The 144,179-nt window shown below is 42.8% G+C and overlaps 2 protein-coding genes across 2 annotated transcripts; one reads left to right on the forward strand and one right to left on the reverse strand.

Moving 5' to 3' along the window:
* Window positions 1-17,999: 17,999 nt before the first annotated feature.
* Window positions 18,000-107,690, reverse strand: cmc1 (C-x(9)-C motif containing 1). Its single transcript, XM_068002766.1, has 4 exons — window positions 107,586-107,690; window positions 82,723-82,815; window positions 37,275-37,365; window positions 18,000-18,475 (listed from the first exon to the last, which is right to left on the reverse strand). Exons 1-4 carry the CDS (start codon window positions 107,602-107,604, stop codon window positions 18,355-18,357), a joined length of 324 nt encoding a protein of 107 aa, XP_067858867.1. The 5' UTR covers window positions 107,605-107,690; the 3' UTR covers window positions 18,000-18,354.
* Window positions 79,083-82,427, forward strand: LOC137340330 (uncharacterized). Its single transcript, XM_068002760.1, has 2 exons — window positions 79,083-79,353; window positions 80,619-82,427. Exon 2 carries the CDS (start codon window positions 80,984-80,986, stop codon window positions 82,124-82,126), a length of 1,143 nt encoding a protein of 380 aa, XP_067858861.1. The 5' UTR covers window positions 79,083-79,353; window positions 80,619-80,983; the 3' UTR covers window positions 82,127-82,427.
* Window positions 107,691-144,179: the final 36,489 nt, after the last annotated feature.

The following is a 144,179-nucleotide window of genomic DNA, read 5'->3' on the forward strand; positions in this document are numbered from 1 at the left end:
GGATCATAAACCGTGCAGCATAGAAGCTTGTATATGTACTACTTCAGTCCTGACATCACAAGGATGATCTTGTTTTTGATAGATCTTTGCATAAAAATCATGTATCTAGTAATTATCTCACGTGTCTGTGACTTTTCAAAAGAAAAATAAAATACTGTGTGACACCCATAATCCCAAGTGATGAGGTACAATTTCACAGAAGTGCCTGGCTTTAAGGAATCTGTTCAAACTTTTTTTAAATGTATTTGTTTGAGGGAAAATAAGTTTTACATATTTCCAACCTTGACCACAATGTGGCACAATACTGGGCCACGGTTCTTACCAAGATTTAAATGCATATCTGACCACAACTGTTTGACAAAAATGATTAGTATTTTTACTGCTGTAACCCACATTGTCTTTGTGCATATACTTGTATAGAAATCTATTTCTGGGTCCATGTTCTTTGAAAGAAGTTTAACCTCTGAATGCAAATAGAAATCTACCAAAGTATTTTTTTTAAAAATCTAGTAGTGAGACTCTAAGGGCCTACATTTTCAGCATTGCAATATCAAAATCTTGTCATCATTAAATCATGCATAGAGCTCTGAGGGCAACCAGTAGCTCTGGTGAATCCTATGCATACCCCCATATTATTGAACCCCATTGATTATGCTGGTACCTTGTAAACATTTTTCTGGCATTAAATATATAACTTCCTAGGTGTCTGCAGCTACCAGATGGTCTAGATTATACCAGTACCCAGAGAGGTGTTGCTGCCAGTGGTTTTCGTTCCTCCTCAACCTGAGAGAAACCAGGAGTGTCATGTTTTGGCATTTTTTGATCTTTTCTTTGGCCTTCACGAAAAGGATTTGAGAATGGGTTATGTTTAAGTATTGTATTTTAAAACAGTGATTTCACACAGTTTAAAAGGCCACAGGCTGAAACCACTTAGGCAAAGGGTTTATTTGTTAATGGACCAGGCATTGGAGATGTGTGTTAAAGCTTGACGAACGATTTTGTAGAAAGTCGCAAATAAAAACAGAAAATGCTGAAAATACTCAGCAGGTCAGGCAGCATCTGTGGAGAAAGAAACAGAGTTAACGTTTCAGGTCGAAGACCTCTCGTCGGAACTGGAAAAAGTTAGAGATTTAACAGCTTTTAAGCAAGTACAGAGCCGGAGGAAGAGGAGAAAAGAACAAAAGGGAAGTTCTGTGATAGGGTGGAGAGCAGGATTGTTTAAATGTCAAAAGGGATAGTGGTGCAAGGCAAGGAGGGTGATAATGGGACAAGTAAAGAAACAAAATATGGGTCTAGAGGAGCTGTAAATGGCGACAGAAGAACCGTTACCAGCACCGACTGTCCGAAAAAATGGCCTCCAATCTCATAGTCCCCCAACCCTGCACAACCTGCTTCTACCTCCTTCCCAAAATCCACAAACAGGACTGCCCCAGAAACCCATCGTTTCAGCCTGTTCTTGTCCCTTATTATCTTTTTATCTCGACTCTTTTTATCCCCTTGTCCAGTCCCTTCTGACCTGCATCCACGACTCTTCCGATGCCCTCTGCCACTTTAACAGTTTCCAGTTTCCAGTTTCCTGGCCCTAACCATTTCCTTTTCACCATGGAGGTCCAGTCCCTCTACACCTCCATCCCCCACCAGGACGGCCTGCTTCCTTGAACGGAGGCCCAACTAGTCCCCATCCACCACCACCCTCCTCCATTGAACTTGTTCTTATGTTGAACAACTTTTCTTTTGACTCCACTCACTTCCTCCAAATAAAAGGTGTCACTATGGGAATCCCTATGGGTCCTAGCTATGCCTTCCTTTTCGTGGGACAAGTGGAACATTCTTTGTTCCATTCCTACTCGGGTCTCCTCTTTTTCCGGTACATTGATAACTGTATCGGTACCGTTTCCTGCTCTCGCCCCGAAATGGAAAATTTCATCAACTTTGTTTCCAATTTCCACCCTTTCCTCGCCTTCACATGGTCCATCTCCGACTCTTCCCTTCTTCGACTTCTCTATCTCCATTTCTGGATGTGGAGATGCCGGTGATGGACTGGGGTTGACAATTGTAAACAATTTTACAACACCAAGTTATAGTCCAACGATTTTATTTGAAATTTACAAGCTTTTGGAGGCTTCCTCCTTCCTCAGGTAAATTTCTGGAGATAAGCTGCCAACCAATATCTATTACAAGCCCACTGACTCCCACAGCTACTTTGATTATACTTTCTCTCATCCCACTTTCTGTAAGGACTCTCTTCTGTTCTCCCAGTTTCTCCGTCTCTATCACATTTGTTCTGACGCTGCCACCTTCCACACGAGTGTTTCCGACATGTCTTCCTTTTTCCTCAAATGAGGATTCCTTCGACTGTGGTTGACAGGGCACTTGACTGTCCTATTTCCCGCACTTCTGCCTTCACCCCTTCCCCTCCCTCCCAGAACCACGATAGGGTCCTCCTTGTCTTCACCTTCCATCCCACCAGCCTCCACATTCAATGTATCATCCTCTGCCATTTCTGCCACCTCCAGTGTGATACCATCGCCAAACACATCTCCTCCCCTCCCCTTTCAGCATTCCAAAGGGAGCATTCCAAAGGGACCATTCCCTCCACGATACCCTGGGCCACACATCCATCACCCCCAACACTCAATCGGCTTCCTATAGCACCTTCCCGTGCAAGCGGAGGAGATGTAACACCTGCCCTTTCACCTCCTCCCTTCCCACCGTCCAGGGCCCCAAACACTCCTTCCAGGTGAAACAGCGATTTGTTTGTGCTTCCTTCAATTTAGTATACTGTACCCGCTGCTCACAATACGGACTCCTCTACATTGGATAGACCAGACGCAGATTGGGTGATCGCTTTGCTGATCACCTCCGCTCTATTCACAAGCGTGACCCTGACCTTCCGGTCGCTTGTGATTTTAATTCTCCGTCCCACTCCCACTCCGACCTCTTTGTCCTCAGCCTCTTACACTGTTCCAAGGAAGCTCGAGGAACAGCACCTCATTTTTCGATTAGGCACTTTACAACCTTCCAGACTCAACATTGATTTCAATAACTTCAGATCATAACCACTGCTCCCATTTTTTCAGACAGCAGGTGCCATTTACAGCTCCTCTAGACCTATCTTTTGTTTCTTTACTTGCCCCATTATCATCCTCCTTGCCTTGCACCATCATCCCTTTTGTTAGAACATAAGAACATAAGAAATTGGAGCAGGAGTAGGCCAATCGGCCCCTCGAGCCTGCTCCGCCATTCAATAAGATCATGGCTGATCTGATCCCAACCACAAATCTAAAGAACACAAGAAGTAGGAGCAGGACCCGGCCACACAGCCCCTGGGCCCTCTCCGCCACCCACAGGGCATTGACCGATCCGAACTCAGCTTCATGTCCAATTTCCTGCCCGCTCCCCATAACCCCTAATTCCCTTTACTTCTAGAAAACTGTCTATTTCTGTTTTAAATTTATCTAATGATGTAGCTTCCACAGCTTCCTGGGGCAGCAAATTCCACAGACCTACCACCCTCTGAGTGAAGAAGTTTCTCCTCATCTCAGTTTTGAAAGAGCAGCCCCTTATTCTAAGATTATGCCCCCTAGTTCTAGTTTCACCCATCTTTGGGAACATCCTTACTGCATCCACCCGATCAAGCCCCTAATTATTTAATCACTCCTGCCCTCCACCCCATCACAGACCTCTTTTGTTCTTTCCTCCCCTCTCCAACTCCCCCTTTTCCTGGCTCCCCCTTTTCCTGGCTCTGTACTTGCAAAAAACCGTTAAATCTCTAACTTCTTCCAGTTCTGGCGAAAGGTCATTGACCTAAAATGTTAACTCTGTTTCTCTCTGCACAGATGCTGCCTAACCTGCTGTGTATTTCCAGCATTTTCTGTTTTTATTTCAAATTTCCAACATCCTCAGCATTTTGCTTTTGTTGTAGAAAGTCGCAGCTTTCTGTACTACCAAACCAACTGTAACTGCATCCCAGTATCTCGAGGTAACACTTGACTATGGTAATTGTAAACAATTTTACAACACCAAGTTATAGTCCAGCAATTTTATTTTAAATTCACAAGCTTTCGGAGATTTTCTCCGAAAGCTTGTGAATTTAAAATAAAATTGCTGGACTATAACTTGGTGTTGTAAAATTGTTTACAATTGTCAACCCCAGTCCATCACCGGCATCTCCACATCTTGACTATGGTAGTAGGAATAAAGAACCAAGGTGATGATTAAACATCCATCCAAGAGCCAACAAGATACGATGTCGTCAAGGAAACAAGGGAATGCAACAAGAATTCAACTTTTACATGTCTTTTAAATGGTCAGCTTTACTGTTAGTATCTAGTAGGTGACAAATTGGGAATTTGATGTTTTTAATGTCATAGGAAACTTTATAATATTAGTGGGTACTTGTGGAAGTACCCACTTTAACTTGATTAGTCCAGACCGATAGCATTCTGTGTATTGGGAGAGAATCCGCATTCACGCATTGGCTGTAGAGTAACAACCGGTTCCGGTGCCTTGTCACCTGCTGGGAAAACTGGCTGGTCCCAACTACACAACAATGGTTCTGAATGGACAGGTGCTAAAATATGCAAATATTATCAGATGATATCAATGGTGTTTGATGCTCATTCAGGCAGGAAGTTGTAATTATTTCAGCACCTACTTACAGAGACAGAGCTAATTGCTGACCCGCCAGGGGAATAGGAGTAGATTTTGTTAGCAGGTATTTTAGCCGGCCATTTGTTTTTGTGGTTTAGAACTTCTGCAAGAGTTCTTCCAATCTCCCTCGACAATTTCAGTGAAAACCCTGGAGAAAAGGCAAAAATGGCAGTTTCGCTGGCCTTTCTGTTGAAGTCATGGTGGGAGAACGCTGTGGAAATTCTATCTCTGTATGTTTGATTATTGATGGACAATTCTGAATGACTGCGAAACCTAAACATAAACAACAGGAGTCTCATGGCAGAGGATGTTTATACGAGTTGTCTCTGGGGGAAATGGTTGATTTTTAAAATTCATTCTGGGGATATGGGCGTCGCTGGCAAGGCTGGCATTTATTGCCCATCCCTTATTGCCCTCGAGAAGGTGGTGATGAGCCGCCTTCTTGAACTGCTGCAGTCTGTGATGAAGGTTCTCCTACAGTGCTGGTTAAATAGGGAATTCCAGGATTTTGACCCAGCGACAATGAAGGAACGGCGATATATTTCCAAATCTGGATGGTGTGTGACCTCGAGGGGAACGTGCAGGTGGTGGCGTTCCCATGCACTGCTGCCCTTCTCCAAGGTTGGTTGTTCTGATTGATGGTTCTGTGCCCAGGCAAAGAAGTATATTCTGGAGCTTTCAGCCAGTTCAGATGTTATTCCCATTTCAATGTACTGCAGCCTTTGTGGAGGTGAACGCATAAAAGGTTCTGTGAGGGAATCAACCTCCAATACAAGTTTTGCGTTAGACATTAGTCCTAATTTAGCATTGCTACGAAAGTTAGCGAAATGTGTTTTTTATTGTTTTTGCCACCATGAACTGTAAGTTTTGTGTTGAAAGTTAATGAAACCTGCTGTTCCAACATCTTACTATAGTTTAATTATCTTTTAATTAACCTGATACCTAGATTGTACTCTAACCCACAGGGTCTGTTAGTGATTATTCTTCCATTATGCAATGGACAAAAAAGCCTTGGGTGTTCTGTTAGACCCTGGGCAATGCTACATTATCATATATTTGTTTTTGGGAGTGGTCCTTGGTGCTGAGCATGAGAGAAATACGTAATGCAGCCTGAAAATCATAACTGTAGTCTCTATTTCACTGGCATAACATGGTACTAGTCATGTGGTTGCTTCAGTATAAAGTTGAAAAAAATATTGTTTGTTTTATTACTTTCTCGTTATGCTTGTGCTTTTGTCATTTATTTGATTTAAAGAGATAAATAATAATTCTGTTTCAAATGGAATCTTGCTCCTAATACAACTATCTGGATCATGCTGTTAGCTGGCTTTCTGAAAATTAATGCATATCATATTATACCCAGGAATCTATCGTGACAACTGACTCGGGGGAATCCAGTCATCAGGCTCAGTAATGGAACCAAACTTAATCTACATATATATAAAAAAAAATCAGAGGTTTGACTTATATAGTAATTCAGTTACCTGCAACAACAATTAATGCTTTACAGCCATATTTCGGCACTGAAATTTAAAATTTTAAAGCTTATTAAGAGATTATGATTATTAAAGGGTTTAAAATCTCTCCTCACAATGCATGGTCTTGATAATCTCTGTTGTAATGGATTATTTCTGGATCCTCAACAGAAGTCATATAAAAGAGTGGCAATAATCTTTTTATTTGGGTCTCAGAACTAGAATTTGAAAGGGTGGGTTTACTGGATAATATTCCAATAAAAATGGGGGAGGGGGGGGAGAAAGGGGCAAGATATCTACTTCTAACCATAGATGATGGGAAACATGCTTACTTTGTGGAGCGATCACTGAGCATTCAGTAGGTTAACAAGCTGGTATTCTTTTCACAGCCTGGAAAAGCTGCTAAAAATATCTACACAGCAACCCCCTTTCACATACTCTCACTCAGAAAAGCCATCAGCCACTTGCTTTCCCCAAAGACAAAACAATCTTGCAGCTTATTCCATGGGCATGATTAGTAATTTCACTGCTCACAAGATTATTTGACGTGTGAAAATCTAGAATAATTCACATGTGTGAAATAACAGTTGACACTGGTAGCATATAGTGCTCTAGAATTGAACAGTTGCCCAGCATTCTACCAGACACTAACTGCCTGTAGATTAAACGGAGTGGGGTGAATTGTCAGCTCAGGCCTCCGATCAGGCAGGATGTCAAAAGATGTGTAATTAGCATCCCTTACTGCTGCAGCCGGTCTAAAAAGCATTTTGTGGGTGAACATCAGATGTGAATAATAACTCTGATTGGGAACTCACTCTTTTGTGGGAGGGAAACTATGCTGGAAAGTCTAGTAGCACTTAAAAGGGGCATTGCTTTTGGAGGGGATATTAGTAAGTGGAAGCAATAAGAAAACTAAATGTCTGCATTTAACTTCATTGGCCATTGGATCCTTTGGTATTCAGATGGGGCAATTGAGATCTTACTGGACCAAGTGCACCTAAGGGAGACTTTCTTTGGGACTGACCAATGGTAAGCCTTGTGATAAGCTGGTCAGGGTGCACTGGAGGAGGTGGCCACCAATGTAAATGTTCAATGCACCGTTCAATGCACCATTCAAGGCCGCTGGCTGCAATAAGTTTTATCAGGTCAGCCAAGGTCGAAGAACCTACTCTGTAATCTCATATTATTGCCATGTAATAGGAGTTACTTCCCTCTCAAGCTGTCTTAACAATACTTTGAATACTTCCCACGAATGCTCATTATGCAAAGGCAGCACCTTTTTCCTGTAAGTGCTCCATCATTTTCATCTTTAAATACATTTCCCTCCAAACAAATCCTTCCATCTAATGTAGCTGTACAATGCATGCATATATGATCATACCCGTTATGAGCTGCATGACCCCTGAAAATTTGAACTATTTCCATACTCTACTTGTAGGAAAACCCTGTACATAACAAGGGAAACACCCGCGTGGAAGGAGGGCGCTCAACTTACATCCTCTTCCCCAGTTTCAGGAGGTGACTCTGGAGATTTAGGGGCAAGATAGAATCATTACAGCACAGAAGGAGGCCATTCAGCCCAGCGAGCCCGTGCCGGCTCTTTGTAAGAGCAATCCAGTTAGTCCCATTCCCCTGCTCTTTCCCCGTAGCCCTGCAAATATTTTCTCTTCAAATATTTATCCAATTCCTTTTTGAAAGCCACGATTGAATCTGCTGCCATTGCCCTTTCAGGCAGTACATTCCAGATCATAACTACTCGCTGCGGAAAAAAGGTTTTTCCTCCTGTCACCTTTGGTTCTTTTGCCAAACACCTTAAATCTGTGTTCTCTGGTTCTTGACCCTTCTGCCAAAGGGAACAGTTTCTCTTTATTTACTTCATCTAAACTTTTCATGATTTTGAATACTTCTATCAAATCTCCTCTTAACCTTCTCTGCTCTAAGGAGAACAACCCCAGCTCCTTCCAGTCTATCCATGTAACTGAAGTCCCTCATCCCTGGAACCATTCTAGTAAATCTTTTCTGCACCCTCTCTAAGGCCTTCACATCTTTCCTAAAGTGCAGTGCCCAGAATTGGACACAATACTCCAGTTGTGGCCGAACCAGTGTTTTATAAAGGTTCAACATAACTTTCCTTGCTTTTGTACTCTGTCTCTATTTATAAAGCCCAGGATCCAGTACGGCTTTTTTTAACTGCTTTCTCAACCTGTCCTGCCACCTTCAAAGAATTGTGCACATATACCCCCAGGTCTCTCTGTTCCTGCACCACCTTTAGAATTGTACCATTTATTTTATATTGCCTCCCCTCTTTTTTTCCTCCCAAAATGTATCACTTTGCACGTCTCTACATTAAATTTCATCTGTCATGTGTCCGCCCATTCCACCAGCCTGTCTACGTCCTCTTGAAGTCTATTACTATCCTCCTCACTGTTTACTACACTTCCAAGTTTTGTGCCATCTGCAAATTTGGAAATTGTGCCCTATACACCCAAGTCCAAGTCATTAATATATATCAAAAAAAGCAGCGGTCCTAGTACCGACTCCTGGGGAACACCTCTGTATGCCTTCCTCCAGTCCAAAAAAACAACTGTTCACCACTGCTCTGTTTCCTGTCACTTAGCCAATTTCGTATCCATGCTGTCACTGCCCTTTTTATTCCATGGGCTTTAATTTTGCTGAAAAGCCTATTATGTGGCACTTTATCAAAGGCCTTTTGAAAGTCCATATACACATTGCCTTCATCAACCCTCTCTGTTACATCATCAAAAATGTTAAACCCGATTTGCCTTTAACAAACCCATGTTGGCTTTCCTTTATTAATCCACACTTGTCCAAGTGACTATTAATTTTGTCCCGGATTATCGTTTCTAAAAGCTTCCACACCACCGAGGTTAAACTGACTGGCCTGTAGTTGCCAGGTTTATCCTTACACCTTTTTTTGAACAAGGGTGTAACATTTGCAATTCTCTAGTCCTCTGGCACCGCCCCCCTATCTAAGGAGGTTTAGAAGATTATGGCCAGTACCTCCGCAATTTCCACCCTTACTTCCCTCAGCAACCGAGGATACATCCCATCTAGACCGGATGACCTATCTACTTTAAGTACAGCCAGCCTTTCTAGTGCCTTGTCTTTATCAACTTTTAGCCCATCCAGCACCTCAACTATATCTTCCTTGACTGATTGTAAACAATTTTACAACACCAAGTTATAGTCCAGCAATTTTATTTTAAATTCACAAGCTTTCGGAGGCTTCCTCCTTCGTCAGGTGAACGATGTGAAAATTGCTGGACTATAACTTGGTGTTGTAAAATTGTTTACAATTCCTTGACTGAGACTGTGGCAGCATCTTCCTTTGTAAAGACAGATGCAAAATACTCATTTAGTACCTTGGCCATCCCCTCGCCTCCATGAGTAGATCTCCTTAATAGTCCCAAATCAGCCCCACCCCTCCTGTTACTACCCGTTTACTGTTTACTTGCCTGTAGAAGACTTTTGGATTCCTTTTACGTTGGCCACCAGTCTATTCTAATACTCTCTCTTTGCCCCTTATTTCCTTTTTCACTTCCCCTCTGAACTTTCTATATTCTGCCTGGTTCTCACTTGTGTTATCAACCTGACATCTGTCATACGTCCCTTTTTTCTGTTTCATCTTACTCACTATCTATTTTGTCATCCAGGGAGCTCTGGCTTCAGTTGCCCTAACTTTCTGTCCCGTGGCAATGTGCCTAGATTGTACCCTAACCATCTCCTCTTTAAAGGCTGCCCACTGTTCAATTACAGTTTTGTAGATGGAATAGTTGAAGTCTCCTGTTATCACTACTCTATAGCTTTTACACCTGTCTGTAATTTCCCTGCAAATTTGTTCCACTATATCCTTCCCACTAGTTGGTGTCCTATAGAATACACCCTGTAGTGTAATAGCACCTCTTTTATTTCATAACTCTAACCAAATAGATTCTGTCCTTGACCCCTCCAGGACATCTCTCTCCAGTACTGCAATATTCTCCTTAATCAATACTGCCACCCCCTCCCCCCCACCTTCGGTCTTTCCTGAACATGTTGTATCCAGGAATATTCAGTACCCAATCCTGCCCTTTTTTGAGCCACGTCTCCATTATCGCCACAATATCATATTCCCATGTGGCTATTTGCGCCTGCAGCTCACCAACCTTGTTTACCACACTTCGTGCGTTTACACACATGCCCTGCAAACCAGTCTTGAACTTTCTTGTACTCTCTCTTAGTCTGATCCCACCAAATACTGTACTATTACTTGCTCTGGTGCTATTTTTCTCTCCCAATCTTTTGTGCCCCTTGTTTCTCCTTTCCATTGCTACATCCTGGTGCCTATCCCCCTGCCAAATTAGTTTACCCCCCACAGCAGTAGCGAACCTCTCTGTGAGGACATTGGTCCCAGCTCCGTTGCGGTGCAATCCGTCCGGCCTGTACAGGTCCCACCTTCCCCAGAACTGGTCCCAATGCCACAGGAATCTAAAGCCCTCCCTCCTGCACCATCCTTCCAGCCACACATTCATCTGCTCTATCCTCCTATTTCTATATTCACTAGCACGTGGCACCCAGAGTAATCCGGAGGTTACTATCTTTGAGGTCCTGCTTCTTAATCTTTTTCCCAACTCCTTAAAATATGCCTGCAGGACCTCATCCCTCTTTCTGCCTCTGTAGTTGTTACCGATACGGACCACGCCACCTGGCTGTTCACCACTCTCCACCCCCCCCCCCCCAAAATGTTCTGCAGCCGCTTGGTGACATCCTTGACCCTGGTACCAGGGAGGCAACATAACATCCTGGAATCACGTCTGCGGCCGCAGAATCGCCTGTCCACTCCCCTAACTATAGAATCCCCTATCACTATTGTTCTCCTGACCTTTCTCCCCCCCCCCCCCCCGTACAGCTGAGCCACCCATGTGCTGTGTTCTTGGCTCTCTGGCTGCACTCTGCAGAGGAACCCTCTCCCTCACCAGTATTCAGAAGTGGATACTGGTTAGAGAGAGAGATGCCCTCAGGGAACTCCTGCACTACCTGCCTAGTCCTCCTTGTCTGTCTGGCGGTCATCCAGTCCTCTCTCTGCTTGCACTTTCTGAAGCTGCGGGGTGACCACCTCCCGAAACGTGCTATCCAAGTAGCTCTTAGCCTCACAGATACATTGCAGTGACGCCAGCTGCTGCTCAAGTTCCAAAATCCAGAGCTTGAGCTCCTTCAGCCAACGACACTTCCTACACTTGAGGGTCTTAAAGGAGGAGAAGGTCTTCTAGAGGTAGAGGGGTATGGGGATAGAATTCTAGTGTGAGACCTAGGCGGCTGAAGGCACAACTGCCAACGGTGGGGTGAAAGGAGATGGGGGGGAATCCAGAGAACATAATGGTCGGGGAGAGCAGAGAACCTTAAAATGTCAGGGAGACAACAGGCATCGGACTACTGTCAAGATCCCCGAACGCAGCTTGTGGTGGTGCTCACTTTTTATATGTACCCTAATAGTAATCATGTAATATATCACATCGCTGCATTGCAGCAGTGTGTGAGCTGCTGTCAGTTTAGGCTGCAGTAGGATCAGAAACTGCACTCATGGTACTGGATAACCTGTGAGCAATGCCACGGGAAATCTACTCACATATAAATTGCTTTAAAAATACCTATTTTACATGTGACAAATACAATAAATAAATGGCTGGGAGTGGATTTTTACATTAGATTGCCTGAACGAAGTGATTTGTTCACTGTGCTAAAGGCTGTAACAGCCGAATAATGTGCATGCTCTTTTCATTTGTAAAATTGAGGAGGTGGATTGTAATACCCTTGTGTGTTCTCTTGCATTTGCCTCAAATGTTATGATTAATTAGATAGTATTGTGAACTATAGATCAGCATCCAGTATAACTGTTACTGGTTTTTTAATGGGTGCTTGGGGATGTTTAGTTTGATTGATACTGATGTGGGCTGGAACTGTAGAAGACCCAAGGAACCTTATTTTGGGAGGAGGGACAAGAAAAAGTTCATGTTTGATGGTGGTTACACCATTTGTCACTATTTAGTTTAGATATTTTTTAGCTTTCATGATTTTGCAATGTATAGAGACCATGTTATTGCACGTAAATTAACACTCGACCAGCCTTCAGTGATTACATCACAATCATTAATCCACCAATGTACATAAGAACATAAGAAATAGGAGCAGGAGTAGGCCATGCAGCCCCTTAAGCCTGCTCTGCCATTCAATCAGAGTATAGCTGATCTTCAACCTCAACTCCACTTTCCCACCCGATCCCCATATCCCTTGATTCCCCTAGAGTCCAAAAATCTATCGCTCTCAGCCTTGAAAATACTCAATGACTCAGCATCCACAGTGCTCTGGAGTAGAGAATTCCAAAGATTCAAAACCCTCTGTGAAGAAATTGCTCCTCATCTCAGTCTTGACTGGCTGACCCATTCCTGCAACTATGCCCCCTAGTTCTAGACTCTCTAGCCAGGGGAAACAATCTCCCAGCATCTACCCTGAAAAGGCTCCTAATAATCTTATGTTTCAATGAGATCACCTCTCATTCTTCTAAACTCCAGAGAGTATAGGCCCATCCTACTCAATCTCTCTTCATAGGACAACTCTCATCCCAGGAATTAATCTAGTGAACCTTCATTGCACCGCCTCTAAGGCAAGTATATCCTTCCTTAGATAAGGAGACCAAAACTGTACACAGTACTCCAGGTGAGGTTTCACCAATGCCCATGTCGCCATGTATCAGCCACATGATTGCTGTTAGGTGCCACGATACCTATTAGCAGCAAAATAGGCCAAATAGGAAATGGAATAAAAGTGTTCTCTCAAACTTCTAAAAGAATCACAGCTTTTCTTTAATAACTGCAAGGCAAAGCTAATTGCTGGTCTCAGTTGATGCTTGTAAACTATTTGATTTTTGATTGCACAGATTATGCCCCCTCAATTTCTGAATGAGATTACAGCCTCATAACCACAGTCACTTATCTATTGTCCTCTTTATAAGCACATATATAGTGTACTTTGATATCAGAATGTTACTGATCCCCTGATTAAGTAAAGATATATTATAAAGCTGTTTCATTATATGTTATTTATCGTATTGTATCCACACGCTCAATCTATATGATTAGAAATCAGAGTTTAGGTAATTAATGGTTTCCATACAATGAATGATAATATATGCATTTGTAGTTCAACTTTGTAAATCAACAACCCAAATTTATATTGTGTCTTTTATGTAATGAAACATCTCAAGGTGCTTTGCAGGGGATCCAAAGAGGAAGTAGGGGAAGAATTGGGGAGCTGACTAAAATCTAGTTCTTCGTCCAAGAACTTTTGCTTTTTATAATTTCAACCGATTATTTCTATTGAAGGATATACCCAGTGTGAAAAAAGAATCATCCCACACAGCTGAAGAAATACATAATCTGACTCAACTTGTCTCATTTTGAAACTACTTCAGATATGTATTATTCACCGATAAGGTTGACCACATTAGTCAATGCATGGGCTTTCTTCACTAATACAAAGTGTTGATTTAAGGTTGTTCATAAATATTAAAGGAATGACTAAGAGTACTTTCCGCATAAATAGCAATGGCAAACGTGCTGCACAAATCATAAATGTTTCCATTTTAAAGGGAGTCCTAAAACATTAACTCTATTTCTTTCTCCATAGATGCTGCCTGACTTGTTGAGTATTTCCAGCATTTTCTGTTTTTATTAATGGGGGGTTCTCTACTTTGGTTAAAGAGTGACCAGTTTTAATAGTTTACTCACAAAGTGAATCCACTGCTGACTACATAGGGCTGCTATGCAGAAATCCAATTTATAATTTAGTTTTTTCACAGAAGGAGAAACACCACACCTTCTCCTTGAAGCCGATTTTAGGTCGGCCCATACATCAACAACTTGTATTTATGTAGTGCCTTTAGTGTAGTAAAACATCCCAAGGTGCTTCACAGGGGCGATTATCAAACAAAATTTGACACTGAGCCACATAAGGAGATATTAGGACAGGTGACCAAAAACTTGCGCAGAGAGGTTTTAAAGAGCGTCTTAAAGGCGGAGAGGTGGAGAATTTTAGGGAGGGAATTCCAGAGATTAGGGCCTAGGCAGCTGAGGCATGGCTGCTAATGGTGCAGTGATTAAAATTGGAAATGCGCAAGAGGCAAGCATTAGAGAAGCACAGATATTTCGGATGGTTGCAGGGCTGGAGGAGGTTACAGAGATAGGGAGGGGTGAGGCCATGGAGGGATTTGAAAACAAGGATGAGAATTTTTAAATTGAGGTGTTTCTGGACTGGGAGCCAATGTAGGTCAGAGAGCACAGGGGTGATGGGAGAACGAGACTTGGTGCAAGTTCGCATACGGGCAGCAGAGTTTTGGATGAGCTCAAGTTTATGGAGGGTGGAAGGTGGGAGGCCGTCCAAGAGGGCATTGAAATAGACCAGTCTGGAGGTAACAAAGGCGTGGATGAGGGTTTCATAAGATAAAAGGCAAGAAAACTGGGTAAAATAGAACAGTAAACTGACAACTGAGAGCAGTATGGTACATTTACACTGAAGAGTCAAAGATTTTTGTAACTTAATTACTGTAAATTTGCCAATAATTTTTCCCCTCCAATTTCTGACTCTCCTTCCCTGGAGTCACTGATTCTTGATGAGATATGATTCCATAACCACTGGACACCTACCGGTAATTTGGCCAAGTGGCCATTCTTCACGTGTAAATCTAGACAGAGAATGACAGCAGACTATTTGACCATGGGAGGACAGAACAATTATTATGTCCGATACAGACATTAGTCTCTAGCAGGCATCACTGGATGGAGATCAGGAGTGGAAACTCTGGTGTATTCTCTCCTTCCCAACTCAGGGGTGCTGATGTCAATTATGTCCTTACCACCACCTTGGATGAAATTGGCTAACTCTGGCAGAACAAGAAATGAACCTGGTAATTCTGGTCCACACGGCTGTTATACATGGTTCATTAATTAAGCCATAAGGATCAATAAATGATTTGAAATGGATTAGAATTTCAGCTGTCATTAAAGATCGTGGCTGTGTGGATAACAAGTTTAGTCCAACTCACACTTAAAAAAAAACTAAACAAATTCAAGGAAAAACTAGACATTTAGTGATTAATGCTACAAAATTTTTACATAAACAGAATCAAATAATTATACCATACTCGTGGAATTACCTCAGTCCTAAAAATAAATTTAAAAAATACTCATGGTATAAAGTCAGATCAACGACGAGACCGGACAAACATCTGCAACTCAAAATTACTCATGCGACCAATGTCTCATGAAAGTGACTCCAGTGGTTACTGGGCAACTGATTTCTTGCAGATTAATGAATGCTCCGGCATGTGATGGCTAATTGTGTGTGCAGCTTCTGCTTATGAAGGAGAAAGTTCCACCTGATGACAGTGTCTGGGGGAGCCCACAGGGTGAAGCAGTTTGAAGCTTTGCCATTAGAATTTTATAGCTTGTTGCCGGTGCAGCTCTCGTGTTCCTGGCATAAACATGGAGGTCTGGCTTAAGAACTAGCAACTTTTAGTGATGTTGCAGTCTTAACTTTGTAAGTTGTGGCTGTCCTTGAGTTCTCTATATGGCATAGGAGCATACCAAGTCCAGAACGAAGCAATTTTCTCTGTGGACTACCACTCTAGGCTACAAGATTCCATCACTGGATATACAGATTTTGTAGAACTACCAACATTAACAAGTAGAGCTGTACCTGCTTGAGGATTCCTACTTAACTACCAGTTTTTCTAGCCATCTTCACCACACTATTTGCCTCACCATAGATCAGATGTGATTCACAAGCCAATGAGTTCCATGTTTGTAAGAGTTGCTTTAGAGGAGTTTGAGTATGGCCAATCTTTAACCGAATTAGTGATTTTGTTTTCTGTGTGCTGAAAATAAAGTACTGTTTGCCCATCCACTGTCTATATCTGTCTGCAGTATGTCGTCAATGCTCATCGTATAAAGGGGAGTCAACCACTCTGCTGAAAACAGCAAAGGGAATAACATTACTTTTGATGAAATGCTGGTCAGTGATGAAGACAAGAAACCAAATGTGGTCAAGCATATTTATTCTTAGTTAAGGCTGCCAATGACGCATCCCTTAAGGCAGCTGACGCAAAGAGGTATTGGGTAGATTTATGTCATCACGGCTTGAGTGGTAATCTGGTGGAGCAGATCGCTTGCCTGGTTTTCATCCCATGAAATTAATGGAATGAAAATCAGCCAATTCTAAAAAAAAACAGGTGATGTACTCACCAGATTACCGTACAAACACCAAAGAGGAAACTCTACCTCCTTATCTTTCAAAAATCTACATAAAACAGACTTCCATTTACAACACACTTCATCACATCGTTCAGAAATGCCTCAGAGTGTTTCACATACAATGAATTACTGAGGTGCAGTGACTCATGTAAGCAAAAGTACACAGACTGAATTGAAACATTTTCTGCCAAGATCTATTTAAAAAATATAGAATTCTACATGTTTATAAGCTGTAAATAAAATTTGTGGGCAAATTCTGAAGCGTTTATCATGTCATTGCTTACCTCTAGTACATTTTGCAAAAAGCTGCCGAATGTTAAAAGGTTGTTTTGCAGATCTGACTTTTTACAGTTTTAATGTGCAATCTGCCTGGGCCGGCGCAAGCCATACTGTTGCTTTCTCACACTTAGTATGCAGTGGCATAGCTGTACATATTAAAGTTAGAAACATAACTTGAGAAAGGAAAATTAAGCAGCTTGCAAGTCAATTAATCATCAAATTGTCAGCATTAATGACCAGAACAAATGCAAATACTTCAAAATAATTCACTATTTTTAGAATATTTGTGCCACTGATTCAACCTAGAGCTAGATTTATTAAAATAAAATTTGCATTTATAAAAAAAACATCAAATTTCACCTGTGAATACTTTTGGAAATGTTATCACGGGTGTTAGTGTGAAAGCTTAGACTTCACATGGAGGTGTTATTTAAGTGTAAATTTATCACTCAGAACAGACTGAACTCTCCATGCAGCTGCCATTGATTGCAGAATTACTGTTGGGCTTTTAAGTCGCCCCAGCACTTCCAGACAAGTAGGCAAATTCAGATTTGTAACTTTTACACATACTGGACATGTCAACATTAAAGTTGATGCATTTTCACTCAATTGCAAAACTCTTTACAAAAAACCCACCTTTGAATTACTGTGATTTTGGCGACAAAAACAAATCATCTTTTTGGGAACCCCAACTTTCACCACCCCCCAAGCCGTCACTCAGATCAACTTTCGACATGGATGGCTTTCCCCACGAGCACACCACTCTATGTTATCAGCGTGTCGAGGCCAGGAGAATCAGGCAGTTTGGCAGAGGACAGCAGCTCACTAGGTATAAGCCTCCCCAACTTGCATACAGGCTACAGTGGTTCAACGAAGACTTGGTAAAAGCTATGAATGTATAGTTTGTGGTTGCTCTCATTATGGACAAGGAAACAAATTATAGCCATAACAAGAACTGTGTGTTCAAAACAAGCTGACTCTCCTGTGGGTGGTGACCAATGTATGACTAATTCAGGGGATCTTGGAAACCCATTGCTTAGAATTTCCATTTCGTAGAGAAAATTGAAAGCTGCCCAGAACTCTACAGTCAAAACTGTTCTGTAAAAATACAAAAGCAGCAGCCAGTTTGGTAGCTGTACCCAGAGGATTTTCAATCTACTTTCTGTTCGCAATGTTGCCGTAGTATCAATTCACAATTTAATTCAAAGTAACCACATTCATCTCAGAGTAGCTTAAATACACACAAATCCAGAATTTAAAATAGTTTTTAATTTATAGCCACACTGGATTAATAGAGATATACTTTATTCTGCAGAATATTTGGATCATCTGCTGATTAACATGTTCAGGACAATTAACTGACAGAATTACACTCCTAAGTTTATAATCAGTGGATCCTGAATGCAGAAAACAAAATAAAATACATGTAAGGGGTTTTCATACTGCACTCTTATAAAATCTGAAAAAGCACTGATTACTGTACAGTAAATAGTGAGAAATTCAATTCCACAATTTACAAAGATGTGTATTTCAAACATGGTGAATCATTTTTCACCTCACGATTAGCAGGTTTCATGTATGTGTTCCCTCTGTCGTTTCTTGAAGTGGCACCAGGTTTGTATTGGAGGAATTACAGCCTTCAGCTACATGCTACTTGGCACTTTCTGCTGTCTTTTCTTGGAAGGTATGCCAGTTTGTCGGAATTCTTCCCTTTCCTTCAGATATTCTTGTTTACATTCTTCATATAATGCTGAATCTTTATAACTTAAGATTTTTTTAAAAACAAGACAAACAACATTACTTTAGTGTAAGATTAATTTATTATAAAATGTAAAAGGAAAAACAAACTGAAATAAACAATTGGAACATACTGCGTACAAGAATTATCTTTATCAAAAGCACATTATATTCACCATGCAGCATTGAAAATGTTTTCTATATTATATAAAAAACACCTGCCAAGTATTTTAGAAGTACACACACACACACACACACACACAATATTTAAAAAGACCAGTAATCTGACTGCGGCAAACAGGATCATATGCCTCTGCTGTAAAGCTGAACATATTTATCACAATCCAGATGTCAATGTCTTAGGAAATCACTTTTTTTCCTTTTAACAGTTTACATGTGTATGCTAATAATTAAATTATCAGACAGTTATGACGCAGTCAGGAGTACATGCTTTCATATGGCGCTGCACAGTAACATGCTGTACCTCGAATGGCTGCAGCAGATACTATGGGAATGAGTGTGTGTTATAAATGTCAGAGTATATTATATATGAGTACCTGCAAATTAATACTGTGCACTCACCACAGGCACCTGCATTTTGGACCAAATGTTGTGGGTTATATATACAAAATTTATAGTACACTTCTTTATTTAACTACCAAGATTTGTAATTTACAATGTACAGCATATTTATTGTATACTCAAGATGTATTAATACTTCACCATAAAGAAGGTGTGTACACTTTACTGATGAGTTACATGGGATTTACCCAGTGGACCATATCATATTTGACTTCGGGTTGTATTGGAAACAGATTCAAACTAAAGGAAGATCAATTTTCTAAAATATCTGTCATTTTAAACAATCATTATGCCATTGTTACATTTTAAAATATACTTGAAGATTTTCTAAACCTTGAGTTTAATAATGTAACAGCCTTTTCTCGGTGGAAGAAATTAAAGAAAATTATTAATTTTCAAAATTATAGTGTTTACTACTTGCATAAAATGAATGCGTCATTCACTGAACCATCTTTGTGCGCATTACAATTTCCACTTACTGTGCTTGCAAAGGAACTCATCTTTAACCACTAAATTAAACTGGTTAAAGAAAAATATCTCCATGTAAGGAAAGTGTTAAGATTACTTACCACTTTTAAACACCCAACTCAACTTTCTCCCAATATAGGAGATATTTTAAGAAAACTTGATCAAACAAGGTGACAGCCGTTGCATGGAAACAAATGTTAACCTTTATTTACAGTCTGATTAAATTGGTATTTTCATAGAAATGGGAGCCTTATGAAAATTGAGCAATTTAATCCTTGCATGGCTATATTTTGAGACATATTCAAAACAGTATAGCACAAGAAATGGATTAACAAAGCTGACGACTTAATTTGAAAAAACTAAATGTGAGTAAGGGGACTGTTGCGAAATCATGCTAGGACAATGGTATTTTCCTGATTTTTTTTCACTTATTCATGTGAAGTTAAGACCCTCATATTAAATATATAAGCCTTCACAAGACTGCAAAGCTATAACATGTTTCTGTTTTATGAACTTTTTGCCCTTTCTCCCCTCTTCTGCTGAAAGCATAGATCCATTCTGTTTCTATGAGCCCCAGCAGTCTCTAGTCCAGTGGCCACTCTGTGTGAGAGCCTCAACAATCAACATTTGTCTAAAGACACTTTCTCCTTTCTTCAAGAAAACTGCAAATATAAAAATAACCAAACTTTTCATACTCCTTAAAGGGGAAAAAAGTCAAACCCAACTTGCTCATGGTGTAGAGTTAACACACTGTCTTTTCACATCTTGGAACCAGAATTTAATGTCACCCAGACTGAAGGGATGAAGGTGTCTCTCTCCCCCATCATTGTAGATATCTAATTTTATGACAGTCCTAACTCAGTTCATAGTATTTTTTAATTCATTCACGGGATGTGGGCGTCGCTGGCAAGGCCAGCATTTATTTCCCATCCCTAATTGCCTTTAAGGTGGTGGTGAGCCGCCTTCTTGAACTGCTGCAGTCCATGTGGTGAAGGTTCTCCCACAGTGCTGTTAGGTAGGGAGTTCCAGGATTTTGACCCAGCGACGATGAAGGAACAGCGATATATTTCCAAGTCGGGATGGTGTGTGACTTGGAGGGGAACGTGCAGGTGGTATTGTTCCCATGTGCCTGCTGCCCTTGTCCTTCTAGGTGGTCGAGGTCGCGAGTTTGGGAGGTGCTGTCGAAGAAGCCTCGGCGAGTTGCTGCAGTGCATCCTGTGGATGGTACACACTGCAGCCATGGTGCGCTGGTGGTGAAGGGAGTGAACTTTTAGGGTGGTGGATTGGGTGCCAATCAAGCGGGCTGCTTTGTCCTGGATGGTGTCGAGCTTCTTGAGTGTTGTTGGAGCTGCACTCATCCAGGCAAGTGATGGGTCCAGTTAAGTTTCTGGTCAATGGTGACCCCAGGATGTTGATGGTGGGGGATTTGGTGATGATAATGCCATTGAATGTCAAGGGGAGATGGTCATTGCCTGGCACTTGTCTGACGGGAATGTTACTTGCCACTTATCAGCCCAAGCCTGGACGTTGTCCAGGTCTTGCTGCATGCGAGCACGGACTGCTTCATTATCTGAGGGGTTGCAAATGGAACTGAACACTGTGCATCATCAGCGAACATCCCCACTTCTGACCTTATGATGGAGGGAAGGTCATTGATGAAGCAGCTGAATATGGTTGGGCCTACGACACTGCCCTGAGGAACTCCTGCAGCAATGTCCTGGGGCTGAGATGATTGGCCTCCATCTTCCTTTGTGCTAGGTATGACTCCAGCCACTGGGGAGTTTTCCCCCTGATTCCCATTGACTTCAATTTTATTAGGGCTCCTTGCTGCCACACTGGGTTAAATGCTGCCTTGATGTCAAGGGCAGTCACTCTCACCTCACCTCTGGAATTCAGCTCTTTTGTCCATGTTTGGACCAGGGCTGTAATGAGGTCTGGAGCCGAGTGGTCCTGGCGGAACCCAAACTGAGCATCAGTGAGCAGGTTATTGGTGAGTAAGTGCCACTTGATAGCACTGTCGACGACACCTTCCATCACTTTTCTGATGATTGAGAGTAGACTGATGGGACGGTAATTGGCCGGATTGGATTTGTCCTGTTTTTTGTGGACAGGATATACATGGGCAATTTTCCACATTGTCGGGTAGATGCCAGTGTTGTAGCTGTACTTGAACAGCTTGGCTAGATGCGCAGCCAATTCTGGAGCACAAGTCTTCAGCACTACAGCCGGGATGTTGTTGGGGCCCATAGCCTTTGCTGTATCCAGTGCACTCAGCCATTTCTTGATATCACGTGGAGTGAATCGAATTGGCTGAAGACTGGCTTCTGTGATGGTGGGGATATCGGGAGGAGGCCGAGATGGATCATCCACTCGGCACTTCTGGCTGAAGATGGTTGCAAACATTTCAACCTCGTCTTTTGCACTCACGTGCTGGACTCCGCCATCATTGAGGATGGAAGAAGGGGGAACAATTCTAGAGCACAAAATAGCTCGTGGGGAAATAGGAAAAATCATGCTCCTCTGATGACCAAACATTGCTAGGTAGAGTAGAGAAGGACAGAAAAAGAAAGACTTGCATTTATAGAGCGCCTTTCACGACCTCAGGACATCCCAAAGCCTTGAGGGAGCATTACTCTGTATTTGGCCACATTACACATGGCCTCGGAGTGACTGATGCTCATATGAGATACTTAAAGTGCAAGTGTTTTAATCCCAATATTGATGTCCCTAACTTTCAAAAATTTATCCCGGGTTTGAGGGTGGGTGACAGCAATGCCACCTTTCAAAAGGGTAATATGGAAATCCACCAATAGATTATTTTAGGGTGTATATTTTCTATATGTATATACATACATTATACACATATATACAAATATATATACACACCCAAGAAAAAAACCTAATGAAAAAACAATTTCTCATAACAAAGGTTAGTTCTCTAGGGAAAAATTTGATTTAGATAAAAACAAAGGTTTGACCAAAGAGAAAAAACACCGTACATCTGGTTTCACACCATATCAAAGTCACATCACACTCTACGGCTTTTTTGACACCAGCAATGCTCCTTTGCTAGGCTCTGTAGGCAAAGTGAGAGTTACTCCTTTCTGACCATTTTCAGACAACATAAATTTCATACCTTTTCTATTGTGTCTCACACCTGGTTAACCCTTTTACCAGCCTTTAGTGTTCATGTAATTGAAAGCGGTTACATTTCCCACATCTTTTCTCTTTTAAAATTTTCACATAAAATTTCTGAACTAGGCTAATACTCAGGATTTACAAGTTCAATATTCTCAATATTTTCAGCCTGCTGAATTGAATACACAGAAATATGTATTTAGCAGGTTATACATTAATTAAATGTGTAATTTTGCCAACAAAGTAACACAGCACAGAAAACAGACAAAAATTAAACATGAAAAAAAACTTGGGTAATGTAGAAAAAATCCTAATGGGAACATTATTGTAGAGGGAAGTACTTAGACTGAAATACCCTTCCGTGGAACCGTACTGCACAGGAGGCGACCATTCGGCCCATCGCATCTGTGCCAGCTCTTTGCTTTAGCAATCTAAAACTAATCCTACTACCCTACTCTCTCCCCATAGCCCTGTATCGTCCTCTGCTTCAAATATTTATCTAATTTTCTTAAAAGATGGAATGGTCTCTGTCTCAACCACTCCCTGTGGCAAAGCATTCCATGCTCAAACAACACTCTGTGCAAAGAGAGTTTCTCCTAACATCTTTCCTCACTCTTAATGATAATTTTAAATTGATGACCCATCACTGACTCTCCAACCAGAGGAAATAGTCCTTTCCTAGTCACCCCATTAAACCCATTCATAATTTAAAAAAACCTCTGCTAAATCTCCTCTTAGACTTTCCAATGGAAATAGTAAGAACATAAGAAATAGGAGCAGGAGTAGGCCATATGGCCCCTCGAGCCTGCTCTGCCATTCGATCAGATCATGGCTGATCTTCGACCTCAACTCCACTTTTCCACCCGATCCTCATATCCGTTGATTCCCCTAGAGTCCAAAAATCTATCTATCTAGCCTTGAAGATATTCAACGACTCAACATCCACAGCCCTCTGGGGTAGAGAATTCCAAAGATTCACAACCCTCTGCATGAAGAAATTCCTCCTCACCTCAGTCTTAAATGGCCGACCCCTTATCCTGAGACTATGTCCCCTAGTTCTCATCTCTCCAGCCAGGGGAAACAACCTCTCAGCATCTACCCTGTCAAGCCCCCTCAGAATCTCGTATGTTTCAATGAGATCACCTCTCATTCTTCTAAACTCAAGTATAGGCCCATTCTACTCAATCTCTCCTCATAGGACAAACCTCTCATCCCAGGAATCAATCTAGTGAACCTTTGCACCACTTCTAAGGCAAGTATATCCTTCCTTAGATAAGGAGACCAAAACTATGCACAGTACTCCCGGTGAGGTCTCACCAAAGCCCTGTACAATGAAAGTAAGACTTCCTTACTCTCATACTCCAATCCCCTTGCAATAAAGGCCAACATGCCATTTGCCTTTCTAATTGCTAACTTTGTGTTTCTTGTACGAGGACACCTAAATCTCTCTGAACGCCAACATTTAATAGTTTCTCACCATTTAAAAAATATTCTGCTTTTCTATTCTTCCTACCAAAGTGAATAACCTCACATTTCCCCACATTATACTCCATCTGCCACCTTCTTGCCCACTCACATAATCTGTCTCTATCCCTTTGCAGACTCTTTGGGCCCGATATTAGCACCCGCTATCAGGTACGTTCCTGGCAGGGGGGCTCCGAAAATCGGGGAATCCCAGAGCGGGTCCAGAGCCCGGCTCCAACCCGCCCACTTCCGGATTCCCCACAGACGCGCTGACGTGCGCGCGCAGCCCCCGCATGTGGGACTCCCGCAGGCAATTAAAGCCGGCGGGGTGCCACTTGACAGTATTTATTCTGCTATTTCAGGTCGTTAACAGACCTGATTAAGGGAATATTTCAGGAGGGGTGGGATTTTAGAAACAACTGCGACTGTTTCCCATACCGGGGGAAACACTGCCAGTTGAAATGGACGTGTTGCAGCCATCAGCCTGTGGCAGCTGCAAAGTCCATTTGACAGGTGGGGGGGGGGGGGGGGGGGTGGGGTGGGGAAAACCCTCACTCATTGCAGGAGGCCACTCTGTCACTTGGGACAAAGTTTGGCCTCCACCACCCTCCTCCTAACAATCAAATTCACAAACTTGCACACTTACACCGGGGTCCAGACACATGTACCTACCTTGCGGACCCCCTCAGATGTACATCTTCCAGATGGGGGCCGCCGTAGCTGCAGTCATGACCTCCTCGGAGGGCGAACAGCATCACCAGCATCACCAACCTCGCTGGCCACGCCGTCCACCTCTGACACGTGAAGCTCCACAACACAGTGCTGTGACACATTCACCTGCACAGCAGGAGGGAGGGCAACCGCAGAGATAGATGCGTTGCAGAGGGCACTACCCTCGCCACAGGGTCCACAGACCGAGGCTCAGCTTCCTGGACCTCTGAGCAGCAGTGCACACGGAGGCTCAGAGTCACTTGACATGTAGTCGTGGACATCTGCAGCCTCCTTCATGCCGAGCTGCTCCCGGCTGGCCCGAGCACCATCTTCTTACCTGTCGCTGTCAAAGTCACCACTGCCCTCAATAACTTCTCCTCCGCATTCTTCCAGGGTGCCACCGGGGACATCGCCGACGTCTCTCTGTCGTCTGCACAAAAGAGCCCTGCAAATAGACCGACACCCACTCTGCAGTGACACAATGCGTGGCATCAGGTGTGGGTCTTCATTGTGATCCTCAGGAAAGGGCATTATTGCACAAACCAGACAAGATTCGCAAAGACGTGGCAGTAGTGGTGCCAATATGTGATGTGAGTTGGTCAGAAATGAAATACAAGTAAAAACCATGACAAACCCTCAAACACCCTTGTGCATCCCTTCATGCTCACGACACGTTTGCCTTACGCTTCCTACTGCACATATGCGATGCATGCCCTGTAGCTGCAGCACAGGTAGTGGCAGGTTGAGCGAGGCTGACCGTGAAAGAGATGCATGAGAAGGTGAGTATGAGATAGAGCCACGAGACTGTATGAGGATTGGGTTGAGTGGTAGTGGCGGGATGAGTACTGGCGAGGTGAGTAAGTGCAGGTAAGATGAGGATGAGCTTTGAGTGGGTGTGAGGAGTGATGTGACAGAGTAGTGTTGGCAGTGCAGAAGGAGATGTGGGTTGGGGGCGGTGATGTGGCAGACGGAGTGTAGGGGAATGAGTAAGTGTACTCACTTTGGCTGACCTACTTAGGTCATTGCAGCGCCTCCTACACTGTATGCAGGTGCGTGATATGTTGGTGGTGCAGGTGACCTCCTCTGCCACCTCGAGCCAGGCCTTCTTGGTGGCAGAGGCAGGCCGCTTCCTCCCGCCCGCCGGGGGGATGATCTCTGTCCTCCCCCTCCTCCTCCTCACCCCATCCAATGATACCTGGAGTGAGGCATCATTAAACCTGGGAGCAGCCTTGCCCTGGGCTGCTCCATGCTGTTATTTTTCCTATTTGTTGCAGCATCAGTCAGTGGAGGACTGCTCCTTTAAATAGAGCTCCTCCAGCTGACAGATCTTACTGCGCATGCGCAGTCCGCCCGACGCGCAGATCAGCAGCGGGGAACCGGAAGGCCAGGTAAGTGGATCCAATTAGGCTGCGATCGCGCGCAGGGCAGACTGATTTCACCGGGCGCGTTACCCACGCGCCCAGTCGCCATCCCCCGCCGCGAACCCGCAGCCCTGGTAATATCGAGCCCTTTGTATCCTCCTCACAGCTTACTTTCCCACCTAGCTTTGTAACATCAGCAAACGTGCATACATTACATTTGGTCCCTTCATCTAAGTCATTAATATAGATTGTAAATAGCTGAGGCCGAAGCACAAACCCTCATGGCATTCCACTAATTACAGCCTGCCAACCTGAAAATGACCCGTTTATCCCTTCCTTGTTTTCTGTCCATTGGCCAATTCTCTATCCATGCTAATATATTACCCTCAACCTTATGAGCCCTTATCTTGCGTAACAACCTTTTATGTGGCACCTTATCATATGCCTTTTGAAAATCCAAATATACCACGTCCACTGGTTCCCCTTTATCTACCCTGCTAGTTACATCCTCAAAAAATGTTATAATAAATTTGTCAAATGTGATTTCCCTTTCATAAAACCATGTTGACTCTGCCTAATCATATTATGATGTTCTAAGTGCCCTGTTACCACTTCCTTAATAATGGATTCCAGAATTTTCTCAACGACTGATGTCAGGCTAACTGGCCTGCAGTTCCCTGTTTTCTCTCTCCCTCCTTTCTTGAATAGCGGGGTTACATTTGCTACCTTCCAATCCGCTGGGACCGTTCTAGAATCTAGGGAATTTTGGAAGATCATAACCAATGCATCCACTATCTCTGCAGCCACCTCTTTTAGAACCCTAGGATGTAGGCCATCAGGTCCAGGGGATTTATCAGCTTTTAGTTTCTCCAGTATTTTTTCCTCTACTGATATTAATTACTTTAAGTTCCTCACTCTCATCAGCCCCTTGGTTCCCCACTATTTCTGGTATGCTTTTTGTGTCTTCAACTGTGAAGCCATGATGTGGAGATGCCGGTGATGGACTGGGGTTGGCAAATGTAAAGAATCTTACAACACCAGGTTATAGTCCAACAAATTTATTTGAAAATCACAAGCTTTCGGAGGCTTTCTCCTTCGTCAGGTGAATGTGGAAATGAAATCCTTGAACGTTTCGCATTTATAGAGATATAAATGCGAAACGTTCAAGGATTTCATTTCAACTGTGAAGACAGATGCAAAATATTTGTTTACCATCTCTGCCATTTCCTTATTCCCCATTATAATTTCTCCTGTCTCAGCCTCTAGCTAGTTTACTTTCATATTCTATTATCAATTTTTTGGTCATCCTTTGCTGGTTTCTAAAACTCTCCCAATGCTCAGGTTTACTACTCTTCTTCACAACATTATAGGCCTCTTCTTTAAATCTAATACTATCCTTAACTTCATTAGTTAGCCAATGGATGAATCACTTTTCCCGTGGAGTTTTTATTTCTCAATGGAATGTATATTTGTTGAGAATGTTGAAATGTTTCTTTAAATGTTTGCCATTGCTTACATACCTTTTAATCTAATTTCCCAATCTACCTTGGCCAACTCGCCCCTCATACCTATGTAATTGGCTTTATTTAAGTTTAAGACTCTAGTTTCGGACTTAAGTACGTCACTCTCACAATCAATGTGAAATGCTATCATATTATGATTACTCTTCCCCAGAGGATCCTTTACTGTGAGATTACTAATTAACCCCGTCTCATTACACAATACAAGATCTAAAATAGCCTGTTCCCTGGTTGGTTCCATGACGTATTGTTCTAGGAAACTGTCTCGAATACATTCCATGAACTCGTCTTCGACTGCCTTTGCCAATTTGATTTGTCCAGACTACATGAAGATGAAAGTCCCCCACGATTATTGCATTACCTTTGTTACAAGCTCCTATTATTTTTTGATTATTACTATGTCCAACGGTATAGCTACTGTTCGGGGGCCTATAAATTAATCCCAGCAGTGTTTTCTGCCCCTTGTTATTTCTTATTTCCACCCATACTGATTCTACTTCCTTATCCTCCGAGCCAGGATCCTTTCTCACCACTGTCCTTATATCATCCTTTATCATCAGGGCTACCCCCTCCCTCCTTTCCCATTCTGCCTGTCTTTTCGAAATGTCAAGTACCCTGGAGTTAAGTCCCAGTGTTTTCATCTAGTTCTGGGGAAACTAAAATTATCTCCTTAGCTTTTATGAAAAATATTTTGTTTACCCTCCTCACTGCTAGTCTATACTATTATATCAGATCTCACAGCTGAAAGAAACCCCTGAGTTGACTAATGTAACTAATCCCAGAGTAAGCAGCTCTCACAACAGTAGTGGATGTGTGCACATGTCCAGATCCTGGGAACCAATTCTGGTGCTGTTAGCAATTTCAAAGTTCATACCAGCTAAGATTACATTTCCCCAAATCAGAATTCTCAGTGCCAGGAAAATTCCCTCACTCTACAGTCATGTCTTCTTTTAATAAGTAAATACAGAAGGATTACAATCTTCATTATTCAGAACTCTGATTAGTATTATTTCAGTGATAAGTGTATTCAGATTAGCCAGTATTAGAAATATCACAGCTGGGTAGTTACAGTGGATTCCTGACCAGGTTTGCTGAGTTTGAATCCCAGTAATGAACTTCATCTATCTCAGTGAGGTTAGGTGGCTCAGAAGGGGGAGACAAAGGCCCCTTCTCACATTGGTGAGGCTCATCTCTTACGGAATTGCCCGCGTGCTCTATAGAAATCTTGGATTAGGAGAGGTAGGTTGGGTAGAGCAGCAGTGGGAATTTTACCCTAAATGTTGCATTTCTTACTTTAGATTCTCGATTTTGAAATTATTCCTCAATTTCTTTTCCAATTGACATTAGTAGAAAGACTAATATTAATGAAATCCATCCCTCATGAGGACTGGGTATGTCACTGCATCAGAACAGTCTCTTCACTCCACGGACCTGGATTTTAATCCACTAAAACCCTGATAGGTGGGATTTTAAAAAATTTGTTAATAGAATGTGGGCGTCGCTGGCAAGGCCAGCATTTATTGCCCATCCCTAATTGTCCTCGAGTAGGTGGCAGTGAGCCGCCTTCTTGAACCGCTGGAGTCCATGTGGTGAAGGTTCCCGTTAAAGTGTGTCTATGATACTAAGATTTGTATTTAAAATGCATTGTAGTTTCAATCCATTTTTAGTCTACAGCATATGAGTGACCAAAATTCAGCAGTTATTCTCACTAAGAGATTGCATAAGACTGGTGTATGAAACGGAAATTATATCATAGAATCATAGGAGGCGGCCATTCGGCCCATTGTGTCCGCGCGAGCCGAAAATGAGCCACCCAGCCTAATCCCATTTTCCAGCACTTGGTCCATAGCCTTGTAGGTCACGGCACTTCAGGTGCACATCCAGGTACTTTTTAAAATGAGTTTTAAATGGGTTTCTGCTTACCATCCTTTCAGGCAGTGAGTTCCAGACCCCTACTACCCTTTGGGTGAAAAAATTTTCCTCAGCTCCCCTCTAATCCTTCTACCAATCACTTTAAATCTATGCACCCTGGTTATTGACCTCGCTGCTAAGGGAAATAGATCCTTCCTATCTATTCACTATCTACCACGGGTGGCTCGCTGCACATGAGGGGAGGAGTGGCAGGGCTATAGTGATAGGGAATTCAATTGTAAGGGGAACAGATAGGCGTTTCTGCGGCCATAAACGTGACTCCAGAATGGTATGTTGCCTCCCTGGTGCTAGGGTCAAGGATGTCACGGAGCGGCTGCAGGGCTTTCTGGAGGGGGAGGGTGAACAGCCAGTAGTCGTGGTCCATATCGGTACCAATGACATACGTAAAAAAAGGGATGAGGTCCTGCAAGGTGAATTCAAGGAGTTAGGAGATAAATTAAAAAGCAGGACCTCAAAGGTGGTGATCTCAGGATTACTACCAGTGCCACGTGCTAGTGAGTATAAGAACAGGAGAATAGAACGGATGAATGCGTGGCTGCAGGGATGGTAGGAGGAAAGGATTTAGATTCCTGGGACATTGGGACCGGTTCTGGGGAAGGTGGGACCTGTACAAGCGAGATGGGTTACACCTGAGCAGGACCGGGACCAATGTCCTCGCGGGGGTGTTTGCTAGTGCTGTTGGGGAAGGTTTAAACTAGAGCGGCAGGGGGATGGGAACCTGAGCGGGGAGTCAGAAGGGAGTAAAGTTGAGAGCAGCGAGAGAGGGGAAGACCCAGGGGAAATTTACAATACAAATAGTACAAACAGTTGTTCAAGAACAAGTGAAAGGGAAAAGCATACAGCAGCAGAAAGAAAGTGTACTTTAGGCAATACAGATATAGTGAAAACTAGAAGGCATAAGGCGATTAACCCAGCATCAAAGCTGAAGGTCAGGCTACGGTATGTGGCCCAACGAAGAGTTATATATAAAAATGCACGAAGTATAAGGAATAAATTAAATGAACTACAGGTTCAAATTCAAATTGGAGGGTATGACATGATAGCTATTACTGAGACATGGCTGCAGGATGGTCAGGATTGGGAACTAAATATACCAGGTTATAAGGTCTACAGGAGAGATAGAGAAAATGGAAGAGGGGGAGGAGTAGCCTTAATGATTAGAGATGAAATCACTTCAATGATAAAGGAGGATATAACGAGAGGTAAGCAGCCAACAGAAACCTTATGGGTTGAATTGAGAAATAGGAAAGGATCTAAGACTATAGTGGGAGTTGTGTATAGGACCCCTGGCAGCAGCTCTGAAGTGCTAGATTGTATAAATGCAGAGATTAGACAAGTGTGTAAGAAAGGCATAGTGGTCTTAATGGGGGACTTTAACCTTCACATAGATTGGGAAAAGCAGAATAGCAACTGTCAGAAAGGTAGTGAATTTCTTGAGTGTGTCCGGGATAGTTTTCTGCAGCAGTATGTCCTAGAGGCAACAAGGGGGCAAGCCATACTAGATTTAGTAATGAGTAATGAACCAGATTTAGTTAACAGCTCAACTGTGCGTGAACATCGATCCAATAGCGAGCATAACATGATCGAGTTCAATGTAGTGTTTGAAAGGGAAAAAAGTGAATCAGCTGCTAAGATTCTAGACTTGGGTAAGACCGACTTCAATGGGATGAGACACAGTAAACTGGGCAAATCTGTTAATGGGTAAAACGACTGATGATCAGTGGGAAATGTTTAAAGAAACATTTAACGAGATACAGAACCGGTTTATATCTCTGAGGGGCAAGAACTTTACTTGCCAAAAAAAAACAGCCATGGACAACTAAAGAGGTAAGGGACAGTATAAGACATAAGGAAAGGGCATACAAAAAGGCAAAAAATGGCACAGATCCTGGCGAATGGGAAAGATACAAAGATCAACAAAGGGTCACAAAACAGATAGTAAGGGCTACAAAAAGAGAGTATGAAAAGAAACTTGCAAGGGATATCAAAACCAATACGAAGAACTTTTATAGTTACATTAGGAAAAAGTGGGTGGTCAGGAGCAGTGTTGGCCCCTTAAAAACTGAAAGCGGGGATATTGTCATTGACAATGGGGAAATGGCGGACATGTTGAACAATCACTTTGCGTCAGCATTTACAGTAGAAAAAGAGAGGATAGCATGCCGGAAATCCCAAGAAAACTAATACTGAATCGGGGACAGGGACTCGATAAAATTAACATAAGTAAAACAACAGTAATGAAGAAAATAATAGCACTGAAGAGTGACAAATCCCCAGGACCAGATGGTTTCCATCCCAGGGTTTAAAGGAAGTAGGTGAGCACATTGCAGATGCCCTAACTATAATCTTTCAAAGTTCTCTAGATTCAGGAACTGTCCCTCTAGATTGGAAAATTGCACGTCACTCCGCTTTTTAAGAAAGGAGAGAGGAGGAAACCGGGGAATTATAGACCAGTTAGCCTAACATCTGTTGTGGGGAAAATGATGGAGTCTATAATTAAGGATAGGGTGACTGATCACCTTGAGAATTTTCAGTTAATCAGAGAGAGCCAGCATGGATTTGTGAAAGGTAGGTCGTGCCTGACAAACCTAATTGAATTCTTTGAAGAGGTGACTAAAGTAGTGGGCAGGGGAATGTCAATGGATGTTATTTATATGGACTTCCAGAAGGCATTTGATAAGGTCCCACACAAGAGACTGTTAGCCAAGATAGAAGCCATGGAATCGAGGGAAAAGTACAGACTTGGTTGGGAAGTTGGCTGAGCGAAAGGCGACAGAGTAGGGATAATGGGTAAGTACTCACAATGGCAGGATGTGAATAGTGGAGTCCCGCAGGGATTTTTTTTTTTTTATTCGTTCACGGGATGTGGGCGTCGCTGGCAAGGCCGGCATTTATTGCCCATCCCTAATTGCCCTCGAGAAGGTGGTGGTGAGCCGCCTTCTTGAACCGCTGCAGTCCGTGTGGTGACAGTTCTCCCACAATGCTGTTAGGAAGGGAGTTCCAGGATTTTGACCCAGCGACAATGAAGGAACGGCGATATATTTCCAAGTCGGGATGGTGTGTGACTTGGAGGGGAACTGTCTTGGGGCCTCAATTATTCACAATATTTATTAACGACTTAGATGAAGGCATAGAAAGTCTCATATCTAAGTTTGCCGGTGACACAAAGATTGGTGGCATTGTAAGCAGTGTAAATGAAAACATAAAATTACAAAGTGATATTGACAGATTAGGTGAATGGGCAAAACTGTGGCAAATGGAATTCAATGTAGACAAATATGAGATCATCCACTTTGGATTAAAAAAGGATAGAACAGGGTACTTTCTAAATGGTAAAAAGTTAAAAACAGTGGATGTCCAAAGGGACTTAGGGGTTCAGGTACATAGATCATTGAAGTGTCATGAACAGGTGCAGAAAATAATCAACAAGGCTAATGGAATGCTGGCCTTTATATCTAGAGGACTGGAGTACAAGGGGGCAGAAGTTATGCTGCAGCCATACAAAACCCTGGTTGGACCGCACCTGGAGTACTGTGAGCAGTTCTGGGCAACGCACCTTCGGAAGGACATATTGGCCTTGGTGGGAATGCAGCGTAGGTTTACTAGAATGATACCCGGACTTCAAGGGTTAAGTTACGAGGAGAGATTACACAAATTGGGGTTGTATTCTCTGGAGTTTCGAAGGTTAAGGGGTGATCTGATCGAAGTTTATAAGATATTAAGGGGAACAGATAGGGTGGATAGAGAGAAACTATTTCCGCTGGTTGGGGATTCGAGAAGTAGGGGGCACAGTCTATAAATTAGAGCCAGACCTTTCAGGAGTGAGATTATAAAACATTTCTACACACAAAGGGTGGTAGAAGTTTGGAACTCTCTTCTGCAAGTGGCAATTGATACTAGCTCAATTGCTAATTTTAAATCTGAGATAGCTAGCTTTTTGGCAACCAAAGGTATTAAGGGATATGGGCCAAAGGCAGGTGTATGGAGTTAGATCACAGATCAGCCATGATCTTATCAAATGGCGGAGCAGGCACGAGGGGCTGAATGGCCTACTCCTGTTCCTATGTTCCTTCTATAGCTAGGCCTCTCATAATTTTGTACACCTCAATTAAATCACCCCTCAACCTCTTCTGTTCCAAAGAAAACAACCCCAGCCTATCCAATCTTTCCTCATAACTAAAATTATCCAGTTCTGGCAACATCCTCTTAAATTTCCTCTGTATCCTCTGTAGTGCAATTACATGCTTCCTCTAATGTGGTGACCAGAACTGTACACAGTATTCAAGCTGTGGTCTAACCAGTGTTTTATACATATCCAGCATAACCTCCCAGCTCTTATATTCTATGCCCTGGCCAATAAAGGAAAGTATTCCATATGCCTTCTTAACCACCTTATCTACCTGTCCTGCTACCTTCAGGGATTTGTGAACATACACTCCAAGGTCCCTCACTTCCTCTACACCTTTCAGTATCCTCCCATTTATTGTGTACTCCCCTTGCCTTGTTGGCCCACCCCAAATGCATTACCTCACACTTCTCTGGATTGAATTCCATTTGCCACTTTCCTGCCCACCTGACCAGTCCATTGATATCTTCCTGCAGTCTACAGCTTTCCTCCTCACTACCAACCACACGGCCAGTGTATCATCTGCAAACATCTTAATCATGCCCCCTACATTTAAGTCCAAATCATTAATATGAATCACAAAAAGCAAGGGATCTAGTACTGAGCCCTGCGAAACCCCACTGGAAACAGCCTTCCAGTCACAAGAACACCAGTCAACCATTACTTTTTGCTTCCTGCCACTGAGCCAATTTTGGATCCATGGGCCTTTACTTTTTTGACCAATCTTCCAAAATCTTGCTAAAATCGATGTGGGCCACATCAAATGCACCGCCCTCATCGACCCTCCTTGTTACCTCCTCAAAAAATTCAATCAAGTTAGTCAGACACGACCTTCCCTTAACAAATCCATGCTGACTGTCCTTGATTACTCCGTGCCTTTTTAAGTGACGGTTTATCTTGTCCCTCAGGGCTATGTTCTGGGGTCTGTTGGAGAATGGATATAGAGATCTACGAGGGTTGGCTCATGCCAGAGTCTGAAAAATATTCTGGAAAAAAATATTGACCAAGCTGGGAAAGGCAACATTTGTCAGCTGTGGAAGGGAATAATCTGGTTTTTGTAGAAGATGGCCTAATTTGATCACTTTTGCATGCAAGGCTCTGAGTCCAATTGAGGTGAGTACTCATGGGAATTCCCCATTAGGAAGAAGCCTGTTGAGCCCAGAGAATTCTTTTGGCAAATGTAGACCTTCTTCCGGGCAATACTGGGATGCTTCTGGATTCATGGCAATCTCTTCTGAGGACATATAAAGTATCAGCTGTACAAACGAGTTGTTAAGAAGACCTGATTCTCTTGGATCTGGGATGCCTGGTAAATGTCTGAGGTTTGGGAGATCGAGTAACCCTTCTTACATTGGAAGCTGGAAGTACTTCTAGTGTATTCTCATCCAGAGGAATTTAGAGATGCAACTAACCAGATCTCAGAATTGTTGAGCTATCGGTCCCGAAATCAAATAACTTTTCAACGTTCTAAGTGAAGATAACAAATGATAATTTCTAATAAAGCTCTGTTCTGTAACATTGTTTTGAAGAAGATTTAGGGGGGAAAAAATTTGGTAAGTGTCCATTTTGGGCGGTGGTAGCGCATCCTGCGCCCAACAGACCCTACGCAGTTTGGACCCACGGGAGCACTTACCTGCAATCAGCGTTCCTTTCCAGGCCTTGCACGTGGAATCAATGCAATTTGCACTTACCACCACCAGAGATAGTTCAATCTCTTAAAGGGAGGATGTTTCTTTGAAATCTCTTAAAGGTAGCTGGTACCTGTTATTTGCTGAAAGTAACAGTCTACTGTCTGCATGGAGTCTGAACAGAGATCAGACATCGCACACATAAAACACAGATGCAGATCCCATCCCCATGTTTACACACTGATGAGTTATGTTAAAACATTGAATAAAGGTTGCGCACTACTAAATCACACATCCTCCAATCTGCACACCAGACCTCACCAATCTGCCGATCTGAGTTGGTACCAGGCCTGCGAGAGTGCATGCACCAAGGTTCTCTGCTGATGCACTAGAGATCTTGGGTGCAAGAGGTGGACAGAAGGAGGGACATCCTATATCCGCAGTGGGGGCAAGAGGCCATCCAGACATATACTCAAAAGATAGTGGGAGGCAGCAGGGGACGAAGTCAATGCCAGGCACACAGCATCACGAACATGGATGCAGTGCAGGAAGAAGTTCAATGCTTTGACATGAGTGATCAAGGTGAGCGAGGTCGACTGTCAAGTGGCATCTCCTACCAACTGCTCCATGCAATACACCCCCTTATCCCTCACATACCAATAAACTCTTTCCATCAGTACTCAACTCTTCCAATCAGAAGCTTCCTCTCACCCTTACACATCATCACTGTTTCAAGCCGCCCACCCACAACTCACAGGCCACACACACTGGCAGCTATTCAACCATGACAAGCACATCACCCAGACACACGTCCCACTTTCCTGCATGAGGCAGCAAGTGGCAGTGGCATTTAGCCCCTTGAGCCTGTTCCACCATTCCATGAGACCATGGTGGACCTGTGACTTAACTCAATATAACTGTCTTAGCCCCCTATCCCTTAATACCCTTGGTTCACAGAAATCTATCAATCTCAGATTTAGCATTCACAAGTGAGCCAGCATCAACTGCTGTCTGCAGAAAAACATTCCAAACGTCTCCCACCCTTTGTGTGTAGAAGCATTTCCTAACTTCACTCCTGAACGTCCTGGCTCTAAATGTTAGGCTATGTCCCCGCGTCCTAGTTTTGAAGTCTAGGAGACCTCCAAAATCAGTTACAAATGTATCGGCAGCCAGAAGCATAATCCAGCCACTAACCTGTAAATCCTGCATGGTCCCTTTAAATAGCGCTGGTGGGGGGTCCTCCAGGCACTCTAAGACACGTTCTGATGGTCGGGGTTAAGACTGTGCGTTGAGTTGAGCGTTAGACACCATTTTGGGACTTATCACTTTAAATCAGCGTTGAACACTGATTGAAGCCATTTTGTCTCTACTTTACATGACTCCAGCATTCATTATCTGCACCTGCGCTAACTACTATACCAAGATGGCGTCTGGCGCACGTCACGCAGGAAACGTGCGTGCACATCCAAGACACCATCTTGGATGTCGGAGAGGCTGTGAAGTGCCTGGTCTGTATGCTTTCTGGTCTTCGTTAAACTACAACTTTAGATATCAGGCTGTTTGCACCGTAGTTGATGTTTTCAGGTACGCTTTCCCTCCCACCCAACCTTCAACCAAAAATAGCAGTGAGATAAAAAATTAGCGTCACCAGATGTAATTTAGGAGAACATGTTTGAAGAATTTCAATATTTAGGCCTACATGTTTTTCTTAATACTGTACTAAATATATTGCCTTGTCTGGGTCTGTTCTCCCCAGAGCGTAATGCTGAATCGGTTCAAAAGAGTTAATACATTGGATGTAAATGCTAGAAATGCAGCATATATATTGGTTATTATGATGGTAATTCACATTGAAACAGAGCTCTTGATATACTGTTGGTACAGTACAATACTCACCGGTCAGTTAGACATTCCTTCAGTGCAGCATTTTCTTCTCGGCATTTTATAACCATAAAAAAGCCACTTTCCTGGCAGCACTTGGTAAAGGCTGTAATGACAGAGACAGTTTTAGTCAGTCGGAAGTTATTAGCGCATTGGTCCCCGTGAATATCACAATAGAGACAAATCAAGATATTTTACTTATGCTTCACAATTTGTGTGGCTGGATCCCTTAAAGGGGATGATTGATCAAGCGCATAAAAGTATTAAAATTAGGACCAAGGGAACACATGGAAAACTTCTTCACCATCCAAACTAACCCAGAAGGCAATTAAGTCCTTATTTAAGACAATAATTAATTCAGAGAAAGTACCTGTTTGGTTTAGCTATTTGACTACACAATTTAATTTCCTAAATAAAAAAAACATAGCCTCACATGTAGTACTGCCACATTCTGAAGCCAGCAGCAGGAGCAGCAAGCAATGCCACATTATCTGGGGACAATGGTTTCAAAGAACTTCACCAAAGCAATAAATCATCATAGCACCAGTGGTTACAGCAAAGGAGGAGGCCATTCGGCCCATCGAGCCTGTACCAGCTCTTTGACAGAGCTATCCAATTAATCCCATTCCCCTGTAAATTTTTTCCCTTCAAGTATTTATCCAATTCCCTTTTGAAAGTTATTATTGAATCTGCTTCCACCACCCTTTCAGGCAGTGCATTCCAGATTGTTACAACTCGCTGCATAAAAAAATGTTTCCTCATGTTGCCTCTGGCTCTTTTGCCAATGTGTCCTCTGGTTACTGACCCTTCTGCCACTGGAAACAGTTTCTCCTTATTTACTCTGTCAAAACCGTTCATGATTTTGAACACCTCTATTAAATCTCCCCTTAACCTTCTCTGTTCTAAGAAGAACAAACCCAGCTTCTCCAGTCTTTCCACATAACTGAAGTCCCACATTCCTGGCACCATTCTAGTAAATCTCTTCTGCAACCTCTCTAAGGCCTAGACATCTTTCCTAAAGTGTGGTGCCCAGAATTGAACATAATACTGAGGCCTAACCAGTGTTTTATAACGGTTTATCATAACTTCCTTGCTGTTGTACTCTATGCCTCTATTAATAAACATGATGTGGAGATGCCGGTGATGGACTGGGGTTGACAAATGTAAAGAATCTTACAACACCAGGTTATAGTCCAACAATTTTATTTGAAAATCACAAGCTTTCTGAGATAATCCCTCACCTGACGAAGGAGATAATCTCCGAAAGCTTGTGATTTTCAAATAAAATTGTTGGACTATAACCTGGTGTTGTAAGATTCTTTACATCTATTAATAAAACCCAAGATCCGACATGCTTTTTTAACAGCCTTCTCAACTTGACCTGCCACCTGCAAAGATTTGTGTATGTGCACTCCCAGGTCCCTCTGTTCCTGCACCCCCTTTACACATAAGAATACATAAATAAGAGCAGGGGGAGGCCTTACATCCCTTTGAGTCTGCTCCATCATTCAATCAGATCATGGCTGATCTTCGACCTCAACTCCACTTTCCTGCCCGATCCCCATATCTCCTGACTCCCCTAGAGTCCAAAAATCTATCCATCTCAGCCTTGAACATATTCAATGACTGAGCATCCACAGCCCTGGGGTACAGAATTCCAAAGATTCACAACCCTCTGCGTGAAGAAATTCCTCCTCATCTCAATCTTAAATGGCCGACCCCTTATCCTGAGACTACGCCCCCTAGTTCTAGACTCTCCAGCCTGGGAAACAACCTCTCAGCATCTACCCTGTCATGCCATCTCAGAATCTTATATGTTTCAATGAGATCACCTCTCATTCTTCTAAACACCAGAGAGTGGAGGGTTGCAAATGTTACACCCTTTAAGGTCTCCCGTTGTTCAATTGATGTTTTGCCTACCAATTTTTGATTCCAATCCACCTGGGCAAGATTCCCTTTTAACTCACTGAAATAGCTGTCATAGTTGTCACTAAGCCTGAAAATCTATAGTCATAATTGGACATAATCCAATGCACTTCAGCAATATGCTATTATGTGTCATCTGCTAGTGCTGCAGGCTGAAGCTGTTTCACTGTAATGGAGCCAGAGCTTGCCCATACTGCTCAGCAAAACTGAAACAGCTTTATAACCTATATTGTCATACGGCCAAATAAGGAAGAAAAGTGAGAAGGGAAAAGGTAAATGAGAAACAAAACATAGAAAAAGAAACTAAGGGATTCAATACAAGAAAAAAAAATCAAAATGAAAAAGTAAATGGGAAGCAAAGTACAATACTTCAAATTCAGAGTAGTGACACCCATCTACATGGCAGCCCCCAACCAGCATTACACAACTCAAATCCTAGTAACAATCCAGGCTGCTCTCAATAAAATGAAAATATTCACTTTGGAACTTCTGTGTCAAAGAAATGATTAAAATAAATTAATGGTAGGGACTAGATATTGCAACCATATTCTGTACATTACATAAGTGTTTGAAGCTTTTCGTTCTCTTTTTGACTAATCAGGTGTAGTTCTCATCTTGCAGGCACCAAGAAGTAAAAAAGATGATTATGGGACTACTCTGCTCAAATGGGTGATACATACTTGGATTACAGTCTAGTCCAGCTTATCTTGTCCAAGAATTTGACTTCAATCTTTATCAATCAAGCTATTTAAAAAAAGTAAGTGTGAACTGCCTAACTTTTTAAAATTCTGGAATTTGTATTGGAAAGTACTGCAGTAGCGATTTGAGCAAGATCTGAAAATTTGTTGACAAATTCCTCAATCTAATAAATAAACTGTGTGATGAGCCACCTTCTTGAACCGCTGCAGTCTGTGTGGTGAAGGTTCTCCCAGTGCTGTTAGGTAGGAAGTTCCAGGATTTTGACCCAGCGACGACGAAGGAACGGCGATATATTTCGAAATGTCGGGATGGTGTGTGACTTGGAGGGGAACGTGCAGGTGGTGTTGTTCCCATGTGCCTGCTGCCCTTGTCCTTCTAGGTGGTCGAGGTCGCAGGTTAGGGGGGTTCTATCGAAGAAGCCTTGGCGAGTTGCTGCAGTGCATCCTGTGGATGGTACACACTGCAGCCATAGTGCGCGGTGGTGAAGGGAGTGAATGTTTAGGGTGCTGGATGGGGTGTCAATCAAGCAGGCTGCTTTGTCCTGGATGGTGTTGAGCTTCTTGAGTGTTGTCGGAGCTGCACTCATCCAGGCAAGTGGAGAGTATTCCATCACACTCCTGACTTGTGCCTTGTAGATGGTGGAAAGGTTTTGGGGAGTCAGGAGGTGAGTCACTCGCCGCAGAATACCCAGCCTCTGACCTGCTCTTGTAGCCACAGTATTTATATGGCTGGTCCAGTTAAGCTTCTGGTCAATGATGACCCCCAGGATGTTGATGGTGGGGGATTCGGAAATGGTAATGCCGTTGAATGTCAAGGGGAGGTGGTTAGACTCTCTCTTGTTGGAGATGGTCATTGCCTGGCACTTGTCTGGCGCGAATGTTACTTGCCACTTATGAGCCCAAGCCTGGATGTTGTTGGACATGGTGTCAGGAAATCATAGAAACCAGTGGCTAATTTAATTTTTTTTTTAATCTGTTGGACATGGACTTTATAAAAAAAAGGTAAACAAAAAAATGTTCATGAGTTAATCAGGCAGCACTGAATTCAGAACTTGATGCTAGATTTACTACAATTTCACTATATTATTACACAGACTGGGCCTGGGATTAATATAGTTTTACAATAATATATTTTGAAGACTCCATTATATCTTTGTTTAAATAAATGAAAATACATAAATTCATTTTAATATTAGTGTTCAATCAAATGCAAAACCAGCACTGAGCTTTATATTTTAGGTATTTCTAATTCACTATTATCTTGCTGGGAAAATGCATAGTCAATTAATGTGGTCAGTTAGAAAGTCAGTATTTACCGCTCATAAGTACAGAAGTTGCATAATTCAAATTATCTGTTATTTTAAATTGGGATTGTGTAAAAAAAGAAAGCCTTTTTATTAAATTTGCTTAACTTGAACTACTTAATAATTAAAATTCTTTTTCAAGCAAAAAAAAACTTTGAATTAATGGGAATAGATTATATAGTGTACCTCCACCACCATTGCCTTAGCATATTTGTTCCCAGTATCATATTTGTGCTGCAAGTATGTGCACTAGCATTGATTTACCAGTTTGATTCAATTTTCATACTTAAAAAAAATACGGTAAAACTTTTTAATGACCTATTTGATACAATACTGTACATATGCCAACAGTAGATTTTAAACCTTAAATTAGCTATTATCAATGTTTTGTCACTTGTTTAACAACCAGGTTTTAATTAGATTTTTTTTCAGTAATCTGATAATTTGTTTGCTGGGAAGATGCAGTAAAACTGCAAACCAATTACCAGGATCACACACTGTATGCTAATCCAATTTAAACTCCAGCAAATTAATTGCTGCCAAACCTGAATAATAAAGAACTTGAACAAATCCTGTAGTTCCATGTCATTTACTAAATTATTCTTCTTTCTTCCTTCCTCCTTATGTTGCTCCTACCCTCAACCAAATGCCAGACATTACCCAATCAAGACAGACAATCAACCTATTCTCAGGCCCCTGGCACTGAAATTGGCTGTTTAGGGAGTAATAAGCAGTGCAGGCTAACTTTCTTGCCAATTTTTTCCAGTTTCGTTTGCTCATCACCTCCCTAGATGGCCTCACAATGTAAGAACACAAGAAAGCATGCAACAAAAGAGGCCATTTGAACTATCAAGACTTGAGAGACTGTATAGAATTCATCCCACCAGGAGTCCAACTCCTGCAGGAGTGAGGTTCCTCCTGGAGTGCCCAACCATAACTACGATCTTTTTTTTTATTCGTTCACGGGATGTGGGTGTCGCTGGCGAGGCCAGCATTTATTGCCCATCCCTAATTGCCCTCGAGAAGGTGGTGGTGAGCCGCCTTCTTGAACCGCTGCAGTCCGTGTGGTGACGGTTCTCCCACAGTGCTGTTAGGAAGGGAGTTCCAGGATTTTGACCCAGCGACAATGAAGGAACGGCGATATATTTCCAAGTCGGGATGGTGTGTGACTTAGAGGGGAACGTGCAGGTGGTGTTGTTCCCATGTGCCTGCTGCTCTTGTCCTTCTAGGTGGTAGAGGTCGCGGATTTGGGAGGTGCTGTCGAAGAAGCCTTGGCGAGTTGCTGCAGTGCATCCTGTGGATGGTACACACTGCAGCCACAGTGCGCCGGTGGTGAAGGGAGTGAATGTTTAGTGTGGTGGATGGGGTGCCAATCAAGCGGGCTGCTTTATCTTGGATGGTGTCGAGCTTCTTGAGTGTTGTTGGAGCTGCACTCATCCAAGCAAGTGGAGAGTATTCCATCACACTCCTGACTTGTGCCTTGTAGATGGTGGAAAGGCTTTGGGGAGTCAGGAGGTGAGTCACTCGCCGCAGAATACCCAGTCTCTGACCTGCTCTCGTAGCCACAGTATTTATATGGCTGGTCCAGTTAAGTTTCTGGTCAATGGTGACCCCCAGGATGTTGATGGTAGGGGATTCGGTGATGGTAATGCCGTTGAATGTCAGGGGGAGGTGGTTAGACTCTCACTTATTGGAGATGGTCATTGCCTGGCACTTATCTGGCACGAATGTTACTTGCCACTTATAAGCCCAAGCCTGGATGTTGTCCAGGTCTTGCTGCATGCGGGCTCGGACTGTTTCATTATTTGAGGGGTTGCGAATGGAACTGAACACTGTGCAGTCATCAGCGAACATCCCCATTTCTGACCTTATGATGGAGGGAAGGTCATTGATGAAGCAGCTGAAGATGGTTGGGCCTACGACACTGCCCTGAGGAACTCCTGCAGCAATGTCCTGGGGCTGAGATGATTGGCCTCCAACAACCACTACCATCTTCCTTTGTGCTAGGTATGACTCCAGCCACTGGAGAGTTTTCCCCCTGATTCCCATTGACTTCAATTTTACAAGGGCTCCTTGGTGCCACACTCGGTCAAATGCTGCCTTGATGTCAACTACACTCACTACCAAGGGTCACACAAGAAGAATGGCCACTTGGAGCTACCATTGGGGCATCAGCCCCGTGGAACCATACCTTAGCAAGATTCACCTTTCCTTTCTCGGATTAAATAGGAAGGAAAATTAGGGAAAGCAAAAAATAGCAGCCAATACAGATTTTATTATACAGTATTTTTCTACCAACATTACTTACTAAAGGAAATTCAGTGCAGTATATACCTCAGAGGAGAAAGTTCATACACTGAGATACTGATGAGGAACAGGCTTCAATTCTATTGTCTCCTAATGTCATTTACTGCTAAGTACAGGCCTCTTGATTACATTGTAAAATAGTGAAACTATATATAGTTCTTAGAAGAAATTTCCTAGTCTTTACTTTAGGCCTCATCTGTAACTGACAACATTACTCATCAAAATTATGAGTTGCAAGGAACAATATTGATTGAGCCATTTGTTTTTTTTTAAAGTTTCAAATTTGTGAGATTTAAGAAAAATCTACAAATCCCTAATTTAAAATACAATATTTAACATAAATGGGCCAGAAAAGTACACAATTTACATTTGTTACTTCAAGTGCGTGGAATATGGAATTTATTTCACATGCATGGCAACTACTTGACAAGAATTAATTTCTTGCATGTCACTGGCAGTTTAAAAATGTCGAACAGCTGCAAGTAAGTTATTTACAATGGGGAAAAATAATCCCTTTCCTTTATAAGGTAAAACTTTATTTTCCAATTCTTGCACTAAGAGGAGACCAGATACTCCAGCAAATGCACTTATTTTCATATGGTTTACTACTAAGGTGATCTGACAGAATATGGGAGTAAATAGAAATTGCAACATTAAACCAAAGCTTTGTAGCTATTAGATCACACTGAAACCGTGGAAATCTGGGCAGATGTACTGGAAGTTCAGGTCCAAGATTAATGTTATACTGCATTTCTGTTGGCCCTAAATTATAAGGCTGTGCTGGTGAAAAGCTGAAAGTGTAGTGGATTTGTATGTTCACAAACAATTTATTTTCCTCATGTAAAACCACATCGGAGAACTTTACGAGGGGAGCACCAAGCATTAAATGAAGGAATTGAGGAGAAAACGGAGGGCACAATCGAAGAGATAGGTTTTTAGAAAAATTTTAAGGAACAGAAGGGGAGGTTTTGTGTGGCTGAAGAAGATTATCCACATGAGGCAGAGTGGAGAAATTTGAAAACAAGAACCTTGCAGTTGATTCACTGGGTCACAGAACCCAATAGAGGTAGGCAAGGATAGGGGTGATGGGTGTGCAGAACTTTATGCATAAGACTCTGGATTAGCTTACGTCTGTAAAGGGTGGAGACTGACAAAGAGTGTATTTCGGATCCTGATAGTTAATGAAAGCACAAGTAAAGGTTTCAACAGTGGAAGAGGTTAGGTAGGGCCGTAAGTGGAAGTGGAAAAAGGCAGTCTTGGTGACGGACTAGATAAGAGGTAGAAAGCTTGGCTCAGGGTTGAACACTGCTTGCCACTGAGGTTAGCCTGAATGAGTAGCCAAACAGGTTGATGGAGTTGATGCCAGAGGCACAAAGTTGCTGGCAACAGCTTCAACTTTTCCAGCTTTGAACTGTTGACACACCTGCTTGGCTAGTTTAGGTATGAAGGCCCAGTTCTACTATTTCATTGATTTGAAATAAAACAATCCTATGTCCTTTAGCCTAAATATATGAGCTAATTAGAATGATTTTTAAAAAGAATGATTTTTAAAATGAATGACAAAAGACAGAGGAAGATTATTAGAACATCAAAGGACTGATGCGCTCAGATAGCACTGGAGTTTCCTGGAAACAGAACGATTCTTAGGTTATGCTCATACCCAGAGTCAGAATCTGAGTATTAAGCGTTTGCAGGTCCGAACGTTAGTTCATGTTTTGTGGAGTGGTTTCACAAGCCACAAGAACAAAAGAATAAAGTTACAGCGGTGCAAACAAAAAGGCTGCCAATAGCTTGCTTGCATCCTGCATACTGGAGCTGCAGCTTCTGCTCTCAATGTTAAATTTTAAAAAGTTAAGATAACTTTTAATAACTTCTAATATGATGGGTTAATAAGGGACAGCTAGCATTGATTTATTAAAGGCAAATGATGTCCAACTAACCTGATTAAGTTCTTTGATGAAGTATCAGAGAGGGTTGATGAAGGTAGTGCAATAGGTGTTGAATATATGGACTTTCAAAAGGCACTTGATAAAGTACCACATAACAGACTTATTCGGAAAAATAGAAGCACATGGGATTAAAGGGATGGTGGTAACTTGGATACGTAATTGGCTAAGGGATAGGAGGCAGAGAGTAGTGGTGAACAGATGTTTTTTCTGACTGGAGAGAAGTATGCAGTGGGGTCCCCCAGGGATCAGTATTAGGACCATTGATTTTCTTCTTACATATAAATTACCTGGATTTAGATATAGGGAGTACAATTTTGAAGTTTGCAGATGATATAAAACTTGGCAACGTAGTAAATAGTGAGGAGGATAGGAGCAGACCTCAGGAGGACATAGACAGACTGGTGAAATGGGCAGTTACATGGCAGATGCAATTTAGTGTGGATAGTGTGAAGTGATGGAATTTTGGAGGAACAACACAGGGAGGCAGTATAATGTAAATGGTACTATTTTGAAAGGGCTGCAAGAGCAGAGGGACCTAGGGGTGCATATTCACAAATCTTTGAAGGTGGCAGGGCAAGTTGATAAGGCAGTTAAGCAAATGGGATACTTGGCTTTGTAAATAGGGGCAATGAATACAAAAACAAGGAAGTCATGTTAAACCTTCATAAATCACTGGTTAGGTCTCAGCTGGAGAACTGTGTACATTTCTGAGCACCACACTTTAGGAAGGATGTCAAGGCCTTGGACAGGGTACAGAGAAGGTTTACCAGGATGATACCAGGGATGAGGGACTTCAGTTATGTGGAGAGTCTGGAGGAGCTGGGATTGTTCTCCTTAGAGCAGAGAAGGTTAAGGGACGACCTGTTGGAGTTATTCAAAATAATGAGGGGTTTTGATAGAGCAAATAAGGAAAAACTATTTCCTCTGGCAAGTGGGTCAGTAACCAGAAATCATAGATTTAAAATAATTGGCAAAAGAACTAGAGGGAAATGAGGAGAAATTTTTTCACACAGAGGGAAGGTGCACTGGGGGAGAACCTTCACCACACGGACTGCAGCGTTTCAACAAGGCGGCTCACCACCACCATCTCAAGGGCAATTAGGGATGGGCAATAAATGCCGGCCTCGCCAGCGACGCCCAGATCCCATGAATGAATAATAAAAAAAATACAGGGAAAAATTTCAAAGTTTGCAGTTGACACGGAACTTAGAAATATAGTAAACAATGAAGAGGATAGTAACAGACTTTAGGAGGACATAAACAGACTGGTGAAATGGGCAGACACAAGGCAGTTGAAATTTAACGCAGAGAAATATGAAGAGATTAATTTTGGTAGGAAGAATGAGGAGAGGCAATTTAAACTGAAGGGTATATTTTTAAAGTGAGTGCAGGAACAAAGAGATCTGGGGGTGTATGTCAATAAGTCTTTGAAGGTGGCAGGGCAAATTGAGAGAGCTGCTAAAAAGGCATACGGGTACCTTGGCTTTATAAATAGAGGCATAGATTATAAAAGCAAGGAAGTGATGCTAAACTTTTATAAAACACTGGTTAGGCTTCAGCTGTAGTAATGTGGCCAATTCTGGACACCAAATTTTAGGAAGGATGTCAAGGTCTTAGAGGGTGCAGAGGAGATTTACTAGAATGGTACCAGCAATGAGGGATTTCAGTTATGTGAGAGACTAGAGAAGCTGGGATTGTTCTCCTTAGAGCAGAGGTGGTCAAGGGGAGATTTGACAGAGATGTTCAAAATCATGAAGGGTTTTGATAGAGTAAATAAGGAGAAACTGTTTCCAGTGGCAGTAGGGTCAGTAACCAGAGGACACAGGTTTAAGGTAATTGATAAAAGAACCAGAGGTGACATGAGGATAAAAATTTACGCAGCAAGTTATGATGATCTGGAATGCACTGCCTGAAAGGATGGTGGAAGCAGATTCAATAATAACTTTCAAAAGGAAATTGGATAAATACTTGAAAGGGAAAAATTTGCAGGGCTATGGGGAAAGAGCAGGGGTGGGGACTAATTGGATAGCTCTTTCAAAGGGCTGGCACAGGCACGATGGGCCGAATGGCCTCCTTCTGTGTTGTATCATTTTATGATTCAATGAACTCATTGGGGTTAAAACAATCCATAGTATAAAGACCAAATTATATTCCTACATCACAACTTGTGACTACACTTCAAAAGTTTTTCATTGGCTGTAAGGCACTTTGGGGCGTCCCAAAGTCGTGAAAGGCACTGTATAAATACAAGTTTTTCTTTCTTCTTTCTTACACTTGAAATCTTACCAATAGCAGCAAACGGAGCCAAATGTGCAATTTTTTAAAAAACTGCATAAAGTCATCTTTTGGGTGGTTTCTGAATGTCCAAGTTACCAGACACACCTCGCATTTCGCTTTTCCCCTCCACTGTAAACGACTGCTGTGCCAAAGGCAAAGGCTGCCAAAGAACATGGTTGCTGCCAGCGATTTATTGGCAGCCTTGCCTAGTCGACTAATCCCAGTAGTGTTATGATTCTACTCATAGACTGATATTGTGTTTCCTCTACTACTGAGAAAAGTCTGGGGGAAGGTTAAAAAAAAAGATTAAACTCCACCCCCACCACTACCAATCTCACACATTGAGAGACAGGACACAGTACCAGTGAATGAAAATGTCTGCCGCACTGCTGATAGGGAGGGAGTACTAAATGGTTTTGCCTATCAGCCTGGCAGTAGCCACATTTTTTATCCTGTCATCCCCTGCTAGTTTATCCACCCACACTATAAATGGGGTGGTTTTATCAGAAAGAAAGCATATACCCCAAATGTGCAGACACTTTTGAAAGTATCTCTGTACTGTTTAGATGTGTTTGATATATAGTGCTACACAAGTCCTTAAAATGGCATACCACTTTTAAACCAAATTAACAGTTATTTCAAAAATGCAGTCTGTTCCCGATCTAACAACTTAATTCTTATTCCCATCAGTGACACCCGAATGCTGTGAAACCTGCAGTAATGATCCTGTCTTTTGAAAGCTGTTTATAGCAAAACCTCCACACGACAGGAGGTCTCTTTTGCTTGTTAAGTGGAACTAGACTACCTCCCCAGTTTTGATTGGTGATGGAAGCACTGTTCCTACAAACAAGGCTCAAGGCACAATGCATTCACTCTTCAGCTCCAGAAGGCACTGCCTGTTGGTACATAACCAAAACGGTGTAGAAGCTGGTCACCCAATGAGCTTCTGATCATTAAAACATGACAAAACGTCTCCGAGCTATAAAGGAAAATAATAATCAATGTCTTCTAAAAAAGAGGGATACATGCTGCAGCATATAAACACCCTGCTGCTTTAATTACTCATTTCACTTCTCTATTACAGGTCTGCTTAATCCATCAGATGGTGGCTTAGGAACAATCATTGTAAAACAAGCTCATTAACAAATGGTAATCAGTAGTCAAGAGGCTGGGGGCATCCCACTGAAATATCGCATGATAGGAGAGATTTATTTTATCTATAATATTTTTATATTTAACAAAATCATAACTTCACAACTTGAAACCTACCCAATGTCTTTTTACTCTACTGATTCATCACCAAAGTATGACTTTTTAAATGATACAAAGGGAGGGAATTCTACACCAAATAAAAAATTCAGTTCATTCAAAACATCAAACTTTGCATTTAATTTAAATAAATACTCATTTAGCAGTAAAATGTTTCCATATTGATGTCCTATATAAAAAAAATTGCCACTTCAATGACCAAAATGTGTTTGCAATGATAAATGAATAAACATTACTAGTTCAGAACTTTGTCTGCATGCTTTCACTAAGTTATGTATTTCAACATTTCCTCAGCTGAGAAAATTTGTACTGCTACTGTGAGTGTAGTCAAATAGAGTTTAAATGAGTCAGGAAATAATTTTCAGCACAATACTCCTATTACTGTACTATGATCTTGGGAGTCACTTGACGAAGAAACAAAGAACATGGCCATAACATTGGAAGTGTGCTTACAACTATATAAACAGGGAGACATTCATTTACAATGCAAACCATTTATTTGGAGATCTACTGTTAACTGCTACTGCAGCTAGTTAGAGATTGAGAACAAAAATTTTGAAATAAAAGTTTGTGCTGTTGAATTCATAAGTCTCTAAATGTTAGACGCATTGATGAAAAGATTTAAATTAACAATAAGCTTTCAATGAAGCTCCAGAATATTTTTTAAGAAAAGTTTACTTGCTAATTTAAAAGTAACTTTGTACTCATTGAAGAAACACAATTGAGAAGAATTAGTGCTCGCTAGTACAGTACTAACACGTGAAAGATTATTACATACTACACAGCACAAGCTATTTGACATTTACAATGCCACTACAATCATAGCTTCAAGATTGATCAAGGTTCACTTAACATCACTGAATATCTAATACTCCAAATCTATTAATTCTTACCTGATGAAGAACAAGAAGATATTCAAACTAAATCAGCTCTCCAGTCGAGTAGAAAAGGATATTTCTGATCTCACTTTTAAATTAACAAACAATATAATATCTGCGTGTTTGGTATGGCTTGAGTGGTGTTTTCTATTCTAACTTATCATAGCATGCATAAAGCTTCTTATTACAAGACTCAGACTAATTTGAAACAGATCGAAAGACCAGAACAGCAGATTAATTTGATTGAATACAAAAACAGAATTAAGTTATTATATTCATCATACAAAGATCCAATGCAGAAAATTAATAATGAATTCAATACAGTGCTTATGAGAAATAAATTTCATGCAAATAAGGCAACTTCATGGTTACCAGCTATTCTAGCTTCCCAAAACCTAATTAACAGTCTATGGATAATGGTAGAATCTGCACCTGATTTTTTTCAGCTGCACTTTTACTAAAATACATTTAAATGAGAATTTCAAAACTAAAAGAAAAGTCAATGGTAGAGATGATGAGAAGCAATGTATTAACCTTGAGTCTTTCAACTAACTTTATCCTTAGGAAGGACAGTGATTATTGTAAAGTTAGGGGGGAATGAAATGTGCAACATTTTACAACTGAATTTGAACTATTTTTTTTAAGTAAAAGTCTTTACTTACCCTTTTTCATAGCCAGGTATCAGCAGTTCTAACCCCAATATTTAAGGTGGTCGCATAATTGGAACAGGCTTAAGGACTGTTCCTCAGCCAGGGTTTCGTAAGGAAGGGGTGAGAAATAACATCAATATAGGCTGGGATGTTGGGGGTTATAACCCATAAAAAAAGTTTCAAGTCACAAAATTCCACGTAACTTCCCCAGCTCTAAGCAAACTTTGCATTTATATTCATACTATAAATGCTTGTCTGGGTTAATTTACCAGTTTTACTATTCAATTGGAACTTACAGAAACCAACAGCCGATGTCTTCCTGAACTTTGCGTCGTTGTACTTTACTTTACATACTTAATTGAACAATTAAAATTAGCACGCAGCATGTATATATACTGATTGTGGTTTAAACTACTTCTGAACAAAACTGAGTCAACATTAACACTTTTTTTTTTAAAGTGCGATGTCACATATGAATTGCGTAAGAAATCACTTTAGAATCATAGAATCTTACAGCACAGAAGGAAGCCATTCGGCACGCTGTGCCTATCCCAGCTCTTTGAAAACACTGTCCTGTTTAGTCCCACACCCCAGCTTTTTCCCCAAAACCCTGCAAATTATTCCTCTTCAAATACATGTCCAATTGCCTTTTGAACGTTTCTATGGAATCTGCTTCCATCACCATTTCAGGTCGTGCGTTCCAGATCTTAACAACCTCTGTGAAAATATTTCTCCTCATTTCCCTCTGGTTCTTTTGCCAATTATTTTAAATCTGTGACCTCTGTTTACTGACCCACTTGCCAGAGGAAACCATTTCTCCCTATTCGCTCTATCAAAACCCCTCATTATTTTGAATACCTCTATTAGGTTTCCTCTTACCCTTCTCTGCTCTAAGTAAAACAATCCCAGCTTCTCCAATCTCTCCATATAACTTAAGTCCCTCATCCCTGGCATCACCCTGGTAAATCTCCTCTGTACCCTCTCCAAGACCTTGACGTCCTTCCTAAAGTGCAGTGTCCAGAATTGTACATAATACTCCAGCTGAGGCCTAACCAGTGATTTGTAAAGGTTTAGCACAACTTCCTTGTTTTTGTATTCAATGCCCCTATTTACAAAGCCAAGTATCCCATACACTTTCTTAACTGCCTTATCAATTTGCCCTGCCACCTTCAAAGATTTGTGAATATGCACCCCCAGGTCCCTCTGCTCTTGCATCCCCTCAAAATAGTACCATTTAGATTATACTGCCTCTTCATGGTGTTCCTCCCAAAATGCATCACTTCACATATATCCACTTTAAATTGCATCTGCCATGTGTCATTTCACCAGTCTGTCTATGTCCTCCTGAAGTCTGCTACTATCCTCCTCACTATTTACTATGTTGCCAAATTTTATATCATCCGCAAACTTCAAAATTGTACTCCCTATACCCATAGGAAAAGAGCAGGAGAATGGGACTAATTGGATAGCTCTTTCAAAGAGCCGGCACAGCCATGATGGGCCGAATGGCTTCCTCATGCACTGTACCTACTATGATACTATGAAGTCCAGGTCTTTTATATATATGAAAAGCAACAGTCCTAATACCGATCCGGGGGAACCCCACTACATACTTCTCTCCAGTCGGAAAAACATCCGTTCACCACTACTCTCTGCCTCCTATCCCTTAGCCAATTATGTACCCAAGATACCACCATCTTTTTAATACCGTGAGCTTCTATTTTCTGAATAAATCTGTTATGCGGAACTTTATCAAATGAGCTCTTTGATGAAGTATCAAAAAGCAATCAGGTTAGTCAGACACGATTTGCCTTTAACAAATCCGTGCTGGCTGTACCTTATTAACCAAAGCTTCTTCAAGTGAGAATTAATTTTGACCTTGTCAATGGACTCTAGTAGTTTTCCCACCACAGATGTTAGATTGATTGACCTGTAGTTACCAGGTTGATCCGTCTCCCCTTTTTTGAATAGGGATGTAACATTTGCAGTGCTCCAGTCCTCTGGATTGTGGTCAGAGCTTCTGCTATCTCCACCCTAACTTCCTTCAGCAACCCAAGCACAAGAGGGCAGGTGGACCCGCTGCTCCAGGCCCACTGCTGCTCTTGAACCAATAATACAAGAGCTGTGCAAGGTTAGCACTGGCCAGATTTCACCTTAGGTTTTATGGGCAACCACATGTCATCCATATATTTCTCCCCTTCCAAAAACAAAGCTCAGCCAAGGTCAGAAACTGGTCATGGAAGTAATCTGAGAAGACTTTTGTTCTACTATCCTTTTTAAAAAAAAAACATTAATTTTACCTTTCTATACTTCATGATCTTATTTCTTTTAACATTGCTTAAAATAATTTAATTTCTTTTCTATTGAATCTTCACATGATGTGATGATTTTTCATTCTTTGCCAAAATGGCCGTGCTATTTATGTTAAACAATAATGGTTAATAAGCTGTTACTTCTCGATGATAACTTGTTATCTGATTGCCAATTTGACTTCCAAGTTCATTTATCAACTGTGCTCTCAATCGTGTAATCCAAAAATGCTAAGATTCTATCAATACCCAGCACGTTAATTCATGCTGTAGTCTTTAACTCTTATAGAGCCTTCAATAAAATAGGGCATAATTGGTGAGCCACTGCCTTAAATACACAACTTATTCTGAGGGCACAAAGGTCAGGTTATGATAAAAAGACATTAGTCTCCTTATCATAACATCTAGGCAGAGATTCTTTGAGGATTTTGTTAAAGGAACACAAGCAATGTGAGGTGGCTATAAGGACAGCTAACAGGGATTTAACTTGTTTTAACCAGAGTACTCCTACTACACAGAGGCTTCAAAAGGCAGTTGTGCACATGCGCTTGGAGTATTATATCCAGTTTTGATCCTCACATATGGTGAAGGATATCAAGGTCAGAAGAAGGTACAGAGGAGGGCGACCAGGATGATACTAAATCTTAGAGCTCTTAGTTGTGTGGATAGGCTCCAACAGTTAGGGTTATTTATTGGGAGAAACACAGGCTTAGATGGAATATGATTTGAGATTTTTTTAAATGACTAAATGCAATCCAGTTAGATAGGTTATTTGAAACCATTGTCCAGTTCAGTGTATCTTTCCTCCCTTGGTTCCATTCTTACCTATCTGACAATGACATATCTTCCCACCCAGTCACCTTGGGAATCCCCCAAGGATCCATCCTTGGCCTCCTACTTGTCTTCAACTACACGGTCCCCTTTGGCAACATCGTTATGGGGTCAGCTTCCATATCTACGCCGATGATACCCAGCTCTATCATTCCACCACTTCTCTTGACTCCTCCACTGCTTGTGCTATCAGACTGATTGTCCAACATCCATTCTTGGATGAGCCATGACTTCCTCCAGCTAAACATTGGGAAGACCGAAGCCATCATCTTCGCCCCCACCCCACCACCCGTCATGAACTCCATACCCTTGCCACTGATTCCATCGTCCTCCACTATCTCAGGCTGAACCAGATTGTTCACAACCATTGGTGTACTATTCAACCACAAGTTGAATAATCAACCCCATGTACTCTCCGTCACAAAGACCGCCTACTTCCATCTCCGTAACATCATCCATCTCTGCACCTACCTCCGTCCATCTACTGCTGAAACCCTCAACCATGCCATTGTCACCTCCAGATTCGATTACTCCAATGCTCTCCTGGCCAGCCTCATCCTTCACACTCCGTAAACTTCAGCTCATCCAAAACTCTGCTGCCTATATCCTATCCTGCACCAAGGCCCACTCACCCAGCACACTTTCCTCACTGTCCTACATTAGATCCTGATCCCCCAATGTCTCCAATTTAAATTTCCACTGTTGTGTTTAAACCCTTTCATAGTCTTGCCCCTCCCTATGTCTGTAACCTGTTCCAGCACTATCCCACCCCCGGGAACTCTCCATTGATTTGATGCATCCTCTACTCTTTTCGCTCCATCATTGGTGGCTGTGCCTTCAACCAATTAAACTCCACATTCTGGAATTTCTTCCCCAAGCCTCTTCACCTCCTGTCTTCCTTTAAGATCTTCCTTAAAACACATCACTGACCAAGCTTTTGGTTTACCTCTCATAATCTTTCCTTCTTTGGCTTGGCATCTGTATTCCTTACTCCTCTGAAGATCCATGGAACTTTCTATGTAAGTGCAGATAGTTGTTGTTTGAGGGAGGGATGTTTGCCAGAACACTAGGATAAAGTCCTGCTCTTCTTCGAATAGTGTCATGGGATCTTCTACATCCACCTAAACAGGCAGATGTTTAAGGCTTAATGTCTCATCCAAAAAGATGGCACTTCCTACAATGCAGCACTCCCAATCATGGCACTTCAAGTGCCAACCTAATTAAATGCTCAAGTCCATAAAGGCTCTTGAACCTATAACTTTCTGACTCAAGTGACAGTACCCAACTGAGCCAAGCTGAATTAGTTGTGCTTTAATGTGCATGATTCACTGTGACTTCCTGGGGATTGCTTGATTGCCTTAGGGAACTGGAATTGAAATTCCAGAGTTGTTCCTGAATTGGTTGCAGGAATTTTGCCTCCCTCTAGATACAGCATGATTAGGAAAGGTCTGAATGGTGTATGTAGTTACAGCATTCAGTGGGTGGAATTGGCTTGATGGTCTTTTCTCACCCTTCTTATCATATACTTGTAAGTGTATGTGGTCCACTTAGCTTCTTGCCTTCCTCAGTGACCTGATATCATCAAAAGGGACTCTATTCTCTTCGCTGACACCACCATGCTCTACAGAGCGGTTAACTCCCCTTTTGAAAGATAATTGGTGACCAAATAACTGAGACAAATCTGCACAGTGGGCAGAGAAATAGTCTGGATCAGGGATATCCAACCTTTCAGAACAGGGGGGCGGATTCATTTGTCACATGGTCAGCGGATTACATACAAAAGCTACATTTTAAATTTCCTGTGACTCAAGCATTTAAGTAAAATATTCCATAAATCACAGACCTTGTGCATGTTGGCAACACCATTTGTGCTGTTCCCCAATGATACTCATTAGAAAAAAATCCAAACACCCACACATTAAAAATAAAATCCAATACCCATTGATTGAACAAATCACAAATAGTTATATACAAAAACCTGTGCTCATTCACGAAAATTGACCAAATCTTTGGTCCTCGCTTATTTTTCTGGCTATTTGGTGCTCCCTGTGTTCTAAATCCAGACTTCAGATGCTGCCCTAAGCTTACTAGCCTGTTCCACTGCCGTATTCTCCACTATCAACCCATTGTGTTCCACCACTGTCAGCACTGGCCATTCTGGTCTGTTCCATCTGTTGCCTACAGTGCCTAGTCTGATAAAGTAATCCCACTTACTGTGATGACTTTTGGCATTATCTTCACCACTGTGACCTCTATTTCCACAATTTTATCCTCCTTGGAGAGCTCCAACGCTCTTTGCTCTCTAAAGTTGCTGTTTCATCTGCTGTTGGAACAGCATTTTAACTTCCTAGTCTGGAGGATTGGTAAAGAGTGCTCCCCGTTTGGTGGAAAAAGGCTACTCCCTCATCAGCCTAAATAAACCAATGAGCAAATGGTATTTTCTAATCCTGCCACTTCAGGAAACCCAAAAAGTAGGGGAAACTTGTGTGCACAAGTGTGCAATTACATAGTAGGCAAACAGGGCAGCCAATTTGCACACAGCAAGGTCCAACAAACTGCAATGCGATAAGTGACCGGTATAACGCCTGGTTAAGGGATAAGTGTTGACCAGGACATCGGGTGAAGTCCCCTGCTCCTCTTCGAATAGTTCCGTGGGATTGTTTATGTCTACCTGAGAGGGCAGATGGGGACCTCAGTTTAACATCTCTTCTGAAGGACAGTACCCTCAATACTGTACTGAAGTGTCAGTCTGGATTATGTGCTCAAGTCTCTGGAGCGGGGCTTGAACCCACAACCTTCTGACTCAGAGGCAAGTGTGCTACCACTGAGTGAAGGCTGATGGCAAGTGATAAGGCCAGCTAGAGAACACTCTTGTACAGTAAGGTAGGGACGACTGCACAAACCTATCAAAGTCTCCATAAAAGTTAGGTGTGCCTGGAACTTTTTTCCTAGTTGAATATAAAATATCCGTGAAATATATGAATAATGACGAGGAGTTCAAATTTAAATAGAAATTATAATTTTAATATATTTTATAGCTTTAAAAGGAATCTCTGTTCTCTAGTCAGCAATTTTTCAAAGAAAAAAGTTTCAATAGTCCAGAATAATCATGCATAGAGTTTATACATAAAATAGTGTAGTCTCGTGTACCATAGGGGAAAAACAAGTACTACATTGCACATTATAAAAGGGTAAAATTTAAGTTCCTGTCTCCTCTAATATAAAATTTTAATAAATTTTGATATTGATTTGACAAATTTTGACTTTGTAATAAATTTACAAAGAAATAAAAATCCCATCCTGTAACTGTTATAGGAAATAAAAAAACTAAAAATTGGTACCTTTCCACTTTCTAAAATGACAATATACTGACACCAAAGAATTCTACCATGACTTTCTGAAGACATGAATGTTTTCTTCTGAGGTAAAGGGTGGAGATTTCCTGTATATCATGAATGCTTATGTCGCTGACTGCACAATGTGTACATATCAGTGCAAGCTAGGTCCTAGGTCCACTTGCTGATTTTTTTTCTTTGAATGGCTAGTGTTTAGTTTTCTCTTTTCTAGGAGATAATAAAAATTTCTACCGTCATTTGCAGCTGCAGACCTGCTCACTGTGTTAAGTATAGAACAGAAATAGATCAGCTCCATTTTATCATATTTTCCCCCTTTACGTTCCCTCCACGTGATCCATCATTGCCTAATCAAGAGGTTAGAAGTCAACCTACGTTCAAGCGTCCGTCAACTCTGTTTCTGGGATGAGATCTCAGAAAGGCATGAAAGCAGTATGGGTTGACTCACCCTTCATCCATCTTTCCTATCTGGAGAAGTGGTATTCACTTGTCCCCTCCCCTTACTTTCACCCTCATCTTCCAAAATAACAAGTCTAAAAATCACAATTTCTCTGTGTGCGTTTAAAAACAACTGCTGGACAAAACTCACATCTCATCACTCCGTAGGTCAGCACACCAGTAAACAAACATGCTATAAGAAAATTCATGTGTCAGCACTGCTAAGTAGTCACCTGTCGTTACACTAGCAGTTTTTATTTCATGCTAATAAAACAATGGTTTAAGCTAATTTAAAAAGACTTACTTTATTTTTAAAAAAAGCAAATGATTGTGTGCTATTCAATAATCTAAAATATTATGGAGATTAAATTGGATAACCCCCGAATCCGGGCACGAGGATCGTGGTGCGTGATTAACCCACGCCCGGTCGTTGAGATGCAGGCAGCTTGTGAGATTCATGTTGCCGGATCAACTCCATGATTTCTACATGCAGCCAGCGCTACCTGCGCTGTTGAGTGGCTGCAGGCACCAGCAGGGGACCCGATATGGGGCGTGGCCAGAACTACTTAAAGACAGCCTGCATCTCTTAAAGGGAAGGTGCACTGTCAATGCAATTGGTGGTGGAAGACAAGTGCAATAGCTGGATCTGCAAGAGAGCGTGCACAGAGGTCCTCCTTTGACGCACTGGAGGTGGACAAACGGAGGGGCATCCTATACCCGGAAAGTGGCAGAAAACCCTCCAGACACCAGCTGCAGAGTGAGAGGAAGTGGCGCTGAAAATGAATGCCAGGAGCATTGCACCACGTACATGAATGCAGTGCAGGAAAAAGTTCAATGATTTGAAACGAGTGGTCAAGGTTAGCGAATTCAAGTGTCAAGTGGCACATCCTATAATCTGCACCACTGCTCCATTCAAGACACCCCCTGCCATTCACTCACCCACCAACAAAAGCTTCCCATCCATACGCAACGCTGCACTTTGGATGCTGCATCTCAACCTCACATAGTACCACTCTTGCAAACCACACACCCACAACTCACGGGTCACACACACTGGCAGCTATTGAACCATGACAGGCACATCACCCAAACATCTTGCAGGATACTCACTAACACACTTCCCTCTGCCTTGCAGGAAAAGGTGGAGCATAACAGCCGGCAGCAAGAAAGAACGGACGGAAGACGCACGCCTACATAGCCTTACCCCCATGAGGAGATAATACTGGAGATCATTGGGCGGGCCGTTGCTGCGGCCGTGGCCACTGGTGGCGCTGGAGGTATTGATGATGAGGGTCTCTGCGTACCTAATCCTCCTTCTCATTTCCCACATCTCCCTCATTCCACAATCTTTTCTGACTCACATGTTGCAGATGGTGTCGGCACGCACGTCTTACTTTCTCCTCTCCCCGCTCCACAACTCAACCCATCTCCCTTTGTCATTGCAGATACCCAAGAACTGGAGCTGGCACCGTTCGAGGTAGAGGAGGAGGAAGACAGTGATAATGAAACCGCACTGTCACTTGATCTAACACTTGCATCCACCAGCTCAGATACTGACACTGCGTGTAGCTGTAGAGGCTAGTTTAGAGGAGGGATCTGCATGTGGTGAGACACCAGGCACAAGTGCGTAGGAGCCGGGGTGGAGGGAATGGATACCACAGGTGCCAGCTCGCCGGAGGGAGACGTTGCACACTAGTTCTGCTGCCAAAGAGTCAGATAACTACTTCGATGGGCCAGGCTACAGAAGGCGGCTGATGGGCATACTCAACCAAATGCTTGGGGCACTGGAAAGCCTGTACACAATGTCAAGGGGCATGGAGGAGTCCAGCTTCAACTTGGCACAGGGCTTTGCACAGAGCTTGGAGCCCATCCTTTCCAACACAGAAGAGGTGGTCAGCTCCATCAGCACACCTGTGGAACCCACCATGATACAGGATCTGATATCTGATGTTGGGCTTTCATTGCAGCACAAACTGGTGTCATCAAAGGTCTGCATGCTTCATTTGGAGCTCAGACTGCTGTGTTACAGGCTCAGACTGCTGCCATCATGGATCTGGGAACTACAGGGCTTCCAGGATGTCACAGCAGTCCAGCAATCTGTTCTCCAGCCAATCACCAGAATTGCTGAGGCGCCGCCTTGTGAGAGTGGCAGTGGCGCCATGGCAATCGAACCTGCAGTCCTTGGTCAGGATGACAGCATTCCTGCTCCCACCCCTGCCACTCCGCCAGTGCCCTTGCTGTTGCCTGTCAACCAACCAGGCCAGACTGTTGCAGTCCATGCCGAGATGGTGCAGTCTGAAGCCAGGCCCTCCCGGCCCAGAGCTGCTCGAAGTCGTCTTCCATGGCCATCTGCACGCTTCTCAATTGAAGGTCAGCAGCCTTCCACCACCCATGCTCCAGCCACTGGGGATGCACCTCGTAGGAGCACTAGGAAAGGAAAAGGCACACGAATGACAGGCACTAAGGGAATGTACAAGGATGAATAGTGTAATGTTGTATACATGATTTAATGTGTTAGTTTATAAATTTGTATTTGACGTCGCAGTTGGTGGTTTTTATTTATGCGATGAGCCGCAGGAGGAAGCAACGTGTAATCATAAGGATGACGATTTGATGGTCATGTGGGAGAGGAAAGGTGAGGAGTGTGGGACGGTTGGTGACTTGGGAAGTGTCGTTGAGGTTACTGATATCGCTCATGAAAAGGTGAGCATGCAGAGCCCTGGCAGACAGGGCTTGTGCACCTTGTTGCCTCCTTGCCTCTTCCTCCACTTCCTCTTCCGTCGCCTCTTCCTCTGCTCTGAATCAGGGTCTTGCCAGATAGGCAGTGGCGAGGGCTGTCCTCCCATATGAGCAGTCCTCCCATAAGGGCAAGGTTCTGCAGCTTACAGCATAAAACGACGAGTCTTCTCACCTGCTCAGCTGAGTATTACAGGGCTCCTCCAGAACGGTCCAGGCAGTGGAAGCGTTGCTTTAGGATGCCTATGGTGTACTCAAAGACGTTTCGTGTGGCCGAATGACTCTCATCGTAGGCCTGCTCTGCACGTGAGCGTGCATTCCTGACTGGAGTCATGAGCCACATCACAAGGGCCTAGCCCTTGTCGCCCAGCAGCCTGTCTTTGACTTGCCGCGCCAATTGAAAGATAGGTGGGACGTTGGACTGCCACAGAATGAAGGCGTCATGACTGCTGTCAGGGTGGTGGGTATTGATCTGCAGGATGAGCTGCATGGTCGTACACCAGCTGCACACGGAGGGAGTGGAACCCCTTTCTGTTCATGTAGGTAGCAGAGTTGAGATGGGGAGCACGTATTTTTAATTGGTTCATGGGATGTGGGCGTCGCTGGCAAGGCCAGCATTTATTGCCCATCCCTAAGTGCCCTTGAGAAGGTGGTGGTGAGCCGCCTTCTTGACCTGCTGCAGTCTGTGTGGTGAAGGTTCTGCCACAGTGCCGTTAGGTAGGGAGTTCCAGGATTTTGACTGCACGCATCTGGCTATATGCGTGCAATCAATGGCACCCTGCACCACGCAATGTGAGCAAACCCTTGTGCTCACTTGTTCTGCTTCTCTTTGTCAAGAGGGAACATTATGAATCTGTTGCGCAGCTCGTACAGTGCCTCAGTGACCTCCCTTATGCAGCAGTGCACTGCAAACTGCGAGATGTTGCACATATCGCCAGCAGTAGTCTGGAAGGATCCAGAGCCGTAAAAGTTCAGCGCCACGGTTACCTTCACAGCCACAGGCAAGGCTGTCCTTGCCCCGCTGAGGCTGCAGTTGATATATCTCCGTCTCAACCTCTTTCGTGAACCGCAGCCGTCAGATGCACTGATCTTCGCTCAGATTGAGGTAGGAGGATTGGTCCCTGAAGGCCCTCATTGGATATGGCTTCCTGCTCAGTGCCTTGCACCTCCTCCCTCTCTTCGCAGCTTGACCTGCTCTGCGTGGCCTCGCTGCATGCTCCCAGTCATGTTCAATGCCCAGCGGGAGCCCTAGCAGGCCACCCTCGGGTGGCAGAAACCTTGCAACTTTCTCCAAGTATAGGAAGCTTCAACAAACACGTACAATTGTACCAGCAGCCAGAAGCAATAATCCAGCAACTAACCTGCATGATCCCTTTAAATAGAACTGGTGGTGGGGTCTTCCAGGCCGTCTACGACCTAGTCAGCTGTGCATGGTTAAGACAGTGTGTTGGCTGGAGTGTTGAGTTTCAAAATCACATCTGTCCCTTCAAACCAGCGTTGCACAGTGATCTACCGCATATTCTCCCTACAGTACATAGTGCCGGCATTCGTTACCTGCGCATGCGCAAACACAATTACCAAGATGGCGCCTGGCGCTAGAAACGTGTTCGCACATTCAGGATGACATTTTGGGTCCTTAGGTGGCCACATAGTGCCTACAAAAATGGGTGCTACGCGGCCCAATTTATAGCCCTATATCTACATCTAAACTTTAGCACAGCAAATGTTATTGCACATCTGAGCCTCTAGGGGGCAACTGAGTTTCAGCTGTTTGTGTTCTTCAGTTTCCCAATTTTTACTTCTAGGACTGTGATGAGTCTGATCGTCAGCAACTAAATATTGTACATGTTAATGAAATTAACATCTCAAATGCTAAATTCTCATACTTCATAAAAATGGTACCACCTTCCTGTTAAGTTGGTATTTGATACCTTGCAGACTGTTGTATCAACATTACAATAAACAATACCCTACACACACAGCCACACATCCATCTCAATGGACTTGGTTAACGCATTAAAGACTGACAACATATTCAGTGTTTCTCTTGTTATTCAAAGATTACCACCAGTCTTCTGGAGAACAGAATCAAGTGTGTGGCATAGTATCACGCTCGTTCTATCTGAGAAATTACAAATCAGAAAATAAAAAAATGATCACCTTCTATAATGCACTGCTCTCAATTAAACTCTATTATGGTCTGCCAATCACCTGGTTCAAAATCATTTAAGAAAATTGACATTACCCAGATTTAGTTCTCCTACTTATCAAATATAGAAATTCTAAAAATAGAAAACAAAGGCCTTTCTGCAGACAGCACATATCTCAGAATCAGCTACTCAGTAAAAACAAAAAACTATCCTTCTTCAAACCAAGAACTTTATCAAAAACTTCTTGTGGATAGTTTTGATGTTTCCAGAGATTAATACTTTAACAATAGTAGAAAAACACAACAGCTGCAAACACACTTCTGACCTTACTGCAGCACAAGTACACTGAAGCAAACAGTTACCAACGATTAGCTAGTGCTGGTAATGGTTCTGCTACTGCCATTTACAGCTACTCCTGACCAATCTTTTGTTTCTTAACCTGTCCTAATACCACCTTCCTTGCCTTGCACCATCATCCCTTTTGTCATTTAATCACTCGTGCCCTCTACCCTATCACAGACCTTCCTTTTTGTTCTTTCTTCCCCTCCCTTTCCCTGGCTCTGTATTTGCTTAAAAACTTTAACTCTTAACATCATTCAGTTCGACCTGAAATATTGACTTTTTTTCTCCACAGATGCTGCCTGATTTGCTGAGCTTCTCCAGAATTCAGTTTTTATTTCAGATTTCCAGCATCCACAGTATTTTGCTTTTGATGGACCAATCAGAGCTGCTGATCTAACTAAATAAGTCAAATTCCACTTTTAATAAATGGAATTTTTAAGTAATGTTTAGGGGATTGCATACTCCAATTCTATCCATTCTTTTTGTGTAAACTGAAAACCAGTATGCAGCCTTGCCAATGACAAAAGGTCTACATCCAAAACATTAACCTGTTGTTTCTCTTTACAGATACTGATGGACCTGCAGAGACAGAGCTGAGTAGGTATGATGCTATGCAGGGCACATTTGTATATTTGTAGATATATTGTGTAAACACACAGAGCGCAGGAGGAAGTTGTGGCATACAACATAAGTTCTTAAATGGAGTTACATCGAGTCTACAGCACAGAACTACCTTAACTACTCCTTGTGATAGCACGTTCCACATTAGTGACTATCTTATATTTATGGCCCCTAGTTTTGGACTACCACACAGCTGGAAACATTTTCTCTACCTCTATCCTATCAAACCCTTTCATAATCTTAAAGACCTCTATCAGGTCACCGCTCAGCCTTCTCTTTTCTAGAGAAAAGAGCCCCAACCTGTTCAGCCTTTCCTGATAAGTCTAACCTCTCAGTTCTGGTATCATCCTTGTGAATCTTTTTATTGCATCTTCTCCAATGCCTCTATATCCTTTTTATAATATGGAGATCAGAACTGTGCACAGTACTCCAAGTGTGGTCTAATCAATTCTACCCCTCTAGAAATGAGCATTGTTTGCCTTTTTATGGCTTTATTAACCTGTGTCACTACTTTTAGTGATTTGTGTATCTGTACCCCGAGATCCCTCTGCTCCTCTACCCCATTTAGACTCTTATCATCCAAGGAGTATGTGGCCTCCTTATTCTTCTTACCAAAATGCACCACCTCACACTTATCTATATTGAGATTAATTTGCCATTTAGACACCCATTCTCCAAGTTTATTAATATCTTCTTGTATTTTGTCGCATTCTTCCTTTGTATTAACTACACCCCCCAATTTGGTGTAGGCTGTAAATTTTGAAAATTGTACTTCCGATTCCCAAGTCCAAATCATTAATGTAAATTGTGAAAAACAGTACTACTTCCCACCTTTTTCCAGTCTGAGTAGCTACCCTTTACCCCTACTCTCTGTTTTCTGTTTTGTAGCCAGCTTGCTATCCATTCTGCTACCTGTCCTGACTCCACTTGCTCTGACCTTAGTCATGAGTCTACAATGCGGTACCTTATTGAAGGCCTGCGGTACCTTATCAAAGAAATGTATATCAGTAATTGGCAATTTTAATGTTTAATTCATGTTTGAATGCAGCTGTGTTACAAAGATTTGTTTTGAAATGCAGCAGAAGTCCATATTGCTCACAAAAAAGTTCTCAATTCCCAAAACCTTGTACCCAATTTCTTGTTGTCCATTTAGATAGACTAAAGCTGTAAGGACTGAATCTTTGGTTGCAAGATATAATTACTCTTAGAGCATACAGACAAGAGGTCTCCTAGTTAAATTCCTGGTCTGCACAAGTTAGCTGATCTCAGCCAAGGCATTACTATGATTAATTTCACTACCCTTGGACCACGGATTCCCAAAAAAGCCAGGATTTTGCTCCTAATCACCATCCAATGGCACCTGCAGGAAAGTATTTTTTAAATGGAGAAACCAAGGCGAAGTGTCAAAATCTATATAACGGGACAGCGCTAAAGGTTGAAAACAGTAAAGGATAAATGATACACTAGTTATTAAACGGCACCATGACGGAGTTTTAAAGCCTGAAGCAGGAAAGACTGAGGGAAGTAAGGAGTTCCACAGTTCTGGGGGAGAGAGGAAGTAAGGCAGAGTATAGGACTGTGTATTTACTGTTTAGGATAAATGAGAGGAAAGCTCCTAGGAGGAGGAAGAGGGAGAACGATAGAGAGAGCGGGAAAACCTTTCTATCCAGGAGAGCCCAAGAGGTTTTAAAACTTCTAAAACTCGCTTTCATAGCCACATCTCTTTGCTTAGCAACTGTCTCCAGCTCCGACTTATTCCACGTGAATTCCAACTTAAATTCCACCCTTCATATTTCGGATCCACCCGTGATTACAGATATCTCCGTCACATTCAGTGTTCCTCGAACCACTGCTCTTGCCGCTTCCTGGGATCCACATTCAACGCCATACGCCGCCACATGCACGCTGTCGACCTCTCTGTCCAGCAGCACCGACTCACTCTATTTCAGAGCTGTTCTGTTCCGCAGTTCTATTTCAGCCTTCGCCTCACCCAGCGGTTTAACAAAAAACTTTTTTTCCTCCTTTCAGGTGTCAAGGACCGCAAGCTTCAACAACTCTTAGGAACCAACACTCCTCCTGATCCTTCTTCCCCATCACTTTCCTCTGACCCCATCCCTCCCTCCAATCTCACCCTTTGTCGTGTTTTCACTATCCCCTCTGACCTTCCCCTCTCTGACCCTGAACGATCAGTCCTCAGCAAAGACCTCAGCTTCATCCCCTTACAACCCCACCTCAATGAATTTCAAGCTCCACACGATGCTGAGCTCGTCTTCTGTCGCCTTCGCTTCCATGCCCACTTCTTTGGCCAGGAGTCTTCCCCACACGCAGCAGGCACTTTCTCCCGTCTTCAGAATTCTCGTTCCACCTGGACCCCTCCCTCTGGCCCCTTACCCTCTCGATCTTTTCATGGCAAACTGCTGGCGTGACACAACCATCTCAATTTCTCTACTCCCCTCACTCACTCTAACCTACTTCGCTCTGAACTCGCAGCACTCCGTTCTCTCAGGTCCAACCCTGACATTGTTATTAAACCTGCTGACGAGGGCGGTGCTGTTGTTGTGTGGCGAACAGACCTCTACCTTGCGGGTGCTGAACGCCAACTCTCCGACACCTCCTCCTAACTCCCCCTGGACCATGACCCCACCGCTGAACATCAAGCCATAGTTTCCCAGACCGTCACTGACCTCATCTTCTGTGGAGATCTTCCCCCCACGGCTTCCAACCTCATAGTCCCCCAACCCTGCACAGTCCGCGTCTACCTCCTTCCCAAGATCGACAAACAGGATTGCCCTGGGAGACCCATGTTTCAGCCTGTTCTTGCTCCATGGAACTTATTTCTTCCTATCTTGACTAGTTTTTCTCCCCTTGTCCAGTTTCTTCCAACCTACATCCGCAACTCTTCCGATGCCCCCCGTCACTTTTAAAGTTTCCAGTTCCCCGGCCCCCGGCCCTAACCATCTCCTTTTCACCATGGAGGTCCAGTCCCTCCACACCTCGATCCTCCACCAGGACAGCCTGCAGTCCATGTGGTGAAGGTTTAATCTTCAACTTCTTCCAGTTCTGAGGAAGGGTGATCGACCTGAAACATTAACTCTGTTTCTCTCTCCACAGATGCTGCCTGACATGCTGAGTATTTTCAGCATGTTCTGTTTTTATTATTGAAATCTATGTTGAGTCCGAAAGATTGTAAAATGCCTAATCAAAAGATTGAAAGTCATCTACTACTCCCTCTTGATAGTCAAGCATAAAACAAACTCACTACTCCGATAGCCAAATCAATGGATTGGTTGGAGCGACTGAGTGCAAAAATAAGAATACATTTCAGACTACCTTTCCCCAACTTTTAAGGTATTCTTTCTCATTACAGTAAGTGACTCTAGGTAATGTTTCACTGCAAACCCAAACAAGGTATCACAGGTTTAAGTGCAGGAATATCTGGTCACTTGGACATACTAGCTTAAACATGGATATTTAGCAGTTTCAGGCTGCTAGATGCATTTCTGAGAAGCAGCTTGCTGGCCCTGCATGAATCGTGGCAGATCAGTAGTAATAGAGTAACATCAATAGTAGTTGTGGAGAAGTTTGTGCTTCTTTTCTCTATCCCTCCTATTCCCCTAACACATAAATGAACAGGAGTTTAATATGTTGAATCATAGGAAAAAAAGAGAGAAAAAATGCTATCTACAAAAATAAATGATTTCTAGTGAGCTCAACCATCTATTATTTTATTGCAATATGACTTTTGTTACATTGAGGAAATAGTCTGTAAATAATTTTGTTCAATGTATAGCCAATTCATGAGCCCTTACACTTTCACACTGACAGCACTCAATTGAATGAGAAAATTAAGGCAAACCTCTATTAGAAAAATCAAGAATTCCAAAAACACAATTATGCTAACATGCAAATTGGGAGTCCCTTTTAAAATCTATACATTCTTTTTAAGTTTACTTTGTGCCCCCTGCCCAACCCATTCCAATCCCATAGTCTCCCTGTTTCATGCATTTGCCATAGCCATGAGATCAGATAGGAGATCTACTCTCAGGCCTCTGACAATGACGCTCTATAGCCAGCTACTAGAAGATCCAGGAGAGTGGGTCTCCTTCTCTGTGGAAGGGCACCTGCTTGGCACCATTTCACTGCAACGCATTTAAGAATGAAAATCCACCCATGTGAGGAATTGAGGGCATGAATGTCCTACCACTCCAAAGCACAGCATGTCAGTGTTCTAATGCATTGCACCATTATGCCGCCCATTTGAACATTACCATTTAATTTTCTGCACAAAAGGTAGCAGGTGCTTTTGTCCAATAATTGTATTAAGGTACAATTATTTTTCATGTCATCTAAAAGAGAGAAAATCATATAACCAAGGTTAGAGTCTTTCCTTTAAAAAAAAATAACAGAATACACAGGGTTAAATAGAAAAAAAAGAATCACTTTACAAAACAGGCAGCTTGTTAAAATGTGGCTAAAATCTGCAGATATGTATTCATTAGGACACTCTCAGAGTGTGAAAGGGTAGCATTTGGTCTTTTTGGACTTTACCAGCTGGGGTTCTGTAAAAGAGTGACGGTGAACACTTCACCTAGTTTTCTCCTCTAACCTCAATCCTAATTAGTCCACCCCATCTATGACTGTGAGCACCAAGTGTCTGGGTTACAAAGAAACTAATTAATGCTAACAAATTAGATCAAAATCAACAGCAGCCAGAGTTAAATGTTCCTTGGTAACTGAAGGCTTTTGATATCAATAATTGCTGCTGAATGCTGTAATGAGGCCTCCTTTGAAAGTCATTTTACTTGCCTTTCCTGGTAAAAGCCTCTGTATCCCATTGTAGCTTCTGCATCAATTCAACACGAGAACTAGGATTTTGACATTTTTCTAAGGCGTAGATTGAGGAAATATCCAAATTAAGGGTAAAAAAAACTTTGGAAGCTCGGAGCAGATGGGGTGAGAGCATGAGAACGGAAGCACTTGTGGTGGGGTGGGGGAGGATGCTGAGAGAGAAAGAGAGAGAGAGCACTCGGGGGGGGGGGGGGGGGGGGGGTGGAGAGAGAGTGCGCACTTGGGAGAGAGAGAGGCACACCTTGGCAGGGGGAGGGGGGTGAAGGAAGAGAGATAGAGCTCACGCACCCGAGGGAGGGTGCGGGGGGGATGAAGAGAGAGCGTGAGGGCGCGCGCACGCGCATCCGGGGGGGCGAGTGAGAGCGAGAGCACGCACACAGGTCAGAGGAAAGAGAGAGAACACGCACACCCAGAGGGAGAGAGAGAGCACTTGGGGGGGAGAAAGTTCTTGGAGAGAGGGAGAGCTCGCTGGGGAATAGGGATAAAGTGCTTAGGGTGAGAGCGTGCTTGGGAGGAGGGGAGAGGGAGAGAGCAACAGCACTGATTTGTAACTTTCTAAGAGATCTCTGGAAACAAGAAATTTAGTCTTTTTGATTGGTTCCTTGAAGTGTATCTCTGTGTCTATCTGTATGTCTCTCGCTCTGTCTTCATGGATTAGTAATTAGAACTTATACATATTCTAACTATCAACAAATCACAAGCAATAATCAAGTGATTATTAGAGGCTTTCGGTCAAAATTCAACTCAATTAATTTTTTTTAAAACTCAGAATAAGGAAAGACACACTCAGCTCGATTTTCAAATGGCGGCGGGATGGCAGTGGGGGATCAATGAGCGCACGACAAACCCGGACAATAAAATCTTACTGTTCCCCACGCGATCGAGAGGTAATTGACGCTCATTAATCTTGTTTCCAGGTTTCGTGCCCAGCAGCCAGTCTGATTGCAGCTCCTGTCGGCAGCCAGCCTGTCAACGCCAAGGGGGGGGGCGCAGGGGGTGGGGGGGGGGGGGGGGAGAGAAGGACGGAAGAAAGAAAGAAAGAAAGAAAGAAAGAAAGAAAGAAAGAAAGAAGAGACGTCATCGGACGCTGGAACAGAGAGTGGGGGTGGGGGGGACAAAGATCGGAGGAGACATCGGATATTGTTGGAAGGGGTGTGAGACATCGGGGAAGGGAAGGGTGCAGGCAAGATCATTTGAAAGGTAGGTTTATTTATTTTTTTAATTTTGTGAAATGTTATTTTATTTAATTTATTTTGTTTATTTTTGCCTAATCCGGCCCATCACGCCTGGTTTCACCAGACGTGAATCGGAAGCTGTGGGAAAGCCACCAGATAAGTTTAAAATCATTGTAACTACCTACTATGTAACAAATAAAGTACCTTAAGTACCACAATGAGGTACATTTGCTTCTTTAAATATCATCCCACAGCTTTAATTGCCAGCGGGACTTCCGGATTCCAGAACTGCGTGCACACAGATGCGTCTGTGTGAGACGCGGAAGTCGGCGGGTTGGAGCCGGGTTCCTTACCCGCTCAGGATTTTACTGATTTTCGCTGCCCCCCTGCCCCTAACGCACCAGGACTTTCATTTGAAAATCGAGCCCACTGACTCTGCTTAATATGCCTTTTGAAATTAATAGAGTATTAATAATTCAAAACCAAAAGTAGCAAGAGATACGTAATATGTAAATCAGTGCAGTCCATCACTTTTTGTTTCTTTCACATACACGGACAGCTGCTTTGCTTAAAAAAATATAAACTTTACCTGGAAAAGCTTTTGAAATTTGTCCTCTAACTTCTCCTTAAATAACTATTTTCCATCAAAAGTGAAACCAATTTATAAAAAAACACCTACTTCACTGTTTCTGAGCTGATTTCTTACAAACTTCTTTATAATCCCTTCCCATTGCTACAGCATAATCTCTGCCTCACTGTAAGCAATTTGCTAGTACTATCAAAAAAGATCACAGTTCAGACATACTACATGCTAATGTTTCACAACTACCAGTTTATGGGATGCTACATCAGCAGTCCCTTGCTCAAGTTATATTTGTATTATAGTGGTCCAACTGGATTTTGTGGGGTTCCGGATTCTAGACCGCTAGATTCTGATAAGACTACTATTACCTTAGAACAACAAATGCAGCAAAATAAATGCAGGCATTCCCAAATATTATAAACACATCTTGCCATGCTAAACACATATTATAAGTGGGTCTTCATTCAATGTGGGGATTGACTAATTTAACCTACAAATTTTAACAGGCTTGCTTTCTGAGTTAATTCCCATTGCTTCCTGAAGGGTTGAATATACAACAAAGAATAATGACACTGAAGGTATTTGTATACACTATAAACAACATTCCTGGAGAAATAGCTAACCAAGGCTTACTCCAACACAAATATATTACAATGTCCTCTAACTGAAAGCAATAAATTACTTAAAAGTAATTTCCTGTACTGAGAGCTCCTGTTTCAGCACCTTCATTAACATGTACCATTCAAAATTGGTGCACGCTCATTCCTCCAAATTGGTCAAAATTAAAAGTGGACCTATGATTATGGCAGCATATGATTGAAGGTATATATGGGTATACTAAGCATACCAATTTTTTATTTTTGAATACTGAAGTATGAATCAAGATTAAACATAAGGGGGAAAAGAAAATTCGATAAGGGCTATTTTCGGGCGTGGTTGGCGTAATGCAGTATTACCCCGCGCCCGATGGCCCCTAAGCAGGCAACACGTGAATTTCGAGCTGCCTGCTACTTACCATATCTCCGTGCAGCGAGTGCTACCCGCGCTGCTGAGAGGCTGCACAGAGAATGAGGAAGTCGGAAATGGGGTCAGCACACATCATGAGCAGCCTGCACCTCTTAAAGGTGCAGGGCACATTTTAAATGGGACATGCACAATTCACTAGGAGGAGGGAAAGATGGCCGCAAGGATCATAGAATCATAAAAGGTTACAGCATGGAAGGAGGCCATTCGGTCCGTCGAGTCCGGATGGCAGGACCGGCGAGAGAGAGTGTCCCACACTTCTCCGATGATGCACTGGAGGCCCTGGCGGAAGGGGTAGACGAAAAAAGGGCCAACATGTACCGCGGCAGGGTGGCAGGAGACCCTCCAGACTGCAACTCCGCAGCCATTGGGAGGCTGTGTCGCAGGAAGTGAATGCCAGGAGCATGGCACCACGCATGTGGGTGCAGTGCCAAAAAAAGTTCAATGATTTTTTGCGGTGAGTGAATGCAAGTGTCAAGTGGCACATCCTACCAACTGCTCCATGCATAACATTCTCCATCACCCACCGTCCAAACACTGCCCATCCATACGCAATGCTGCACTTGGCATGCTGCATCTTACCCGTACATAGTACCACACTTGCAGGCCACACAACCACCACTCACAGGTCATGCATACTGGCAGCTATTCAACCACGACAGGTACATCACCCACATACCTTGCAGGATACTCACTGACACACTGTCCTCTGTCTTGCAGGAGAAGGTGGCGCATAACAGCCGACAGCAGGAGAGACCTGAGGGTGGATGGGCACGCTTACACATCCTCACCCCGCTAGAGGACACAGTGCTTCGGATCATTGGGCGGGCCGTGGCTGCAGCCGTGGCAACATGCTGCGTTGGAGGTCCCGATGAAGGGGTTTCTGCATATCTAATGCTCCTTCTCCTTTCCCACATCTCCCTCCTCCCATAATCTTTTCTGACTCACGCTGCAGATGCTGTCGGCAAGCACGTCTTACTTGCTCCTCTCCCCGCTCCACAACTCAACCTGTTTCCCTTTGTCATTGCAGATACCCAAGAACTCGTGACAGCACCGTCCGAGGAGGAGGAGGGGGACACTGAAGCCACACCATCACTTGATCTGACACTTGCTTCCACCAGCTCAGAGACTGGCACTGTGCGTTCTTTAGAGGCTAGGTTAGAGGAGAGATCTGCACGTGGTGAGACACCAGGCACAAGTGCGCAGGAGCCAGGGTGGCGGGAACGGATACCACAGGTGCCAGCTCGTCAGAGGGTGAGGTCGCTCACGAGTTCTGATGCAGAGGAGCCAAATGAGGACTTCAATGGGCCAGGCTTCTGAAGACGGCTGATGGACGTACACCAACAAATGCTGAGGGCACTGGAAAGCCTGCCACAAAGTCTGCGCACAATGAGAAGGGGCATGGAGGAGGCCAGCTCCAACTTGGCATAGGGCTTGGCGCAGAGCTTGGAGCCCATCCTTTCCAACATGGAACGGGTGGTCACCTCCATCAGCACACCTGTGGAACCCACCACAATGCAGCGTCTGATGGCCGATGTCGCAGCTTCCATTGCAGCACAAACCAATGTCATCAAAGGTCTGCAAGCTATGGTTGCTGCTCCCAGACTGCTGCAATAGAAGCTCAGACTGCTGCAATCGTGGCTCTGGGGACCACTGTGGAATGGGCCTTCCAGGGAGTCACAGCACTCCAGCAATCCATTCTCCAGCTGATCACCAGGATTGCTGAGGCACTGCCCTGGGAGTGGCAGTGGCGCCATGGCAGTCGGACCTGCTGTCCTCTCCCAGGATGACAGCACTCCTGCTCCCACCCCTGCCACTCCGCCAGTGCTCCTGTTGTTGCCTATCGGCCAGCCAGGCCACACTGCTGCAGCCCATACTGAGATGGTGCAGTCTGAAGCCGGGCCCACTCGGCCCAGAGCTGCTCAAGGCCATCCTCAAGGCCATCCGTACACTCCTCCATTGAAGGCCAGCAGCCTCCCACCACCCATGCTCCAGCCAGTGGGGAAACACCTCATAGGAGCACTAGGAAAGATAAAGGCACACAAAAACAGGCACTAAGGCAATGCACAAGGGTGAATAGTTCTGTTTCCATAATTTCATTTATTCATCAATAAATGTGACTTTGAATTTGCATTTGGTGGTGGTTTTTATTTGTGCCATAAGCTGGGAAACCAATGTGTAAGCGATTTGATTGTCTTGTGGGAGCGGAAAGGTGGGGAGTGTAGGACTGTTGGTGAGCTGGGGGATGTAGTTGACATTATTGATAGCGGGCACGGATCAGGCGAGCACACAGAGCACTTGCAGACAAAGCATGTGGTCCCTGTTGCACCCTTGCGTCTTCCTCCACCGGCTCCTCCCCCTCCTCCTCAGCCTCTTCCTCCTCAGCCTCCACTTCTGGCTCAGGGTCTTCTCCAATCATTGGTGGCAAAAGCTGGTCTCTCTTGATGGCAAGGTTGTGCAGCATGCAGCATACCACTACGAGTCTGCCCACCCATTCAGCAGAGTACTGCAGGGCTCCTCCAGGCAGCAGAAGCATTGTTTCAGGAGGCCTATGGTGTGCTCCACAACATTACTTGTGGCAGCAGGGCTCTCGTTATAGGTCTGCTGTGCACGTGTGTGTAGGTTCCTGACCGGAGTCATGAGCCACGGTGTGAGGGGATAGCCCTTGTCGTCCAGTAGCCAGCCTTTGACTTGCTGAGGCGGGTGAAAGACAGCTGGCGTGTTGGACTGCCACATAACGAAGGCATTGCGACTGCTCCCAGGATAGCGGGCATCGACCTCCATGATTCGATGAGTGTGGTCGCACACCAGCTGCACGTTGAGGGAGTGGAAGCCCTTTTGGTTGATGAAGACGGCCGAGTTGATATGCGGGGCACGCGGGGCAATATGCGTACAGTCAATGGCACCCTGCACCATGGGGAAGCCAGCAATGCAAGCGAATCCCCATGCTCACTCGTTCTGCTTGTCTCTGTTAAGAGGGAAGGTGATGAACTTTTTCCTTATCTGGTACAGTGCATCTGTGACCTCCCTTACGCAGCAGTGCATTGCATACGGCGAGACGTTGCACATGTCGCCAGCAGAGACCTGAAATGATCCTGTGCTGTAGAAATTCAGCGCCATGGTGACCTTCACACCCACAGGCAATGCTATCCTTGTCCTGCTCTGAGGCTGCAGTTGTGGCCGCACCAGTTGAGATCTCGATCACTGCTTCCTTGGTGAAACTCAGGCGTCGGATGCAATCCTCCTCGGTCATGTTGAGGTAAGACAATTGGTCCCGGAGGGCCCTCATTGGATGGGGCCTCCTGTTCAGTGCCCTGTGCCTCCTCGTCCTCCATCTCCTCGCAGCTTGACCTGCTATGCGTGGCCTTTCTGCATGCTCCCAGTCGTGCTCAATGCCCAGCGGGAGCCCTAGCAGACCACCCATGGTTGCCAGGAATGTTGTTCAACAACGGTTGTAACTTTCCAAACCGTAAGGGAGTACCTGCCAAAGCACTCTCCAATGTACTCTAGGAACTCTCAATAAGTATAGGGAGCATCAAAAAACACTTCCTATTCCACCAGCAGCCAGAAGCAATAATCCAGCAACTAACCTGTCACACCTGCATGGTTCCTTTAAATAGCACTGGTGGGGGCGTCCTCCAGGCACTCTCAGACATGTTCAGGTGGTCGGGTTTAAGACTGTGCGTTAAGTGCCAAAATGGTGTTGATCACTTTAGATCAGCGTTGCACACTGATTGCATGCATTTTCTCCCTACTTTACATGCTTCCAGCGTTCGGTATTTGCGCATGTGCTAACTCCTATACCAAGATGGTGTCCAGCGCACGTCACGCTGGAAATGTGCGTGCGCAGCCAAGACGTCATCTTGGATATTGAAGAGGCCGCGTGGTGCCGAAATAATGGGCGCTACGCTGCCCAATTTAGCGCTCAGTATGTCATGCTTATCCTTCATCAACAAATTTTCAAAATACTTACCCTGGGGCAAAATTTCTGCTGTGCCTGCTCCTGGTGTACTCTAGGAGCACACATCACACAATATGTACTCTCGGCACGTGCCAGGAGCAGGTGCAACATGTCTTATCCACATTATTTTATATATTTTGTATACAGTCTTCATTACATAATATGCTTAATCCTCATTCACATATTTTCCATATTATCATGACATAATTTCTTTCCTTTATAAGCTTAAGGATTATTAATGCAGGTTGATAAGAAATCCCTAACTTTTCATTACATGGATAATTAGCGGTAATTAGTGGTACACAAATTGAGCTCTCTCCACTTATTGATCAAACCTAGGTGACTGAGGTGCATCTCACTTTCAAATATCAGCCATCCTATGAAGGCAAGGTTGTCATTTAAGAGTTTTTTTCAGATGAAACTATATAGCATTGTTCAGTAAGGTAATAGATACACTTTTAATTTTAACTGACCACTATTTTGAGGGTACACGTTAATAAAAGTACAATATGATTGTATAATTACGTACAATCTCATGAAAGATAAAGAGAAATGATAAAGATAAATAGAAGAGCACTTCTCATCTCAGACCACTAAATCCTTCTCAGTATTTTCTAGGCACAAAAAGAAAATTGTATAACAAGAAACTAGAAAAAACAATCAAAAAAATGGTATATTATTTTGCTAATGGGTTGCTACAACATACATGATTCACCATTACATAGTTATATATTCTGTCAAGTTTAGTGGGATATATTCTCCCATAAGATTACAAAATCAATGAACAACAACTTGCATTTATATAGCGCCATTAACGTAGAAAAACATCCCAAAGCACTTCATTAGAGTGTCATCAAACAAAATTTGACACCGAGCCAAATAGGGAGATATCAGGATGGGTAAGATGTACGTTTTAAGGAGGGTCCTAAAGGAGGAGCGAGAAGTGAAGAAGTGGAGGTTTTAGGGAGGGAATTCCAGAGCTTGGGGCCTATCGGCTGAAGGCAAGGCTGCCAATAATGGGGCGACGGGGGTGGGGAATGCACAAGAGGCCAGAGTTGGAAGAATGCTGAGATCTATTAAGGCTGGAAGAGGTTACAGAGATAGGGAGGGACACGAAGGGATTTAAACATGAGGACGAGAATTTTAAAATCAAGGCTTTGGTGGACAAGAAGTCAATGTAGGTCAGCGAACACAGGGGTGATGGATGAACGGGACTTGGTGCGAGTTAGGATACGAGCAGCAGAGTTTTGGATCAGTTCAAGTTTATGGAGGGTGGAAGACGTGAGGCCAGCCAGGAGAGCACTGAGTAGTCAAATAGGGGGACGACACCAAATTGGGGGGTATGGCTAATATCGAGGAGGACTGCAACAGAATACAAGACGACATTAATAAACTTGCAGAATGGGCGTGTGAATGGCAAGTGAATTTCAATATAGATAAGTGTGAGGTATTACATTTTGGTACGAAGAATAAGGGGGCCACATACTGCTTGGATAATAAGAGTCTAAATGGGATAGAGGAGCAGAGGGACCTGGGGGTACAGAAACACAAATCACTAAAAGTAGCAACGCAGGTTAATAAGGCCATAAAAAAGCAAACTAAGCACTGGGGTTCATTTCTAGAGGGATAGAATTCAAAAGCAGAGATATTATGTTAAACTTGTATAGAACCTTGGTTAGACCACACTTGAGTACTGTGAACAATAATGGTCTATTGGTCATTTCTAATATAAAAAGGATATAGAGGCACTGGAGAAAGTGCAATAAAGATTTACTAGGATGTTACCAGAACTGAGAGGTTATACCAATCAGGAGAGACTGAGCAGGCTGAGGGTCTTTTCTCTAGAAAAGAGAAGACTGAGGGGTGACCTAATAGAGGTCTTTAGGATTATGAAAGGGTTTGATAGGGTAGACGTAGAGAAGATGTTTTCACTTGCAGGGGAGACCAGAACTAGGGGCTATAAATAAAAGATAGTCACTAATAAAGCCAATTGGGAATTCAGGAGAAACTTCTTTACTCCAGAGAGTGACTAGAATGTGGAACTCGCTACCACAAGGAGTAGTTGAGGCGACTAGCGTGGATGCATTTAAGGGGAAGCTTGATAAACACATGAGGGAGAAAGGAATAGAAGGATATGCTGATCAGGTCAGATGAAGTAGGGAAGGAGGAGGCTCATGTGGAGTATAAACAATGGCATGGACCTGTTGGGCCAAATGGCCTGATTCTGTGCTGTCAGTCCATGTAAGTCTGGAGGAAACAAAACCATGGATGAGGGTTTCAGCAGCAGATAAGATGAGGCAGGAGCGGAGATGGGCGATGTTACAGAGGTGGAAGTAGAAGGTCTTTGTAATGTAGAGGATATAGGGTCAGAAACTCAGCTCAGGGTCAAAGAGGGCGCTGAGGTTGAGAACAGTCTGGTTTAGCCTGAGACAGTGGCCAGGGAAGTGGATGGAATTGGTGGTGAGGGAACAGAGTTTGTGGAAGGGACCAAAGACAATGGCTTCGGACTTCTCAATATTTAATTGGAGGAAATTTCTGCTCATCCAGAACTGGATTATGGACAAGCAGTCTGACAACACAAAGGCAGTGGAGGGATCGAGAGAGGCAGACCTGGGTGTCGTCAGCGTACATATGGAACCTGACATAATGAGCTATAAATTGGCCGCGTACCTAAGGACCCAAAATGGCGCCCGGACTGTACACGGACACTTCTAGCATGATGTGCGCTGGACACCATCTTGGTAAAGGCGATTCTGCACGGGCAGATATCAAACGCCGGCAGCATGTAAAGTAGGGAGAATATGCGATAGATCAGTGTGCAACACCGATTTAAAGGGACAGATGTGATTTTGGAACTCAACGCTCCAGCCAACGCACCTCACACAGCTGAACAGGTCGTAAACAGCACTGAGGACCCCCCACCAGTGCTATTTAAAGGGATCATGCAGAAGTTACAGGTTAGTTGCTAGATTATTGTTTCTGGCATTTGTACCTGTTTTTGGAGGTCTCCTATATTTGAATAGTAGGACTAGGGGACATAGCCTAAAAATTAGAGCCAGGACTTGCAGGAGTAAAGTCAGGAAATGCTTCTACACGCAAAGGGTGGTAGAAGTTTGGAACATTCTTCTGCAAATGGCAGAATACAAGAAGTCATTAATAAACTTGCAGAATTGGCATGTGAATGGCAAATGAATTTCAATATAGATAAGTGTGAGGTATTACATTTTGGTACGAAGAATAAGGGGGACCACATACTGCTTGGATAATAAGAGTCTAAATGGGGTAGAGGAGCAGAGGGACCTGGGGATGCAGATAAATTTTAAATTTCAAATCTGAGATTGATAGATTTTTATTAACCAAAGGTATTAAAGGATATGTGGCTAAGATGGGTATATGGAGTTAGATCACAGATCAATCATGATCTCACTGAATGGTGGAACAGGCTTGAGGGATTAAATGGCCTACTCCTGTACCTATCCTCCTACGTTTCTATAATAAAGTTTCAATACTCTACAGGGAGTGGGCTGATTAGCTGACGGACAACAGCAAGGGCACTGGCAGAGTGGCAAGGGTAGGACAGGAATGCTGTCATCCTGAGAGAGGACAGCAGGTTCATGTTCCATGGAACCACTGCCACTTGCTGCCTCCTGTTATGCGCCAACTTCTCCTGCAAGAAAGCGGGACATGTGTCGGTGAGTGTCCTACAAGATGCTTGGGTAATGTGGATGTCATGATTCAATAGCTGTCATAGTGTGTGACCTGTGAGTTGTGGGTGTGCGGCTTGCAAGTATCTGATTGGAAGAGTTGAGTACTGATTGAAAGAGTTTGTTGGTATGTGGGTGATGGGGGTTGTAGTGCGTGGAGCAGTGGATGCAGCTAGTGCTGCAGTTGGTAGGAGATACCACTTGACAGTTGACCTCACTTACCTTGACCTCGTGTCAAATCATTGAATTTCTTCCTGCACTGCATCCATGTTCGTGGTGCTATGTGCCTGGCACTTACTTCGTCCCCTACTGCCTTGGGAGCATATGCCTGGAGGGCCTCTTGCTCCCCTGCAGATATAAGATGCCCCTCTTTCTGTCCACCTCTTGCACCAAGGCCTCTAGTGCATCAGCAGAGAACCTTGGTGCACGCTCTCTTGCAGGCCTGTTACAAATTCATCGGCAGATTGGTGAGGTCTAGTGTGCAGATTGGAGAATGTGGGATTTAGTAGTGCGCAACCTTTATTCAATGTTTTAACATAACTCAACAGTTTGTAAACATAGGAACGGGACTTGCATCTGTGTTTTACATGTGCGATGTCTGATCTCCATTCAGACTCTGTGCGGAACCGTATCTTATATTTTGCAAATAAGAGGCGCAGGCTGCCTTTACGTGATGCTAGTCACTCACGCGATATCGGGGCCCCGCTGCTGGTGAGCAGCCACTCAACAGTGCAGCTAGGCCTGGCTGTTCACAGATATCAGGTAAATGACCAGGCAGCAGGAATGTTACGTGCTGCCTGCATCTCAACGTCTAGGCCCGGTTTCGGGGATTATCCAATTTAACTCCCATGTCTTCGGATGATGTCATGTAGATGAGAAATAGGAGGAGCCCCAGAATAGATCCTTGGGGACTCCAGAGGTAACGATGCGGGGCAGGAAGAGAAGCCATTGCAGAAGATTCTCTGGCTATGATTGGATAGGTAAGAGGGAAACCAGGCGTAGGCAGTTCCACGCAGCTGGTCAACTGGGAAGAGGCTTCAGGAGAGGATGGTGTGGTCAATTACATCAAAGGCTGCAGAGAGGTCAAGAAGGATGAGGAGGGATACTACACTATGGTCATAGGCGCAGAGGATGTCATTTCAGTGCTACGGCAAGGGCGGAAACCTAATTGGAGAGGATCAAACATGGAATTGCGGGAAAGATTGGCAGATTTGAGAGGCAACAACTTGTTCAAGGACTTTGGAGAGGAAAAGGAGGTAGTTTGCAAGGTCAGAGGGGACAAGTGTTGGTTTTTTGAGGAGGGAACTGATGACGACAGATTTTAACGGGAAGGGGACAGTAGCGGAGGAGAGGTAACTGTTTACAATATCAGTTAGCGAACTCAAAGGAGAGTGGGCAAGGTGAGTTGAAATGGATATTGTAACAACCGAGAATGGGAAGTTGATCGGTGCAGCGGCTGAGAATGGAAAGCAGTGAGGATATCTCAGTGAGAAACTTGGGGTGGGGCTTGGTGGTCAGTAGAGAATGAGCATTTTAAAGTAGAGGTGAGAGGACTGGAACAAAGTGAGGTGCTCAAAGGAGAAGGTACCAAAGAAGTACTGGGACAGACCAAGGTGAGATTTGGTGATCATGGACACACCGCCACCGCGGTGGTTTGGGTGGGACATGTGATGGAAGGCATAGCTAGGTGAGGAGGGTTCAGTAAGGGGCAAGATGTCCTCACCCATAAGACAAGTTTCAGTCAAGGCCATGATGTCAGTGCAATCATCTACAATAAGGTTATGGATGGCAGGGGCCTTGTTTGCAAGTTAATGGACATTCTGGAGGGAGATGCGGAGAGGGGTAGTGATTGTTCATCCGCATGGGGTCAGTTGTGGGAGGGGTGAGCTGGACTGAAAGGGGATAGGAAAGATTAGCCCCCACCAGCAGGGGTATATATAGAACATATTTAAATATATCTTTATATAATGTCTAATCCAAAATGTTGGAAAATGCATTAATATGCTAATGATCTACATTTTCTACAGAACATGCCCCCTGACTACCTAGAAAATGAAAACTGTGCACGATGCGCAGGATACCCATTTGTAAAATTGCTACCAGTCCAATATACGGTTCCATGAATGTCAGCAGTCCCCTGCAGTTGTGCAAGACAGTGATGGTCCGCGAGCTATTTCGCAACTGCAGCTTTATAGTCGTGCGTACACTTCAATCAGGGGTTACTAGATAGTGATCAGGAATGGGAATGCTGGCTGATTTTACCCCTCCTAGCCCAGGATAGTTAACTGAACTATACTATCCCAACTGCCACTCCAGTTGAGAGCAGCTAACAGCACAAACACACGGAACAGCCATGGAGACCAAATTCGCACCCCAATAGGCTAACATTTTCATGCACAAGTTTGAGCACGACTTCTTCACTGCACAGGACCTCCAACCAACGCTATACACCAGATACATCGACGACATTTTCTTCCTATGGACCCACGGCGAAGAATCACTGAAGAGACTACACGATAACATCAACAAGTTCCATCCCACCATCAAACTCACCATGGACTACTCCTCAGAATCTGTTTCTTTCTTGGACACACAAATCTCCATCAAAGACGGGCACCTCAGCACCTCACTCTACCGCAAGCCCACGGACAACCTCACGATGCTCCACTTTTCCAGCTTCCACCCCAACCACGTCAAAGAGGCCATCCCCTATGGACAGGCCCTACGAATACACAGGATCTGCTCAGACGAGGAGGAACGCGATGGACACCTACAGACGCTGAAAGACGCCCTCGTAAGAACGGGATATGACGCTCGACTTGTCGATCGACAGTTCCGACGGGCCACAGCGAAGAATCGCAAGGACCTCTTCAGAAGACAAACACGGGTCGCAACCAGAGTACCCTTCGTCGTCCAGTACTTCCTCGGAGCGGAGAAACTACGCCATGTTCTCCGTAGCCTTCAACATGTCATCGATGACGATGAACACCTCGCTAAGGCCATCCCCACGCCTCCACTACTCGCCTTCAAACAGCCACCCAACCTCAAACAGACCATCGCTCGCAGCAAATTACCCAGCTTTCAGGAGAACAGCGTCCACGACACCACACAACCCTGCCACCGCAACCTCTGCAAGACATGCCAGATCATCGACATAGATACCACCATCACACGAGAGGACACCACCCACCAGGTACATGGTTCAAACTCCTGTGACTCGGCCAACGTTGTCTACCTCATACGTTGCAGGAAAGGATGCCCCGGAGCATGGTACATTGGCGAGACCATGCAGACACTGCGACAACGGATGAACGGACACCACGCAACAATCGCCAGACAGGAGGGTTCCCTCCCAGTCGGGGAACACTTTAGCAGTCAAGGACATTCAGCCACCGATCTTCGGGTAAGCGTTCTCCAAGGCGGCCTTCGAGACACACGACAACACAAAATCGTCGAGCAGAAATTGATAGCCAAGTTCCGCACCCATGAGGACGGCCTCAACCGGGATCTTGGGTTCATGTCACGCTACACGTAACCCCACCAGCAGGGGGAAAAAAAAGTTATTTGTTTTTAATACAACTGGACATTCTCTCTCTCTCTCTCCCTGCCTTTCGGGTCTCTTTCTCTCTCTGGCTTTGTAATCTGACCCATTGTGTATTCAGAACCGTTTTCCATGGCGAACCTGTCTGAACACCAACGACACCTTTGATTGGTGTGAGCGTGTCCCAGCCTAATATAAGATATGTGATTTGAGAACCTTTCACTCACTCACTCACCTGACGAAGGAGATAATCTCCGAAAGCTTGAGATTTTAAAATAAAATTGTTGGACTATAACCTGGTGTTGTAAGATTCCTTACATTTGTCCACCCCAGTCCATCACCGGCATCTTCACATCACATACCAGGGACTGAATCTGGAACTTCTTAATCTGTATGGCTCAGTACCGCAGCACAGTGTGCATTTATAAACTTGGTCATACAACTTTCTAATGTTGTTTCTGAATAATGTAGTGTTGAATTACAGCAATGTAATGAGTATTACACCTTCCTTCACAAGCACTACTGTTTGAATACACTGCATACATCTAACACTACTGCAGAAATACTGACACCAAAAGATAAATCATTACCTTCCACTTTATCTGAACAGAATTCCTTAGCCTTCTCCCTCATCATTTTGGGGATAAGAACATCTTTCTCCACATGCCGAAGTAGATCCACCTCTGTAAGATATAAAAACGGAAATCTTAGTGCTAGCATAGCAGACTGCAGAGAGTGGATGAATGCTGGGATCTTTCCCTAAACACTCGGATTTGCTGATTAGGATACTGTGTGACTCGGCGAATCATAGACCATGTACTTGCATATGGTATCACCACCACTTAGGAGATGATTCAGCCGCCATCATTTTCACAGCAAAAGCCCCAACAATTCCTCACTGGATTGATTTTCCAACCCAACCCATCCCACTTTCACCCACCAATAAAAACCCCAACAACCTACGGACCAAATGCTGGAATATGGGATTAGAGTAGACAGGGCTGATGGCCGGCGCGGACACGATGGGCCGAAGGGCCTCTATCCGTGCTGTATAACTCTATGACTCTATGACTCCATGACTCTAACCGACAAGCGAGGAGCGTTAGTGGCCAGAAAGAGCTACGTAATTTTTAAGTAATTATTCATCTGAACTTTAATTTACAGTTTTTACTAATAATAGCTTGAGGGGGTAGGACAGAAAAGAGACTTTTAAAACATATCAAGTAAAAATAATAAATTAGAGAGAGTAAATAATTTTATAAACAATAACTTAAAGAAAACTTTGAGTTAAATATCTGTTCCGTTAAATATATAAATAGGTATGGCAGGATCAGTGTCTGTTGCATTGTGTGTGGCATGCATGATATGGAACTGCCTGGACTGAGGTTTCAGACTGGGTGAATATATATGCATTAAGTGTATGAAGGTTGCACTCCTCGAGCAGAAAGTTGCACAGCTTGAGAGTCAACTGGACAGACTCCGCAACATTTAGGAGGGTGAAATTTTTCAGAAACAGAGGGATGGTCACCCCACAGGTTACTTGGAGTAGAGAAGCTGCTACGAGGAGTGACTATTGGCAGATAGGGCAGGAAGCGACAGAGGAGGGTAGATAGGGCATCATCTGTGGAGCTTGATTTACCTCAAAGGTATACCTGCTTAGGTATCAGTGATGTGGACAAAAAATGTGATACAAAGGAGGGTAACCATAAGTGACTACAAGGCATTGAGGAGTGAATAGTTACCTGTGGGGAAAACAGTACAGGTGGCATGAATGAGCGAGTGGTGATTGTGGGAGATTCTATAGTCAGGAGGGTAAATAGTTGCTTCTGTAGACATGATTCAGAGTCCCGAATGGTATGTTGCTTCCAGGTGCCAGGGTTTGGGACATCACAGAGTGAATACAAAAGGTTCTGAACTGGGAGGGCGAGCAGCTAGAGGACGTAGTTCACGTGGGAACCAATGACATAGATAGGAACAGTTTCGAAGTTCTGTAAAGGGATTTCAAGGAGCTAAATTCTAGATCAAGAAGCAGATCCTCCAGGGTGGTAATATCTACGTTATTCCCAATGCCAGGCACTGGACCAGATAGGGAGAAAAAGATTAGGATTGTCACCATCTGACTCGAAGGATGGTGTAAAAGGGAAGGTTTCAGATTCTTAGAACATGGAGACCACTTTTGGGGCCAAGGGAAGGCTGAACAAATGGGATGGCCTTCACCTAAACTGGAGAGGCACAGTGTCCATGTGGGAAGGATATATAGGGCAGAGGTGAAAGATTTAAACTAGTTAGTGAGGTGAGAGGGGAAATCTACACTGAGTCAAAATGTGTGAGAAAAAGACCAGCAGGACATATGGACAGGGTGGGGACATTTGCCCAGATAAGATATCTGTACAGGAATGCATGCAGCAGAAGAAATAAAACAAATGTGTAAGAATTACAAATTCAGCTTAAAGGGTATGATGTAGTAGCCATTACAGAGATGTGGCCAAAAGCTGAGCGCGATTGGGAACCAAATATTCCAGGCTATAGGATCTTCAGAAAGGGCAGGGAAATTGGGAAAGGAGAGGGAGTACCAACATTGTTAAGACACTATTACAGCAGTGGAAAGAAGGGTGATCGGGCCACAAAAACGCTTTGGGGGTGAAATTGGAAATTGGCAGCAACGTGAATCAGGCGGTATCGGATTGGTCACCTGTTACATGTTCCGCCCCATGTTCAGTCCCAGTGACTTCAATGGATCCTGAATATTGGGTGTGTGGTATAACTGTCAGAAAATGCGATTCCACATGTTTTGCATCCATCTGCCACATCCAATTTCGTCCTTTATGGTTCAGCGAAGGATGCAAGACTCTGGTAGGAGTTGTCTACAGACCTCCTGATAGTAGTGATGTAGTGAGGGAGGGGATGTATAAATACGGAGATTAGGGAAGCGTGTAGCAAAAACAATGCAGTTATAATGGGAGATTTTAATTTTCACATAGACTGGGAGGAGCAGAACAGTTCAAGTAGTAAAGGCAATTTCCAGAACATATTGGGGACAGCTTTCTAAACAAAATGTTTTAGAACCAACAAGGGAACAGGCCATGTTGGATTTAGTGATGAATAACGAATCAGAATTAGTCAACAATCTCATGGTAAGCGAACATCTTGCAAATAGTGACCATAATATGGCTGAATTTGATATTAAGTTTGAGAAGGAGAAGGGAGTGTCACAAACCAAGTTGTAAACTTAAGTACGGCAAACTTTGCAGGGATGAGAAATGAACTGACTGCTGTAAACTGGGCAGAATTGTTAATGGATAAGCCTACAAACAGTGGGAAGTATTCAAAGAATTATTTGATACAATATAAAACCAATGCATACCCCTAAAATGCAAAGACTTCACTTGTGTAGTTAAGCAGCCATGGTCAACAAATGAGGTAAGAGACAGTATCAAGCTAAAAGAAAAGGCTTACACAAATGCAAGGAAAAATGGAAATCTAGTGGACTGGGAGAGCTATAAAAAGCAACAAAGGGATACAAAGGTAGTTAATAAGTGGTGCAAAAAGAGAATATGAAGTAAACTTGGAAGGGTTATCAAAGCTAACAGAAAAAGTTTTTATAAATATATTAAAAGAAAAAGAGTGGTTAAAGGAGATGTGGGCCCATTAAATATGGATGCAGGTAGATAATAAAGAAATGGCAGACTTGTTAAATGAATACTCTATATCTGTTTTCACAGTGGAGAAAGAGGATAAAATACCAGCGGTACAAGGAAACCTAAAAATAAGTCAAAAGGAGGAACTTTGCTGATTTAAGTTAAAAAAAAGGTAAGAGAAAATAATGGGACTTAAGATAGACAAATCTCTAGGACCTGATGTTTTCCACCCCATGGTATTAAAAGAAATAGGTGAGGAAATTGTAGATGCATTAATCATAATTTTCCAAAGCACTCTAGATTTAGGAATTGTATCTTTCGGTTTGAAAATTGCAAATGTCGCTATTATTTAAGAGGGAGGAAAAAACCTGAGAATTACAGACATATCAGTTTAACATTAATTGTAGGGAAGTTACTGGAATCTATCATCAGAGACCAAGGGCCCGATTTTAGCACCCGCTACCGGGTGCGTTCTCGGCAGGGGGGCCCCGAAAATCCCGAAATCCAGGTGCGGGACCGGATCGCGCCTCGATCCCGCCCACTTCCAGGTTCCGCGCTGACGTGCGGGGGTGCATGCGCAGCCCCCGCTGGTGGGAATCCCGCAAGCAATTAAAGCCAGCGCGATGCCACTTGAGTGTATTTACTTTGCTTGTTCAGGTCATTAACTGACCTGATTAAGGGACTGTGTGATTTTGGATAAACATGGGACTGTTTCACACACTGGGGGAAACAGTCCCAGTTGAAATGGACGTGTTGCAGCTGTCAGCTTGTGGCAGCTGCAAAGGTCCATTTGACAGATTGGGGGGGGGGGGGGGGTGGAGACCCTCAGCCATTGCAGGAGGCCACTCTGTCACTTGGGACAAAGTTTGGCCTCCACCACCCTCCTCCTGACGGTCAAAGTCACCAACCTGCACACTTACCCCGGGGTCCGGAGACATGTACCTGCCTTGCGGACCCTCTCAGATGTACATCTTGCGGATGGGGGCCGCCGTAGCTGCAGTCATGACCTCCTCGGAGGGCGAACAGCATCACCAGCCTCGCCATCCACCTCTGACACGTGGAGCTCCACAACAGAGTGCTGTGACACATCCACCTGTACAGCAGGAGGGAGGGCTACCGCAGAGTGGGATGCGTCGCAGAGGGCACTACCCTCGCCACACGTTCCACAGACCGAGGCTCAGCCTCCTGGACCTCTCTGAGCAGCAGTGCACACGGAGGAACAGAGTCAGTCGACATGTAGCCATGGACATCTGCAGCCTCTTTCATGCCGAGCTGCTCCTGGCTGGCCCGTGCACCATCTTCCTACCTGTCGCTGTCAAAGTCACCACTGCCCTCCCGAACTTCTGCTCCACAGCCTTCCAGGCTGCAACCGGGGACATCCCCGATGTCTCTCAGTCGTCTGCACAGAAGAGCCCTGCAAATACACCTACACCCACTCTGCAGTGACACACTGGGTGGCATCAGTGGTGGGTCCTCATAGGGATACCCAGGAGCGGGCATTATTGCACAAACCGGACAGGATTCGCGAAGACATGGCAGTAGTGGTGCCAATATAATGTGTGATGTGAGTTGTTCTGAAATTCAATATAAGTAACAACCATGACATACCCTCAAACACCCTTGTGCATCCCCTTCATGCTCACGACACGTTTGCCTTACGTTGCCTACTGCACATATGTGATGCATGCCCTGTGGCTGCAGCACAGGTGGTGGCAGGTTGAGTGAGGCTGGCCGTGAGAGAGATGCACGAGTGGAGGACTGCCCCTTTAAATAGAGCGCCTCCAGCTGATAGATCTTACTGCGCATGCGCAGCCCGCCCGACGCGCAGATCGGCAGCGGGGAACCCGGAGGAGCAGGTAAGTGGATCCAATTCGTGTGTTGCCTGCTATGATCGCGCGGGCAACCCACTAATTTCACCGGGCGCATTGAAAACGCGCCCGCTGGCCCACCTGCCGGGAACCCGCACCCCTGGTAAAATCGGGCCCCAAGTGACTGAGCGAGTGGGGCAAGTATTAGCTGATCAAAGGGAGTCATCATGGATTTGTGACGGGTAGGTCTTGTCTGACCAAACAAGTTGAATTTTGAGGTGGTGACTAGCATGGTGGATAGTCTACAGATGTTGTCTATATGGACATCCAGGAGGCATTTGATAAGATTCCACACAGAGATTATTAGCAAAAATGAGCTGCACAGAATTGGAGGTAATCTTGTGACAGTGGGCAGTATTTAGTTGGGAGATAGGAAATAAGAGTAGGGTTAAAGGGTTCATTCTCTGATTGATGGGATGTGACAAATGGTGTTCCTAGTGTTCTGTACTGGGGCTGCTGCTTTTCACCATACATATTAATGATTTGAATAAAGGAATAGAGAGAGAGCTGGGATATCCAAGTTTGCAGATGACATTAAGTTAGGAGGCACAGTAAGTTGTGTGGATGGGAGCAGGACATTACAAAGGGACATAGACGGACTAAGTGAGTGGGCAAAGCTATGGCAGATGGAGTTCAATGTGAGGAAGTGTGAGGTTATCCACTTTAGATCAGAGAAAGACAAATCTTAATGTTTTCTTAATGGTGAGAGACTAGGAGCTGTGGAAGAGCAAAGGGATTTAGGTGTCCATGTACACAAATCACTAAAAGCTAGTGCACTGTACAAAAAGTAATCAAAAAGGTTAATGGGATGTTGGTCTTTATCTCAAGGGGGTTGGAATACAAAAGTGAAGAAGTTATGCTTCAGTTGTGCAGAGCCTTGGTCAGACCCCATCTGGAATACTGCATTCAGTTTTAGGCACGGCACTTCAGGAATGATATATTGGTCTTGGAGGAGGTACAGCATAGATTTTTCAGAATGATCCCGGGACTTAAAGGATTAAATTATGAGAACAGGTTGTATAAACTTGGCTTGTAGTCCCTTGAGTTTAGAAGGTTGTGAGGTAATCTAATCGAGGTGTTTAAAATGATTAAGGGATTCAATAGGGTAGATAGAGAGAAGCTATTTTCTCTGATGTGGGAAACTAGAGCAAGAGGGCATAATCTTAAAATTAGAGCTAGGCCATTTAGGTGTGAAATCAGAAAGGACTTTTGCACACATATGGTAGTAGAAATCTGAAATTTGCTCAATCAAGTTGAAATTTCTGATCGATAAATTTTTGTTGGATATGGAAAAGGGCATGGAGCAGAGATGTAGATCAACTGTTATCTAATTGAATGGCGGGACAGGCTCGAGGGCATGAATGTCCTACTCCTGTTCCTATGTTCCGGCATGCATGAAAACCAGCAAACTACTTAAAAATAAAATCATTTTTATTGCAGATCAGCATACATAAGTATACATACCACAGTTTATTTTTTCCTTCTATTGCTGTTGTGACTTTTTAGTCTTAATGCATGCCTTGTCTGCTGCGTTAAAACTTATCCACCACTTTCAACATTTTATTAAAAAAAACGAGTAACATTAAGTACATTTCTAATAATTCTCTTGTTACTCCAATATAAGCTGTTGGTCAAAACCTTAAAAATGTAATGTTTAAAAAAAATTAATTAATAGCAGTGTAACAAACATTTCCTATAAACCTTTCAGGCCAATGGTAGACCCACTTTGGTAATTGAGCTGAATATGTGTGCATGGTACAGTTGTGCTAACAGCATTCAAAATAATATATTTCTGATTATGACAATTGATTAATACAAAAATTCCAGCCCTTTAATCTAATGATTATAATGTCCTACAACTAAAAACAAGAAAACACTTAAAAGTAATGACATACTTGAGACATGTTATCTTAAGCTACTGACTGCAACATTCAAATACTAGGATCCAATCCTTCCCTCCCAACCCTAATATTGTACATATTGAGTGTTTAAGTTGCATCTTGTTTTTTTGATACTATACACTTTTTCTACCCAATTTTTTCCCCCACTTTGCTGAAGACACTGACTATAGAATGGCTCATAGGCATAGCTACCCTTTGGTACTGCAACCATGTGGCCATTATTTATATGAGTGTCTTAGGCAGTGAGCACTGGTAAATTATTCAACTGCAGGGTGCATCATAGCCAAGACTGATCCTTTGTTCATCCCAATGTCCACATGCATGCACTTTCTAATGGGGAAAGCAATGAAGAATGGGCACCTTGGCTGGTTTTCTCTTCCCTTGCCCTGAACTACTGATGCTAATCGTAGCATCTCAACTGCTGCCGCTACTGAGATCAGCTAACTTACAGCAGACCAAAAATCAAACCTACATCTTTCCTGTATGACTCGGAACAACACTGGGCAATGGGTATAACAAGAGTCATTAGGAGGACAGGTATAATTTTAAAGAAACATTCCTAATAAAACTGTAATAAAGTTTGTCAAAAAATTCATAAAATGGCACACTGTGACGAATGCTTCGTTAAACCCATTCTCAAACTGCTAAATTAATTGAGGGATCAGTTTGACTACCATCCCTGCTGGACTTGGAGCATTTTTTACATTAGCAGTCTAAATTAAAAATACCACTACCCTTGTTATGAATGACAAAGCAATAACAAAGCATTATCATATTTGAGGAATTGAAAAAGTATTGAATTAATCCAAACATAAGAAATGGAAGTGCAATGTACCTCATTTAGAAATGGAGCAAGGGAGAAAACCCTGAATTACTAATTAATATCAGGTATAAAATATTACAAACAAAAGGTGCAGTTATTAATTCAAAGTCACCAAAAATTGGGGGAAAAGCACATAATACATACTATATTTACCCCATAACCTATGGTAATTTAGAGCATCGCAAGTCAGTTTTGATTCATATTGTTTACAAAATTCCATATTCAAGCAAAATAGCAGCATGCCATTAGTAAATAATGTACCTGCACACAAATGGTGTACATAATGTTACACCATGATGATCTCAGGCCGTTAGAAAAAAAGTTGAAAAGGGCAATTGCTCAAAATGAATGTGGCAGAAAATTTTAAAAACTCACTCTCTTTGACCATGCCTTTGGTCACCTCCCTAACTCTTCTCCCACTAGTGCGCAGCATGTGTTTTTGCTTCTTTGAAGCATCGTGCGATATTTTGCTACATTGAAAGTGCAAACTGTGTAAGTGAAAGAAATGGAGAGAGAAAAAAAGGAAAGACGGAAAGGCCACTTGTATTTAATAATGACTAATCATGTCACTCCGGATCTCTCAAATTACTTCATATCCAATGAATTATTTGAAATTAATTTCTATACTGTTGTCAAATATATAAATGCAAGTTGTTCTTTAGAAAAAAAGTTATTTAAACAAAAGCCAGATTTTTTTTTCAATTTAGAAAACTAATTTGTGTATCATTTAAATTGTTAGGTTTTAATTAACAGAAGTGATAAAGGTGACAGTTACAGTGTGATGGTTCTCAGAGGAACAAGTTTGTGTTTGCATTGATACTGCTCACAGTTAGTTGTTTATTATTCATGACAAGGGTAGTGGTATTTTTAATTTAGACTGCTCGTGTAAAAAATGCTCAAAGTCCAGTAGGGATGGTAGACAAACTGATCCTCAATTCATTTAGCAGTATGAGAATGGGTTTAAATGCTGGGGGTGGGGGTTCAAAAACAGAACGCACCATCTCAAACAGAAAAGTAACTGGGCATTTCAGGCACGACTTAGAAATAGCCACTGTATTAGACACCAGGATATAATCTAAACAGGAACAACTTGGTATCTTGTCACTCAATCTATCAACTTAAACTAAAGGATCTAATGATAACAATGCACAGCCTCATACCCTTCTTTTAAAGCAACTCACAGCGAGAAACACTAAAATAATTAAGAGATTTAAAGAAAAATGTCAAAACTGGAAATGTGAAAAACAGAAAATGCTAGAAACGCACAAGAGGTTGGTAAGCACCTGAAAGATGAAGATATGTTAACATTTCATCAGGTGTACACCTGAATTCTATTGACGGGTCCTATTGAAACATTAACCTTTCTCTTTCAGATGTTGACTGAGCTGCTGTGCATTTCCAGAAAACTTAAGAGTATTTGTATAACTAGATTTGATCTACTTTTTATATTCTGTGAGCATTCATGATAATTGCAACTGCAGTACTAATAAATTCACATGGATTATTGTTTTTACATTCACCAAAAGTATTCATTTTATCATTTAACAGTCTGCACCACTTCCAATGTTATGGAATTAATTTAAACATGATATGAACAATTCCTGCGATATAAACAGAATATTACAATTGGTGATGTTACTTGATGGATGTTACTTAAGATAAATAACTTCAGCTCCATGAAAGAATAAATTATCCTATAATAGTTATTTTTTGAAATATATTTATGATAAATGCTAAATACCCTAGTGAATATTGTGCTCAGCACCTTAATTTTTCTAAAATTGTTAAAATAAAAGGGAGGATCAGTGGCCTGAAGAACATTTTGTAGAACTCAAGTTTATCACCACTTAATCACCGCTCTTAATCAAATTTTCACCTTTCTCAGTACTGAATTTATTGAACATCTTGTTCTGAAGGAGATCCGCAGTCTGGTTAAAAATAGATTCTGACTATCCTCAACCCATCTAAATTCTCAGCATTGTGTAAAAAGTTCTCAGAAGAATAAGACTCAAATAACATTATAAAGATCTAATTAATTTGATACGGATGATTATTTAAAGTTACAACTGGGCTGGTGTAGATTGCCTCACAAACAGAATAAATTAGTAGCCAAGGTTAAAAAGCAGTGCAAAAGATAATGGGGGTTATATTGGATAACCCTCGAAATCAGGTGCAGGGGTCGCAGTGCACAATTAATCTGCGCCTGGTCGTTGCAATACAGGTAGCACGTAATATTCGAGTGGCTAGCACCTCTTAAAGGCAGCCTGCAGCATTTATTTGCAAAATATAAGATACAGGTCCGCACAGAATCTGGGACCTTCATCTGAACTTAAAACACAGATCAAGGTCCCATTCCTATGTTTTTAAACTGTTGAGTTATTTTAAAACATTTGAATAAAGTTACGCACTACTAAATCCCACATTCTCCAATCTGCACGCCAGACCTCACCAACCTGCTGATCTGAGTTTGTACCAGGCCTGCGAGAGAGCGTACACCAAGGTTCTCTGATGATGCACTGGAGGCCTTGGTGCAAGAGGTGGACAGAAGGAGGGGCATCCTATATCCACCGCGGGGGGGGGGGGGGGGGGCCGACGCAAGAGACCCTCCAGGCATATGCTCCCGAGGCAGTAGGGCTCGCAGTCAATGCCAGATGCATAGCACCACGAACATGGACGCAGTGCAGGAAGAAGTTCAATGCTTTGACACGAATGGTCAAGGTCAGTGAGGGCAACTGTTAAGTGGCATCTCCTACCAGCTGCGCCACTGGCCGCATCCACTGCTCCACACACTACTCCCCCATTACCAACATACTCTTTCAATCAGATGCTTCATCTCACCCTCACACATTACCACCGTTGCAAGCCACACACCCACAACCCACAGGTCACACACACTGGCAGCTATTGAATCATGACAACCACATCACCCAAACATCTTGCAGGACACTCACCGACAGACGTCGCGCTTTCTTGTAGGAGAAGGTGGCACATAACAGGAGGCAGCAAGCGCCAGTGGCTCCATGGAACATGAACCTGCTGTCCTCTCTCAGGACGACAGCATTCCTGTCCCACCTCTGCCACTCCACCAGTGCCCTTGCTGTTGCCTGTCAGCTAATCAGCCCACTCCCTGTAGAGTATTGAAAATTTATTATAGGAACATAGGAAGATAGGAACAGGAGTAGGTCATTTAGCCCCTCGAGCCTGTTCCGCCATTCAATGAGATTATGGGTGATCTGTGACCGAACTCCATATACCCGCCTGAGCCCCATATCCCTTAATACCTTTGGTTAACAAAAATCTATCAATCTCAGATTTAAAATTAAAAATTGAGCTAGCATCAACTGCCGTTTGCAGAAGAGCGTTCCAAACTTCTACCATCCTTTGCGTGTAGAAGCATTTCCTAACTTTACTCCTGCAAGTCCTGGCTCTAATTTTAGGCTATGTCCCCTAGTCCTGGTATTCAAGTACAGGAGAGTACCTCCAAAAACAGGTACAAATGCATCAATAGCCAGAAGCAATAATTCAGCAACTAACCTGTAACTCCTCCATGATCCTTTTAAATAGCAGTGGTAGGGGTCCTCCACGCTTTTTAAGATCTGTTCAGCTATGCGAAGTTAAAACAGTGCGTTGGCGGGAGTGTTGAGTTCCAAAATCGCATCTGTCCCTTTAAATCAGCATTGCACACTGATCTACCGCATTTTCTCCCTACTTTACATGGTGCAGGCATTCGTTATTTGCGCGTGCAGCAACGCCTTTGCCAAGATGGTGCCCGGTGCACGTCACGCTAGAAGTGCGCGCACACATTCCGGATGCCATTTTGGGTCCTTAGCAGTCCGTGCAGCGCTACGCGGTCCAATTTAGAGTCAATAACTCCTAGGCATGGGAATGGAAACAAGTACAAGTAACAAAAAAAACATGGGGCCCGATATTACCATGGCGGCGGGGGGGGGGGGTCTATTGGGCACGTGGGTAACGCGTCCGGTGAAATCAGTCTGCTCCGTGCGCAATCGCAGGCTGATTTGTTCCGGGTTCCCCGCTGCTAAGCTGCGCGTCGGGCGGGCTGCGCATGCGCAGTAGTAAGGTCTGTCAGCTGGAGGAGCTCTATTTAAAAGGGGCAGTCCTCCACTGACTGATGCTGCAAGAAATAGGAAAAATTACAGCATGGAGCAGCCCAGGGGGAAGGCTGCTCCCAGGTTTAATGATGCCTCACTCCAGCTCTGATTGGATGGGGTGAGGAGGAGGGGGAGGACAGAGATCTTCCCCCCTGCGGGCGGGAGGAAGCGACCTGCCTCTGCCACCAGGAAGGCCTGGCTCGAGGTGGCAGAGGAGGTCACCTGCACCACCAACATATCGCGCACCTGCATACAGCGCAGGAGGCGCTGCAATGACCTCAGTAGGTCAGCCGAAGTGAGTACACTTACTCATTCCCCTACACTCCGTCTGCCACATCACCGCCCCCAATCTACATCTCCTTCTGCACTGCCAACACTACTCTGTCACATCACTCCTCACACCCACTCAAACCTCATCCTCATCTTACCTACACTTACTCACCTCGCCAGTACTCATCCCACCACTACCACTCAACCCAATCCTCATACAATCTCATGGCTCTGTCTCATACTCACCCTCTCATGCATCTCTTTCACAGTCAGCCTCACTCAACCGGCCACTACCTGTGCTGCAGCCACAGGGCATGCATCACATATGTGCAGTAGGTAGCGTAAGGCAAACGTGTCGTGAGCATGAAGGGGATGCACAAGGGTGTTTGAGGGTTTGTCATGGTTTTTACTTATATTGAATTTCTGAGCAACTCAACATTACATATTACATTGGCACTACTACGGTCATGTCTTTGCGAATCTTGTCTGGTTTTTGCAATAATGCCCTTTCCTGAGGATCACAATGAAGACCCATAACTGATGCCACCCATTGTGTCACTGCAGAGTGGGTGTAGGTGTATTTGCAGGGCTCTTTTGTGCAGACGACTGAGAGAAGTCGGCGATGTCCCCGGTGGCACACTGGAAGGATGCGGAGAAGTTGTTGAGGGCAGTGGTGACTTTAACAGCGACAGGTAAGAAGATGGTACTCGGGCCAGCCAGGAGCAGCTCGGCATGAAGGAGGCTGCAGATGTCCATGACGACATGTCGAGTGACTCTGAGCCTCCGTGTGCACTGCTCCTCAGAGAGGTCCTTGAAGCTGAGCCTTGGTCTGTGGACCCTGTGGTGAGGGTAGTGCCCTCTGCAATGCATCTCTCTCTGCGGTTGCCCTCCCTCCTGCTGTGCAGGTGGATGTGTCACAGCACTGTGTTGTGGAGCTCCACGTGTCAGAGGTAGACGGCGTGGCTGGCGATGCTGTTCGCCCTCCGAGGAGGTCATGACTGCAGCTACGGCGGCCCCCATCCGGAAGATGTACATCTGAGGGGGTCCGCAAGGTAGGTACATGTGTCTGGACACCGGGATAAGTGTGCAAGTTGGTGAATTTTGTTGTTAGGAGGAGGGTGGTGGAGGCCAAACTTTGTCCAAAGTGATAGAGTGGCCTCCTGCAATGAGTGAGGGTCTTCCCCCCCACCCCCCCACCTGTCAAATGGACCTTTGCAGCTGCCACAGGCTGATGGCAGCAACACGTCCATTTGAACTGGGAGTGTTTCCCCCAGTACGGGAAACAGTCCCAGTTGTTTGCAAAATCCCAACCCTCCTAAAATATTATGTTAATCAGGTCTCTAAACGACCTGAAATACCTAGAAAAATACCTTAAGTGACACCCCGCCGGCTTTAATTGCCAGAGGGAGTCCCACATGCGGGGGCTGCGCGCGCATGTCAGCGCGTCAGTGGGGAACCCGGGAATGGGGCGGGTTGGAGCCGGGCTCCCGACCCGCCCCGGGAATCCCCGATTTTCGAAGCCCCCCCTCCCCCCCCCACGAAAGGAACCGATCGCGGGTGCTAAAATCGAGTCCATGTAGTTTATTCACCAAACCAGAATTAAATGCAAATAACAAAAGGGGCTTTGCCATGAGAGCACATCTCACACAAAATTCTGACCTGCAAAGGTTCTGGTGAGCACAGATGGCCGAGTGGATAATGCAAAGTACGAACTTGCATTTATATAGCGCGTGTCACGTCCTCAGGACTTCCCAAAGCACTTCACAGCCAAAAATTACTTTTTGAAGTGTAGCCACAGTTGTTATGTAGAGAAATATGGCAGCCAATTTCTGCACAGCAAGGTCCCACAAACAGCAATGAGATAAATGAATAGTAAATCCATTTTATCAGTCCATGTTTTACACTGTACTAATTACTGTAGAACTATGTATTATTGGAACTGAGTAAAAGGAATACAATTTAATGAACGCTCAAGGTGCAAGAACTAAATTTAGTGTTGAACAGCAACTCATATGACATCATGAGGTTTTGTTCCAGTGACAACATCAAGAACCCAGAGGCCAATGTTTCCACTCACAATATCACTTGGAGTTCCTCATAAAACGTCTCATTTTAACACATAAAATACAGAACCCAAAAGTCCTTCTGAAATGATTTTTCTCTTCTGTTGAATTTATAGGCATTTTATGTTATGCCATAAAACTACAACTTTGCAAGATAAATGTATTCACTGTTCAAAGGTTAACTCAATAAATACAATGATATGGTGACAAGACTTTTGCCAGATCAGCCAAAGTGGAATATAACAGCAACAACTTGCATTTATATAGCGTCTTTAATGTAGCAAAACATCCCAAGGCGCTTCACAGGAGCGATTATCAAACAAAATTTGACACAGAGCCACATAAGGAGATATTAGGCAGGTGACCAAAAGTTTGGTCAAAGAGGTAGGTTTTAAGGAGCTTCTTAAAGGAAAGACGTAGAGAGATTTAGGAAGGGAATTCCAAAGCTTAGGGCCTAGGCAACTGAAGGCACAGCTGCCAATGGTGGAGCAATTAAAATCGGGGATGCGCAAGAGGCCAGAATTGGAGGAGCGCAGAGATTTCGGAGGGTTATAGGGCTGGAGGAGGTTACAGAGATTGGGAGGGGTGAGGCCGTGGAGGGATTTGAAAACAAGGATGAGAATTTTAAAATCGAGGCATTGCCGGACCGGGGTCAATGTAGGTCAGCGAGCACAGGAACTTGGTGCGTGTTAGAATAAAGGTAGCAGAGTTTTGAATGAAAATCAAATTTATGGAGGGTGGAGGATGGGAAGCTGGCCAGGAGAGCTGTGTTAACCATTATATCATAAACCCATTACAATATTAGCTATTGATTTTCTGGTGCAATCCTGGTCTACAGTTAATTCTCAATTCCCAATCAAAGACAGCAAAGATCAGAGGCTGTAGCAGATCTATTAAAGGGAGTGCCTCACAAATGTGCTAAGTGCTGCTATTCAAAGCATCAACTTGGGAACAAATTTTACCACAGATTTTAAGACTCCACCAAAAAAACAATTTTAAATATAGACAGAGCTTCCTGTGGCTTTTCTTGACATTTAGTGATCTGACTTCACATCTAACTGTCACCCAAGCACCAGGTCTTAGAATAAAGTCTATTCTTTCTTTTGCTCTACATTAGTCACATACACAGCATTCCATGAATCTTCTCAGAAACACTTCTACCCTGGAGAGAAGGCGCAAAGATAAGGCTGAGCAACTGATTTGTGCTCTGCCACACTAAATATGTATCTAGCACAAGCTACTGAAATGAAAAACATTCACGATTTATTCAAATGTTTCTCAGCACATTCCATATTTATAATGAAAATTTCTAACTCAGTAGAAAACATGCTTTAAAACACACTAAAAGTTGAGGAGGAGAAACTTTAAAAGTAGTCTATTCAAAAAATAGTTTCTTGTTACATCATTAGAATAGGATGAACTCATTTTAAACCTTTCAGGATTACTATTTGTAACTTGTTTTCAATTGTAACATTCTCAATAGAAAATGTTAAACGATAGATTAGGAAATTTAATTACATCCTAATTTACTAACAACAAATAGTTTACTTTAAAAAGGTGATCAATCCTTATTAAGATGCTTGCTGCAGGTGTTTCAGACTGTAACTGGAATGTTATGGTCAAATATTCATTGAGCTCCTTGTTGCCGATGGACTGATCCACTGACAAGGCTATAGGCTGAATTGCAAACATACTCTCCATGTTATCAAGCAGTCACCACAAATTTTGGATGGAATATGGAGAAATTGTGGCTGCTCCAAGGTTAGCTTTGGGGATTTGACAGCATGTGACACTCTCTTCCTCCCTCCCCTAAAAGCTATTTTATTTGGCAATGCTTTTACACTGTACTAACTGCTGTAGAACTATGTGTTATTGGAAGTGAGTAAAAGGAATAGAATTTAATGGAGACTTAAGGTGCAAGAACTACATGTGATCGGCCAACTGATCTCAATTAAACTTTGAGGTTAAAATGTTATTCTTGCATAATACATATTACAAAAAAAGATGGAATGTTGCAATTTGATTTGAAGATTACATATATATGATAATCAATTGTGTGGGTGGGTGGGGGTGAGGGTTGTCACATCTGAACCTACTCCTGTTCATAGTAAATACAATAAAATACTCTCAATGAGATAATTTAACAGTCAAGATTTCTGATCTAGTACAGTTTACAAAATTTATATATATCACTGTTTTGGGACGCAATGTGAAACAAATTATAATATTGTTCCTTTAATCAAAAAATACACCAAAACAACTTTGTACTGTACTGGCTCAACATTTAACATTATTCAGTAGAACAATGATATGTAAAAGAAAAACTTGTCATAATTTTCACAATAAAACTTAGACTGTAGGTTTAGTACTAGATTTTATTAAAAGGGCCATCTGCATAAGAAAAAGCAAGAGGATTCTCTCAATCACTCACTGAATAAATGCAGCCAATGGTGTGCTACTTTGCCACATGACAAGATATGTCCCAGATTCAATTCCTGCTCCGTGCTGAGTCAACTGGTCTCAGGCAGAGCAGAAGTGGAGGGACTATAACTGGCCTCAGTCTCCTTTGGCTAGAGATGGGAAAAACAACAATGTTCATGCTCCTGTTTGCTATCCAGTGACTTTTGAAAGTACAAGTGTGTGGCTATCCGGGGAGGGCAAGCTAGGGCTCAGCAGTGATGCTGTCTGTGACTGAATAAACCGCTAACATCCATTGATGAATGGTGGCCAGACAGGTGATGGTGCCCACTGAATCATGTCCTTATATAAGCATCTTCAGGGGAGGATGAAAGAAAATTAGGGGAGAAAAAAAATAAATGTCTCAAGATCCTTGATAAAGACGAAGTACATATATGGTGCTTATCGTGTTAGATTAAAACATCTCTGCCAGAAAGAGACCTGTTTAAAGCCATATTATTTTTTGACTTTCATACAACTGCCTGTGGTAAATGAACAACTGAGTAATGTAGGTCACAGAAGATTATTGAAGGTGCTTTTTGACATGTAACAATAAAGAAACCATAACAGGATAAACACAGATCTCCCATAGCATGGCCCACAATAAGTCAGAGGATATGCTGTTTTATGCTATGTAATGTACAATATATTATCACGGCCATTGATTTATGGTCATTGTATAAGTCAAATTGCTTTAAATCAGTGGTCTTGCTCACTATTAAAAGTTAGTTTAACTATGTAGTTATTTTCATCGCTTAAATTTTCTTAAACCCACAGATGGAGATGATTATTTTTGGGGAAGATTTTCCAGGGTGCAGTCAGGAAAGTATATAGGTTGTAGGATTCACATGTAGCAGTAGGAGGAAGTTGCAGAAACCAAGTGGGTTTTTAGTGTTGGGAGGGTGGTCTTGAGGTTTGGAAGCAGGGATCATGGGTGTGAGTGCACTGATTTAGGAGAACCACGAGGGGGTTGCAGCAGGGGCAATGGTGTTTGGGAACATGGGGGGGCGGGGGGGGGGTGGGGAACAAGGATTTCATAGGACTGGTAAAGGGGTGTTGGGCTATGGCAGTACTGAGGAGGAAAGGAATGGAGTGATCCTTGAGAGTGGAAGAAGGGAGAGGATTCATAGGGCACTGGGAGAGGATTGCAGGGCGTTTCAATGGTGAGATGGTAAACGCAGTGTAGTAGCACTGGGATAGCAATGACAGAAAGTGAGGAGCGTTGAGGAGAGGGATTTCTGGATGTGAGAATAAAAAGGGGAGCTACAATGCTATGATAAAATCACAGCGACATGGGTTTTCTCAGAGGCAAGTAAACAGTGAGAGAAAAGAATGATGCATGGCATACGAAGGGTGACGCAAGAATGATGAGAAGCAGAAGGTGAGTGTAGAAGAAGCAGGGTGAAGAGAGGTACAGGTGTTCAATGCTGGGGAGGAGAGGCAAGGTAGCTGCAGGGATAGGTGACTGGTTGACATTTGGGGTGGAGATTCTTTGTCAGAGCATAGGGCTGGTGAGGATCTGAGTGCATATTGTAGACCTGTTCTTTCTTTTCTCAGGACTACTGGGCCACTGTGTTTTCTATTTGGATTTCAGATTGGCCCGACCACCATGCCCTGCAATGGCACTACTATCGCCGAGCCCCCACCATCAACATCTTGGGAATCACCACTGATCAAAACCTAAATCAAACAGCCATATCAACACCATAGCTTTAAAAGCAGGGCAGAGGCTAGGTACTCTGCATCAAGTAGCTCACCTTCAGACCTCTCAGAGCCTTTCCAACATATACAAGGCTTAGATTATCAGTGTGATGGTGTACTGACCACTCACCTGGATGGATGCAGCAACAATATTCAAGATTCTCAACAGTGATCAGTATCCTTGGCAATGGATTCAATATACATCCCTCCACCGTGGTTGCAGTATGTACTATTTACAGAATGCACTGCAGCAACTCATCATGCTTACTTCGACAGCATCTCTCTACCAACCTCTATCGAGAAGAAGGACAAACAGCAGCAATATTATGAGAACACCATCACCTCCAAGTCACAAATCATCCTGACTTCTTCCATTGCTGCTAGGTCAAAATCCTGGAATTCCCTACCTAACACCATCTTGGGAGCACCAGCATCACAAGGACTGCAGCAGTTCAAGGAGATGGCCCAACAGCACATCTCAGGACAATAAGGGATAGGCAATAAATATGGCCTTGCTAACACTGCCCACATCCCAAGAACAAATTTTTAAAACTGCTGCACTTGCAGCTTTTTTCCTCTCCTCCCCTTCTCAATTTTTCTCACATTTTTTGCTTGTGTGGGCCTCTTTCATGTTTTTTGACCCAACAGTATTTGCACATTTTTTTCCCTTTTATGCATCTGCATCACCTCACTGCTGATCTTTTATATCATCTAATAGTCTTCTATTAAATAGTTTGTGGGTCATTCAACCCATTAACTCGCTCTCTGTGATTGGTGCATCTGTTGATTCTCTCCCTCTTTCCTTCTCCCCTTTTTTCCCAATGTTTCCCAACCTTTGTAAAATGTAGTTTTGAGAAGCACTTCATTTGCATCCAAATGGAAATTTCCACCATAGTCACTTTACACTGCACAAAAGAAGCCTAGAATGCAACACCTGTACAAAGGTCGCTCATTGGACAGGGATATGCATGTTTGCGAAAACCGATGCCCACAAAACCCTTAGCCAAAGCAAGTTCCAGTTCACTGTACACCACCTGATCATACGTATTGGTTAACTTTTGCTGCCACTTGCAAACACACATTCCCAAGACATCTGCTTACTGTAATTAACAGTCACCCACACAGTCATTCAATTTTTACTAATTTACAGTCACCCAATTTGTATTATATATCCAATAACTACCTATATCATTTATAAGTCTCTCGCAGCTCGAGGTAATAATTGAAAACCATTCTAGTAACTAAAGTGATTAAAAAACACACACATTTAATTATTTAAGAATACGCTTTCCCATCATTCTTTGGCAAACTCAGTTTCCCTCAGACCCAGTGAAGCATCTATAACCATCACAAGCACATTAGGTAGCTTTAATCTACGAGCATTATTTATAGTGCTATTCCTATTAAAGAGTTTAAAAATGCTGTTCCCATTTAAGATCTTAAAATGCACAAAGCAGCCCAGAACAACCCGTGGCTATATTATTGAAAAGCAGACCATGGATTGATGCAAGCAATTCCCCAGGTTATGAGTCCTGACCACTGGGATGACACTTAGTGCAGACAAGGCATATTCTTCCCCAAGGAGGGAAAGAAAAATGAAATAAGGAACTTGCATTTTTTTTATTCATTCATGGGATGTGGACGTCACTGGCAAGGCAAGCATTTATTGCCCATCCCTAATTGCCCTTGAGAAGGTGGTGGTTCTTGAACTGCTGCAGTCCATCCGGTGAAGGTACTCCCACAGTGCTGTTAGTTAAGGAGTTCCAGGATTTTGACCCAGCGATGATGAAGGAACAGAGATATATTTCCAAGTCAGGATGGTGTGAGACTTGGAGGGGAACATGCAGGTGATGGTGTTGTTCCCATGTGCCTGCTGCCCTTGTCCTTCTAGGTGGTGGAGGTTGCAGGTTTGAGAAGTGCTGTCGAAGAAGCCTTGGCGAGTTGCTGCAGTGCATCCTGTAGATGGTACACGCTGCAGCCACAGTGCACCGGTGGTGAAGGGAGACAATGTATAAGGTGGTGGATGGGGTGTCAATCAAGTGGGCTATTTTGTCCTGGATGGTGTCGAGCTTCTTGAGTGTTGTTGGAGCTGCACTCATACAGGCAAGTGGAGAATAATCCATCACACTCCTGACTTGTAGATGGTGGAAAGGCTCTAAGGAGTCAGGAGGTGAGTCACTCGCCGCGGAATACCCAGCCTTTGACTTGCTCTCGTAACCACAGCATTTATATGGCTGGTCCAGTTAAGTTTCTGGTCAATGATGACCCCCAGGATGTTAATGGTGGGGGATTCGGTGATGGTAATGCCGTTGAATGTCAAGGGGAAGTGGTTAGACTCTCTCTTGTTGGAGACGGTCATTGCCTGCCATTTGTGTGGCATGAATGTTACTTGCCATTTATCAGCCCAAGCCTGGATGTTGTCCAGTCCATGTCTTGCTGCATGTGGGCACGGACTGCTTCATTATCTGAGGGGTTGTGAATGGAACTGAACACTGTGCAATCATCAGCAAACATCCCCACTTCTGACCTCATGATGGAGGGAAGGTCATCGATGAAGCAGCTGAAGATGGTTGGGTCTACGACACTGCCCTGAGGAACTCCTGCAGCAATGTCCTGTGGCTGAGATGATTGGCCTCCAACATCTTCCTTTGTGCTAGTTATGACTCCAGCCACTGGAGAGTTTTCCCCTGATTCCCACTGACTTCAATTTTACTAGGGCTCCTTGATGCCACACTCAGTCAAATGCTGCTTTGATGTCAAGGGCAGTCACTCACTTCACCTCTGGAATTAGGCTCTTTTCTCCATGTTTGGACCAAGGCTATAATGAGGTCTGGAGCCGAGTGGTCCTGGTGGAACCCAAACTGAGCATCGGTGAGCAGGTTATTGGTGAGTAAGTGCCGCTTGATAGCACTGTTGACAACACCTTCCATCACTTTGCTGATGATGATTTATATAGTACCTTTCACATCCTCAGGATGTCTCAAAGTGCTTCACAGTCAACAAATTACTTTTTTGATGTGCACTCACTTTGGTTGTGTAGGCAAATCCAGCAGTCTATTTGCACACAAGAGAAACAGCCAGGGTCCTCCCTCCCAATTGCTATCTAGTGACCTTTCCTGGAAAGTGAGTGTGGAGATCTGTCATACGAGGAGAGGCCAGGACTCTACTGTGATGCATGACAGAGAGAAAAAAAACACCAATTACTGAGGCTAGCACAAGAATAATGTCCAGGTACCTGAGGTCTGCTGATGCCCATGGAATAGTAACCAGCATGAGTCACTACTTTCACCACTGAATGGAAGAAAATTGGGAAAACCTAGAGTTTCAATGAGGTAATGCTACCATAAATGAGGAATAAGATAATGCATCTTTGGCTCAAAGGACAACCGAGAAAAATAATGGTGTACTTGCTATCTTAAATTATAAACTTTATATGGAAAGGAATATGGTTGACTTCGCAAAATCCAATTTTTTTTTAAACAATAAAGCTAAATTACAGCCAAAGAAAGAAAATAGGATATTACTGTACCTCTTAAACCACAAGTATGACTTATGTAGATTAGTGGTTTAGATACTGTAGTCAATGTTTCACTAACAAATCACTAACATGACATCACAGGATTTTAGGTTACATGCAGAAACAATAGCCCCCATTTTAAATTTCATATTACTCATCATTTGCCTGGACAGCCACAACACTTGATGCCACCCAGGGCAAAGCAGTCCACTTGACTGGAGCCCCTGCCACTGGATTGCATTTACATCACATCTGTAGTTTGGTACAACACTACTACAAATGCGGCCCAAATCTGGAGTTAGGGCCTGACCTGACAGGAAAGAAGTGAGATTCCCTGAAGGAGGGAGACTCACTCTGCTTCACTCTGGAGTTAGGTTAGTCCTGAACTCATGATTTACACTGCACAAGCTTGGATAAATTCCATTGGTTAAACTGTCATATAAATTCACACTTGTCCCTCCCAAATTATATTAGTAAGTGGTTGAACTAAACAATCTGTGAACATGAGGGAGATTTTAAAAAAATATTTTGCTGATTTATTCAGAGTTTATTCCATATAATATTCTCCTACCGAAAACAGAAATGTTGTATGCATGTTTGCATTGTTTTCAAACATAGAACAAATAAAGCACTATAAGAATTCTTCTCAGTCAGGGACAAATGACCAAACTGAAGAACACTATTTTTTGTTTATTCATCCTACCTTGTGTCTTAAACTCCATTTTGCACATCCCTGCATAGAATAGTACCCATCTCATAAAATACCAGCACCTGCAATCCAAATCTTGCATTACACCAGTTATCCTGCTCTTAGAATTTTTGACATTGGTGCAGTGTCCTCTTGGGCACAAACCCAGCAACAAAAGTGCAGTGCAAAAGATGTACTGATAGTAAAGCCATCTGGAAAAGGTGGTCACACACCTAGCAATAACATAAAAGCAGCTGGTGAAGTCCCACTTCAAAGGTAAGTTTTTAAAAGTTAAAAACAAACTGGTAGCCCAATGTATCTTTCACATTGTAATGACTAAAAAGTGCAGAGTGATCAGTTCTTTTTAATCACAAAAATATGAATTAAACTGCCAGTGGATGGGATTGAGGAGGAACTACATATGCATGGAACTCAACCTTTCCAAACTCAACAATGTGAGCAGGCAGTGTAATTAACAGTGGCTCTAATATATAGCCTTTCCTCTTTTCAGTTTCCTCGGCTGAAGGATAGCAGTACCACTATTCAGCACTTGTTCATAAAATCAGAGATTTCAGTATAGGCAGAAGCCATTTAGCCCAACCTGACTATCCCAGTACTATCTCTAGCCTCCTTTCCTGTTCTTTCCCCATATTCTTTAATATTTTTCTTCAAGTCTTTATCTAATTACCTCTTAAATGTTGTGATTAATGGCTTTAACAGGCACTTGCAGTAATTCATTCCATATCCTAATAACTATTTCCCTTAGTACAAATTCTAAATGCATGCCCCCTTGTTACTGATTCATCTTTCAGTAGAAGTCTTTCACTGTTTACTCCCTTAAATCTTTGAAAACTTCTATTCGACCTCACTAATGAATACAGCCCTCATTTTTCAAATATTTTGTTGTAATTATATTCTCTCATGTTTGGCAACATACTAGGGAATCTATGTTGCACTTTTCCATGGTTCCAATATTCTTTCTATGATGAGATTCCCCAAACTGCACACAGTACTCCAACTGTGCCCTAACCAAAGTCTTGCACAGATTAATCATCACCTCCTTACTTTTGTATTCAATATTCCCACATATAAAAATAAATAGATAAGTGTTTACTTATAACATCTAGCAGTTTTCCTACTATTGACATTATGATCACAGGGGTCAAAACTATTTTTAAAATTAAATTACCCTTCAGTCTTTAGCCTGTCCCCAGGACAGGAGCCAGTGATGTCCCAGAAAAATGAATCAGGTCAGGAATGCACCCTTCTGCCTCATTAACATGCCTCCAATGGGCCTACATCTATTGCAGGTTCAGGCTCACGCCTACCTCAAACTCCAGGAAGCCCTGAAAATCCCACAGCAATGCAAAAGAGGCAGAGACTCAGCTAAGTGAGCGTCCACCCCTTTTTCCTGACATTTTCTGTTTGGGAGGGGTGGCAAGGTCATGGCTGCCTTTGTAGGTTTGAATTTTGTGTGCTTGGTGGTTTAGAAAGGGTTGCTTTTAGTACTGTTGCCTCATTGGTGAGTAAATGCTAACTAGAGAGTTCCAAAATCTGATTGTATCAGCAACTTGAGATACATGCAAATTAATGGAAACATGGATTTAAACTTTATATGTGCCACCCACCCACCCAAGGATCCATGGTACGCACCTGCACAGCCCACAGAGACAAATGAATGGACATCCCCGTTGCAAGAATTTAATTATAGGCCAGTAATATTTGTCAACTGGTGTGTAAATGTTGGGCTCATTACATTGAATGCTAGTGCTGGAGAATGGAAAACTTGCCTGTACTCCCAGATCAGGCATAGTTTAATTCAGAGTAAAGTTTTCTCCGCTATGCCCTAACAATGTGCGCTACTTTAAGGTAAATCTTAACAGGAGGGAAAAGGGGCCTGGGTCAGAATGAAGTCAGGAAGCTCTTCGCACAAAGACTGATCGAGACTTGGATTGGATTCCTGGGTACTGGAGGGTGAAAGCACAAATGTTTTAAAATACAATTGGACAATGCAATGTGGGGCAGGGGTCCAGTCGGATTTCTCTAGGTAACTGAGCCAAATGACCTTCCTGGTCAGGACTGATCTTGTGATTCACCAATGTGATAGCAACGGTTACAGGGATAGAGCCGCGTACAGTTCCCTAACACCACACATAGGGAGGACAGATGCCATTTCACGGCGGGAATGACAGTAACAGATTGTAGACCACCTTAAAGATCCGGGGCTATGCTTAGTTTGAAGAGTGAAAGAGAAAAATAGTCCCATTTATACACCATAAAATGATAGCATATCGCTCCCGCCCACATAGCCAGTGACACCTGAGGCTGCTCGGTCCGGTGACGATTAATCTCACTGGTACCATGCCTTCCCCTCTCTCCCGTTAGTGGTTGCGATGGTGATGTCGCTCACTCTACCTTCACTGCTGGGGTTCATGGCTGCTCCTCATGCGGGTGAACCTGTCCGTCTCGCAGCAGGCCCCGCCCCTTGACCTTTCAACCTGGCAACCGAGCCGCCGCTTCCGGTGAAGTCTCTATCCCGGTGTGGTGAAAGTCCCGATGTTTTTAATCATTAACCCGGAGAGGATTATCCTTTAATCGGAGGATTACGTGCGCAAGGAACGATTTTGGTCTTTTTTGTTGCCAGTTTTCCGATTCTGCTGTGTATGTATGTTTAAACTGTTCAGTTCATTCTCCCCCCTCCCCCTTCTGTTGGTGGCGTAGGTTTTAATTTCAAATCATTGGGCCTGAGCGGTTATTCCCGGGGACGGGGAGCGCCGCCCCTCCGATTGAGGCATCAGAGCCAGCGTTCCAGCTGCAATTCCCCCGCGCTAACCTGTCACTCACTGCTCAACATGGGGCAGATTGGGTGAACCTTTTCCAAAACCCAAATAACAAAAATAACCCCTTTTTAAAGCGTACAACTAAAACACCCGAATCACACAAAAAAGACAACGGAAACTTATCGAATTGTTGTTGCTAGTGTCCAGTGCACACTCCAGTCCCTGCTGTGCCCACCGATCGCAGAAGCAGATTGGGTGTGCGATTTAGAGTCAAAAAGGATTGCAATCCATTTAAACATTAGGGTTTTTTGGTTAAAAACATAAGAAATAGTAGGAGTAGGCCATACGGCCCCTCGAGTTGAGGTAAATCAGCCATTCGATAAGGTCATGGCTGATCTACCTCAACTCCCACTTTCCCTTTTGGGGAGTCAATGATGAGGGTCAGCAATTTAAAATTAAGAGAGGTTGGGAGAAGTTTCTTTACACACAGTTGTTGGAGCAGGGAATGCTTTGCCACGGGGGTAGATTGAGGCAAATATCATTACATCTATTAAGAGAAAAGTAGAAAAACGTGAAACGGGAAGATATAGGGCTATGGTAAAAAAGCAAAGCAGTGGGATCAGTTTTGAATTGCTGCAACAAAGAAATGACACGGACACAATAGGCTAAAATGCTTCATTGTTGTAAACCCCTCTGGTTCTATGGAGTGAAATAGATGGCATTTTTAACCCTGAAATGAGTGTGTCTCACTCTAAATGGGTGAAAGTTTGATAGGTATTTCCACTGACAAATCAATTCTTTTGTGGAAGTAACAATTCTATGTTTGCTTCACTGTAAAACAAACTTTTAAAAACTTTCTCCTTGCATGGTGGTGGTGGTGGGGGGGGATTATTGAAGGAGAGAGTCATACCTCGGTAATCTCTGCTGGTTTGCTGCAGGAGACATTGCTTTTGAGCAAGCATTGCACCCACGCTCTCACCAACAACTATCCGTCGAAGCAGAAGCAGGAAAAGGGATAAAACACAAAAAGGAGAAACTTAGCGAAAGACCACAGTAAAATGTTTTTTTAAAAATGGATTTTAATGGATGTGCAATCGATGTTCCAGTATGAAGAGTCCTTCAAAATATAGCATTGATTCAGGGCTACTTAGTGAATAGTGACAAAAGTTCAATTCATTTGCAGAGGCTGGAAATCTCACTTCTTGTTTTTAGCCCTTCAAACACACCTGCACCGTTGGCTAGATTATGTGAAGTTGAGCCAACAGGTTGCTATTTGGCCAATGTTTCTTGCTGTACTCGGATGATGCCACAAAAAATAAGAGCCCATCCTTTCCAAGATGGCCACTATCACAAAGTGTTCTAAGTTGATTATGTTGAACTTGTGCATGTACTTCCAGAACCTCCTCTCTAGAACCAGAAGTGACTTACATCCTCTAACCCAAGATCATAAAAGCATGCCAACCTCCCATTCAATCAAAACAAAAGCAGAATCCTTGGGTTTCAACTAAATATAGAACACAGTGTGCATATGATTATCAAAGTCGATTCAAGGGTGATTAAAATTGGTACCTTACCTGTGAGCAGGAAAGCCTCAGAAAGATCCCAGGATCAGCTTCCTGGCACCTAGGGTAAAAATCCAGTCACTGTCCCCTGTGTAGCTGATAGACATGTACTAATTCATGCTTGATAAGTTTGCTAGGCACAAATGTGCTGATAATCACAGACTACTTCACAAAGAACACTTTGGCATTGCCAACCAAGAACCAGATGGTCAGGAGCACTGCCAAGGGCCAGTGATAACACTTCTTTCAACCATATGGTTGCCCAGTGAGGCTGAATTCTGACTGGCACAAAATTGAAATTGAGGACCATCCATGATTTCTGCTGGCTGTACTGTAAAAAAAAATCACTAAAACCCACACCATCTCTACCACTCAGCCAGGAATGGTAAGTGCCAGCAGTTAAACAGAACTGTGTTGGACCAGAACAGGTATTGGACTTAGTACTTATAGGAATTAGTCAAAATCTGGTCCAGGGACCTATACTGTACAAAGGATGTGTGCCTTTCTTAATTCAGATAATCCCACCACCCAGTTAATACTATCATGGGCTTATATCAACTTGGAAGAGCCCATCTATACTAATGACTGATGTAGATACACCGCCCAATAACCCAGTAAAACAGTTGGGAAATAGCCTTCGAAAGCCTCTCATGAACAGAAGTGTCAATTTGACAAGAAGGCCTTAGGGAGCCAAACTATAACCCGGAGAGCACATTCAAATCCCTAACAAGATTCCCTGAGATACAGACAACCAAAAGACTGACGGTAACTGATTTCACATATTACAGTTTTGGCAATAAAACTGATACATTAAGATAGATCGCATAACTTAAGCAAAAAATAGCTGGGAGAGTAAGACCTATTTTCAGGGCACTGCCAATGCCCTTGGTCAGCAGGAGGTGCTATGGTCCATTCAGGTATTACTTTCTCCTTTGTACTAACAATCCTAAATCTACTTAAGATGTGGAGATGCCGGTGATGGACTGGGGTTGACAATTGTAAACAATTTTACAACACCAAGTTATAGTCCAGCAATTTTATTTTAAATTCACAAGCTTTCGGAGATTTTCTCCTTCCTCAGGCAAATGTTTCAAGATCTCCTTGAAGCCTACGCATGCGTAGGCTTCAAGGAGATCTTGAAACATTTGCCTGAGGAAGGAGAAAATCTCCGAAAGCTTGTGAATTTAAAATAAAATTGCTGGACTATAACTTGGTGTTGTAAAATTGTTTACAAAAATCTACTTAAGGCCAGGCTCTGGCAGACACTAATACTGGGTGTGCATTTTTTAACTAGGTTAAAAAAAAAACAATTATCATTCAAAGATCAATTGACCCTAGGCTCCAGATGACAGGTGTTTAATCAGGACCTATCTATCGCCTATCTACAACCTTACAATTTGGCAACACCCTCAAAAAGACAATAAATAATAGAGCCATCCTTACTATAAGTGGACTGCTGGGGCTACATATCATGCTTGTCTTGCTTCAATCAACAAAATAATTGGCAGACTGTCCCAGAATAGTTAAAACCATAAAACTGAGGGGCCTAATATGAGCCACAGGATATGCAGGAAATAGACCTCTCTCCTGATCTGATTATTGGAGTAAAAAGAGGCAGAGGTATATTCAACAATGTCTAGAATACCAGATCCTTTAACTTCCTAAAGGCCCAAATAAATTATGGTGAGACTGCAATTGAGCAGTGCTTCAGTAACGACCCAACTTTTCTTGGTGCTATTTTGAAACTACCATGCTGATCTAAACTTGGGCCCTGGAATACCACATGATAGTAAAACTGGGGTTTGATGAGTGAGTGTAAAAGTTTGTACCATTGTAGCTGTATGGAGTTAGTATGAGAGTAGGGGTGTAGTGTAATGTTGATGATTCACAGTGATATAAAGTTTACTGAGGGCACAGCATGATTGATCAGAGCGAAAAAAGATGCTGGCCAAGATTAAAGAAGAAAGCTGCAAAGATGATGAAAAGAAACAAAGAAGCCCAGCAAAAGCAAAAGTGATCGGTGTGTTGTAAATAAATAAACACTTTGGGGTAGATTTTGACTTTGTGTGATAATGTAAAATGGGTGATAGCGAATCAGCAGCCCTTTTTACATCTCTCTCAATTTTTATTTCCGTTCAATTGAAAAATGGGTTGCCGATTCGCTATCACTCGTTTTACACTATCTCACAAAGTCAAAATCTACCCCAATGTGTTCATTCCTGCTGTTTCTGGTTCCATCCATCATTTAATATCTGATCTGATGCGACTAGCGCAATATCGCCCATCTCCTTTGTTTGCAATCAGTTGTTTCTACTGTTCTAAACATGGCACATTGTGATTTGAATTTTTCTTCTGGTTTATACTACAGTACACGACTGTATGTTTTGTGTTCCTTGAGATTGTCACATCCTGTTTGTTTTTCACCAGAAAATCTGTACCTTTGCCCTGATTCCATGCCTCTCTCCAAATGCTTGCTTCGTCTGAACCCAACCTGTGCGCAACCTGTTCAATTCTGAGTTGAGCTTCAAACCCCAAATCCAGACCATCCCTCAGACAGCCAATTTCCAACTTTGAAACTTCGCCTGTCACTACCTCACCCTCACCAATCCTGAAACCCTGATCCACCCTTTGCCACCTCCAGGCTTGACTTTCCCAATGCCATCCTGGCTAGCCTCCCAAGCTCCACCCTATGCAACCGCCAGCTTACCCAGAACTCTGCCGCTCGTAAACCATCCCATACTAAGCCCTACTCACCCATCAACCATGACCTCACTGACCTCCACTGGCTGTCCATACCCAACTCTACCTCTACAACCTCCTGCAGCCCACTGTCCTAGCTCAAATCTCCCAGCCCTCCAACTTTGGTCTTGTGTGCATCCCTTCTACCATCAGTAGCAAGGCTTTCAGTCATCTCAGCTCTACAAGCTTTCCCTAACCTTCCTGCCTTGCTACTTCTCCACCCACTTTCAAAAGTCTACTCTGAACCTATCATTTTAATTATGCCTTTGGTCATCTCCCCTAATTCTTCTACTGTTGCTTGGTGTCTTTCTCCTTTGTGAAGTCCTATGGAATATTTACTGTGTTGGAGGCACAATATATGTGCAAGTTGTTGTTGTTGCCCTTGTTCTACAAGCTCTAAAATCCAGGGGATACTTGCATTGCAATATGTATGTTGGCTACACGGTTTTGTGGCCCTTTTGCTACAGCGTTGGTCTATTGGGCCCAATCTCAGAACTATTGAGATGGTTATTTTTAGGCATCTCGTAGTCCCAGTTTCTATATTATTAGTGAAGCTAGGCAATTATCAAATTAGTAATCTTATCTTAGTGAGTGTGCGTCTGGGTGTAATAATGAATAAATAAGAAAAAAGTGTTACATTTAAAACTTTGCTTACTGGTAGGCTTATTGTGAAGGTAGCCATAAATGCAGCACAACCCATACAACCCCCCAACTATTTTTACCAATTATGAACTAAGAAAGCACTACCATATATATAGCACCTTTCACAATATCCAAACAGACTTTAAACCAATTAAATACCTTTGAAGTGTAGTCACTGTTGTAATGTAGGGATAGTGCCATGGGATCTTTTAGATCCACCTGTGAGGGCAGACGGAACCTTGATTTAACATCTCATCCAAAAGACAGCACCTTCAACAGTGCAGCATTCCTTCAGTACTGTACTCTCAGCCTAGATTATGTGCTCAAGTCTCTGGAGTGGGGCTTGAACCCACAATCTTCCAACTCAGAGATGAAAGTACAAGGGATGAATGCTTGGTACAATTTGCATGTTTTCTCCTTCAGGGTGAAGTTCTGCCTCTGTTTCTATATTTATTGGCCTTGCTGGTTGGTATGTGGTTTACAGATATAATTGTAGTCACCAATGGCATAAAATAGAAGAATTAATAATCATACAAATTACAAATGGCCCTTTAGAAAGAAAGAAAGCTCAAAGAACAGAATGGTCTTTTCTCATGTCATAATTTCTTAAGTTCTTATGGGCAAACAATGAATATTTGCTGTAGTCTTTTTTTCCCACCCACCAGGATTAATACCCTGACAAGAATATTCATCAAGGGCACTAAACGACCCTTAACCCTTTACCTTAATTCCACGTCTAGGGTTTCCAGTTGAAATAAAAGGGTGTGAGAAAGGAACCTAGTACCTTTACCCAATGGTCTGTGTAATGAGACATATGAGTGTTTTTACCAAAAGATGTTGTCTGTAATGACCAAACAGTTTTTAGAAAGGAACTCAGGGAATGGTAACCAAAGAAAACCTATATAGGAAAGTAGTAGCCATAGAAAAAGGGATGTGGGAGAATGGCTAGGAATAAGGGCTGCATTGGGAACTGCAGCCTGGAACTGAATAGATGTAGAAAGCTTGTATGAGCATGATGAAGGAATGAGGAGGCAATTGAAGGATATTCTTAAGAGAGAGACCAAAAACCAGGGAGACCTTGTTTATGAGGAAAACAAGTCCTTCTAAGAATAATGGATCTAGTGGAAGCCAATGGTCAGATACAAGATAAAATCAACGAGGTTATCAACGACTACACCAAGGTGAAGGAAAAAAATCTCCAAGGCTATTACCTGTGGCATGTACTGAGCTTTCATGTTAGATCAAGTTCAGAAAAGCCTGAATGATATTGAGAAAAATCGAGTTCTAGCCTTTATTACTCAGCAGCAGCCGATTAAGTGAGGCATTCCTTCTTACTTACTATAGTTGCTGACCCAGACAATTGGGCTCAGTATGGTAAAAAAGAACTGTACTACTGTTTCCCTGAGCCCGCTAATTGGCTTTATGATCATGTTACCTGTGATTCAAGATGAGACACATGTCCCACTGCCTGTGAATGCGGTCGAGTCTGTAGGAGTCTTGGAAGAAAAGATCCCATGAATTTGTGGAATATCCACGCAACTTCTTAAAGAAGGAGAACGCTTACCCGAAGATCGGTGGCTGAATGTCCTTGACTGCTGAAGTGTTCCCCGACTGGGAGGGAACCCTCCTGTCTGGCGATTGTTGCGCGGTGTCCGTTCATCCGTTGTCGCAGCGTCTGCAGGGTAAGCGTTCTCCAAGGCGGCCTTCGAGACACACGACAACGCAAAATCGTCGAGCAGAAATTGATAGCCAAATTCCGCACCCATGAGGACGGCCTCAACCGGGATCTTGGGTTCATGTCACGCTACACGTAACCCCACCAGCGGGAATAAAAAAGTTATCTGTTTTTAATATAACTGGTCATTCTCTCTCTTCCTTTCGAATGTTTCTCTCTCTCTCTCTCTGTCTTTGGTTCTGGCCGTTTGTATATTCGGTAATCTTGTATCTAATGTCTCTCTGTCTGAACACTATTCAATTCCTTTGATTGCCTTGATAACGGGCAGTTGGAAAGATTATCTGTAATCACCAGGCATTGTTCTCTGTCTATATATGCGGTAACTTTCAAGGAATTCCACACTCACCTGACGAAGGAGAAAGCCTCCGAAAGCTTGTGATTTTCAAATAAAACTGTTGGACTATAACCTGGTGTTGTAAGATTCCTTACATTTGTACACCCCAGTCCATCACCATCTCCACATTATGGCTATCCATAGTAGGGAGACCAGAACTTTGCACAATTCTCTAAGTGTGATCTAACCAAGGTTCTATACAAGTTTAACATAACTTCTCTGCTTTTCAATTCTATCCCTCTAGAAATGAACCTCAGTGCATGATTTGCCATTTTTATGGCCATATTAACCTGCATTGTCACTTTTAGTTATTTGCGTATCTGTAGCCCTTTGCTCCTCTGTCTCATTTAGACTCTTATTATTCAAGCAGTATGTGGCACAGAGTGACATTGGTGCTTTCCAATGAGCTTCTTCACTTGAGATCCAGAGAATAGAGCAGAATTCAAGCCCCAAATTTGAGATAGGGACAGACCTCCAAATGGAAACTTTCATGGTGACATTTGAAACTAATTTTTATGTATTAGAAACTTTATTTTTAGTACAGTCCCCACCACTTAAATGGCCACGTTTAAAATGGGCAGTCACTTATATCAGACAAAAAGTGATAACCATTATCCAATTCCAATAACGTCAATTTTAAAGGTGCCACTTATAGAGTCTTAAGTGCTCCGTTTATTTAGGGAAGAAACAGGTGTGCTTACTCACTGGTTCACACCTCATTAAGGTGCACTGAATGCAAGAACAAACATAATTTAAAATAATTTAAAATAACAAACAATTTAAAATAAAATTGCTGGACTATAACTTGGTGTTGTAAAATTGTTTACAATTGTCAACCCCAGTCCATCACCGGCATCTCCACATCATAAGTAAATAGCACTTCGTTAATGTTCAGTTATCTTTTGTGTACATAAGCCCTTTTGTTCCCCTTTAAGTGGTGTGGGGTTACAGTTTATACTAAGCACTGGCTGCAGTTTAAATAAAGCTAGTTGCATTGCATGCAGTCTTGTTTAGTTTATTCGTGCTCTACAACATTCTTGTTATATAGTAGAGTACTGTAATAGCATTACCGCGTTATACCGGCTATCGTGTATAGTAGTCAAGTCGCGTTTGCACGAACGCGCCCACTATAAGTGGTGTAGACTGTACTACATTCTCTAGTTATTGACAAAACAAGATAGTGGCAGGAAGGATTTTCAAAAAATATTTGAGTGATTTATGAATATGCAAAAAAAAGGGCAGGAAAGGAGTAACGAGCCCTCTCCATCAAGACAACTGTGCACCACTGACCTACTCCCATTCATGCAATCTCCTGGGATAGGCAAAAAAAAGAGAAAGAAATCTGCTGCTAATTCAGAAAAAATTCTGGGAAATTCTGTCCAGACTCCCTAATGCAATCAAGAAAAGCTCCAGGAAACTGCGGTAATCCATAACTCCTCATTTTGGCCTTCTCTGCACCTTCTGCAGATCCTCAATATCCATCATCATGTGCAGGGATTAAACTGAACACAATGCTCCTACTACTCACGTACCAAAGTTTCATACAACCTAAGTATAGTGCTCTTTGTTTTGCAATGAATGTTCCTAACAATACAAACTAAAACTATATTTGCTTTCTCTTTAGCCACCTTACACTGATTATGTACCTTTAATGAGCGACCAACTATTATCACGTAGCGATATGGGACTTCCTGAGCTTGTGAAAGGCACTATATAAAGGCAAGTTCTTTATTCTTGATCCGTAACTCTTAACTTGTTTCCAGGTGTGGTCTCCCAACCCCAAATTCATGACACTTTTTCATTCTTTCATGGGATGTGGGCGTCGCTGGCAAGGCCAGCATTTATTGCCCATCCCTAATTGCCCTTGAGAAGGTGGTGGTGAGCCGCCTTCTTGAACCGCTGCAGTCCGTGTGGTGAAGGTTCTCCCACAGTGCTGTTAGGAAGGGAGTTCCAGGATTTTGACCCAGAAACGATGAAGGAACGGCGATATATTTCCAAGTCGGGATGGCGTGTGACTTGGAGGGGGATGTGCAGGTGGTGGTGTTCCCATGTGCCTGCGTCTGTTGTCCTTCTAGGTGGTAGAGGTCGCGGGTTTGGGAGGTGCTGTCGAAAAAGCATTGGCGAGTTGCTGCAGTGCATCCTGTGGATGGTACACACTGCAGCCACGGTGCGCCAGTGGTGAAGGGAGTGAATGTTTAGGGTGGTGGATGGGGTGCCAATCAAGCGGGCTGCTTTGTCCTGGATGGTGTTGAGCTTCTTGAGTGTTGTTGGAGCTGCACTCATCCAGGCAAGTGGAGAATATTTCATCACACTCCTGACTTGTGCCTTGTAGGTGGTGGAAAGGCTCTGGGGAGTTAGGAGGTGAGTCACTCGCCACAGAATACCCAGCCTCTGACCTGCTCTTGTAGCCACAGTATTTATATGGCTGGTCCAGTTAAGTTTCTTGTCAATGGTGACCCCCAGGATGTTAATGGTGGGGGATTCGGCGATGGTAATGCCATTGAATGTCAAGGAGAGGTGGTTAGACTCTCTCTTTTTGGAGATGGTCATTGCCTGGCACTTGTATGGCGCAAATGTTACTTGCAACTTATGAGCCCAAGCCTGGATGTTGTCCAGGTCTTGCTGCATGCGGGCTCGGACTGCTTCATTATTTAAGGGGTTGCGAATGGAACTGAACACTGTGCAATCATCAGCGAACATCCCCATTTCTGACCTTATGATGGAGGGAAGGTCATTGATGAAGCAGCTGAAGATGGTTGGGCCTGGGACACTGCCCTGAGGAACTCCTGCAGCAATGTCCTGGGGCTGAGATGATTGGCCTCCAACAGCCACTACCATCTTCCTTTGTGCGAGGTATGACTCCAGCCACTGGAGAGTTTTCCCCCGATCCCCATTGACTTCAATTTTACAAGGGCTCCTTGGTGCCACACTCGGTCAAATGCTGCCTTGATGTCAAGGGCAGTCACTCTCACCTCACCTTTGGAATTCAGCTCTTTTGTCCATGTTTGGACCAAGGCTGTAATGAGGTCTGGAGCCTGGAGGTCTGCATTTGTCTATATTGAAAAGATAGTTGCCACATGCTGTCTAACTTGCCTACTCACTGCTGTGCACATTTTCATGAACTGTTCCATTTATGCCCTCATCTAATTAATTAATAAAAATGATGAACAGCAACAATACCAAAATGGATCCTATGGAACTCCACTCATGACCAGGCCCGATTTAGATCCATTCCCATTAATGATGATCTTCTGCCTTTGAGATTTCAATCAGCTACCTAGTGAGTATAATATCCGTCCAATAATCGCATATGATCTGGATCTATCTAATTGCCTCTATGCACTAATTAATTGAATTATTTTGGGGAATCAAGGTAGATAACATTAACAGGACTTCCATCATTCACCACCCTGGTATCAAAGAGCTCAATCCGATTAGTGAGGCAGGACCTATAGTTCCCGAAGTCATGTTGGGAGTCCCTAAAAAGTGCCAAATTTTCCAAGTGATCATAAATCACATCCCATGTAATGCTTTTCAACAGATTTCCTACAAGTGATGTCAAACTCACTGGCCTATAATTTCAAGATTCAATTTCTTCCTCTTCTTAAATAATGGGACCACAATCCACAGGATTGTGGATCACATGGACCACAATCCATAGTCTCGAATCCATGGGAACCATAGGACTGTAAGCCTTCCTCATCCATATTTAATTTGTGATCTTGCAACTAAAGTGAACTCAAATTCAACAGCTCTTTACTGTATTCCATGTGTAAGGAAAGGGGTAATCAGACTATTCTGAAGTCTGCTATGGATTTTGCTTTATATTGTAGTAATCGTAACCTTTAGCCTTTGCCTGTTAAGTAGTTTAAAGTACCACTGGGCTATTGAGCCAGGGCTGACCTTAAAGCAATGATCAATTTAGTTACTTCAGTAAATCTAATTAAATGACATGCCAGTGCATACTGCAGAGAACTTTAATCAGTTGATAACAAGTGCAGGAAAAATAGTTAGTTTTGCAAAGGAAAATATCTGGGTTGACTGATATGAAATGCTACTGAATCAAAGACAGACTTATAATTAAAAGTTTCACTTGGTGGACTAGTAATTATATGCAACAAGAATGAAACTATCGATAAGGTAACAAAGTAGGGGAGTTGTACTGGTCTACGGAAAATAAATCTGTATAACTACAGTTATTAATAAGGGATAAGTCAATTAAATCCTCCTTACATGGAATTATATTTTAACTTATATAATTATGTAATGCCGAGTTGTATGGATTGTCATGTGGGGGGAGTAAGAGAAATGTATAAAAATTGGCTGTTTATAATGAGTATTTGGATTGGTAAAGGCCTAAGATATTGAGTTCAGAACTGTAGCACGTTTGAATCAACTAACCATCATTAGGTCTGGTTGTAAGTACTACCTTTTAAATGTATGTTAACGTACTATTACAAGTACTTTATGCTCAATAAATCTGTGATACCTGATATTCATTGTATAAGAACCTTATTGATTTGGGGAGTAAACTATAAATAAGAACACCTATTCTCTATTACATGCATTGCATTTATACTGCCGTGAGTGTAAATTCTGCACAGATATCATAGCATTACATGGGTACTGCCCAAATTTTACCTGACTTAGGAGAGCCTTGACATTCCTAAGAACAAAACAAAACAAACCATGCATGGCATAAATAATAATTGTTCAAAAATGAACACAAAGAAACTATTGTCACAATACAACTGAATAGACAAATGTTTGTCCTGCTAACTTGGTATGTGATCTTTCTCATGAGACCATTGACAGAAATAAGTACTTGTGAAATATCTAACCGGAATATAGTACAGTCATGATAAATCATGGGTTTCATGAACCAAAATAGATATGTTCATCAGTTAGAGAAGCTCCTTACACGGTTGTCAGGAAGTGGCCAACCAGCAAATTATTTTTGTATATATTGAATTTTTTTCTATGCTATCCCACTTGTCCTTTGTATTTATTTCTGAAGTCACAGACACTGTTGAATCTTATTTACAGATCAACTGCCTCAGCACCCAGGCTTGGTAAAACTCTGTTTGAATGTGGTTTGGTTGAGCACTAAAAACCTTAGCTATGCTTTACATACCTGATAGCAATAGCACACCATGCGGTAAAGATGCTGTACACTGCTGTACTATAGCCTTCAAATAGCTCACTTGTTCGAGGTTTCCTCACATGAGGGGATGATTTTAAACACCAAGAATGGGTGGGTTGGGGGACGGGTGGGTTTTTTTGGGTCGCAATCGCTTCCCAGTGGGAAGCTTGTACTTTTATGCGCCGACGTTAAACCCGGAAATAAAGCCGGGTTGTGGTCCCGACCCAAAAAACCCACCCCCAACCCACCTGTTAAGGCACATTCAAATACCTACAGTGTGAATTGTTTAGTTATACGAATGACAGCCAGTTACTTTTGAAAGTAGCTGACAGGTATTCAAATTCAAAAAGGAATTGGCAACTGTTTTGAGGAATATTTAATGAGCTGAAGCTGATCAAGAAGTCAAATTGATTGGAACCTTAAGAGAAAGACAGGTTAGTCTAGCTTGCTCCTGCAGTTAGAAAAGACAATGAGAATAAAAATGTTATATATAAATGTTAACTATAAAGAATAGGTTGTCATATAAATTGCAACCTTTTGTTTTATTTGAGGACTTGGTTCATCTAATATCTACATATATATTATATATGACATACTGTATAGGAGTGAGCATTTGGCTTAGGGGTATTATTTCTGCCTCTGAGTCAGAAGGGTTAGGTTTGTTCCAGACTCCAGTCAGACTCGAGTGGAGAGCAGAGTGTCAGCTCTGAATACTGGCTTGACATCCAGGGGGGTTACTGGCATCCGATGTGCGCGGCTTGATGGTGATGTAGGAATGAGAGATTTACTGGGCCGTGAGGTTACGGATTGTGGTGGTATATAATTTTGCTGCTGCAGTCTTTGGGGGGTCCAGGCCTGGCTCGTGGCCTGGACGCTCAGGTGGGTTTTGCGCCTGCCGGCTAGCCAGCCTTCATTCAATGTACTCGACCGCTGGTGGATGACCAGGCAAGGGACAGGGAAAGTCTTGGCCTTGGAATCCCCTTCCCTCCCCCGACCATGCTCCCTCTCACATGGGGGTTCATGTTGGCGATGGGTAGAAACTCTACTTAAACAAAGCCCCGCGAAAACTGCTGGGGAAGACCAGGACTGGCGAGTCCAGGTCCCAGCCTTATTCGTGATCCTTCCGCTGCACCCCTGCCAAACATGTGGATCGAATCCGAAAGGCTGCAGATTTTCGAGTCCATTGACTTTTTTCTTTGTTAGCCAAGGAACATTAAGGTCAATTGAGTGCCTTGTTGCTACTCTGAGATCAGCCACCTCAGCACAGAACGGGGAGACCAAGGCCCTGATATTAATGGGGAAGCGGGGAGGGCACAGGGAAAACCCAGCAAGGCCAGGGACGTGGAGGAGCTATTTAAATAATCTGCTACTGACTCCGGCCCAACAGCCGGCCAAATTGACAGCCTGGCTGGTGGGTGGGAGCGCAAACAAATGACAGGAAGCCGCCGCTGGGGAACCGTGGGGAGGGGAGGGTGGGGGCAGGGAGAGAACATCAGGCCCGTGATCCGGGCTCGGGGAGGCCGAAGGCTTCCCTGTGAAACCTGTGGGGAGCACTGCTGCTCGTTCTGGGCCACAAGGAATTCTAAAAGAAGCTGATCTTCAGCATTCACCTTGGCCAGTTGGCATCTCCGCCTCGGATCTGCTGCCAGGAACCCCACAGCGTCACACTGTTAAATTTAAGTCATGCTGCCGATGATGTCACTGGGCCACGACTTTTGAATGTTAATTAGGCCTCCACCTGCCTTTTGTGATCCTCATCAATGGCCTGATTTGTGTGTGTTACATTTTAAACGGTGGGAAAGTGGTGACGTTGGGGTCAGGTTGTTCGATCCCGATATTTTAACCTGCCCACAGACCCTCTCCCTCCCAAACTTCTATGAAGCACAGACAAAGTTATAATGCCTACCTAATTGCACGACATTCACATCAAAATAACAAAAAGGGCAATGTCTCTGTTAAGATAATGAATGCAAGACTATAATACAGATGTGTTAAGGGCTTGTACACTGTTATCTAACAATCATTTCCAGGCAGTGATACCTTCTAAAGGCAAGAAAAAAATATATCATCAATTTTGTCATTTTTTTACTGCGATATGAACTCACATTTGTTTAGGTTTTCTTTTCATTGACGGTACAGTGGTTGCTCAGACACATTTCTTTTACATGTAATATTTTGTGTTTGGGTGAAGAGAAAAATTTGTTGTAAACCGCAAGTATGGCCTCTTTTGCCCTTAAGTGCAATGAAAATAGTTTTATGCAATTGTAGCTCATTGTTTGTTCTCTCGTGGACTAAACTCAGGCTAATCAGCTCTACACCACCAGCAATCAGCTGCACATCCCTGCCCCAATATTACCTGGAATCGTCAGGCTGAATACAACACCAGGGAATTAGAGATCAAATAGCAAGGCGAGTCACCCCAGTCCACTTCTGTGCCCTTCATAACACCTGACACTAGCAGAGGCCTAGCAATAAGTCAGCCGCCTGCTCACTCAGTCAGTGAACAATGTGTGGCATGACGAAAAAGGAGTGAGAACATTTTACTTTGGAATAGGAAAGGAGAAAACAAAATGGTTACATTTGATAAATGTGATGTTCAAGAAATATAGATGAATAAAATCAAATAATTTACTTCCTGGAACTTCTTATTGCTGTATTAAAGAAGTACTGTCTTGGCAAGTCTTTTTTCACTTGTTTCCAAATACACGATACAATAATGTAAATTGTGCCCATTGCACATGACAAAAATGACTTTGGCTCTCCTCCCCCTCCCAAAGATAAAAAAGGTTTCTTAAGCACATTTTCACTTAGACAGTCTTCCTTTTAATTGTAAAAATAAATATATGCCATTTCTCAGAAAGCAGAATGTAAAATGTAGATGGGTTATCACTAAACCACTATTCTAGCACCTTGGGTTGGTCAATAACAGGCTTTTTTTGTCAGAGACATGCCTTGCATAGAGACTTTTCTAGAAATGTAAGGAACATAGGGACGGGAGTAGGCCATTTAGCCCCTTGAGCCTGTTCTGCCATTCAGTGAGATCATGGCTGATCTGTGACCTAACTCCATATACCTGCCTTAGCCCCTTATCCCTTAATACCTTTGGTTAACAAAAATCTATCTATCTCAACTTTAAAATTAACAATTGAGCTAGCATCAACTGCCGTTTGCAGAAGAGAGTTCCAAACTTCTATCACCCTTTGCGTGTAGAAGTGTTTCCTAATTTCACTCCTGAAAGTCCTGGCTCTAATTTTTAGGCTATGTCCCCTAGTCCTAGACTCCCCAACCAGCGAAAATATTTTCTCTCTATCTACCCTATCAGTTCCACTTAATATCTTGAAAACTTCGATCAAATCACCCCTTAATCTTCTAAATTCCAGGGAATACAACCCTAGTTTGTGTAATCTCGCCACGTAACTTAACCCTTAGAATCCAGCTATCATTCTAGTAAATCTATGCTGCACTCCCTCCAAGGTAAAAACATCCTTCCTAAGGTGTGGTGACCAGTACTGAAAACTGTACTCCTGGCGTCTAATCTGGGCTGTGTATAGTTGTAGCATAACTTCTACCTCCTTGTAGTCTAGTCCTCTAGATAGAAAGGCCAGTGTACCATTAGCCTTTTTCACTATTTTCTGTACCTGTCCATGACATTTTAATGATCTATTTACATTGACCCCTGTGTCTCTTTGGATCTCCACTGTTTTGAGTTTTTAAGAACATAAGAACATAAGAAATGGGAGCAGGAGTAGGCCATCCGGCCCCTCGAGCCTGCTCCACTATTCAACAAGATCAAGGCTGATCTTCTACCTCAACGCCATTTTCCTGCAGTATCCCCATATTCCTTGATGCCTCTAATATCTGGAAATCTATCGATCTCTGTTTTGAATGTACTCAATGATTGTGCCTCCACAGCCCTCTGGGGTAGAGAATTCCAAAGATTCACCACCCTCTGAGTGAAGACATTTCTCCTCATCTCAGTCCTAAATGGCTTACCCCTTATTTTGAGACTGTGACCCCTCGTTCGAGACTCCCCAGCCAGGAGGAACATCCTCCCTGCATCTACCCTATCGAGCCCTGTAAGAATTTTGTATGTTTCAATGAGATCACCTCTCATTCTTCTAAACTCTAGAGAATACAGGCCTAGTCACTCAATCTCTCTTCATACGACAATCCTGCCATCCCAGGAATCAGTCTGGTGAACCTTTGTTGCACTCCCTCTATGGCAAGTATATCCTTTCTTAGGTAAAGAGACCAAAATTGTACACAATACTCCAGGTGCGGTCTCACCAAGGCCCTATATAATTGCAGTAAGACATCTTTACTCCTGTAAAGATACTAGAGGCATCAAGGGTTATGGGGATAGTGCAGGAAAATGGCGTTGAGATAGAAGATCAGCCATGATCTTGTTGAATGGTGGAGCAGGCTCAAGGGGCCAGATGGCCTACTCCTGCTCCCATTTCTCAAATCCTCTTCTAATAAAGGCCAACATACCATTTGCCTTCCTAATTGCTTGCTGTACCTGCATGTTAGCTTTTAGTGGCTCATGTACAAGGACACCCGGGTCCCTTTGAACATCAACATTTCCCCAAACTCTCACCATTAAAAATACTCTGCATTTCTGTTTTTCCTACCAAAGTGGATAACTTCACATTTTTCCACTTTATATTCCATCTGCCATGTTCTTACCCACTCACTTAGCCTGTCGATATCCCCTTGAAGCTTCTTTGCATCCTCCTCACAACCCACGTTCCCACCTAGTTTTGTGTCATCAGTAAACTTGGAAATATTATATTTGGTCCCCTCATCCAAATCATTGATCTAGATTATGAATTTAGAATGTACTTTGATCTATCCTTTTTAGGTCCAAAGTGGATGACCTCACACTTGCCTACATTGAAATCCATTTGCCACCGTCTTGCTCATTTACTTATTCTATTAATATCCCTCTGTAATTTTATGCTTCCACCTACATTGCTTACAATGCTGCCTATCTTTGTGTCATCGGCAAACTTGGATATGTGGCTCTCTATCCTGTCATCTAAGTCATTAATAAATACAGTGAATGGTGAGGCCCCAACACATGCACCTGTGGGACACCACTAGTCACATCCTGCCAATTTGAGTACCTGCCCATTATCCCTAAACTCTGTATCCTGCCCTCAATTCTATGAGCTGCAACTTTAGTTAACAGTCTCTTATGAGGGACTTTATCAAATGCCTTCTGGAAGTCCATATAAACAATATCCATAGACATTCCCCTGTCCACTACTTTAATCACCTCTTCAAAAAATTAAATTAAAAATAGTGAAAACAAATACCAAAACTTTAGTCTTGATTAATTTAAAATGAGTAGCTCTGGATAGTTATGCACTAAAAGGGGTATCAGGTAGGATGAGACTTTGGATTAAATAGGCTTCAGATTTAGATTTTTATCCTCTGAAATGAAGGCAGTGCCAAATCGATATCCCAAGCTAAGATGGAAGCATACCTAGAGACCATGGGGAATCAGACCACACACCTGCTTGATCTGAGAGAACTTGAAGCACACATCTGGTCTCACAGGGAATCGGCTAAACTAAACTCTGTAAGCCATCAGGTAACTAGAAGTAGATACTCCACTAGACCAGGGAATTAGATGTCATTTATAGGTTGTCCAGTAGATTGACGAAGAAACTGACAGGACAATTATAGACAAAACACTAAAACAAAACAACAAAAAATACATTTTATTACCTACATGACAAATCCCTTCCAGTCATCACAAAAAATGAAAGACGGAGCTCAACAACATCTTTTAGTGTGCAGCTGCCCAAATGATGATTTGCATTTATGTAACAGACACCAGTTGAGAAAAGGTCCGACTGTATGTGTGGATCTCACCGTTTTCTTGAAGTGGCGAGTGCATTTGGGTACTGTGGGCCTTAACCAAGCCAAATTTCAAATATTCATAAACCAATTCCAATCGCTTCCAATTCCATAATCAGTTTAGAGATCACCCATCGTGTCACTTTGGTGTTTCAATGCACTATAGTTCTCTCCACTCGACCAACTGCATAAGTACGAGTTTGCTTCAGAACTAACAAGGTGAACATATTACAAACACTGTTGTCCATGGAGTGTAATTAGCAAACATCGATGGAAATGTATCATGACTAGCATTAAAGACATTTATTACACACGGCAATCCATTTTAACAACCACAGTAGTGTGAAATTACACAGCATGGCATCTGCAGACAGACTAATGAGGACTATACTCATTAAATCAGTCTTGCTTGCACACAAGTATATTGTTTACAATAGAGAGGCTTGCTATTATAAAATTACAAATTTAGCTTTATCTTTCTTTTGAAAATAGGTATACATTGATGCTTATTTATTTTTCTGAAATTTTTGATTTTTTTTGATTTGCCATAGAATGCTTATATTTGGAAGAAAGGCAAAATACTCTTACCTGTACACACTTCAATATTTTGTGACAATGCTGAGTGTACATCAATCATCAAATCTTCAAAGATTATGGTAAAATTTTAAAAAACCCACAGGATTATATATCTTTCAGCACTTGGTGGTTCAGCTAGTAAATGCATTTCCAATGTGGAACTGATCCATACAACAACAACTTGCATTTATATAGTGCTTTTAACATAGAAAAATATCCCAAAGCACTTCACAGTGCCAAGCCAAAGAAGGAGGGGTAACCAAAAGCTTGGTCAAAGATGCACAAGAGGCCAGAGTCAGAGGTATGTGGAGTTTGGTGGAGTGGGGGGGGGTGGTGTAGGGATAGAGGAGGTTACAAAGATTGGGATGGGTGAGGCCATGAATGAATTTAAACATGTTGATGAGAATTTTAAATTTGAGAGACTGGGGAACCGAAAGCCAACATGGGCCAATGAGGGCGGGGGGGGGGGGGGGGGGGTGGGCGTTGAGTGATTGGGACTTGATGTGGGATAGGATACAGGCACCAACTTTTGAATGAGCTGAAGTTTACAGAAGGTGGAAGATAGGAGGCTGGCCAAGGGAGCATTGGAATAGTCAAGTCTGAAGGTGACAAAGGCATGGATGAAGGTTTGCAGATGGGCTGAAGTAGGGGCAGAGACAGGCAATGTTACAGAGGTGAAAGTATGATGCTTTTTGTGATGGAGACAATATGGGCTCAGAAGCTCAGCTTGGGTTTGTGAGCAGTCTGTTTCAGCCTGGGACAGGGGCCCGGAAGAGCGATAGAATCAGTGGCAAGGGTATGGAGCTTGTCGTGAGGGCTGAGGACAACAGCTTTGGTCTTCCCAATGTTTAACTGGACGGAATTACAATTCATCTAAGACTGGATGTCGGAGAAGCAGCACACAGGCAGTGGAAGGGCCAAGAGATGTAGTGGAGAAGTAGAGCTGGGTATTGGTGGTGTACATGTCGAAGCTGACCTCATGTCTGTGGGTAATGTCGCCAAAGACAGCATGTAGATGAGGAAGAGGAAAGAGCCAAGAATGGATCCTTGGGGGCTCCAGAGTTAACAGTGTGGGAATGGGAAGAGAGGCTCCAACTATGAGTGGATAGGTTAGAGTGGAATCAAGCAAGGGCTTTCCCACTAAGCTGGACAATAGAGAAGAAGTGTTGGAGGAGGATGGTGTGGTAAACTGTGTCAAAGGCTGCAGGAGGGTTGAGAAGGATGAGGAGGGATAGTGCACCATGGTCACAGTCACAGAGGATGTCATTTGTGACTTTGCTTAGGATCATTTTGATGCTGTGTCGGGATGGAAACCTGAATGGAGAGATTTGAACATGGAGTTGCGGGACAGATAGACACAGATTTGGAAGGCAACACATTCAAGAAGAGTCACAGGTTCTAACCTCAGTATGTCTTGAGTTAGTGAATCTCAGCCATAACTGTGGTAGGAGATTTAAAAGCCAAGGATGAGAAAAATCAATTCAGCTCATCAAACCTCACCCCTCACTAATCTAGCATCCAACAGCATTTTCAATGCCCCTAATGTTGTAGTCTCTACAACCTTGCCTGACAGACTATTCCAAACATTTATCATCTTTTGAGTAAAGAAATTCTAATATTGGTTACGAATTTACTGTTAACGAATTTGAATTTATATCCTCTGGTTTTACTATCCTTACATATTTGAAGTAATAGTCTGGGTTTAACTTATTTATGCATATAATTAAAAGTCACGTGTCTGGCATGTGTCACACCTTAAATGTACATGACATACCAAGGGTAGCAGTAACATAATTCGTTATCCATCACTTCAATGATTGGCTTAAATAAGCACCATCTGTTCAGATAACCGTGCTGACCTGCTCAAATGCCTGATTGTCAATCTACAGATAGGAGAGGTAATCACTACCATTCAGGAACCAGTCACTCACACAAAACCAAACAAATTGTACAAAACTACCAGTCCAGAACCTGCAACTAACGAAAATGAACGAAATTCCTCAAACTTTTTTTTCCTATTTCTTTGAACAACACTGTTGCTTCCTGAGCTAGCCAACTATATGTATAATCTAAAAAATCATATTTATAAACATAACACATAAAAGCAGAAATATTTCACAAGAAAAATCTTTAAATTTACCCATAAAATTGCCTATGTTCTACTGAAAATCCATCAACTAAGATTTCCTCCCCCCAGAGGCCTACCTCTTCCAGGGGCCAGTTCAGATTTTCTTTTTTTCTGGAGGTTGCTTTCTTCAGCTGGGGCTTCCCTGCTGATATTCTTAAGGCTTTTGCACACATGACCAGCCCTGAATCCCTTTCTGCTCATTCCCTGTGGAAGTTGGCAAATAGCTGTCTGCCCTGTCACTGTGGCAGGTGGAAATACTTACAACTTAAAGATATATCAAGGTCCTAGATGGTCATTTTGTTTTTTGCTGCGAAAGTTTTTTTTTGCAAGCAACATTCCATTTTTTTTATGTAAGAACATATTTGTTCACTTGCACGTCTTTCATTTCCCAGTCCTGCCAACAACAGCTTTTGGGTAAGTCCACCCTGTAATGTGGTACTGAGCTATTCAGAACAGGTTCAGTCTGTTCAATTTAGCTGATTTCAGTGGTAAGCATGCTACAATTGTCCTTAGTGTCCCTGGACTAGGGAAAAGAAAACTCCCCCAGGGTTTCTGTTTCTGAAAACTATACATGCATGCATGTCAGGTGAGACTAAGAGCCTGCTAATAATCACTGATTAGGCTCACACATGGGGAGGAGGAGCAGAGGGTTGCCAATGCCCATGAATTTGTACTCCAGCCTAAACTATTGCTTTTAGGAAATGAAGTGTGAGGAAAGGCAAGGAGAATCTTGTTGCTTGCACTTGGTAGGGGCAATGAAACAAAAGAGCAACTTTCCGATATGCAGAACTTTCCAATTGCAGAAGATTTTCTAAAAGTTATTTGGAATGTCTCTTTGGGATATAGCTACCTAGCACCTCCAACCCCGCCTCCCCCTCAAAAAATGTTGATTTTCTTCTGGAGTTACTCACATCATGCGACACAGGTCTCCTATAACTTTTTTTTTAAATTGGAAGATCACTGCATTGGTCAAATACGACTTCCTGCATTGATAATAGAAACTCTGTATAGTCTATCTTGATACAACTGAGAATACTGAACTCTCTCAAATTGCTTTTATGGTGGATTTGAGGAAGACTTTGGAAACTAAGGACAGTGTGTTGAGCTGGTAGGTCCACAAGATCCAAAGTGGAGTCTGTCCTAATTATCTAAACTTCTGTAGGAATGTAAATATTGCAGTCCTCATGTAAACAAAGGATGACCCCACAGCATTGTATCACAGTAAGTGGAATATCATACTGCTCACTGTTTATGTCTCTACTCGATGCACACAAACACATGATTCTTAATACTGTTGCATATTATCATAGCCGGCAGGCATAGCGAAAGCTATCTGGAAAAGAATATCTTCAATGTTTCTGTTTCATTTAAGAATATAAGAAATAGGAGCAGGAGTAGGCCATACAGCCCCTTGAGGCTGCTCCGCCATTCAATAAGATCATGGCTGATCTTTTACCTCAACTCGTGCCAGACAAGTGCCAGGCAATAACCACCACCAACAAGAGAGAGTCCAACCACCTCCCCTTGACATTCAACGACATTACCATCACCGAATTCCCCACCATCAACATCCTGGGGGTCACCATTGACCAGAAACTTAACTGGACCAGTCACATAAATACTGTGGCTACAAGAGCAGGTCAGAGGCTGGGTATTCTGCGGCGTGTGACTCATCTCCTGACTCCCCAAAACCTTTCCACCATCTACAAGGCACAAGTCAGGAGTGTGATGGAATATTCTCCACTTGCCTGGATGAGTGCAGCTCCAACAACACTCAAGAAGCTCAACACCATCCAGGACAAAGTAGCCCGCTTGATTGGCACCCCATCCACCACCCTAAACATTCACTCCCTTCACCACTAGCGCACTGTGGCTGCAGTGTGTACCATCCACAGGATGCACTGCAGCAACTCGCCAAGACTTCTTCGACAGCACCTCCCAAACCCACGACCTCTACCACCTAGAAGGACAAGAGCAGCAGGCACATGGGAACAACACCACCTGCACGTTCCCCTCCAAGTCACACACCATCCCGACTTGGAAATATATCGCCGTTCCTTCATCATCGCTGGGTCAAAATCCTGGAACTCCCTTCCTAACATCACTGTGGGAGAACTTTCACCACACGGACTGCAGCGGTTCAAGAAGGCGGCTCACCACCACCTTCTCAAGGGCAATTAGGGATGGGCAATAAATGCTGGCCTCGTCAGCGACGCCCACATCCCATGAATGAATAAAAAAAACTCCACTTTCCCGTTCTATCCCCATAAGACTTTGGTGAGTCTTAAAAGTTTAATCTATGTTGGGAGCTCGAAGTTACAATGAAATTCATATTTCTTTAGGTTGGGATACCGGGGTGATTTGTTGATCTAAAGCCCACACACAACTCACATTAGTTGAGTCATATCCTACAAAATGTAACCTACATTGAATGTGAAATTCCACCTGTCAATAATTTCAGTGAAAAAGTCAGCACGAATACAAAATTTGGTCTTTGTTAATGGGATTTTGTCTCCCTTGAATGAAAACGTAAGTTTTGGTTTGCAAATGTAATATTTAAGTAATAATACTTGAACTTGTATATTGCCATATCACATTGAAAAGTCTCTAAGCACTTTTTAATGATTAATTACTTTTTGAAGTGCTGTTATGTAATCTCTGACCTTATTTTTACAGCTTCAAGCAAGAAAATTTGCTAAGCCTCTAAAGCCATAGTTGAAGCACTTAGTTGTGGGATGTGTACTATCTATATAATTGAAAGTCTTGCAATTAGCTCATGTACATAGTGTCACACCTGAAAGTAGGGCCTCAGAGGCATCACACCTCAGAGTGTCACATGTCTGTAGGGCTAATAATTATGATTAGCAGAAATAACCACATCTACTGATTAAATGTGAACAAATCAAAAAGCATGAATGAAGACTGACTACCTACCAAAAAATAAACAATCATATTTTTTTCCCCAAACGATTCATGCGCCAGCATTTACCACAAGTCAACCCAATTGCTCAGATTGCTTCACATGGTTTTCAGCTGCCATTTTCCATTTTCAGTCGATCAATGTATGGATAAAGAAATAACATTTACACACAAGATAGTAAACAATTCTGGAAAAAAAATCACTCAGCTTTCCCTAGCATTCGTCATTTAATATTAGAAAAAGCCTATAAGAGGTTTTTCCTTTAGAAATATGCTTCTCTGTAATGGCTGGGACTTGAGTTGGAAGTTTCACCTGGGAATACAGAATTCTAGCTGCTTTGGGCAAAGTCTGTATGTGTAAACGAGTGAGAGTGATGCATCATGTGAGTTGTAGTTTTCATTCTCTTGTGGAACTATAATGCTCAGAATGTACTGTGACAACTACAACAACAACAACTTGCATTTATATTGTGCTTTTAACGTAGTACATTTGACATTGAGTCACATAAACAGAAATTAGGACAGGTGACCAAAGGCTTGGTCAAAGAGGTAGGTTTTAAGAAGCGTCTTAAAGGAGAAGAAAGAGGTGGAGAGGTTCAGGGAGAGAATTCCAGAGCTTAGGGCCTATACAGCTGAAGGCATGGCCGCCAATGGTGGAGTGATTAAAATCGGGGATGTGCAAGAGGCCAGAATTGGAGCAGCGCACAGATCGCGGAGGATTGTAGGACTGGAGGAGGATACAGAAATAGGGAGGGGGGAGGCCATGGAGGGATTTGAAAACAAGGATGAGAATTTTAAAATCGAGGCTTCCCCCGACCGGGAGCCAATGTAAGTCAGCGAGCACAGGGGTGACGGGTGAATGGAATTTGGTGTGAGTTGGGATATGGGCAGCAGAGTTTTGGATGAGCTCAAGTTTATGGAGGTTGGAAGATGGGAGGCTAACAAATTACAAATAACAACTATGGTCTGGGTGACACGAGAGAACTCCATCTTTCACTTTTCATCTTTCATCATCAGTTTTCATTTTTCTTGGTGTTTTATATATTTTAAGTAAAAATTCTGAGCTTAAAAGTGTTGCTTTGGTTGAGGATTATTTTTTGTGTCACTGTAGGACACTAATGTGTGCACTAGGGCCAGGGGGAAATGCTTCTGAGGCATTTTGATGTTGACCTTGAACACTGTCGGTCAGTCAGGTAAGCCTGGAACAACCTAATCAGATGTTGGTCATTAGAGACTCATCAGTTGGGAGAAATCTCCCTGGGCAGGGCTAGGCCGGCAATGATTCGGCATGAACCACGAATCCACTTTAGGATGCAAAGGAAGAAGAGTATCTGTTATACTGTGGGGTGAGAGGAGGAAACAATAAACAAATAACAAAAGTATTTGGATCTTAAGCAAATGCTGCAAATCTACTATAGCTGATAAAGCACAAATTATATATTGAGTCAGTAAATTTGTTGTACTACAGCAGTAAGTGAACCAGTCCCACATTTAGGTTGCAGCAGGACCACAGTCTAGGTCCTGGACTACTTGTGAGCAATGCCACAGGAGATCTATTAGTATGTCCAATTCTTTTGCAAATCATGGCTTATTAAGCGGTCTCAGTACAAATATTTCAGATGTACAAAGTGGTGTTGTCTTCATCCTTTTTTTCCAAGTAATAGAAATAGTGAAGAGTTTTGAATTGACAATTTTTCAAAGGAAAGGAAAAGCCATTCAGCTTATTCGTTTATCTATGTCCTCTTTCAGGATCTCCAGTGATGGCTTCTCTTCCCATCCCCTCTTTGGCCCCCTCCTCTTTCTCATCTGCATGCTGCCCCTTAGCAACATCATCTGATAACATGGGGTCAGGTTCCACATGTATGCTAACGAATCCCAGTTCAACCTCACCCCCAGTTCTCTCTAAACCCCTCAGCTGTCTCTCTATCATCAGACTGCTTGTTTGATATCCAGTCCTGGATGAGCCGTAATTTTCTCCAGTTAAACATTAGGAATACCAAAGCCATCATCTGGTGAGTATAGCTGATGGTTGCTATCTTTGCTCAATGAGTTATGGGGTTTTTGTCTGCCATCTCTGCTCAGTGTGGGGTGGGATTGGAGAGGGGCAGGGGTTGGAATCAATGCCCAAGCAGCAAAAGTGGAGTCTAGAAGAAGAACCCCAGCTTGAATTGGTGGGGGGAGCAGAGGACAGACGATGACCAGTTGAATTGGAGAGGGAGAAACCCCAAATGTCACTTATTTTTTCTTTTATTTAAGATTAAAATTCTATCAATTTTGAAGTATAAAAGTGCTTAAAACCAGAATACAACCCTTTAAAATGGGTTAGGTAGGTGGTGGGGAGGGGAGGAAGCAGCATTCAGGAGACAGGTGTACAATTTTAAATTTGCTGCCTACAGCCCTGATTGAAATGATCCTATAGTCAATAAGACCAGGTTTCAATAACCTGTTTGCTTTAGGCAATTTTTTTTTTAAAGAAAGAAAAGAAACATTTTCTCCCAATAATAGATTATCTACTGCTTCTGGAAGAAAGATGTTTTGAAATATAAGGGCGCATTTTACAAATTTGTACTCCCGGTGTGGAGCTTTACACAACTTCATCACATATCAAGAACTCAGGCACGGAGGTTAGCGGGAACTACAGGATTTTCCATTGACCTCCACCCCCACATTTCCTATCTGCGCATTCCGGCTGTGCAAAGCTCCATGTTGGGAGAGCAAATTGGTACAATCTGACCTGCAAAGAAAAATAATTAATTCCCAAATGACAGAGAGAGAGAGCAGATTTCAATAACATTGAGGAAATATTCCTTTTTTAGATAAAATGGAATATGCAGGTTTGTTGTAGACTCCAAAATATTGGAAAATCCATCAGAAAATCCACCAAATAAAGTGTCAAAAATCAAAAAATAAATCTTGTGCCGTCAACATTTATATCTTCCTTCAGGCTTTTATTTACTTATGGTTTATTTTCATCAATACAAGTGGAGGCATGTTGAGAATAACCAATAATTCAACTTATAAGCCCGTGTCTCTCTACACTTTCACTGCCATTACTTTTTGCTTTGCTACTTTGAATATAGTGCAAAAATATAATCTGGTAAAACTGTACTGCAATGGGATGTTTAATACACAAAATGACAGCTATTCATCCTAACTAGCAGACAGGTTTAATCCTGCTGTCCAGTTCAAAAGTTTTGAATTATGGGCAAAGATTTGGGACCTAAAACTATCATGTGTCAGAAAATGCGACAGTATGGAACAAACTCAGGAATATCTGAGGTAATTCTATACTTACTGCTTTTCACCAATGGAGCCAAATAAGAGAGTGTCTGCTTGCAACTAGATGATGCAACAAGATACCTAGATGCAAGTGTTCATTTATGCTCCAACGCAAGTGTAGTTTAAGGCTTGACAGGTTGTGTTTGTAAGATGACACAACCTCTTTAAGTTGACCTGAATGGTCCTATACTTACTCCATGTTAAATAGGCATGTGTCACATATGAAGCATTGCCTAGTTGAACTGCATCATCTCATATAGAAAAACATTGTAAGTGATATTTATTTGTTTATTTCAGTTTCTGCTAATAATTTCTTTAATAGGCAGAGGAAAGCTTCAGGGAATAATTACAGATTAATTTACAACTCCATGCACATCATGTTTTTGACTGATGCTGTTATGCATGAAGAAATATGTAAATATTTATTTAAAAATGTTCATGCAAACTCCCGCTTTGAGGGTTAGATGCGTTTATGACAGTTTGCAGTCAACACTGAATTTGTAGGATTTTGTGGCATCTGGAGATCCTTAACCTGATTTTAACAATATTGTGCTTACACGAATACTTCCTACCCCAAAGTTTATAACTTAAAAAAAATAAAAGGTGCGATTTTAACCAACCCACCCAATGGGAACGGTGTGTGCAGGAGGTTAAAATCATGTCTGGGTACATACCACACTGTTCCTGAACCGTTCCCACCCACCACCATTTTAACTGATTCTTATTTTAGATTTGAGACAGGTGTCGGCCTCAGGCAAGCAGGAGCCCTGTTAATATGTAAAAGTCATGCTCCGATGATGATGTCATGTTGACCTCAACACGATTTGAACAAAATTGTTGAAGCCCCACCCAATCCCAGACCAACCAGTAAAAGCTGGTGGCATTGGTGTGTGAGAATGACTGAAGGGGCTCTCGGCTGCAGCTCACTGGATCAGAGGATCTTCTTGCTTTCTGATTTTCCAGGTGAATTTCCAGCTTCCAGATCGTTACTTTCACACTTCTTTTGCCTTGACATGTGTATTCATCTCCCGGCTCCAAAAGTTTGGATAGGCTGCTATATTTTATATATTTCTGTGGTGGAGAACTGTCACATTTTGGTCATCGATGCCTGTGATATATTTTCTTGGTTCAATTTGTAATAGAGAATCATAGTAAAAGTCATCAAATCTGAATCTATTCTGGCTGCACCACCTCTATTAAAACACAGTCAAGGGTTGGTGCAGGTACTCCAGGTCTTGCCAGCTATACTGTAAGATTCTCAAAATTCACAGATCCCCCAAAACTCAGAGAAAAACCCGAAAGAAAAGAACTTTGGAATTCACCTTTTCCCTGAGTATGGAAAACTTTGGCCATTGACTATAATCCTAAGATGGAAGGATAGGTGAGAGGTCACCAGACGAATCCACAACACACACAGTGGAATGTGGGAGAATTACTGCTTCAGACATGACTCTGTTTTAATGCAAAACCTACAGCAGGTGGTCAACACTCAGTACTAATTCGAAAGGCAGTAGGCCATTGAAAGAGGCAACTGCTCCAGACATGGTGGGGCTATATCTTTGTTTTAAAGCAAAACCGATCAACACCTAGGACATTGGATGCATAAGAACATAAGAAATAGGTGCAGGAGTAGGCCAATCGGCCCCTCGAGCCTGCTCCGCCATTCAATAAGATCATGGCTGATCTGATCCTAACCTCAAATCTAAATTCATGTCCAATTTCCTGCCCGCTCCCCGTAACCCCTAATTCCCTTTACTTCTAGGAAACTGTCTATTTCTGTTTTAAATTTATTTAATGATGTAGCTTCCACAGCTTCCTGGGGCAGAAAATTCCACAGACCTACTACCCTCTGAGTGAAGAAGTTTCTCCTCATCTCAGTTTTGAAAGAGCAGCCCCTTATTCTAAGATTATGCCCCCTAGTTCTAGTTTCACCCATCCTTGGGAACATCCTTACCGCATCCACCCGATCAAGCCCCTTCATAATCTTATATATTTCAATAAGATCGCCTCTCATTCTTCTGAACTCCAACGAGTAGAGTCCCAATCTACTCAACCTCTCCTCATATGTCCACCCCCTCATCCCTGGGATTAACCGAGTGAACCTTCTTTGTACTGCCTCGAGAGCAAGTATGTCTTTTCTTAAGTATGGACACCAAAACTGTATGCAGTATTCCAGGTGCGGTCTCACCAATACCTTATATAACTGCAGCAATACCTCCCTGTTTTTATATTCTATCCCCCTAGCAATAAAAGCCAACATTCCGTTGGCCTTCTTGATCACCTGCTGCACCTGCATACTAACTTTTTGATTTTCTTGCACTAGGACCCCCAGATCCCTTTGTACTGCAGTACTTTCCAGTTTCTCGCCATTAAGATAATAACTTGCTCTCTGATTTTTCCTGCCAAAGTGCATAACCTCACATTTTCCAATATTGTATTGCATCTGCCAAATCTCCGCCCACTCACCCAGCCTGTCTATATCCCCTTGTAGGTTTTTTATGTCCTCCTCACTCTCTACTTTCCCTCCCATCTTTGTATCATCTGCAAACTTTGATATGTTACTTTCAGTCTCCTCCTCCAAATCGTTAATATAAATTTTAAAGAGTTGGGGACCCAGCACCGACCCCTGCGGAACACCACTGGCTACTGGTTTCCAGTCCGAGAATGAACCATTTATCCCAACTCTCTGCTTCCTGTTAGATAACCAATCCTCCACCTATGCCAGAATATTACCCCCAATCCAGTGATTCTTTATCTTGAGCAATAATCTTTTATGTGGCACCTTGCCGAATGCCTTCTGGAAGTCTAAATACACTACGTTCACTGGTTCCCCTTTATCCACCCTGTACGTTATGTCCTCAAAGAACTCAAGCAAATTTGTCAGACATGACTTCCCCTTCATAAAGCCATGCTGACTTTGTCCTATTAAATTATGTTTATCCAAATGTTCCGCTACTGTCTCCTTAATAATAGACTCCAAAATTGGACCCACCACAGATGTTAGGCTAACTGGTCTATAATTTCCAGCCTTCTGCCTACTACCCTTTTTAAATAAGGGTGTTACATTGGCAGTTTTCCAATCTGTCGGGACCTTTGCCGAGTCCAGAGAATTTTGGAAAATTATTACCAAAGCATCCACAATCCCTACTGCCACTTCCCTCAAGACCCTCGGATGTAAGCCATCAGGTCCAGGGGATTTATCCGCCTTGAGTCCCATTAATTTACTGAGTACCAATTCCTTAGTGATTTTAATCGTATTTAGCTCCTCCCCCCCTAGAGCCCCCTGTTTGTCTGGTGTTGGGATATTCTTAGTGTCCTCTACCGTAAAGACTGAAACAAAATATTTGTTCAGCATTTTTGCCATCTCCATGTTTCCCACCATTAATTTCCCGGTCTCATCCTCTAAGGGACCTACGTTTGCCTTAGCCACCCTTTTTCTTTTTATATAACTGTAGAAACTCTTGCTATCTGTTTTAATATTTTTTGCTAATTTATTTTCATAATCTATTTTCCCTTTCTTAATCAATCCTTTCGTTACTTTTTGCTGTCTGTTGAAGACTTCCCAATCTTCTATCCTCCCACTAAGTTTGGCTACCTTATATGTCTTTGTTTTTAGTTGGTTACTATCCTTAATTTCTTTACTTAGCCACGGATGGCTGTCATTTCTTTTACACCCTTTTTTCCTCAGTGGAATTTTTTTTTTTGAAAGTTGTAAAATAACTCCTTAAATGAACACCACTGCTCATGTACCGTCTTACCCTTTAATCTATTTTCCCAGTCCACTTTAATCAATTCCGCTCTCATACCATCATAGTCTCCTTTATTCAAGCTCAGTACGCTTGTTTGAGAACCAACCTTCTCACCCTCTAATTGGATATGGAATGTAACCATGTTATGGTCACTCATTCCAAGGGGATCCTTAACTAGGACATTATTAATTAATCCTGGCTCATTACACAGGACCAGGTCCAAGGTTGCTTGCCCCCTTGTAGAATCAGTTACATACTGCTCAAGAAATCCATCCCTAATACACTCAATAAACTCTTCCTCAAGGCTGCCCTGCCCAATTCAATTTGATACAAAAGGAAGCCTTGTGTGACAAGCTCTAAAAATCGGAATTAACAATGACCCATTGGGAGAAGCAATTGCAACATGATGAGGGACCATCAAAAAGCCATCAAAGATTCTTAAGGACTTTGTAAGAACTGTTTAAACAGACATGAAGTGTTTTTTTTTAAAGTGACGAAGACCATTGTAAGGGAGGGATATAGAAGTGGAAACTCGAAACCTCTCTCTCTCTCTATCTCTGGTTCTTGCTGGCACTTGTGTGCTGCTTGTCTTGTTCTGCCTGTCTCTGGAAGGAAGAGCAGCTTCCAGCAAACGACAAGGCGAGGGGGCAACAGGAAAGCAGTTCGACAGGGAAGGTCAGTAGCTCTAGAAGCAGGCCAACACACAAGAAGAAACCAGAGCAACAGCCCCAGTGACCATCAGACACCTCGCGGCAACAAGGGTCTTATGAAACAACCAACCGAATATTGCCACCAACCAACCGGGTAATATTGGGCCACCGTGACCAAAGAAAACCAACTCGGGAGAAAACCGAAGATCCACAAAGTTTCCACTCTACAATCTATTTCTGACTTACCTCTGGGTGAATTACTGTCAAGGATTCGTTTGGTGAGCATTAACTCTGGCCCTTTAGAGTCCAACTTAGCTAGTACAGTGGGTTTGGGAGGGGTGAGGTATCTTTCTACTGTAATTTCCCTCGTGTGTACCGAAGTGTTCCCCATTTTATTAGAGTGTTAAAGTTGTTGTGTTGTATTTTCTCTCTTGAATAAAGATCAAGGTTTCTTGCACCAAAACCAGTTGTCTGCTGCACTTTGTCACAACCCCCAAATAAGTGCAAGGTCTAGAACCCAGGGAGTGGGAGCGATTCGAACCGCTCAGAAGTCAGAGGCGAAGCTGACACACACCACCACCCCCTACAGTACCTTGCCTACAGGGCCGCATGTGAGGGCCTGGACCCCCGAAGATGGGGTGTTGAATTTTTTCCTTCTAGTACTATATAGTAATATTAGTGAACAAAGGAAACAAGAACCCATAACATCAGAGTGAGCTGGGAGCTGAGTGAACTGGGAGCTGAGTGAGCTGGGAACAGAGTGAGCTGGGAGTGGAGTGAGCTGGGAGCAGAGTGAAAGTGGGAATTAGGTACAGAGGGGGAAGGGGGTGCTAAACTGATATTATACATTAGTAAACTTCAAAGTCAAACAAACTAAATAAACCTAATAATGGCAGCGCAGGAAGGGTCAGTGACGTGTCATTCCCGCAAGATGTGGGAGTGTTGAGCACCAAGTGTTGTCTCATTCTATCAGGTCTGTGGGAAACGTCTCCAACTCACATTGCTTGAACTCAAAATCTCTGAACTTGAGAAGGAGGTAGAGACAATTTGACACATCAGGGATGGTGAGCAATTTCTGAAGCGAGAGTTTGAGAGGGTAGTCAAACCAATGAGCGTTAAGGAGCAGGCAGTGGAGGAGGTAAGATGTGTTACTATGCAAGGGGCATAGTAACACATCTTACTATGCCCCTTGGGGAAAGGCAGAAAGGAATGGTTGGACAGGAGCACCCAGAGCAAGTTATGTTCTCAAACAGATTTGAAGCTCCAGCTTCCTGTGGGGAAAATATGGGTAAATTTTAAACCTGTGGGTTGGGGGCGGGGCCTGCCGACTTCCGCATTTGAACCAGACGCACCTGAGTGCGTGCGTGCTTCTGAAACCCGGAAGTCTCACCGACACTTAAAGCCGGCGGGATGACATTAAAGGGGAAATTGGTATTTGAAGTAGTTAAGGGAATTAAATTTTAGTGTATTGAGGCAGACAAATGATTTTAACTCTAGCTGAACGTGTCCCCCGTGGCCTCTGAAAGATGCCATGGAAACGGAGGCAAGTTGCAGCCGGCAGCCATTTGGACCTTTAAACCAGTGATTGACACATGTGAAGAAAAGGTGAGTTTTTGCAGTGGGGCACTCAGTTCTCTCAGACAAACCTTTGGTAGGGAGTTCTTTATGTTTAGACAGAAATTTCTTTGTTCACACTCAGAATTCTTGTGTTCACACATATTTACCTACATTGTGGACACCCTCTATGGAATAGACTGGAAAAAATTGTGCAAGAGGAGGAAAAGTAGCCAGTTATTGTCGTCCAGGTGAGAGCCAATGATGTAGATAAAGACAGGCCAGAGGTCCTGCAAAATGAATTTAGGAGATTATGAATCAACCTTAGCACAACGACTTCACGGGTGATAATCTCAGGATTACTTCCCCGGTCACACGCTCAAAGAGGGAAGAACAGGAAGATTAGGGAAATCAATGCATGGCTAAAGGAGTGGTGTCAGGAAGAGGGATTCCACTTTGTTGGGCATTGGCACCAGTTCTGGGACGGATGATAGTTATTCTGTAAGGACAGGCTACATCTGAACAGGCTGGTGTTAATGTACTGGTGAAACAGTTAAATAGGGAAGTGATAAGGTTTTTAAACGATCAACGAGCAGGGGCTGGGAAAATAAAAATAATCAGAATCAGCTAACAGAGAAGGTAGAAATAGATGACCATAATATTCATGCAGAAAACAATTTAGCAAGAGGGATGTGGAGTGCAGGAATAAAATCAAGTGAACAAGTTATAAAAGCGGAAAAGACTGAAATAAAGTTGGGGGTAACTTAGACAAAAATGCGTAGGAAAAGAACTATTGTTAAAAAAAATGTAAATGTTAAAATGCAAGTGTTGCAATGCGCAGAGTGTATAAGCTGGGAAATAGGGGAACTGGAAGCAATTATTTTACAGGAAGATCTAGACTTAATAGCATTAACAAAAACCTGGCTACCAACAGGACGAGAATGAAAGATAAACAAGGCAGGGTATAATATATTTAGGAGGACTAGAAGAGATAAAAAAGGAGATAGAGTGGCAATATTGGTTAAAGAAGGAATACATGCTGTTGAGAGGGTTGATGTAGACAAGGAAGGGGTTGTTTTCGGTCCTACATCCTACAATCCTGAAGGACTTGAGGGAAGAAATTGCAGCGGCCCTAGAAATTCTATTTCAAGGCTGTATTGAGTGTGGATGTGTGCTGGAGGACTGAGGAGTGGCCAATGATGTACCCATTTTTAAAAGAACTAATCTGGCATATTTACAGGCCAGTTAGCTTGACATCTGCTGTAGGGAAAATTTTAGAGGGGTCGATTTGGGGTAATGACAAGCTTATACAAAACCTTAATAAGAGTACAATGAGGAGTGTTGGGTTCCATGCTATAGGAAGGATGTTGACGCTTTAGAGTGGATACATTGCAAAATCACTAGGATACTGCCTGGTATGAGGAAAAGCAAATACAAAGAAAGACTTGAAAAGTTTTTTTTTCATTAGAACAACACAGATTATGGGGCGATTTAATAGAAGCTTTTAAAATTATGATTGGATCAGACAGGGTGGATAGAAGCTGACTGTTTAGTTGAGGGGTCACGAACGAGGGGCCATCGATACAAGATTAAATGTTAAAGATTTAGAACAGAGGGCAGGAGAAAGTTCTTCACACAAAGAGTTGTGAGGCTGTGGAAATCACTTTCAGGGTTAGTGCTTGAGACAGAAACTATGTCAAAATTCAAGATTAGAAAAAGCAACACTAAACAAGACCACCAGCTGTCAATGCCCACATTTGCATTTAGCACCAACACAGAGAGATAAAAGAAAGACTTGCATTTATATAGCGCCTTTCATGATGACAGGATGTTCCAAAGTGCTTTACAGACAATTAAGTACTTTTGAAACATCGTCACTGTTGTAATGTAGATACCTTGCAAGAATTAGAGAGGGATTTGGCTGTGGAAGCGTAGCGGTGTTGAACACTAGTGATGAAAAGATGGCAGTGCTGGTTGGTAAAAAGCCAGCTAATCCCTCACACAAATTACGGGAAGAAACAGACCTGAGAAGGCCCACTTTGAAAATGATGCTGCCACAGCAGCAGGGCCATACTGAAAAGTCACTTGAAAAATTTGCCATCATAGCTGCAACCTGTTTTTCAGCTTTATGTTGATTCATAACACAATATTCATTACATAGAATTTTATAGCACAGAAACAGGCTATTTGGCCCAACAGGTGTTTATGTTCCACACGAGCCTCCTCCCACCTTATTTCGTCCAACCCTATCAACATATCCTTCTATTCCTTTCTCCCTCATATATTTATCTAGTTTCCCCTTAAATGCATCTATGCTATTCGCCTCAACCACTCCACCGTGTTAACAAGTTCCACATTCTCACCATTCACAACTCATTTATGAGTTATTCCTTCCTAACTTTCTAAATCCAGAGGTCCCGAGGCTCTCCAGTGAGGGTAGTTTTATTAGAACTAGTTAAGATAGCTCTGGACAGTAATGACAGAATTTGGTTGCAAATTTTACTTAAAATTGTACCAAAGGAGTACCGCTAACATCTTGTGTGAGCGCTAGAGCAAGGACAACACAACCGCTGCTGTGGTCAGGGTACCACATCACACAATGTTTCAGTAACTAGTGTAATGGTGGTTTCCTGTCCTACCCACTCCATTACTTATTTTGACCACATTCATTCCACAGGTAAGGTAGAAACACAAATACTTATTAAGTACAATGATTACACTTAGACATCACATACAGTTTCACTTTGTATTGTTGTGAATGCCTGGGACATACAATTTGGGAGTTGGGAGTAGAATAGACTGGAATTGAAATGAATAGACAGGAGCCAAAATTAACAACAACAAACACAAAATGCTGGAAATGTACATTAGCAGCTGAAAAAGAAAGACAGATTAACATTTTGGGTAAGAACCTTCATCAGAGCTCATGATGTAGGTGCTTCCATTCAGGTTTTTCTCTCTCCAAAAGCTTTATTCATGTTCATAGTTACTCAGAAATGTCCATAAGCAAACTGGGTCTCGTATGAACTGAAACCTATATCTTCGTCACACGCTTTATACAAGTTAACGTGCTCATATTTTACAATTAAGCTTTAATCGTGGTAAATTGCCTACTGGGGAACTGATGGGCTGCTCATTATGCTCTTCTGTCACCTCAGAAGGTGGAAAATAACCAGTAGGCCCACGCATATATGCTAACATAACATGGTCACGGGTGAAGCAAAGTATAGAAACAAATAAGACACAGAACGATAATAAGGAATATAATATCCAAAATCAGACAAAACATAAACAGGTCTGTTAAAAAAAACAAGACAAAGTCCAAGGGCCTTGCATCTTTTTTCTGCAAACACT

Source organism: Heptranchias perlo, chromosome 2 (assembly GCF_035084215.1).
Source record: "Heptranchias perlo isolate sHepPer1 chromosome 2, sHepPer1.hap1, whole genome shotgun sequence".
NCBI classification, from domain to species: domain Eukaryota; kingdom Metazoa; phylum Chordata; class Chondrichthyes; order Hexanchiformes; family Hexanchidae; genus Heptranchias; species Heptranchias perlo.

What these genes read in the sequence shown, in the direction of transcription:
- LOC137340330 (XM_068002760.1), top strand. Translation starts at nt 80,984, where the DNA reads ATGCACAAGTTTGAGCACGACTTCTTCACTGCACAGGACCTCCAACCA.
- cmc1 (XM_068002766.1), bottom strand. An exon ending in CTGTTCAGATAAAGTGGAAG is followed by an intron (nt 37,366 to 82,722) that starts GTAATGATTTAT and finishes CTGTCATTACAG; the next exon opens with CCTTTACCAAGTGCTGCCAG. An exon ending in AAGGAATGTCTAACTGACCG is followed by an intron (nt 18,476 to 37,274) that starts GTGAGTATTGTA and finishes AAAAATCTTAAG; the next exon opens with TTATAAAGATTCAGCATTAT.